The 144179-nt window shown below is 35.5% G+C and overlaps 4 protein-coding genes and 2 long non-coding RNA genes across 8 annotated transcripts in view; 5 read left to right on the top strand and 1 right to left on the bottom strand.

The window, feature by feature from the left end:
• The window catches only part of LOC128670378 (uncharacterized), a 9466-nt gene extending 5227 nt beyond the window's left edge, over positions 1–4239 (top strand). Inside the window, exons 2-3 of the long non-coding RNA XR_008404758.1 lie at positions 1618–1771; positions 3703–4239. This is a non-coding gene — a long non-coding RNA (uncharacterized LOC128670378). The remainder of the gene's footprint in view (positions 1–1617; positions 1772–3702) is intronic.
• A 22004-nt stretch (positions 4240–26243) lies between these two features.
• Positions 26244–112495, top strand: LOC128671739 (neuroligin-1-like). Of its 3 annotated transcripts, none has more exons than XM_053748512.1 (15): positions 26244–26447; positions 93120–93240; positions 96675–96867; positions 97805–97923; positions 98895–99047; positions 99439–99636; positions 100008–100143; positions 100222–100479; positions 100679–100940; positions 101238–101481; positions 102372–102506; positions 107311–107506; positions 109540–109670; positions 110168–110253; positions 110503–112495. In XM_053748512.1, exons 2-15 carry the CDS (start codon positions 93141–93143, stop codon positions 110596–110598), a joined length of 2307 nt encoding a protein of 768 aa, XP_053604487.1. In that variant the 5' UTR covers positions 26244–26447; positions 93120–93140; the 3' UTR covers positions 110599–112495. The 3 variants fall into 3 exon arrangements, with proteins under 3 accessions (XP_053604487.1, XP_053604570.1, XP_053604654.1); XM_053748595.1 differs by having other exon boundaries at positions 110498–112495; XM_053748679.1 differs by lacking the exons at positions 26244–26447; positions 93120–93240 and adding an exon at positions 93274–93332.
• A 15816-nt stretch (positions 112496–128311) lies between these two features.
• LOC135309749 (uncharacterized) lies at positions 128312–129773 on the bottom strand. The gene is made up of 2 exons (XR_010369938.1): positions 129447–129773; positions 128312–128646 (listed from the first exon to the last, which is right to left on the bottom strand). It is a non-coding gene; the product is annotated as an uncharacterized LOC135309749 (long non-coding RNA).
• A 5638-nt stretch (positions 129774–135411) lies between these two features.
• LOC128672090 (carbonyl reductase [NADPH] 1-like) lies at positions 135412–139885 on the top strand. The gene is made up of 3 exons (XM_053749036.2): positions 135412–136323; positions 136430–136475; positions 139665–139885. The coding sequence occupies exons 1-2, from the start codon at positions 135425–135427 to the stop codon at positions 136431–136433; spliced, it is 903 nt and encodes a 300-aa protein (XP_053605011.1). The 5' UTR covers positions 135412–135424; the 3' UTR covers positions 136434–136475; positions 139665–139885.
• On the top strand, positions 136673–138800 carry LOC128672006 (carbonyl reductase [NADPH] 1-like). The gene has a single exon (XM_053748922.2). It carries the CDS (start codon positions 136880–136882, stop codon positions 137819–137821), a length of 942 nt encoding a protein of 313 aa, XP_053604897.1. The 5' UTR covers positions 136673–136879; the 3' UTR covers positions 137822–138800.
• LOC128673308 (carbonyl reductase [NADPH] 3-like) lies at positions 137998–138696 on the top strand. The gene has a single exon (XM_053751078.1). The coding sequence runs from the start codon at positions 137998–138000 to the stop codon at positions 138694–138696; it is 699 nt and encodes a 232-aa protein (XP_053607053.1).
• Positions 139886–144179: the final 4294 nt, after the last annotated feature.

The raw sequence follows: 144179 nt of genomic DNA, 5'->3' as shown, positions 1-144179 counted from the left end.
TATAACACAAGCTATACGTAGACGTAAATACTTTTTCTCTCTAGTTCCCGGTTGAGTCGGCTGTGACGCCCAGAAAACCAAGGACCGCTAAGATTTGGCCGTCAAAGTTAAAGGATTTATTCACAAACTAGATGTTGCTCAGGGCTTCGTTCTCGTGGTAATTTTGAGATAAAATATTGCCTATAGCAATCTTGGATAATGTACCTTTCTAATGGTGAAAGAATTTTTGAAATCGGTTCTGTAGTTTCGCCTCAAACATACCAACTCATAAACGCTTACCTCTTTATAATAATAGTATGGATTAGTAGTTTGTCAAAATATGTAGTTTTGATAAAAAAAAGTACAAACTACTGGCATTTCGGAACGACCACTGCATAAAAGAAATGCCTGAAATGCTGTATTTTCAAAACCATTCGACTGTTTGACTTCAACTCTCTTTAGTTGCCGTTGTTACTCTGTTGAGGATTTAGGATTTTTATAAATTAAAGTCGATTCGTAGGACGTTCACGGAATAATGTTAAGTCGTCTATTTAGTTAGAACCAGATACCTACTTGCCTCGCGTTAATAAATATGTACGTTTCATATTATCTACAGATATTATCGCATCGCACCGTCGTCACTTAGCTAGAACGACGGGGAAGGCACGTATGTAGTGGAATTCATTGAATTTCATCGCACTATTCTCTAACATAAAATTACAATTTGGTTTTTCTATTTTGTGAGCTTCCAGATGCAGCCATTTTGCGATTTTCTTTTTAGCGTGTTATTGCTAACATACGATTAAGGTTATATTGAAGTTGCTCAAAGGCATCTGACATGATTTATGCTATTATGTACCGCCCCCACGATACGACAAAACAGTCAACTAGTGATCAAGTATTCTCAAGATGTTTTCCATCACCGGATGCGTGGATTGGGGTAATTGCTATACATGGTTCACTTTCGTATAAAAAATCGTGTGCACGAGTAGGATTAAAACCTGGAACCTTTCGATCGACATGCCTAGCTACTGCTTCAATAAGCTTTGCAATAGTGCCTATCACAGCGGGGTTCCCGTCATATGAATTTATTTACGCGGGAAAGCATTACACAGCAAATCGTTTGCAAACAATCTCGTCTCTATTACCACCACATAGAGGTGCATGTAAGTTAACGAGCCGTGCAGCCACTATACCTATCACAGCGGGCTTGCCATATGTATTTACGCGGGAAAGCATTAGCGAACAAAACGTTGCCGTTGCAAATAATTCAACGCGAACTAGCAGCATTTAAGTGCCCTTGCGGCGAAACCCTATCTCTTATTCAAACAGTCAGATCTTCTTAATATACCTAACGAAAATTAACCTTATAACGCGGAGATAGAGTAAAAATTTGCACGGGATATTTTGGAGTTTATGTCGTTTAATGTTATGTTGGCAATGTCTTCCGAATGTCTTCTATCTCTGGTGAGTATAATCCGCCGTTTCGCGGGAAAAATCTCTAAAATCTCTATTGCACCGAGTACAGATGCAGTTGCGGTGATTTTCCACTTTCGTCGCGTCCCCCTCGCCTCTTACCCCGCCCCGCGTTCACCCATTTCAGTAGTTTATTTAAAAGTGTATTTTTTAAATTTTCAGCCATGTAATGAACATGACCATCGAATGGTCAATCTGGCCGGGTCGTGAGGTTCCCTCTATTATGGTTGAGCTACGCGATGGCTGACCCATGCGTCAACTCGTGAACGGGTGCTGCCAGAGGGAACTGGTCATCTCGTTTCTCATATATTTTTGTGTAAGTTAATTGTGTTTCACATCGATATATATATATTATAATCAGCACTCTGTTCACAATCATAACCTGTTTTGATATACCTTTTGACTATGTCCATTATGTACTTTTATATATTATTAGAAAAAACATTGTAAGAAACAATAAATGGTAAGCCCTTCTGGCATGATAGGGACCAACACTGTTCAAATGAGTTTCTTTCGGCATTTCTTCTCAGCAGTGGTCGTTCCGAAATGCCAGTAGTTTGTAGCTTGTGAGAAATAACTATAAAAATAAAATTTGACGAGAAAGTGCCTGTGAAGGTCGAAATTCTGAATAAATGATTTTTATTTGAATTTGACCAGTTCTTACGTACCCTTTCTTTCTTTCATGAAACACCAAGATCCTATCATGAAATCACATTCATAAAGGCAACAGCATTGACCGCACCGGGCACCGAATCCAAAACATTTAAAATTGCAGGCAAACATTTTCACTGCATCAATCACTGCATCAGAATCACCTCAATTTACCGATATTACTACATCAAAATACTGAACAATAAAACTAGCGTCAATGACCTTGTAAAGTGGAGGAAATTGGACCCTGTACTACAACGTTTCGCGGCTGAGGAAGAGAACGAGAAAACGCTCAGATAATAAGAGAGAATAAAGAGACTTCAAAGTACAAATTATATTGTTTTTCCAAATTTTTGCCAATCCCAAAATTGTCCTAAAACTGGGCAAAGTAACGTAATCACTTGGTTTCCGACGGTATCTTGATAAAACTTACTCACTACGGCTTAGTGCCTCGTCCGAGCGCAGTTTTATAGCCGCTGTAATTAAGCGTATTCATTTTCACGACGGAAATGAATTTTATATATTTTTAGAATCATTTGCGAAGTTCGTGTATGATTTTCTTTATGAGATAATGATTTAGATTATTTATTTATTCATATATGTAAACTGTTGCACAATATCGATATTATAAGTAGAAGATGCGGATTTAACTCTCGTATTAATGACGGCCACGGTGGCGCAGTGGTAAAGTTCTTGCCACAGAACCGAGAGGTCCCGGGTTCGATCCCCGGTCGGATCATGACGGAAAATGATCTTTTTCTGATTAACCCAGGTCTTGGATGGTTATCTATATATGTATTTGTTATAAAATATAGTATCGTTGAGTTAGTATCCCATAACACAAGTCTCGAACTTACTTTGGGTCTAGCTCGATCTGTATGATTTGTCCTAATATATTTATTTATTTATTAATAAAAGATTAAAGCAATTGAAGAAACCAATTGAGAATTGAACTGAGCAAATAAAATTACGATACTATTTTTACACATATATAACATTATAATTTTTTATCGAAATTGGTTTAGTATATTCCAATTAGGATTTTTGTCCACACCAATTGTAGTATGATTGCTACGAGTTTCGTAGCAAGTAATGAAGTCGTAGCTTGCGCTACAAGGGGGCTACGAGTTTCGTAGCGTAGCAACAACGCCCCGCAGAGAATACAACTGAGATTCCTAATTTTAACTCTTTCTGTAAAAATAAATTATATGGTCCCGTAGAGAATTTTATTGAAATGTACATTTGAATGAATTACTTCAGATAAATAACAATATAAATACAATACAACCCTTTGCAGCCATTTTCGTCCCATCATCGGGTAACACTTTGAAACTTTCCTTTATACAATCCAGTGAAAGAGCTTTGAGCTTTGTATAACGAAGATGATTAATTGCGTCACCCCCAATCCGGAGGTCCGGGAGAAAACTTTGAAAGAATTTGTCTTACACGAGCTTAATTCGCTTTTGATTAACAAGTTAAGATGTGACGGATTTTTTACATATTCTACTGCGTGTATTGTGTTAAACTTAATAATTTCTGTGTAATTGAACTGTAATTCTATATTAAAAAATTTCATAGGTTTGTTTCTTTTTTCAGTCGCACATTTGTGCCACAAGCGTTTACAGTCGTCAGAGAGGTCTTGTGGCATTTAACGCCTGACAAAAAACGATGCCCGTGCTGTGAACTGTTGAGGGGTTACGGCGTTGCGTAAATTTGCATGTGTAAAATCGATTGATTCATAGTCATTTTCACATTTACATAAGTATAGTATTCTAAAAAAATATATTTCTTTTCTTATTTTTGAAAATATATTTGTGATAATGTCTAAAAAACTTTTTTTTTTTGCTTAATTTAATCGTATCAAAGCTAGCTTTATCACTTACCTAATTAGTGACCAATACACACTCGTGAGTTTATTTCTGCTTATACTGAGACTGACTAATTAATACGTCGCCTCACATTAGATTCACTGGAAAGTAATTTGCGCGGAGGACGGAAATAAATTATGAATTAGTAGGAGGTGGTGGGGAGTTGCCAACTCTTCGGTCGAGGCTTGACTTCTATGTCAACTATCTGGATTACATGTCGATAAAAGAAAAATGTTTTTTTTTTTTTTAATAATAATAAAGTTTGACGTGAAAAATTGCCTGTGAAGGTCTAAATTCTGAATGTAGACCTTCATGTTTATTTAAATTTGAATTTGAGTGTTGAGGTAAGTGCTGTACCTATGTTAATACATAAACAAAAGTACCCTTTTTATAAATATTATGCTTGCTTTCTACTTGTTTTAATTATAAATATCTTATAGTAACATTTAAATCACTATTAGCGGTTGTGTTAAACTTATACTGTGCTGAAGCAGAAGTTCAGTGCATTATAAATTTAACACAATCGAAACCACATTGTAAGAACAATATATTTGTGGAATCTAATGTAGAATATCTTATTCGTTACATATCTAATTCGTTATTTAGTGTTTGTATTTATCTGAATTAAAATTTTATTAAAGTTTTTTTTTATTTTTCATTGAGCTAGCTCCAAAGTAAGTTCGAGATTTGTGTCATGGAATACTAATTCAACGATACTATATTTTATAACAAATACATATATAGATGTTTATCTATATATGTATTTGTTATAAAATATAGTATCGTTGAATTTTTAAAATATAGTCTTCTTCTGATTGGCCCGGGTCTTGGATGTTTATCCAATCAGAAAAAGATCATTTTCCATCATGACCCGACCTGGGTTCGAACCCGGGACCTCTCGGTTCAGTGGCAAGAAATTTACCACCGCGCCACCTAGGTAGTTAAATATAAATTGTTGCATTTTCGATATTCAAATATCTCTATACTTAAAAAAATATTTTGAAATGAAGTGTTATTGTTTAGAAACTTTAAGATATTTTTTAGACAGTATAAAGTAGTCGGAATAACATTCTATCCAGCAACAAGAAGAGGTTATTGACCTAGAGTATGTTTTGTAAATAATAACAGCTTTAGATGCTGCCGTGAGTAATTAACTTTGTAGGACACGTGTTCATTTTAATTTGTCATAGCCGAGTCTAGCGCAAAGTGCTCATGTTGTACACTAGCAGTTTTGTTACGCTTCACTGAATTATAATGTTACGTTTATTATCTTACTTGCTGTTTAATGACATTTTTCCTTCGTTCCGAAACGTTATTATATAAATGCTAGCTTGAAAAATATTTAATAATGTAAGAATATACTAGAAGGATAGAAATGCTTGTCAATGGTGTGACAATGAGGGATGCTGAAGATCGTGCGGAGTGGAAACGAAACAAGTTTATTTGTTAGACAGTTTAAAAAAAACGCCGACTTTTAATATTCATTTTGCTACAACTTATTAATTACGCTATAAATAAACTTAATATAAACATATCTAAGAACATGCATAACATATCTAGGAACCAGACAAAGCATAAAAATTAGCTATTGAATACGGTGCCACGTACACAGACAGACAGACAGACACACTTAGCGGTCTACCCCTCACCCCTCTTTTTGCGTCGGAGGTTAAAAATAGGAAAGCCGATACTGGGCTTCGACGCTCAATGGCTGCAAAAGAAACCAGGAAAGCGCTTAGGAAGGAGAGCAAGATTTGACGCACAGAAATGCCAGTGAATATTTAATTTCTGAATGATTTTACTTTGATACTATAACAAATCCATCGAATTCAAAGATTTGTTATTCATAGTGATCACTGTGCAAAAAAATATTATATCCCTTGTGAGACTGAGCCGAGAGCCTAAATATTTCATATTTTATGATATTTGCCTATATTGAATAGCTTTATTGCATAAACAGACCCAACAAACATTTTTCTAACACAAACAAAACAACATGTCCAGTACTGATTTTCATCTTTTACCTTCTGCGACGACACTTTACATATAAATTCAAAATTTTCCAAACATATAATTATGGGATCAATTCTTACAGTTTTAATTCGCAATGTATGTGCGGTAACAATGTACAATGAGAAAGCAATAGGTGAGCAAATCGATTTTCGAGAACTAGTATAGTTCGACTAACAATAGTCGACTAACAATTATGATTGCCCTGTATTGCAGGTGCTTATTATGATTCGAAACTCCATTATCAATTTACCTAAACTAGCCAATTAAACTGTTATCATATATAGGAGTACATACTCGTATATATTTACAGTCAGCTTAGTAGAGCATATACATATATATTCTCTTTTTGACTACTTAATAATATTAATATAACCGGGTGTATACCCAGTTATACACAGGTATCTAGTGATGCAGACTGGAGTATGCATTACACAATGGAAGCAGTTGTTGGTGAACCGATGGGAGGTTTGTATAGACATTTATGTTTGTATAGACAAATACAACATCTTTACTTACACATCCAGGAACAGCCAATGTGTAACTATTTACAAATTCTAATACTATCCAATACTATAAATTGTCAGTTCACGAAAGAGATGATTTTATATTATTTATGTAATATATTATACGTATATAAAAAAGGTCATAATAAAAAGTAACGTTTTAAAAATTAATATCGTTACAAAGACAAAGATTATTTATTTGCAAAAACATGAGTTTACATTTTTTTACAATGTGGTGTTAAAAGAAAAACTTAATCCTACATGTTTCACCGTCCACGGGTATGCAAATTTAAATGGAGAGCATGCTATCATCCCACAAAACAAAATCGAATAAATAAAACTAACTAAATTAACTAAATTTTTATCTGTATAATTAAAAAAACATTCAAATTATAATAACATTTATCAATCAGCAAGGACCTGAGGTGCTTTATAAATAAATTTAAATTCTGATCTTTATATTGTTGTGGAATTTTGTTACACATACATTATTTACACAGAGCGGAAATACGATAAATTTGAGAGCAGTGACAGTGCAATTTATTATTTATCTTTCATCCCCAACGTTTATTTATATAACCATAAACGAAGCGCAGTGTGGCCAACATCAATAAATTAAAACTTCCGCCAGTTATCTGAAAATTCAAATGTTTCTACACGGTTACTATTCCAATTTTACATGCTTTTATTTTAGTTGTCTTTCTTTTGCTTCTGCTTCTTTTGGTAGAATTTTCTCGTTATAGTCCCGCCATCTCCTCCTGGGTCTATATCTTATTCTGCGTCCGTCTAGTGTCTAGTTTCGTCCAACTTCCTGGCCGCATACGATAAAAATAAATACTTTACCCATGAGTGGGACACAACAAGCCAGAAACCTTACTGGGACCATTCCATTGTATCGTCCCGTGGGTGTTGTAAGAAACGTCAACTAACTTATAAGATCCGGCTAACCGGCCGGCCATAAAAACAAATGGAAACATGCAAGGACGATAAAAGAGAGAGAGAGAGTCATGGAATAAAATTACTGAACACATCAATACAAGAAAATATGGTTTTCGTCTATTTAAAATTTTTCATTTTAGATTTATTTATTATGGATATCCTGTTCGAAATCAAGTGCGATGTAAGATGACAGCTGGCGGTGTCCGCTCTAGAAAGCAGCGCGGCAACAGAGCATGGAAACTGTGTCGGTAGTGACTTGTGTCTTATGTCGGCTCCACACTCCACACAGACCGCTGATGACGCGAATGCATTGCGTAGTTTGTATGACTGCTTTTATTTACCGCAATGAAAAAATTGCAATGTATGCCGAATCCATCAAAGTTCGGCAAATTAAGTTACCTATAGTACCATTTTAAAAATATTGTATGTTAAAATGGGGGGAACTAAGTATAAACTTGCAGTTGCCTATATTTTAATTTTTTTATTACCGCATATCATATAATATACCCATCTAAGAGATATTTAAAGTAAATTAAGTTTTAGTAATACATTTTAATAATTTTATTTTTTATTTGAATTCGAAATGTGTTGCTCGAGGGTGCGGGGTGCGGGGCGCGGGGCGCGTGACGGACACATTAATCGTCCACTCACACTGAAACGTATTTCCCATAGATATCTAATAGTACCATAATTTTTGATAATAAAATATCGAAAAATTCCCAAATTATTTAATATTTTTAAAGTTATTGCGATGGATAATATAAATTCTACACATTCGGCATGGTTTTAACAAGGTTATATGTATCATGTTTTAGCATTTTTTCAAATTATCAAGGCAATAATTTTTTGTGAGTAAAGGAGAGAGGATTGATAATTTTAATAAAAATAAGTATATCATCTTAAATTTAAATCGGAATGTAGCGACATAAAAGAAAGGTCTTTTTTATTGTACCTAATTTATAGTCTTAAATTGATTTGAAAAGCTACAATTTCAAAAGGAGCTCAAAAGACAATTCGCGCGTTGTAATTGCAACACACCTGTTAAATACTTGTGTAACTAGTTGCGGCTAATACAAATTCTTATTAAGTTTCGACAAAGCAAAGCATCTAAAATGAAAAGTGCTATAACTATTCCGACATATCTTGCGAGAGTTAGCCGTCATTTAATTTCAGCTTCTTTGAGAACTGCCAGCCGGAAAGAAGTACTTAAATGCTGCAAATAGACAAGTCAGCAGGGCTATGAGTTTTATCATATTCAAAAGTAGCTTCCCAGGCGCACCCAGGATCGGATCCCCAATGAGGGAACTCTTAATGGGTATGATATTTTTGTTATGAATACAACAGCCTCTTCCTGAAGAAAACCAAAGATTTAAATTTTTATATGTTGTTAAAGCGAGTATACTTTATCGTTTGTATGGTCGCGTTATACCTACTTAAATGTCATTCAGAAAGGGTTTTCATACGAGTAAATATAGACTATTTAACTTTTTTGTCACATTGAATTAGATAATTATTAGTCAATTGCCAACGACAGAACATTTTGTGTCGGAATTTTGTAGAAGTGATTCATTTTTACAATTGTTGGCAACCCTGATAGCTTGCTACTTGGATAATAACTAATATCGAGCCATTGGACAGGGTTCAAAGATAATTTATTCTAGTTTAAAATTGATAAGAATAATAGTGGTCTCTGCAGCGACCGCTCACAGAATATGTAATAAACAGAAGGTACACTCTCAAACAATCGTCATGCGAAATTGAAACTTATCGTATGGTATGAGTATTAATATTCCATTAGCTCTGCTGTGTAATAACCCCTCGAGGGGGAATGCGGCCGTTGTACCTAAGCCAAAATGACGCCCCCCACCCTCCACTACGCTCCACTATAAATTAAAGTCAGTCTTTGTCCGATGCTATTGAATTGTATTCAGAGCTTCAAGGCACGGCCGGCCCTTAAATGAAGATTAAGTGACGTAATTAGCCTAGGAATTTCACTACACATAGCGACTGTGTTGACGTGAAATTATATATTACTAGCTTTTGCCCGCGGCTTCGCCCGCGAGATTTCCCACGGGAGCAGTTATTATTCCAGGATGAAAGTTACGTTCTATATGTATGCAAAATTTCAAGAGTATTGGTTGAGTAGACAGAGCGTGAAGAGCAACGTACCCTAATTTTCTCACTATGATTCTAAACGAACTGGACACAAAAGTCGGTCTATATTTTAGTACTGTATTTCAGTCTGTAAAATAATAAAACAAAAGAAGTTGAAATATCCCGAATGTAATTCCTCGCCTCGAGTGTGGCGTATAAAGTCAATAAAAAAAGCAAAATTTAATTTGAGTTTCCATTGTTGACGACCTCAGTGGCGCCGTGATAAAGTTCTTGCCGCTGAACCGAGAGGTCCCGGGTTCGATCCCCGGTCGTGTCATGATGGAAAATGATCTTTTTCTGATTGGCCCGGGTCTTGGATGTTTATCTATATATGTATTTGTTATAAAATATAGTATCGTTGAGTTAGTATCCCATAACACAAGTCTCGAACTTACTTTGGGGCTAGCTCAATCTGTGTGAATTGTCCCAATATATTTATTTATTTATTTTATTTTTATTGTGCTGTCAACATTTCATAGAATCTAATATTAAATCATATTGCCCAATATTTTTACAATATGTCTAGTGTATCTCTAATTGTTTTGAGAACAGGCGGTCACAGACTATAAAAATCACAGTCCAGTTATAACATTAACTGTAACTGCTATTCGATGTGTTACTAGTTGCGCCTCGGGACTTTACTTCCGTAGGAATTTCAGAATAAAAAGTACCATATGTGCTATTCCAGGTTATACTATACCATATTCCATCGAATCAGTCCAATTGAGTAATAAATACAAACATAACGACATCCAATCATTCGCAAGTGGGATTAGTTAGAATAGATAGAATTAGATAGAAATTACTGTACCGTTTAGGAGCATGAAGGTTTACAGAGTAACGGGCCACTAGTTTTTAGAGGAAACCTTATGCACGAAACTATTTGCCGATGAATTTATTAGGATGCAGCGCGGCTCGACCCACATTAGTAGTGCTTTTTGGATTCAAATTCTGAATCAGACACACGCATAACGAATATGAAATTCAGATATAATACATTTTGTTGAACCTTCTTGTAAACTTTCCTCGGGGCAAAACACAATTCTACGACAGTAGTTTGTAGCTTGTGAGAAATAACTATAAATATAAAGATTGACGAGAAAAAGTGCCTGTGAAGGTCTAATTTCTGAATGAATGATTTGAAGTTGAATTTTGAATTTGAATTTGAATTTGACAATATTTAATATTTTTATTTTTAGGAAATTGTGCTAAATTGTCTTATATAGCAGTCAAATTAATAAACATTACTCTTTTTCTGACGCAGTTGGGCAACTGCCTAGTGCTTAGCTTTGCATTCTTTGTAAGATTATGTTTTTTATTCATTCTTAGCTTCAAGTTAGTAACGAGACGAAACTTTAAGTTATAAAGTTATAAATTTTCGACTGCGTTCAGAATTCGTAATATAGTTTTGTGGAGTTGTATTAGTTCGCTTGTTATTTGCAAGTTTAACCTTTGTTCTTCAATGTTGCAATGAAATGATAACGTTAGTGCCGAGTCAGTGTAGAAAATTATTATTTTGTTTTGGAAAGTCAGCAGCTTTATCCCTCGTTCGCACGGGCTTTAAAAAGCTTCCGACGTCTCTTTCGATATAAACAGTATTCAATATTCACCCTACCGTCTAGAGCATAGCGCTCAAAATACGATAAAAATGGTCACGATAAAAAAGTGCTATCGTATGAACAGATACACAACAAGTGTTTATTAGAATACAGATATTTAAGGTTCCGTACAAAAAAATTAAACTATAATTCTTGCATGTAGACTGCAGGAAAATCTATAAGAATTCTATAAATACGTACGTAAGACCCCTTCACGCGAGTTAAACGCCGGAAAAGCCGGGTTTTGCGGAGAACAACGCAAAGTATACCTTATCCTTATATTATTACCTATATCTTGTCTTATCGCTAGCGGCGCGCCGGTTAAAGTTAACGTCGAAGTTGACTGGTGCAACCCACCCTTAGTAAGGAACAGCACGTTTGTCTATTAAATAAAAATAAAGTATTATGTCATACTGGGTACAAATAGATGTATTGAACTTATGCTATTGAAAAAGACCTACTAATATTAATGCGAAAGTTTTTTAAAGAAAAATTACGGATTGATACCCCTGGGCGCAGCTGGTTATATATAAACACAGACCCATTTTTCCTTGCCAGATCTACAAACTAAATCACCGTTCAAAAAAAAAAAACAAAACTTCCCAAAGTTAAAAAGCAAGGTTACATTCATCGGATAGAATACAATCGAATAAATAAATCCCATACAGAGCTACATTTTACTTCGAAACTAGATTGGAAGCGTAGACCTGGGGCACAGCTAGTCTCAAATAGAACAATATATCCTAGAGATGGAAAATGTATTATTTCCGAATAAAGGATAGTGCATCGCAGCGTGAAAAGTAGTAGGGCGTAATCCGCCGTTCGCGTGACCCGCAAATGTGTTCATTTGTGCGTGCTATCCGCTTAAACGCGGCCCGGTTGTGCGTGCGATCCAGTTTGAACCGGTTAAATGCGGCTAATACCGCCATTTGCCGGCCGGAACCGATGCCGCTAAATGACTGGTGTGTTTGTTCGACCCGATTACGTTATGATGAAAAATAACATAATTTATGGCACGCTTTTATGTCATTTTAGGGCAACGTGATCTAAAAGGGAAAAATGATTATCTAAAAGGAAAAATTGCGTGTGTTTATGAATGAATTTCATGATTGAATATCATGACTGAATAATATTTAATGCAGATCTCTCTCTGTCTTATTGAGAATTCTATTGCGTATAGTAGTGCCTAATATTCTTCAATTTGCCTAAAGGCACCGAATGTTACTTTTACTAGTACCACCAGTGGCAGTCGTCGCATACACACAAAAAACAGTCTCTAGTGTGCAGGTTTCCTCACGATATTTTCCTTTACCAGGAGCAAGTAATGGCCTATGAAAACACATGAGTTAGATTGGTATTCAAACTCGCGTTACATGACTAGAATACAATATTCAAATATTGCGCGCAATTTTCACATAAACCAATTTTGTGTGCGATTTCCATCAGTCATCTACAAGAGCTTTTTTAAGGGTATATCGACATTAAATCGACGTCATTTCTAAATGTTTTGTTTAAGGGAATAAATAAATTCTGTAATCTCTCAAACAAAAGACAAACAGAACCGAAATGGTTCCAATTATAGTCGTATCGGAGTCCAAATGATTGAGTTGTGCGTAAATTTGTACAGCCGTCGGTTATTCTGGTGAACAAGCTAATTTAAACTAAAATGAAGTTGATTTATTAACCTCTAAATTTATGAATCTCTCATCCTCGCGTGTTCACGATTACATTAGGAACTGTGACGCCCATGGTTCTCGTTAAAAATTATTATTAAATTTTGAAGATTTATCTTTAATTTACAACCGGCTGTCTATCAGAAGTCAACCCTAGGGAATAAGGATAATGTATTAGAATTAAATACTTTTAGATATGAAAATGAAACGCAAAGTATTTTTTTATGATTTAGTTGATTAAAAAAAGAAAAAAAATACCATGAGTTTCATTTTTATAAACTTTTCATTCTCCTTAGGAGATTTACGTCCAATGATTTGTGTAATTGTGACTTGTTGCCTTGCGGGTGCTTTAAGTGGACAAATTTTTGTGAAATTCCTGGTCGACATAAATCACCTGAGCGGAGGTGATTTAAGTGGAATTATTATTCTTATTAGTGGCATCACATAGTTTCAAACAAAGTTTTCTCCCTTGTGTCTGTGCCCTGTGCTTAGATGTTGATAATTACGCAAGTAGGATGCTTTAGGTCTGTAATTTACTATGGTTTTACACTCGCTAATGTTTAATAATTAACACTTTCAAGTTACATATACATATAGACTAAAAAAAAAAGAAATCGACACACTGAGTTTCGATGAGTGTCGATTTCCTCATTTTACCTTCAACGAAAGCTATTGTTATACAAACATGGCCCATTTCTGAGATGCAAATAAACCATTCATTCACGAGTACGATTCGATAATCGACTTTTCAAGGACGACTCAATCACTAGACCACCCACCACAACGCCAGCTAACAACAACATCCACGTTGCTCGACTTTTTCATCAAGATGTTGAATAATAACAAACGTAATTTGTTTCCGAATAACCCGCGAGTCTTGTATCGGAAATCGTTACACAGATGTCGCCGCTGTCTCGATGTAAGACATCAAACCGAGAGCGATCAATCGCGCCATTTCGTCGAAAGTATTTTCAATTTGGGAATACTCTCCGAGACGTTATAATCACAAAGTTAGCGTGCGTTGTTTTTAGGTTACTTTTCGGTGTGATTTCTGTTTCGGCTGCTTATGAATTTAATGTACAAGATGTCGCCCGCTGCTCCACTCGCAGTAAAAATCATCATCATCGTATGCAGCCCTCCGTGACCCACTGCTGGGTATAGGACAACCATCTCTGTCCTGGGCCATCCCTATCCAGTTGTTGCCAGCAATTTCCTTTACACCGTTGACCCATCTAGCCTGCCGGATGCCTTACGCTACTCCGATTTCCCATTTCTGGGGTACAATTTAGTTACAGCTTCACAACAGTAAACATGTCATTCTCCAACTAGCTTTTTGACGTGAAAGTAGTACACCTTATGAGGACCATACGGCTATATTGTTGATGTCATTGGGTTGAGTGAAGCTAATAAACCTATGTTAGTTTTTTTAAAGTATATTTTTTTAACTTAAATCATTTGCAGTTACAATGTATAAAATAATTATACAAATTTACCTTTGCAGTGCTGTGACACTATTCGGTACAAAGTAATACACAGGTGTTCTTATATTTACTAGCAGTCCGGCCCGGCTTCGCTCGGATATAACCATAATAAATTATAATCTTTAATGAAAACCTTCCTCAGGAATCACACAATGTATTTAAAAAATCCGTATTAAAATCTGTTGTGTACTTTTATAGATATAAGCTACTTTGTTATTATAATATGTAGTGATTAACTCATAACGGAAAAGCAAAGTATTGATTTAGAAATCTATCAATAAGTTTCACAGTGGTACATTAAATGATATTATATCACGGGACATCTGAAGTGCCGCCCCTCCCCCCCATCACCCGCTTGCGCAATCTTCCGAAGACAATTACATTCCAGTTTTCCACTTGATTCCGCTGAGTTATTGTGTCGTTTATGGGTGTCGATAATGTCCTGCCTATGAGTGTTTACCCCCACCCCTCCCCTCGCGCCTCTGCGTGGTATACATTGAAAAAAGACAATGTTATATTCTTCTTCTAACTCGAAGAATATTTTATATTGAAGTATGTATGAGAAGCGGACGAAATTTTGGTATAAAATATATGCATATTTTATACCAAAATATATATTTTATAATTCGCCAAAGACACTTCCAAGTGGAGAAAAATAACGCCGTAAGTAACTTACTGTTCATTTTATGTTATACGATATAATAAAACATTAAAGGCGGTGAGCGGAGCGTCGGGCGGGGCGTGCGTTCAACTTTCAGTTTGGCGAAACTTTGCCACTCTGAATGGAGGGCTAAAATTATAATTTCCATTGTTGTTCTTACTCGAATTTTCCGATTTAGTACGCATGTGTAAAACTAAGGATGACACAGAAATTTTTGAATTTTGAATGAAATCTTATTTTTTTCCCATTTCTTTCCATTTAATTCTGTCTGTAGCCATGACTATACTTTATGTTTCTGTAAATTTTACATAAATTGTTACAAAAATTATAGGATACAAAAATAGCTTCTGTTTCGAACTATAATGCAAAGCGTTTTATTTCTTTAACGCTCGATCTTTTTCGGTAAAAACGAGAGAGTGGCTAACTGCGACGAAGTCATAATCACAAAAATAATGATTTTCAGGTGCCAATAATTTGAATCTGTTCGAAATTTTTATTTTCTTTTTTATGTTGCCAATTACATAGTAAATTACATAGAGATCGAATAATATTTAGAGCATTAGAGGTAGCAAACGACTTCTCTTTTTGAATGGACGCGGGCCATTGACGTTCCTCTTAACACAAAAATTAATATCAACCTTTGAAAATAACTTCTGTACAATATCAAGCTCAAAATTCTATAGGTAAACTGTCATTTACAAGATTATTTGCCAAACAACTTTATCCGTTACGAGCGCCCCTTGAAATGTATGCACAAGGTGATAGAGTAATTCTCAAGGCAGAGCTTATCTCACCCTTCCATCGCCAATGTTTGTATGTGAAAATATGTCGTACTAGATGCATCTCGGGGCCCTGGTATTGTGGGAATTTGGATTAAAAAAAGAATAGGTACGTATATTACTATCTCTTATTTTGTATTCCCCATGGCGGAGGGTCGTGGTCATTATACGAAATGAAACACACGATTTTCTTGGCAGATTTTCTCCCTATACTTTCCTTCACCAAAAGATAACTATATAGTCAGATTGGTATATAAACTAAAATGGCACATGTAAGACTCAATGGGTTTTAATTGATATGGGCGATGTGTGAAAAAAACGACCACACATAACAGAGATATATCTCTGTAGAGGTTCCTTTTATCGTCTCGCGATGACTTTAGTCTTAAGGTTACCTGTAATACAGTTATTTTATTTATTTACCCGAATTAGTATTACTTATTGTACGTAAGGAAAGCTCCCGACCGACGACATCGCATACTTTCGAGTCCCAACCCACAAAGCACCAACGATTGATACTCGTTCTTTTTAAAGAATTTTAACAAATTTGAGACGTGCGTCCGTGTGAGCAAGCCTGAGCGTTTCACCTCAATCTCATTCACCACAAAATAAAGAGTTCAAACGCAGATTTACTTTAAAAACTCAATAAACCCCTGAAGCTGTCTAGCTTCTGCCTGTCGCAAGGATCCCCGCGTCTCGCATTAAGTGCTTTATGCAAAATGCAAATACAGCCGCCCGGGGAAATTAAATGTAAACAAGTGTTGACAAGTTATTAAGTATATTGAGATGGCGCCAATATATGGGTTGTGGGGCGCGCGCGAGGAATTCATACTAATATTGTAAATGCGAAACCAGCTGTGGGTGGGTTTGCTTCTTTCATGTCGTAACAAAGCATGTGAATGAGATGATTTTTGATGTGGAGATAGAAAGTGACATAGGCTGATTTTTTCCGTGGACCTATATACATATACAGATATTTTTTTTTTTACCTATGGTATATAGTATATTATTAATGAATATGACGATGAGATGATAATTGTTTTGCATTATTTTACGCACAAAATATTTTCGGATGAATACATATCAAGACAATATAATATCAAGACGGGACTACATTTTTTGTTGAAAATTTTGGGATAAAAATGTCACTTTAGGTATTGTTTTAAGATTTATCAAAATTGGCTTAGTATTCAAGACGTAATTTTGTTACATGTTTCTTGATTTTTTAATAAATAGGTATTATTTGTAAGATAGAAGATAAAACGAAGGTGAAATTTACGAATTAAAAAACATAAAACATAAAAAGGTTACCGAAATCGAAAAACGTTAACTATGTATCGGGATATATTGCCCAGATTTCGTTATTGTTTCAAAAACTTCAGTGAAATTGCTAAACCTCAGTTATGGGAGCCGGTTAGAGTCCTGTCCCTCGTCAATATTGCAGCAGCCCAGATTCGGCGCGAGGACATCAAATTTTCAGAAGAGCCACTCTTGACTCCAGCCACGTCGGCTCGCGTCGCGCGAAATCTGCACGTTTGTAAATTTACACACGTTTTACTTGCGTCTTATTTTTGGAATTTGTAGATTTACTTTATCGTTTCTCTTTTTTTCAAAGGAGCTGATTTGAGTTTGTTTCCAGGTCCATTCGCGGCTTCCTCCAGACAGGGGGCCACACGCTGCTTATTTAATTGGAATTGAAGGCAAATTATTGTTATTTTCAATCTGTTCTTTCTATTTTATTATTTTTGATATTTTGCATTAAATTTCTTATTACTTAATTAATCTTCAAACCGAAAAAATGGTAAAACTCGTATTTAATGATTTCTGAACATGTATTTGGTTATTTAAATACCATGATGCATTTTATTTTCCACCAGTCAAGTAGCCATTTAATTAGAATATGACTTAATAACTAATTTAGACTGAAGAAGCACCTGTGAAGGTCATTATTAAAAAAATATATATCAAGAAAATAATTTTTAAATAAATGATTTTATATTGATGAACATTCACAATTTATATATTAATATAAATTAAAATTTGAACTTTCAATGAACACGCCATTCATAACTAGGTGATCTCTTACAGGTAATCGTCTATATACCTATGTAAGTATCTGAAAGTCCTAAAGAAAAATATCTAGACTAGACACAATATTTTCCATCGGAGCAACAACTCGTGGCATTTATCATTGGTCGACTTTGACAGTTTCGAGCGACACCGAACAAATTCTTTGTTTCTTGATGTTTTGAGACTTTAGTGTAGTTTATTCAAAACATTTCGCAGAATTTGAAGCGAGTGCTCAGTTGAATTTGTGCGCCAGTACATCCTGAAGCGGGGTATTTTCTTGAACACATGATGTATATTCTTAGTTTGTGACGCCATTTCTCCTTCACTTACGCCTTCGAGCAAAAATATAATTTACCATCAATGAGTTGTGTTAAAATGAAGAACTTGGATCTGTGTGCATTTTGGAGACGAAGTCATTTTAATGGCTATTTTTTCATGTATCTAAATTTTACTTCTTAGTTTGGTCAAGATACCCTTCTTTAAATTAAATAATTGCTAAATAAAGTTATTTTGTTGTTCAGTTTTTTATCACAGTACTTCACGCACTGTTCAGTAATGCGTTTATTCAAGTTCTGCATTGAATTAAATACAACAAATAAATAAAAGGACAAGTCACACAGATTGAGTTAGCCCCACAGTAAGATCAAAATTTGCGTTAATAACTATTTTGTGTTTAAACATCCAAGACCTAGATCAATCTGAAAATGATCATTTAACATCTTGACCTGACCAGGGATCGAACCCGAGAACTCAAGTGTATGTCGACGATTAGGACACAGAGATCGTCAAAAATATTGCATTCGTTTCTTTTCACTTTTTCACGGGTTGCAAAAGAGTTGTGGGTGTATCCATGTGTCGCCGGCAATTAATCTGGCACACGCGGCGACCGGACGGCGACCGAACGGATGTCCGGCGACGCCGCCGCCGGACGGTCCGCGGGAAACCGTGGAAACCCGTGTGAGACCGGCTGACGTGTGAAACAATGTATTTAAATAGGTATTTTAAACATTTTTATGTAAGATTTTATTAACTGATTTTTTAAAGAAGACAAAGATAATTTATTTGCAAAAACATGAGTTTACCAATGTGGTGTTAGAAGAAAAACTTAAAACTACATGTTTCACCGTCCACGGGCTATCATCCCGCAAAACAAAATCGAATAAATAAAAGTAACTAAATTAACTAAATTAACTAAATTTTTATCTCAGTCTATCATTAAAGAAAACGTTAAAATTATAATAACATTTATCAAACAGCAAGGTCTTGCGGTGTTTTTTAAATAAATTTAAATTCTGATCTTTAACTTGTTGTGGAATTTTGTTATAAATCTTAGGTGGCATACATACAATACTTTTACTGAGTAAGACATAAATATATATGTCACTATATATTATCTCTTCAAAATCCAAAAATACGACAAGAGGAAAGGGACTTGCTGTTTTTTTTTTGATCAAATTGTTGATTGATGGAATTGATTTAGTTAGAATGATTGGTGTTAGGTCCACATACATACATACGTTTTGTAATTTGTGTGTAATTTGTTTTTAATTAAATAAATAAATTACTGTGGCGTACAAGGCGTGGAAGCGTTATTTTATAACAGATTATCTATAGATACCGTCATCAAAACATGCATTTTGTCACCCAATCAATACATACAACAAAACAATCTCAAAAAGTAAAGAAGTTTAATATGATAAATTTCAAATTTCTTATTACTATAGAGCTTCTTTATAGTCATCACTATAAAATTTAAGTACCAATATAAATATTGTCTGAACGCAGTTAGACATTTATAAAATTTATAGCTATTATATGTATAGCTAGGTATTCAATACACCTCATTTAGTTCGATGAGTCTTGAGACCTCTTTAGTATGCTTTGAATTGTACTTTCTCTGGATGAAAGACATTTGTATTTTTTTACAAGCTGTTACTTGCCCTATTGGTATGTCAGTGTGGGTCAAATATTGAAACACAAAAGCACGATCTTGATATACCCGTCGCTTTAGTACCTACCGATTGCAATACATTGCTTATCTCAAGCAAGACCAGGATGGTGGACCTAGATTAATTCCTAATGAGGTTTGCTCTGCTCTGCATGGTTTGTCGGTGGAAATAAATACATTTTATAAAAACTTAGTGATGTAGTATGAAAGCAAAAAGATTTCCCACACAAAGGATACCGGTGAAAAGATCAAATAATATATTTTTTTTAACGCCCTATTCTGTATCAAAATTATTCCTGCGTAAAAAGATAACAGACAGAAAAAGTTTCTCGTTGCCAATATTAATATGGAAGCAAGGATGAGGAAAATAACAAACTTCAAACGCCGCAACGCAGTCTCCAAGGGACAAATAAAGTGTTCTCAAAAGACTAGCAAGACATGCATCCCGACTTCCAAACTCTTTGAGCCGTGTCCCACTAAACAGTTCCACAGAAAAGGCTCAGTTCCACAGCAAAGGCACAGTTCCGCGACGAAGGCACAAGTATCTGAGTGAGAGCACTCGGCTGGATTGGCTCCAAGTTTCGGCGACTAACTTGAGGCTTGAAGCTTGAATTTTTAGCTCGAAGCGTAACTAATTGGGAACATTTTCTCCTTTGTTAAAATATACTTTTGCAAATTTTAGGGACATAATTGTAATATAGTAATCATTTATAATAGAAAGAAGAATAATTATTTATTTTGCTATTAGTTATCGATAAAATAAATAAATAAATATATTAGGACAAATCACACAGATTGAGCTAGCTCCAAAGTAAGTTCGAGACTTGTGTTATGGGATACTAACTCAACGATACTATATTTTATAACAAATACATATATAGATAAACATCCAAGACCAGGGCCAATCAGAAAAAGATCATTTTCCATCATGACCCGACCGGGGATCGAACCCGGGACCTCTCGTTTCAGTGGCAAGAACTTTACCACTGCGCGACCGAGGTCGTCAAATAACATAATATAAAGTCGTACTGCGTGTCTGTTTGTTATTAAACTTTTGTCTTTTAAAAGTCACGTAACGGATTTTGATGTAGTTTTCACTGTTTCATTTAGACAATGTATTTTCGTAGGTTTGTATATAAGTGAAGCAGGGCCAGGTCGCTCGTTTTTTAATTTAACTCAAATGTTTTATACATACCAATAAACAGAATTTATTGACTATCAGTCGTTGTATGCAGCATATCTTCGAAAGAAGTATAGAGAACATAAAGGTGATTTAGTAAATATCAAAGACACGAGACATATTTCAACCGAGATGAGAAATAAGATTTTGTCCAAAAACACAAGGCTCTTCGACATTGCACATTAGGGACACAGTTCTATAAATTCACGACTTATTGAAAGGAAATAATTATAGTAGAAGTCGTTATAGGAATGGACTGATAAGTATTATCCAGGCCCTGGTCTATTACCAAACAGATTAAAACTTCACTTTGTGAGCCAGACGAACGGACAAACTCATTTTAATAGTTTTCCTTCGGGAGATGGAAATTAATCTTATAATCAGCCACCGCGATTGCGGTCATCACTTCTTTCCATTTAACGGTATTATTATTACGTTGATAAGTACTGCTTTTTGAACTAAATATTGGAAATTTTAAATGTAATGAAATTTTTTATAAATGCAATTAACCGAGCTTGCGTTAAAAATTTGATTCATTCCTGGATTTAATCTTTAATGTAAGCGTGCGTACGCGAGTGTACACGAGCCTAAGACTTTTGATCCATAAATCTAATGAATCAATATAACATAATATAATGCCAATGATCCACATGTTGTAACTAATAGGTTGAAGTCATCACTTTACAAAATTTCAAATGCGCATCATATCAAAATTTTTGGACGTCCAAAACAACTAACTGTTTTTGTTTTATACGCTATCGGCTTAAAGTTCGTCAAACTGAACAGTTTTGATGAACATTGCTGGTTTTTAGTTTCGTTAAAAAAACATCACATAAAAAGTACGCGATGCACGTTCATTCGCGTTGACATTTGTCTGAGTTCGCCGATAGTGTATATAACCGGCATAATATAATTTTATTTTCGGAATATTTAAATAATTTTAAATATTATTTTTCTTTTTAAATTAATATTTTTCAGTATGAAACTAACAAACAAGGCTCTGTAAAGTCGTGCCCTTCATAACTTACTCCTCATTTGCAAAGGGCTTCAGCCGCGGTCCTCACCAAAGCAAATATCATTCGTTCACTGAACGAATGGCTGTGGACTCAACCGCCAACTGTTTTGTACAGATAACATTGTTTTTCTTACTTTTCCCTTAATTAGCACGTCTTTCGCATATTATTACAGTATTTTGCTTAATATATTAGTTTATTATTATCTTTTGTGCTCAACTTTGCTTGCGTAAGTTCGCAGAATATAGATACATTACTTTCCGTAAGTTCTGCATTAATAACAGTTCTCAAAACAGACTCAAAAACACATGAGAACCACATTGATCAGTTGTGCTTGTGGCAAAGACACAAACAGACGAGGTGGATAACAAGACTAAATATTTATCTTTACAAATAATTACAAAGATAAATATTTAGTCTTGATATATAAAACACTGTGATCATCCAAATTTTTTAGATAAACTTGCAAATAATAATTTCGAGACTTCCTTGTCTGTAACTAGTAGCAAATCAAAGTCTCTGCGCAAAGTAAATAAAGTTCCAGAAATTACAACTCGTGAAGATTCGTTTCTATAAAATATTTATATTCAAATAGTTTGCAGCATTGTACGGCTTGCAAAGAAAACCAATCATCTTTGACGGCCAAGAGCTGAGAACCGATCATAAATGGAGTGACATCTTCCCAGTTGAAGGAACTTATATAACTGGGGGTCACAGTTGGAGAACTGTGTTTCACAGCAATTATTTTTTATACTGAAATGTACACAAAATACAAAATCTACCTGTATACAAATTACTGAAACATTTTTAGTTTTTAGTTAGTCAATTATATAAAATAAAAATATCCTTTTATACGGGAATAGTGTGGGAGTCGGAGCGGGAAATGGGAAAGAGACATGTATTGGGAAACGGGACGGGACACATTGCTAAAAAACATGATGGCACAATATGTAGGAAACGGTACGGGATATCTACATAGCAGGTAGCGGGATTGGACAACTTTGCGGCACGAGATGCGCAGCAGGAAACAGCAAATTGAACTAAAGATGAGAAAAAATGCGAATTCGAATCATATATGTTTACCAGTCTTACAAAGTTTGTGATAAAAAAATTACTGAGATTTGGCTATGAAATACACGCGAGCGAAGCCGCGGGCAAAAGCTAGTCTAAAATAAAAATATCCTTTTATACGGAATAGTTAATATCGTATAACCTAAACTTAATCTATACTTATATTTGTTACACATTTATCTAAATAATGTTTCTTGTGCTGGAAGATTAAAATTTTCAACCGCCATTAGTGTGTCGCTGACTGTTTACAAGTTGTCCAGTTTGCGTGCGACGAAGCTGTTGGTTTAGGTTGTTTGTGCTCAGTTCTGCAGTATATTGAAACGTTTATCTTTTATAAGCAAAGAACCCTTTAAAGTTGAACCTTAGCAACCAATTAAATAAATTTTATTATTTAGCGGGTTAGCAGTAATTGCTTTCGTTCCTACATGTTTTTTTTTAAACTGTTTACGTTTCATTGCTGGGCTAAATCCTCCCGTGAATTTTTTAAATATCTGTGTTTTTTGTTATTTTTTTTTTCTCTATTCCTTATCAAACACCTTGAAATCACTATCGCGTCCTTGCCTTTTACTCTTTTTTAGAAGCTACCGGTTGGAGTCCATGCAGAATGCAGGATGTGGCACGAGGGAGAATCACCGACGACACACAACCATTCCAAAATGTACGCATGTATCCATATCACCGGATGCGTCAGACGTAACCAATTAGTGAAAGTAAACTATCGTAATTATCAGTAATTTTTATGTCCCTAATAAAATAGTCATGGTGTTTCTTAAGGATGGATTGAAGGATTGGATGGTTTGCCTCTCGTCATGCGTGGTCTCAGTGGGTCGGTGAGTTTTGACGACGAATACAACCGGGGTCAACCACGACTTAAAGTACCTTCCGGAGCACGGAATATTTGAGATACCCAATATTTGATCAAAGCAAAAGCTGTTTAAATGGATCATGCAATATCTGACTATAACAGACTGCCACTAATATGCATGGAACCAACAAAAAGCTCACAAAACGATCAAAAAAAGAGAAAACTTTCGATTGAAGATGAATTTATTTTTCAATAAAACGTGTTTTCATCAGATATAATAATTATATAAAACTTCATCTATCCAATTTTCAGAAATCATTTATCTTTCGAAAAAGGTTTCTTTTGAAATCGAGTTGGACTTTTGGAGTTAGGAACTTTTGATCATTCGATATCACGGATCGGATTTACTGTTGAGATCTCGATAAGCGCGGGATATGGTTTTGTTTATAAACTACAATCGGAAAAGCGATAAAAATCGATTGGTATAAGCCAATTGTAATTTAAACTGATCATTGTGTCTTTCACTTTCACATAGTGTCGGAAAGTCCTTTTTATTCGTCCACCCATTTTCCCAGTTGATTTGGGATCGGGTATCCTCGTATAGTCAACAAGCACATCAGCCTACCCAAATTAATTGCAAACTCGCCGTTATTACCGCGCCATAGAGGTTCATGCACAGTGACTTAATGTGGTGTTGACTGTACATTTGCTTCCGAGGTGTCGTCTCCGAGTTGAGTCTGCTTTCCTGGATATATTTTCCATGTTGCTTAGCCATGTGCCTGGTGTTCTGCCGAACATGTATCGAAATCTGTCACGTATAAAATCAATGAAATTCATAAGCTAAATTGTTGATGTAATTAAATTTATGCATGTAAATGACTAAATATTATAACGTCTGTATTATTTTACCTATGTTTCACATGTTGATTGATTGATTGATTGATCATTAGTATCAGATTTTATTAAACTTACCTAAAGGCTTCTGACATTACAACTACCTGCCGGCATTTAGTAGGGGCATTTCGTAGTAGTGCATACGAACTAATAAATTAAATGACTATTCAGACTGGCTGGCTAACTTGTTGTGGGGTACTCAAATAACTTTTGATTATTTAGTTTCTATTGTTTAAAAAAACACTCGCTTCAAAAAGTTAAATAACAGCACACAATAAAAAAATACCCCATGATTCAAAGCAGCGTCTCAGATAATACAAGACTTCACTTTGTATGCGAGAAGAATTTACATAATGGAGTGTCTCGAGTTACTCGGACAGGCTGGGCGTCGGAGGGCAGTAATATGATCGGTCGTGATCTCAACCAATCAGCTGAGCTGAGAGAAATACGACAGTACCTAATTTGATAATTAAATAAAAACCTCTCTAATTCTTCTCTCGTCTTCGCATGATCATCATGTCATATCACAGCCTTTAAAAATAAAATTTTACATTTTGCAATTCATTTTAGTTCGACCACCCTCTTGCGAATGCTGTTGTTGTCCGTCAGCTGCTGTCGAGGCTGTTTATCCCGTCGTTACCTCATACGATATGTACGCGATACGGAGTGGTGAGGTCCTATTCTTGGAGCGGGTACCATTTGCTGAAAAAAACATAGTTTGATATTCCGATTTTGTCGACCCTATATTTCATTTTCTAAATCAAATTCATAGATACGTGTACTCTTGATATTGTACTCGGCATTTGTCAGACACACATCTCATTTCCAATTGAAGGCGAGGTCGTAAAACTTTTACATATGGCAGGCGACATACCCCGTCGAGCTCCGCAGTATCGAAACAGATGTTGTTCGAACATAACTCGCTCAAAACATCGCGAGTGTTGTTGGAAAGTTGTTCATTCAATACAGTGTCGTAGACGATAAACAATTGCTTTGAGAACAAGAATTTTATGTGCACAAACTATTTAATGTATACATATAATACAATTGTAAGTGGGCTATGTCTGTACATAGGAGCCAATAAGTACTAATGTGACACAGACAAAGCTTCTGTTAGTCTTCGGCGCTGCGGGGCTCTGGCGACCCCACGCGAGCCTTATCGTCGCAGATGGTTTTCGCTCACCACCGTAACTTCGGCTTGTAGGCCGACTTTGCCGGCCAGCCTCAGCCGCCGTGGCTCAGCACGCGGGCCGCCTTACCCCTCCGCGCCTTCGCGGTTAGGAATAACACTCTAGGGTAGGTGCGACAAGACTATGTGGAGTCGGTTTTAAGGCAATTCGTTTCTGTCACTAAGTTTGGTAGGTACAGTAATTCTAAATACTGGCTTTCATTATTTACTCTATTATATGAAAAAGAAAAAAACGGGTACTTTTTAAACGTCGAAGCCTGGCCGGGCCGGGGCGCGGCGCATCTGAATTTCAGCGGGGACACGGCAGTCGCGCGGTGCCATCCGCACAGACAACACGCACGTCGGGTCCTAGTCGAATCCTCCCGCGAATCCCCCTAGACTCGAATAGAGTCGACATTATATACTGTAGATCGTAGACCCAGTGAAGTGAATATTGTGTGAGTGAATGATGTTAGAGTTTAGTGATTAAAAAAGAAGGCCACGCAAGCCGACACCGCTCCAGGTAAGTTTAATCTAGCATTAGCAAGTCAACCGGTCAATGTTTAATAAGAGTTTATCCTAACCTTTGCGGTGAATCTGAGTTGGATTTACGCACTATCCGCTGAAGTGCGCTTCCGACCCGAGCTCTCATTTTTAGGGTTAACCCTCTTTGCACATTAAAGGGAGGTTTTCCGGACTTTTCAAGCTGTACTTTTATTATTACTTGGTTTTCATATTTTTTAATGCGTGTGCTTTTAAATTTGTGTGTTTTTATAAGTTGAACGAAATGTGTCTATATAAATTGTACGTGAGTAGTTTCCCATTAATCTCAAAAATGGTTTCAATGACAATGTTATTTAGGGAGTTATAAGAAATTAATGAAACATTACAAAAATTTGGGCCTCTCGTTATTACTTGTAAATTAAGTTGCTGAACTTGCAAGGGACTTTGACTTTGCTTTAAGTACTTTAGTTTTTCTCTGTAACACTTTTGCTCCACCAACAGCTTCGTCCGCGGTAAATAAAAGGTCCCCCCTCCTGAAGATATAGTATCTCTGTGCCAAATTTGATTAATTTGGTGCATACTAGTGTTTGTGTCGTATCATATCTCGTAGAAATCGCCCATTGTATTATTCTGCCCATTGATATCCAAAGCAGATGTGGGCAATGTAACAATGCACGTAATTTTTCTTGGTCATGTTTAAACAGTAACAGAGACATTCACAGACATGTTCAGATCAAAATTTGATATTACGCGCGGCTCCTTGCTCGCGGCAAAAAATGGTCTATGTCACATTCTAGCTCTTCACTTCATCTATATCAATAAACGCTCGAAGGACAAACATACACACATTCATGTGTGTAATACGAGTGAGTATGGATTACTCAAAGCTACAAACAACTACTTGCGCTTTGCCCATCAATCTCCTTCCACCAATCGTGACCGTCACTGGCGATGATTTGTTTCCTATCAAGCAACATTGTAAAAAAACGGAAAGATTGGTCGAGAAAAAACGTAAAAAGCCATTTATCAAATGTCAAATTTAAACGAACTAATTGAAAGCCCTGTCCCGTCGCGAGGACGCACCGTTAATTTTCAATCAAACTTTCCGATCGCCGACAAAAAGTTCGGGATTCGAAATGTATCTCTTTTTTTATTTCAATGAATACTAACTTTTGCCAATCGTTTCGCTCGTGTGAATTTCCCACGTGAATAATATAATTTTGTAGTACCTAGTTTATGTTCTTAGTCTATAGCTTCGCTTTTGCTGATCGAACTCTTTGATGTTTTGACGACACATTGTGGAATCAAAGTAAAGTTTCAACGAGCGTTGAAACACGTATGTATTGCAATTTACACTAAAATAATTTTAAATTGGTATTATTTGAATATATAAGTACATTCCAATTAAATTCTATTCCCTTGAGCAGTTTCACGTTACAATAACTCAAACAAAAGCTTTTGAAATTGTAACAAAAATACAGGTTGTCCTCTAGGGCTTGGTTTACGAGTAAATGGGATAAAATTTATCTTATTTATTATTTCAGGTTTTTACTCTGAAAATAATATAGTGCACAATTCATATGTACTCGCGTTTTCATATATAAGTAAAGCCAATAAATTATGAGTTTCGAGAATGGTCTGTATGTGAATATGAATACGGCTACAACTTAAGACACGATTAAATCTATTCATACATGTGACAATGTCGCTTAATAATGTTTTTAACGTACGGTAAAGTTGTTAGTTTCGCAAATATAATTTAATGAATAGCGTCAAGTTGCTTTGTCGTGTTTGTCGATCATCTCGGACAACGACGCACTAATCACAAGCTCATTATGTGACGCCACCCGGGTCTGCCTTGACAAGGCGCTTGTCAAGAGACAACCTGGCTGTCAACCGCCCAACCTCCTGCTTTGTGGAAGTATGACAAGGGCTCAAAGATTTTGGAAGAGAAATCTTTCGACTTTTAATTGTTTTGCTACTTTTAACATGGGGCCCCGGTTCTCTGCTTTTCATAAGAACAGTCAAAATCGTTCTGTAATTGAATTGGTCGGGTCGATGGTTGCCAAGTTATAGGCTTGCTACATAAGCTTTTACCTCGCGACTTAGACTATCGAGATGACATGTAACTAACTTCCTTATTTGGCTATCATACACAATACGATTTTTAATGAATTATTAAAAAAAACACCAGCCAAACTAAATATATTCTAAGTAGAACGAGACTGCCCCATCAACTGGGTGAGTTTCACTAGCGTCTGAACGCGGCGTGTAGTGTTTCATTTGTGTCCGATATTTTTTTTTATAAAGAATAATTTAAATCAAACATTTATAAAATTAACACCGTACCAGTATTTTACTTATTTATTTTGTCATTTATATTATACGATAATTAAATTTATTACTGTGTATATGGTACAATTTAATAAACCCTAATGAGAGCCCGCGGCGGCGTTCAAAACGCTCGTGAAATTCACCCGTGTTGTAGTTTTATAGCTCAAGATAGAAAAACTATTCAAAAATTCGTATGTTTATTAATAGATGCTCGAAATAAAGAATATTATTATTAATAAATAGCATTTGTCCAGCGTGTTATATATCCCTTTCATTAAAAATCATGGTAATTTAAAGACTGTAACTATTTCCTATAAAATACGGCTATCATCCAACCCTCCCCATATTCAGTAAACAGCTGGCTAATATCCGAGGCCGTGCGCAACAATATGGAGTTAATGGAGGTAAAATGATCCATACAATACGCTACTGAGATACATTGTATATGGGTATTGTTTTGAAGCATTATCCACGACGCAGGTTATGGTCGATACAGAAGCGAAGCGTAATTTATTTATTTATTTATTGGTGCACACAACAGTTTACATTCTTATGGTAAAAAAAGAATCAACAGCTTACAAGGCTAGTTGTAAGACCAAAAGTGGGTACACACAGCATGATAAAGATTATAATTCTAACAAGAAAACACGAGTATGACAGTAATTATAATATAGTAATGATAATAAAGCGTCAGAAGATATGAAAATTTAATGCAATACATTAAATTTAAAAAATAAAGATTTAAAATGCCAAAAGAACTGTGTGAAACTAAGAGATTAGCAAGCGAACAAGTGTTTTTGAAATTATTTAGGGTTAAGAAATAGGTGTCAGGGTACACGATCCGAGTCATGAGCTTGGTACAAAATATTGTACTCGCGACACATTCTAATTATAGGGTTATGTTGCGAAACATTATTATTAGAGAATGGTATTGCGAGGGGGATGACGTTGCGAATGGATCTAGTCTTAATTTTGGAAAGAATGCTTGACAACAAGGTGGTATTGAGTTGGCCGTGAATTATTTTATAAAGATATATAAAGTTTTGCAGAATTCCTGTAAAAGATTTAGCATAAAGCATAATTTATTTTCAAGAAGATAAGGCACGCTCATTAAGCCGTGAGAACACACGCTAGCTTGCACACTTACGTCAGTTACTTACACTCACACATGCCAGCTAACGGGCTACCGGTACGTACTAGCTACTGTCTGTCTATCTAAGTCTCTCATCTTAGCGTTATCCTGTCTTCTTCCTCAGCACTTGAGCCTCAGAGCCCAGGTTCCGCTTTCCTACTTTTTCGTCTCTAGTTCGCAACGTTTGTGGACAGCTCTAGTTGTCAGACTATTGGCACGTATATCAACCTTGGTGACATCAAGTCAGGGTTATTATCAGTTAGTATTTAGTATTTCTTGGGTTTGCCTCTTCTGCCAAGAGGACCAAGCGGGAGCGGCATCGGTACTTGACTACAATATATCCTGTATGTATGGGCTGCACCTCGACGGTGGCTTTTGAATTAGCTGTAGATTTGAACGTTATGAGCGCCTCAAATATTCAATTAAAAAGCTAGCCAATAGTTTGTAACTTGTGAGAAATAACTATAAATATAAAAATTGACGAGAAAAAGTGCCTGTGAAGGTCTAATTTCTGAATAAATAATTTGAATTTGAATTTGCTAGAAGTGTGGTTGAATGGCGTTGTTCAGTCAAAGAGCTAGCTGTTTGATTGAACAGCTATTTTACCGATTTGGCTGCGACATATACATTACGGTTTAACTCGGATAGACTTAGGTTTGGACTGCCAAATACAGGTGCAGCCGGTCTCGGTTGCTTTTATAGGTGTGCCTTAACATATAGTATGTGTAAATATGAGTAAATTGTTTTAAGGAATTTGTTTTCATCGCAAACTATTGAGGAATTTTAACGCCAACTTACATGGGTAACTTGGAATTTTGAGCATGACCTCCAAGCCCTGTTCGTGTAGATAAGGACGCTGAGCGCCAATTTGTGTAACAAATGACCAGACAAGCTGTTTGTGTACGCGGAACCTTCGGAACAGATTAGTGTGAAATATGCGGATCGCTTCTTGTTGGGACCGTAAATTAAGGTAAATCGCTGACAGACCTCACGATGGAAGTTTAAGGTCCTCGATGAAAATCAGGTTTCTTAATCATGAAAATATGCAGGGGTCGAATTAGCAGGCTTTCGTCTCCTATAAACGCAGTCTTCTATAACGTATGCCAAAACACAGCCAAATTTTGAGAAGTTAAGATTCCGAGTTCAATATATGATTTTTTGCTATATCTCGATGCATGAATGGTCATGCATCGTTAAATCGTGTAAAAGTATCATTCAACGTTATTAATTATTAATTTCCAGGAAAAACTTTTTGCGTTTTGATTTTTAAACATTTACGCTTTAAACACATAACTACATTTATAATGTATATTCTACATATATTTTTTAAAATAAATTGGAAAACTTGAAAAATCAAATTGTTGGAAAAAAATATCATATATGTATATTATAATCCAAAGGTTTGACAGTTGTCAGACCAGGGATGCCGATGACTGTGTTCAATGGAGACGAAAAGGTGTGAAAGCGCACCCTGGGCTCCGACACTCAACTGCTGAGGAAGCAATACGCTCAGAGGAGGGAGAAAGAGCTAATTAGAATAAATGTAAAATCAATAGACCATGTTTAAACGAAAATTCTCTAATTGAGCCATGTTTTAGTTAAAATTAATGTGCCATTCAGTAACCGCAACAAAGACCAATGGTTGTCCTGGCGGTTTCAGCTGCACGCTCGCCTAAACACACACACATCGCGTCATTAGCCGTCATTTAGCCCAGCTGGCTATAAACAATAGCTAATGGCCAGGTTCGGTAATGAGCTCCAATATCGCGTGTGAGAAATAGATTTTGTATATGGATTTACATAACTTAAAACTAGCTATAACTAACCAATTTATGAATTGTATAGTATGCTAAATCACTTATGGTAAAAAGTGATTTCAAATATACTTATCTGTCTTATACTAATGGGTTTCATTCGTGGTTGTAACGCCGCGAAACCTGTGGTTGGTGAAAAATAACTTCATAGACTTTCTATTCCGATGCTCAATATTTTATCGCATTCACAAAGTTGACATGTTCAATTGTTTTTATATAAAAATGTATAAGTTTTATAATCATTGAAAAGCGTGACTAAATGTAACATTTGTCATAGCATCAGTAAAACCCCAATTTCAATACTTCCCCTTGCAAATAGAGACATTTCTCAAAATGTTCGCGAAACACAAAGTTTCCAAACACATCGGCAGGGGGCGCTGGGTTCGCAAAGGAAATGTACACAATATTTCACTCAATTTTACATCGGAACGGCACCTCGAAATTAGTGCTGGAGCGAGCCCTAGAGTCTTTTAAGATAAACATTCGATAAATAAAGCTATAAAACCGTTGTTGGTGTCATACATTTCCTGATAAATTGTTCGTCCCATATGTATATTTTAATAAAATCTGTATTGTAAAACTTTTTTAAAACAGAATTTTTAATAATAGTCTTTTCCCGCAATGTTGCACGTTTTGTTTATTCTTTTTGTTGCATAACATTTATAGAAAATAAAGAGAAATGTTCGATGCGTTTTATTAGTTCAGTTTTGTTTTTATTTTGTGTTACACTATTCTACTTACGTTACATAGAAAAAATAAGCGAGTTTTTGAAAATTAAGAATGAAAGAAACTTCGAGCCAAGAAGCTCCGGAATTTAAGACTATAGAATACTAATATTTATGTATTGGTTGGTTAACCTAATTACATTACACAGACGAAACAATAAGATCATAGTAGAGCTTCATAAATTAAGACTATTGAATACTGAAGTTTAGTCTCCGAGTTTGGAAGAAGCCGGAGACTCAACACGTATCCCATCACTAGTGTAGACGTTTGGAAAAACTTAGGGAACACAACATGGCACTCCTCTTAAATTAATTCTGCAGATGTTTGCTCAGTTCACGCCTGTCTCGTGGGAATCAATTATGAATTAGTAGTTCGCTAAGTGCTTGCGGTAATTTGATACAAAATTGATTGTGTAGTGTACCCACTATGTAGTTGGGAATATCAAGTTGTGACACTTACTTACTCGTTGTGACGGTTTCAAGTTTTAATTACAACTTTACGACGCATAAAAAGTTTATGAAGCAAACCCTAGATCTTACATAGTTATGTAATAAGGTTACTAAGTGCAATATAGGTTTATAAGTTTTCTAAAATATTTATTTATATTTTGGATGGACTGTCAGATTTTTTGATGTAATCCTAAGGGTAACGCGAACTTTTGGGATAAAAAGTGATGTGATAATCCAAGGTTCAAACTTTCGCCTTTATGATGTTAGTGGGATTACAAAACATTAGAAATGTCCACAACATAAATAAAAATATTTACTCATTAAAAGTATTTTTAGTTCTGAGCATGTGAGCACAAAACATTTTAAATAAAAATATTTTATTCAAATTGTTAATGAATACTTCTGTGTTATAAGCGTTATAACACTTAAGCTAACGTGCCTCAACAGTGATTAAATTTAATCATCGATATTTTTATCTTTTTGTTATTTAAAGCCAGTATTTTCTACGTAAAACTGTTTATTTTTGTTAAAATTTCTTTCCAATTGACCACTCAAATAAATAATAAATTTTCCAGCCAGCTTTATTTAGTGATTCTGAGAAAGTTAAAATTGTAAACAACATTTTTATTTCTTTAACCCATTCGTTATAACCCGAGGGCACAGAAAATATAGCGGCGACCATTTTATATATAAATGTTCGCGATGTATCACAGTCGAATTACACTCGACGACATTAGCGATTTATTATTTCCTTTTGGTTTCATATTATTGAAAGTATGTGTTATTGAAATATTATTATTGTTAAGTGTTTTTTCGTAATCACAATTTTCTAGGTAGGTTTTATTTTTACAAAATCACAAACGCTTCGACTCTGTAAACCATACTTAGTTGAAACTAATAAATTGGTTGATGACTGACTATTGTCAAATAAGACAACGGAATTATACTTTCTATTTCGTCACATGAAATATCTGGAACACCATTTTAATACTAATATCAACACCAAAAACCTTAACGTTCCACAACTTGGACATTAAACAATGAAATGTAATTTTTTATCTAAGCCATGTCATCCGGCCTATCGTAATCATAACTAATATTACCTAGTAAGTTTGTTTGTTACATAGATAAAATATATTTTTTATTTTATCTATGATTTGTTATATAGATAAAATAAATAAGGTAACTTTTCACGCTTCATCTACTTAACCTTTAACCTTTTTCAAAGTTTTCATATATTATGTATGTATCGAATTACGGAAAAGGAAATATGAAATGGCAATGTATACGTATGGAAATTCAAATTCAGTATACAATTGTAGAGAAAAAGAAAGAATATTTTAGTTATTATGAAAATAACATTATTTTTCGAAATCATCGTAGGAAAGTTCAATACAATCGCCTGTTTGTCTCCCGCGGGACGATCGCGCACGTTTCACCAAGAAATCGCCAAGTTATTGCGAACCGCGGGACTTGTGATGCTATCGCGTGATCGATGCGACGTGCGGTTGGTTATGAAGGACTTAATGTCCTTTATAAAATATATTATTATTTGTTGTTAGTGTTTATTGAACTTATATGACTATCAATATTTTGGTTCTAGTCACCAGAAGAGCAGCAATTTAAAAATTAAAGGTTAAAAGTTTGACGCCAAAAAAGCTATCAATTTCAGCTCTAGAAAAGCTAAGACTTCAGCTTTAAGTAAAAAAAGCGGCAAGGCAGCACGACCCAACACAAATGTTTGTATTTACTTAGGGCCAATAGGCACGTAATCGATCAGAAATCGCATAAGTCGCATAGCATGAGTTCTAGACTGCAGTCTTGTGTAAGGAACACAAGACTGCATTCTATAACTCAGTATTGCTTGCACGCGGAGAAGGCTAAGGATCACAACCACCAGGAAGAAAGGTCAAGGCATGTAATCTCACAACTTACTAGATAAAAGAAGAAAAAAAACTGCGATAAAATAATCTAAATTAAAAGGACGCTGGCCGTCACTAAATGTAAGATCTAAAGAGTAAAACCGTAGGTATAGTTCGGCCTGCGCCTCAGCATCTGATAAGCGCAGTAAACTTGCTTTATGAGAGCAATAAAAGTGAAGGGAGCGCGTCACAGTCAACATTTATACGGAGACTAATCTTTATAGCGATCGCGCAAACTGCTGCGTTTGCGCTTCTATGATTATCGCCCTTGGCTTGACCGGTGGAGAACCGGTGAAGGGAATGAACCGGTGAAGGGTTTTCTCCTATTAATATAAAATAATAAATTAATTTTAGTCTTAATTTTGATGAAAAATATCTGCATTTATATTAAAATTACTGTCAAAATACTATAAATATTGTTGAAGATTTTCACGAGTCACTACTCGTGAAATTGATCTATAATCATACATGACACGATACGCGGTAATTGTTTTGATTTTCCGTCGGCGAAGATTGATTTTTAAATTATTCCACAAAATAGACACGCACAACTTCATTGAAAAATAATTTTAGCGGCAAATCGTTTTTAGGCTAGATTTTTGCATCTGTATTTTCGCCTCTCGTGTCCCCTCGCCGTGGCTGCCGGATTGCTGCTATTTTGCTTAAAATTTCAAGCTTTGCATCGTACCCAAACTTTATTAAAAACCATCATCCAGCGGGGATAAAACGTAGTTTTAAACGGTTTTTATCATCGCAACGAGAAGAGCGAGTTGCAGTCTATTTTGTGAATAGAGCAAAAAGAACGTCGATTTATGCAGTTTAATGTCGTTTTTTGATGAAATGGCTGAATGTTACTTTCTTAGCTATTATGATAGCATTTTAGGCCTAATAATTGATCAGGTTGTAATTATAAAAGTCCATTTAATTCCTGATGTGTTATACAACTCCCAACCAATCACATCGTGCAGCATTCCGCCGCTCAGCTAGGACGTAGGAAGGGAAATGACAGAATAAGATGGATGAAACGAGTGCACAATGCCGAATAGAGCGCGAACGCGACGCTAACGATGGGCAAAGGGCGGCTGGGGACGACGATTTGTATGTAGTAAGTATACAATATTGCCAAAAATATGATGTATTGTTTATTTTCTTGTTTTATTTAGTTTCACTTCGTCGTCGTCGCGAGATGTGTGTCGCTTGTCTTGAATTCAAAGACAAAGTTTCAGTTTATCAACTTGTTTTATATTTTTATTAATTTGAGGTAGGTTTGAATAAAATCTTCCAGTGTTAGCTGTAACAGACTCGATATGAAAGAATTGATGCACATCTGACAATTATACGCAGAGTAACCCGATCAATGTAATGTTTTTTGGATTATCCCGAATTGACAATTATTGATCAAGATCCTTAAATGAAAGTTTCCTATCAGAACCAAGGAATACTCTCAGATGAGATAATACCTAATAAAAAAACAAATTATTTTCAATATGCTAAGCAAACTTTATGTAAGTTTGTAAGATAATAAAATAATGGAAAGTTTAATTGAAATAAGTTCCGCTCAGAGGGAAGTTGTAACTCGATAACCTCATCCTAACCAGAAGGCATTCCCAAGTTGCCCCAGTGTGTGTGTCTACTGTATCGAGTTAACGCCTTGCTAACTGTTAATTAATTGGATTGATTTTCACTGTTTGGAGAGAACTATGTAATGTGTTAAGTTTTGTTTGTTAATGGTTTATAATTGGAATTATTCTTAGATACATACCTAGGTATACGAAATAGTAAGATACGAAAGAGTAGGTAGGTCTTTCATTATTAAATCAGTGTTGACAACCAAAGATGTCGAAGACCCTCCAACGTAGACAAGAAAAAGAACCACCGAAAAAGAAGGAAAACTAGGATATTCATAAAGGGGAATACTCTCAGTTGAAAGTTTCTTCTTTTATCGAGTGAGTTACTGGTCAATCCATGTTTCTAACATATTATATAACTACCGCCACTACCATCAAATATTCAAATGACGGTCTGGTTTCAAAGTCCCATCCAAGGAAACTGATCGTTTCGCACTTAGGGTAGTAGTAAAAATCATATTAGATGCCTTTATCCTTCATAAATTATATATTAAATATAATATATATATTAAATATTCATTGAATAAAATCTGACACCAGTATTAGCTTGATGATTACCAGTAAAATATCTTGACTATAATTCTATCTCGACTGAAAGATTTATAGGATTTCAACCAGAACACACAATTAAGTTAGTAAAAACTTGCACTTTGTGAGGTTTCGTGAAGTCTGATGATCCCCGCAGATTTAGAGAACTAAATAACATTGTGTTAGAAATTGTAAATTAAATAATCACACATGTGCTAATTCATTGCTCCGCAGAGGGAAATCTAATAACAAAGTTGTCGATGTTTCTGTCTAATCGAGTTTTATCGACTACAAACATGTCTATATACTGCTTATCCAATCGCACGATCAGTAATAAAACAGCGGATTTAGTACGCTAATTAAGGGTTGGTAATTATGATGGTCTGCAGCGTACTTGATCTTTGGTTTTATTTTCTTTGTGTGTGTCAATACTGTGTAAGGTAGGTACTTATTTTCTGTGGAAATATATCACTATTTTATTACAGAATTAAAACTCCAGTCGACATCATGGTGAAACCATGTCTCATCTACACAGATGAACGTATGTCTTCTCTACACAATCAAATATATATTATTTGATCACGAAATATGTTCTATCAGAGGTCATGATACTCATGACTCATGAAGCTGCTGAAACTAAACTCAACCGGTAAACATATGCAAAATGCTATTCAAACGCAGATAATTCCGAATTGCGATTACCTTATTTGTTTTATCGATTGCAGTATTATCGATAATACACACAGGCTTTTAAATATTGTGCCATTTATCATATACTCAAAACCAATTTAATCAATTTCGTAGGTACCTGAGGATAATAATTTTCTGCTGCTTGAAGATCGTGCAATATATAATCTTAATTTATTGCGTCTTCTTGTCGATCGAGACAAACTCCGGTGTCCTGGATATAGCTAACGAGCGTCAGGAATTATTCAAGGCACGTCGTGAGCCAGATGACGAGATCCCGGCTTTCGGGAACAGACGGGACGCTGATAAGTCGGCGATAAAGTCGGTTTACGCAATAAAACGGTCGCCTCGCTGGCGGCGAGGCAAAAGCCCCAAAGGGAGCCACAATTTGTGCGTAAAAATTGGGCCTAAAGATCTGTGATTTCTGAGGAGCCAATCACCTTGCGTACAGTCCACTGCATCATTATTGCAGCTGCTATCACCGTTGTTTGTATATAATTATGTTGGAAATGCAGTTGACCATGGTACAATGGTCAATTGGTCAACTGCATTATCATCGATTGCAGCCGCCGCATATGTATAGGATAGTTAAAGTATATGATAGTAATAATTAGACACGACTATATCTTTTAAGTATTTTTGTGTTCATGACAGGTTTGCACTTTTAGTTTTGTTCCATCCTCGGTGGCGTAGTGGTCACCACGCCCGTCCGCTATATGAAGAGCCTGGTTTTAATTCTCAAAATGACAGTTGTAGATATGTTGTGCTGGTCTCTGTGTTTATTCCTATCAGACGAATAATATCAGCTTTAATGTGGGACGTTGACTATTATTTATCCTAATATAAATATAATTCATATTTTCTGAACTTTGTCCTTTTCTGTTTAGAAAGTTCTTTTATTTTAAGCCCAATAAGCCTAATATACTGGTGTCAAATTCAACTAACTGTCGTCTTTATATAAATAGGTAATTTACCTTTATAAAATTAAACGTTACCAGGAAACTGCCGGAACCAGTCCCTATTTAATTCACAGAATGCATTAAAATATAATATTCTTCGTTGGTGTTCGTTGGTGACGACCTCGGTGGCGCAGGGGTAAAGTTCTTGCCACTGAACCGAGAGGTCCCGGGTTCGAACCCCGGTCGGGTCGTGATGGAAAATGATCTTTTTCTGATTGGCCCGGGTCTTGGATGTTTATCTATATATGTATTTGTTATAAAATATAGTATCGTTGAGTTATTATCCCTTAACACAAGTCTCGAACTTACTTTGGGGCTAGCTCAATCTGTGCGATTTGTCCTAATATATTTATTTATTTATTTCTATTTATGTTTTAAATATTTAATAGAATATTTTCAATACCTTCGGACCTACAACTATTCTTAGCCAGCGTGCTAAGTGAACAATACACGATGCTACGCGTAATGCTGCTAAAACATAGGCCACATACAGCTCCATGTGATAGACTAATGGCTCTTCTTCACATGTGCTTTAGAAGATTGACGAACTGCGTCGCGTTGTCTTGTCGCGTTTGTCGGTCACTTAGGACGCCGGGTAGGAATTCCTCACAAGTAAAATTTCATCAGGGCCGGAGTCCTAACGACTGTTTAAGCTGCTCATAAATTTCAGGGCCGTACTAAGGTTGGAATTAAACAGTACATAAAATTTAACACTAGCGTAATTTGTTTGACGATGATCATTATGCCAGCGCGGTCTTTTTACAAAAATGTCGACCTTGTATTTAAAATAAGACTGAAAATTTATGACTGTGGGGATTCGGACATCCTTATGAGATTGACGAGACTTTTTCATAATAAATGACATGTTTAATTACAGAATACCCGGTTTTGTTAATATTCCATAAGTACGTATAATAAATAGGCTTAATCTTACACTTTCCAAAGCTTTTTTAGACCTATTTATACCTACTTGGACAGGGTAATATTATTTGTTTCTAACAACGAGTCCCGTCCGGGTTGTCCGAAACATTGACGGCACTATGTAGGTAGAAGAAACATAATATATTCCCTTTAGAACGAAAATATACGCAACTGTATCACACCTCGTTGCACGCCACGTGCAATATAAATAAATAAATAAATAAATATATTAGGACAAATCACACAGATTGAGCTAGCCCCAAAGTAAGTTCGAGACTTGTGTTATGGGATACTAACTCAACGATACTATATTTTATAACAAATACATATATAGATAAACATCCAAGACCCGGTCCAATCAGAAAAAGATCATTTCCCATCATGACCCGACCGGGGATCGAACCCGGGACCTCTCGGTTCAGTGGCAAGAACCTTACCACTGCGCCACCGAGGTCGTCAAATATAAATGTGTTAAAATAGTTTCCACTATTCAAATTTATCCGCAGACGGCTACTGCCACAGCCTACTGTCTCTGTACTAAGCCTTATTGTAAGTAACATCTAACCGACCGCTAGCAATTAAGCTCACTGTCGGTGTTCACACAGTTTCACTGCACGATACCTCACACCTCAGTGAGGCTTAGTTGCCGCTCCTTAGAGTCAGGTAATGTGCGCCTTATTAAGCCATCCGCGTTTTGTTTACGATGCCAGCGTTTAGTTAACACATGAATCAAGGATACCGTAAGCCGGTAACGTTCACATTTTGAAATATATTTTTAAATAAAAACAAATATTAATAATATTTTATATTTTATTTATAGTTCATTTTGTTTTTGGCAATAATTAAATAACTCCAAATGCTTGGACGCGTTCCGGCTTTCAGTTACTGACAAGGATTTTTTAAAGTTTAATCGAAAATTAAAAAGAATGTATAATTGAAACATTGACAAAACACAAACATTAATTAATTTCTAAAATTCTGAAACAAATGTTTATTTCAGACGTGTTTAAATTAAATGCCAAGACAAGCACTGGTACAACTTTTCGTTTTAAAGCAGTCAGTGAACTATACTTTAACTCGCAAATTTACCCGATACCTGTGTGATGTGTGCTCGTATGTCGGATGGCGAGGCGTCGATAGCTATTTGTGAGCAATTTTATTCGAGCTGAGGCGCAACCTCGCGCCTCTCGGGGGAATACGCGATGTAGTCTAGTGACGCCGCTCGATATAGTTGACATATCGATACTTTGGAAATTGTAATCGATGGCTAAGCACATTAAGCCATAAAGACATATTAGCAATACTCTTACTTTGAAGCCCGCGATATGTTGCTAAACACATAACTCACGACGCATAACTCCGATCGATAATCATTTTGTAAATTTTCGTTGAATTAAAAAAAAATATATATTTACTGGTTCCAGATCAGTTTCGTTGTCATTGGTGATATAGATATCATAATACAAGATCATATATTTATTCGATGTACTAATTAACATTAACAGAAGTGTATACGCAAGCAAAGTTCATATCTATGTTGACGGTGCAAGGAATACTACAATTTTTTTTCTAATAATATTAAATTATTTTTTATTTCATCTAACTTTTCATCATAGTATCAATGTTATTGATTTATTGCTAATGCTGTTCTCTTATAATATATTGTGCACGACTTTTCAGCCGATTTTGTTTATTAAAACAAATAAAGGATGTCAGGTAAGCTTATACATAATAATATCGATAAAAACTTGCGTTTTTGCCATCACTAAAGGTACGCGTATTCTCTTACGAAACACATAAAGAAATTGTTTATTTTTCGTTTACTACGTAATCGAAACAGAAAATATTTTTGTTCCTATGCAGAGTGCATCTCACTGTCATATTTTGCTCCCAAATATTTGAAAACAATGTTTTACGTAGTATTAGCTTTCTAATGGATGTTGGTTTTGTCCTTATAATTATCCAGAAGGAATATTTAGTATACAAAAATAGAATTATGGATTTATGTGTGAATCTACTTCGAAACAAAATGTTTGAGTGAGATGGATAAGAAACACATCGCACTTTTTATCAAATGTTCATGCTATATTGGAGGATTCTCAGAAAAGAAAAAGACAAGATAATATCATACATTTTAGACACAAATAACGACAGACACGTGGCAAGATAAAGCTTTATAATAAACACACTGTATATCACCTTATCTCCCCGGGGCAGGTGGAGTCGCGAATCGTGGCTGTGTCAACACTCGCGAGAACAATCACGACAATGATAACAATTGAGAATCGCCCAGAAAAGTCGGCAACTGGATGCACACTCCAGACTCGCGTTGCGATTGGTCGCAAGTTTGTTTTTACCCCTTTTATGTATATAACAGTGAACAGAAATACAGTACCCATTGAAATAAATCTTAGATTCACATTCACACAAAAAAAACATTGTAAGAAACAATAATGGTAAGCCGATCTGGCATGATAGGGACCAACACTGTTCAAATGAGTTTCTTTCGGCATTTCTTCTCAGCAGTGGACATTCCGAAATGCCAGTAGTTTGTAGCTTGTGAGAAATAACTATAAATATAAAGATTGACGAGAAAAAGTGCCTGTGAAGGTCTAATTTCTGAATAAATGATTTGAATTTGAATTTGAATTCACAATGACAAAATGAAATGATGAAAATATGATCTGAATGATTTTTACCTTGCTGTCACTTCAAAATCGAACTGCTTCCAGTCGCATAAAAGTCTCCATGCGAGAAACCTTGACATTTAGTCGGAAACGTGCGCGACGTCAAATCAGCTACGTGTCAATTGACCCAGGCTGTTTGCCAGCGGGGTGCGGAGCGAGGGAGGGGGTGGACTAACAGACAATGCAATGAGGCGAGAGTTGTCTCAGTCAGCCACTTCAGGCCTTAGCTTTTAGAGGCAGACTTGCTTTTGATTGAAATTTGCATCACTCTTGTCACTCCCGACTGCTTTAAATACTAAATTGTCACATCTTTGCCAGAGTTCAGTGAAAAATGTGTTCCAATAGTTTCATGGAATATTTCTTATAGTGTGAAACTAATAACCGTCAGTAGAACCGATTTTAACCCCCCGACTACAGGACGAGGGGAGTTATAAGTTCAACGTGTCTGTGTATGCGTATGTCTGTCCGTAGCAGCCAAACGGCTGAGCCAATTTTGATCTAATATTTTTTATTTGAAATAGAATTTAGTCGAGAATGTTTTTATCTATGTCAGCAAAATGTACGTTCAGACGTTTGAAAACGGCCGGTCTTCTTCAACGGATGAGAGGATGCCAGAAACTTAGGGAGTCGAGGGTTTTCTTAAATTTTTAATTTATTCTTTATATTTATATTATATACGTCAGTCGACGTATTTGCTTCATATTGGCTATCATAATGATATGATAGCCAATCTATTTTTCTCCACAGTCCACACTCCACAGTCTGGTCGTCTTAATCATGCCCGTGCTTGGTTTGATTACTAATCTAAATAATTTGCAATCCACTTGCCTTCTTTAAAGGTAAACATCACGAAGAAATCAGCACGCTGTGGTTGATTATATAAATAAATAAATAAAATAATACTAATACTTGAATTAAATCTAAAATCAATGTTAGAAATTACACACTAAATAGGAATAAGAAGACGTGACGATAATCATCCTATGAAAACATAATAATACTCTCAATAAAGATAGAAAACGTTGAGTAATTTGATCATTCAGCTCCGAAGCAATTAACTGTTCACCTCATTACTCTCTGACGAGTTAAGTGAGGAGCTTGAGACGACTGAAGTGAACCTGTAGGGTTGCCACGAAAAGTATTCACGTAAGATGGGTGCCCAGACCGCGATCCCAATCGCAAAAGTAATTATTAGGAGTTCTTAAGTGTATAAATACTTATGTACTTAATAAAATTAAAAATCTTACCATAAAGTAGACACTCTTTTAAAATTGTAGTTAGACATACCTGTAACAAAAGAAAAGGACATACCTGAAAACCAAATAAATATTAGAAACCTGTTTACAAATGCGTAATCATTAAAATGTAATTATTATACCCTGGTAAAGAAAGGTCATTTGATATAACATTCATCTAAATTCTTGTCTTTCTGTCTAGACCAAGTAAACTAAAGGGAGAAGAAATTTTTCTTAGTTGATATAGTAAAATTTTATTCAGCTTTAAATATTAAAAACCTTCTTACAAAAATACTATTAAAACATGTTCTAATCAAATCGGAGCTATAAAAAGAATATGTCTCAATTTAATTACTGAGTAAAATTCAATTAAGTCCCGTAGTATCACATAATTGGAAGCTGGAGAAGATTGGTTTTAATGATTTTAATTGTTTTTGTTAATAAACTTTGTTACGTAAAATCTCTTTATATCCCCGAGGGAAACTTACCAAGACGTAGGTACATTTGACAGCCCTGTAGATCTACAACAGGATATGCGAACCAGTTTACGTTATTCTGGACAGGTTAAAGTCAACGTCTAAAGTTGACTTATCCAACACACCCTTAGTAGGCATCTTAAAATTTAGGGAAAACCAAAATAATTTAAGATAATTAAAAAACTAAGCAAGTCATATTTTTTCTAAAATGTAATTATTTTCTGCTCCAAATACCTACATAATTTTTCAGTTTAGTAACAAGCTTTTGTTTGTTGTTGTTTGTTGTTAACAAGCAAAAATATGATAAAACGCTACTAATTTCAATTAATTCTTTCTTTTTTCATACTTTCTCTAGCGATTGGTTATTTTTCAATAAAATATCTTAACTTTTTACGCTAAATTCACCCCTGGGAATTGTGTGTGACATAATGTGAAAACTTTATCGAATATGAAAACGAAGGGAAGGCATAAATGTAATAAAAATGTTACAACCCGCTTGGACATCATCTGATGATTTATTTAGATTACATAGTAATTTCTCAAAAAGCCACAAAGTACTTCCATTTCGAAACGACCACTGTTGAGAAGAAAAGCCGAAAGAATCTCATTTAAACAGTGTTGATCCTAACAAAATTTTAATTTAAAAATTATGGAGTAAAGCGGTACGTTATCCTCCATATTGCTATAATTATATTGCCGGGATACAATTAGGGATACCTCACACAGCTTTTGCTCGTGAACAACGCTAGTTAAAAATTTTACTTTTCCCATTTCCGCGAGAATTATATCGGAAAAAATCAACTCATAGCATTCTTTCCATGGAATTTACAAACCAAATTTTAGTTTTCCATGCGTAGTTGTTTTGTCTATGCACTTTCAATCAGCTACGGAAGAATTTTATATATATCGATAGTAGTAATCGTGTAGCATACAATAAAAAATAAAAATATTTAAGCTCGGACAATTCTCTCTGAAATAAGTTAAGAAGAACCTTTCAAAATGTTTTATAACTGTAAATTATGATCGCACGTTGAGTCAGTGATTTCAGAATCAGATGCTAACAAAGAATTATGTGCCGATACAGCCGAGTGGAGCGGGCCCGGGAGCTATTCTGACTCTAATTGGGTAGAAAATCGCTATTATGTACAATTGAATACACTTATATCATAAACTAAATACATTTAAATGTAAAGTATATAAATTATATACATTTAAATGTAAAGTATAATGTAAATTATTTTTGTAAGAAATAAAATGTTACTGATTTTACACTTCATGATATTTCTTGAAACCATTTAGATGAAGCTGGGCTTATCTCCGTAGTCGGGTAAAACAAAATTCTCCCACTTACGAAAGCATGGCTCTTTATATTTTTAAAATGACTTTATCTCGGGAAACTTTGTTTTTGTAAACATAAAAACAACGGAATAGTTAAAAGTTCCATGTTTAATTAAGAGGGTCCGCGATCTTTCGCTTAATTTTTAACTTCTTGAGAGTTCGCCCATTAAAAGTTCGAGTTTCAATTAAAAAGAGCGGCCACGTGTATCGCCGGCCAGATGGCCGCCGATTTATTAAATTAGTTGACGACTCTGACGTGCAGGGTTGCCATACGATATTGTGTTGCCATTTGTTTTGTCGACAAGTTACTAAATTTCCAACACATCATCTTCTATGCCTATACGTTCATATATACCACAGATATATAACGTATGATGTTAAAAAGCGATGTAGGAGAATATGAGATACGAATTATTTACTACAAAGATTTTCAGTGTTAAAATTCTATATTCTTATTATTTCTTGTGTAATAATATATAATATTCATATATATTGTTACACAAGAAATAATAAGGATATAGAATTTTAGCACTAAAAAAAATTTGTAGTAAATAATTCAAATCTCATATATTCTCCTACATCGCACTTTACTATCTATCATACGTTTATAGACAGATAGATAAAACATTTATTTGTAAAACAACAACACATAATACATACATGTATGTATTGTCTTCTGAAGTTATTGTTTTGTAGTGAAACTAACTATGAAACGAACTTCGATTTAAACATGTCATGTAAAACCGTGAAGAAAATTAATGTTCCACGTTAACCTGTCCTTGTTACACCTGTCTGTGGTAAAAATAAATAAAGTTGTAGCCCTGGGGACTGGGTACACTGGGTAGTCCGGATTAAGGGATTAAATTTAAACGTTGGTGTATATCGTCTGACCACAGCTTACCACAGATAAGCGGCCGAGCCCCTGCTCGTGCGCCGCAGCAGCGTCTTAGAGTATCAATTACAGAGAACAAGTTACATTGAAGAGCAATTGAAATGGATTTACTGTGATTGATGTGGCAACAAATCAAGCTATTCAAAACACTGCCGATTTGCCACCATTACTGCATGCAGAGTAATTTGAAAATACGTTTGACTGTACATATTTGAATGTGTTCATAGTTTCACCGGGCCAACAGACACATTATCTACGAAATGCTGTTGATATTAGTGTAGACAATGACAAAGACAAAGATTATTTATTTGTAAAAACATGAGTTTACATTTTTTTTATCTGAAGGATTAATGTATAACGTTTTCATTAAGGATGCATAATTAAATTTGTAATAGCTATATAATATTATTTAAATCAATGGTTTCATAGTCAATCTCATATTTGACGACCTCGGTGGCTAAGTGGTAAAGTGCTTGCCTCTGAACCGAAAGGCGGGACCTTTCGGTTCAGAGGCAAGCACTTCAATCCCCGGTCGGGTCATGATGGAAAATGATCTTTTTCTAATTGGCCAGGGTCTTGAATATTTATCTATATATGTATATGTTATAAAATATAGTATCGTTGAATTGGTATCCCATAACACAAGTATAGAACTTACTTTGGGGCTAGCTCAATCTGTGTGATTTGTCCTAATATATTTATTTATTTATATTGTCATTTAGTGAAAGATGCATTTTGTAAGTCCGCTAATAACAACATATTAGCTAGTGACTTCATTATCGATTTATCAACCAACACTTCATCACTTGGTCTCCAAATGAGCATCTACTGTGTAACAAAGCTCTCATTTCTGTTTAATTATATCTCTCGAATTAGCAGAGCGGTCGCGCTCTTCGGGATTGCTTCATTACTGCTAATGGTGTACTTCCGCGTTAATTTCCAATGGTTATCGTTAATCAAACAACAAAAATGGAGCCGTCAGCATATTGGCAGTTATGAAACATTGGCATTTTGTGTACTAAATACCTTTAAATGTACGAATGAATGAAAATATGATGAGAACGCCATCATAATAGCACTTATTCACATGAGCGCTTTTGTAAAGCGCGGTAAATCCTTATCCATACTTACATATTATAAAACAAGTCCTTTACAGCATCTGTCTGTCTGTTGACGATAAACTCAACAAACATTGAATGGATATTCATGCGGTTTTCACCATTAGATAGTGTGATTCCTGAGAAAGGTTTAGATGGTTATTATAGCCGAACGGGTGCTGCCGGGGGAACTGGTCAGCTCGATCTTTTATTAAAAGTTTTTTTTTTTGTTTGGTTAATTATACATATATATATATATATATATATATATATATATATATATATATATATATATATATATATATATATATATATATATATATATATATAATATGTTTCAGTATACCTTTTGACCATGTACTTTATGGTGTACTTACATTGTTATATTACTGATAAAAAATTATACATAAATTTATATTTAAAAAATGGTAAGCCCTTCTGGCATAATAGGGACCAATACTGTTTGAATGAGTTTCTTTCGGCATTTCTTCTCAGCAGTGGTCGTTCCGAAATGCTAGTAGTTTGTAGCTTTGGTAAACATCATTTAATTTAGAATATGACGTGAAAAAGTGCCTGTGAAGGCCTAATTTCTGAATAAATGATTTGATTTTGATTTTGAAGCCGAGATGGGTTGAACATAAGAAACTGAGTTTCGCAGTCTGTGTTTGGTCTAACTGTAAATTTAAAATAGTATATAAATATTAAATTTGATCATCTTGCCTTTTCAGTATAAGGTTTTACAGCAATATTAGCTCAGCGAGCGGCTTTTAGAAGACGCTGGATGTCAATTAGTTTATCGCCTCGGTTGTCGCCGTCGCTAAATGTAATTATGTAGCTTGCATCTTGTTCGCTGACGTTGTTTAATCACTGAAGATGCAAAATTTGTTATAAATATTGTAATAAATGAGCATGCACTCGTGGGAAATAATAGTCTTCTTACGCGATAGGTAATCGTTAAAGTCATATCAGATGACCACAGGCGATTTTAATAAAATCTAAACATCAGTGTTAGCGATTTACACAATCGATTAAATAAATAAATAAATAAAATAAATAAATTAGGACAAATCACACAGATTGAGCTAGCCCCAAAGTAAGTTCGAGACTTGTGTTATGGGATACTAACTCAACGATACTATATTTTATAACAAATACATATATAGATAAACATCCAAGACCCGGGCCAATCAGAAAAAGATCATTTTCCATCATGACCCGACCAGGGATCGAACCCGGGTCCTCTCGGTTCAGTGGCAAGAACTTTACCACTGCGCCACCGAGGTCGTCAAAAGAAAGAAGTATTCTTAGGAAGGAATAAGTCTTACATAATACCAGCGCTCTTTCAAAGTGCAAAAACTTTGGACTAGAACTAAGAGTTACTTAGTGTATAGAGGAATTCGATAAACCTTTACGAATACAAATTAAACACTAACCTCATGGATTTAGCGAGTCTTGCAATGTGCGTGGTCCTTTTAAATTTTTAGCAGGTACCGGTCGGTGCTTCGAAACACAGTTGTCTCTTATCTTTTGATCGTTATCTGAATCTTATAACTTCTAAAAACACGAAGCTTAACGAATTTCTATTGAGCTATAAAAAATACCATAATGTTCATAACAAACGCCTTCAAATTACCGCCTCAACAATTTTAGCTCTAAAGGGTACTAATATTGACTTTTAGCTGCTATTTAAGTCAATCACGCACCTTCAGGCTATTAGTGGGCCGTAAATAACGTGTCATTGGTCGTTACGACGCAACTGCACGCGAGCTTGAGCTTCGTTATGGAGATGTGGAGCTTAGAAAAGATCTAGCCCGTTTGAGAATAATGAAATTGATTCCACGATGGAAATTGCTAGACCATTTGTTTGAAGTCGTTGCTTGTGTTAAAAAGGCGAATAATTTATATCGAGTAAATATATGCTCTCTCAATCTATCGCTGGCTGACTGGAAGAGATCCTTCCATGGGATAAGTCCGCCATTGTATATTCACTTTCTGATTAAGTACCTATATACTTTTAACATGTTCGTGTTCTTTGTACAATATAGATATTACAAATTACAATTTATTCAATACTAGCGGCTACTCGTCCCGGCTTCGCTCAGGCAAAACCAATAATAAACCCAAAACCTTCCTCAGTAATTACACTATTAAAAAATCCTGCGTCAAAATCCGCTGCAGACAGCGGCAAGCTACTTTGTTTTATGTATTGATAATGATAATTATAATAACGGTGTGCACAAACACGCCACGTGCGAGCATGCGAGCGAGTGCAACATTCTTGAAGCCATCACCGTGATCGAAATTGATCTGTCGGGCATCATCAACACTCACTCAAATAAGTTATTAAGTTGAAAATTATTCTGAGTGGTTGTAATCATATTACTTTAAAACTTTCGATAATTTCTTACGTGCATCCTAACTCTTTTACAATTCTATTTGTGTAACAGTTTAGAGATTTCACGTTTTCTGCAATACCGTACTCCGATAATATCGCCCACTGGGTCCACCTGACCTAGTGAGAACCCTGAAAGGTTGCTAACGTTCGTTGCCTCGCTTTGTATCTGAGAGGCAGGTCCTGAGGGATTCAGCAGTGGGGAGGTGTGAAGGCGGAGTGGTGTGAATGGTAGTATTAGTGCTTTTGAAATGGGGAATATATTTTCAAATAACGGAATCCATCGTTGAAAGTATAAATTTGGGTTAAATTATTGTAGGTATAAAGCAAAATCGTTTTTAGGAGAGTCGAGAAACGATTTTAAAGAAATCATAGCTCTTTGTAGAAGTTATATTTAAATACTCGAAACTAGTTTATTAAAATTTGAAGAATGAAAATGATGATTTTATTATCATAATTTATAATAAACTATTATTAAATTTTTCATTGTCCTAGAATGTTATCCATTTATTTATTCAAACTCAACATTTTCTCAACCAATTAACCTTCGGGAAAAATTTAGAAATTATATAAAAGAAGTACTTTGTAAAAAGGCATATTACATGTCTGATGACTATGTGAACGACAATAATGTCTGGCCCAAGCATGGTGCAGTATCCTCATAACATATGTAATTGATTTATGACATTATTACGTACGTTTTGTACATTTAACTTTTTATTTATATATATATTTTGTGTGACAATTTTCAATAATTTTATTGGAAATACATATTTTATTTTATTTATTTATTCAAATTTTGACATTTTTAATAATGATGTAAATTCGTCCTCCTAATTTTTAATATATATATAAGACCTATATTTGTTAATTGACGTCCTTGGAGAAAAGGCTGCGGTGAAGTTTGTTGCGCCGCTTCTTCTTCACTTGCGCTTTGGAAGCCGGCAGTATACTTAGTTTAAGTAATTTTTTTGACGTCAATAAGTGATGTATATCATCCTAAATTGAATAAAGAATTTTGAATTTGAAAAATTTGAATTTGAAAGGTAAAACATCAATGAAAATGTTAGTAATAATGTTTCCTGTATAATAAATTGACGTGTCAAATTATTGTATGAAAACCATCAGTGAAGTTAATAATAACAAACTTAATAAAATACAGATGATGAATGAGCTGACAGCCGACTGCCATTAATATTAGATCCGTTTGAGGTCCATCAGGCATTCAGTGAGTAATATGTACGTGAGTAGTGATAAAAAGTAACGCGCAGTGCGTGCCGCGTCGCAAACGAATGCGAATGTCCATGAAATTGAGCGAGGAAGTCACTGTGGAGCAAATTTTATTCATATGTATATAGTAATTGTCGCGGCAATTTCATAACAATAAACATTTATGAGATAAACTCATTGGGTTATTCCATCTCTTTGGTTGCACATGATTAAACAATGGACATTCCAGTAGAATCATATACATATTCTACTTTTATTTAATCTTTGACTTCGGGAAGAAAATCAGACCACTAAATTGTCAGCAATTAAAAAAAAAGTATATTCATAACTTACATGAGACGATGTATCTTACGTCTAACACCTCATCAAATCATCCAACAATGTTTATCCTTCTCAAACCAGTGTCAGACAGACAGACACACAGCTAACCCCATTCTTTATTAGCTCGCGAGTGTCATCCATCATCTCTGGGCTTTCCCGTCGGCGGATACAGTTTGAAGGCTAATTCATTTTGCTGGAGCGTAATCATCGCTAAGCCGTTTCCTTAATTCTATTTGGCTATTTCGCGGAGCGAGTTGTTGATGTTTGAATACATTGGATAAAGCATAGTCTTCAAATAGAAGTGGAACTATTGAACTTTGTGTTGTTCTCTAAAAGTTGAAACCGTAGGCGAAGTAAACAAAAATATATGTTTTGGATTGCATTTTAGGAAATTAAATTTCAAATAGAAGGCTACCGAATCGAAGGAAGAAGAAGGTAAGATATTGTGAAGTGTAGATGTAAACGTGACGGGGGTATGGCCAGCCACAGTACCTACTTATGATATCATCACGCGAGCAAGAGCGGTTCCTATAAAGCTTGGCCCCAAGCATTATTGCGTCACCTCTTTGTGTGTCAAATGGAATGATTTAGGCTAAGAAACCGGAGAATCGCTTTGCACCCAGATGGCGACAGATAGAACGAAACGTTACAAAAAAGATCCAAAAACGGCGACTTTGCAAAGTCAAAACATTTATTAAGAAATTAGACCTTCACAGGCACTTCTGCAGTGATAAATCGAGGCGATAGGAAATTAGAGCATGTTAAGTGGGAGTTAGACCGATTGCGTCGTCGGGTTCTCGGAAATTCGCTCGGAAGGGAAACAACTATTACGGTAACTAGTGGTACTGTAATCATGCGCTCCAGGGCTGTCGACGGCTGCTTTGTTAGCTGAGGGGTTGTGAAGTGTTAGCGTTTAAAAAGGTGTTATTTTAAAATATTGGTGTCATAGTTTTTGATGATCACAAACTGGAACTGACCAGTCTGACAACTCTACAGGAATCCAGTCATAGTGTGGCTCTTGATAATTAAAATATTTTTTTATTTTTATTGAGATAAATCTTATCATCAAAATATTGCTTTGAATTTGATAATACATCATAAATGTGATATAGAATAATCATTTAGGTATCTAAAATATAATTTAACTTGTGAGATATACGCACGGACAAACATTCATAATCGCTGATAACCCTAATATCCACTGTGATGTAAAATGAAGAATTACACTTTTACGAGGGATTTTTTACGGACGACAGGCTCTGCTGACGTGGCGGCCGGTGGATCGCAACCTTTTTATTCCGTCTCCCGGCTTATTATGGCGCGCGCAATGGACTTCGGGAAAATTGGTATTATTTTTTGAGGGAATTTCGCTCTGGGACTATTTTCGAAATTTACCCATCGAAATTCGTGCGTAAAGGGATTTATTTTTACCCAAACATGGGACTCAACAAAGTAAAAAGAGAGAAAGTATACATGTCTAATTAGTAATATACGTAAAACAATCCTAATGTACGTAGAATTGTTTGTTCTTGTGTATAATATATACATGTATTCTGTATTATGAAAAAAAAATTAAATGCGTAAAAAAATATGAACTAAACTGAATTTTTCATGACCTCTGTCTCATATGATTTACTTAATACATCAATTATCGTAGTGTATTCCTTTAGACAGGTGTGTTAAACTATAAACCCTCCCGGCGATGTGCGTTCGCCGTACAAACTACTCTTTTGACTTTTTTGATATAAATATTTGATAGTTTAGAGGCAACAACAGCATACCCATGGAAGGTTGATGTCAACCACAGATAAATCTTCAAAATTTGAAACTTTATTTTTAAACGACCTTGGGCTTCCAGGCATCCTAGCCGTGACACTGAGATGAGAAATATAGAGGGAGTTGTTAATTTATGTAATGGAGATTGAAAAGTGTTTTATATCTGCGAATTGATATGGAAACAGCGCCGACAAAATTGACGACTGGAAAGATTATTTCCCCAAATAATATTTTACTCGACATTATGATAAAATAGGGAAAAAGGAAAGTTTTGAAAGTGAATAAATTTGCAGAACATTCGCCTCTGGAACCTATGGAAATGATGACGGAAGTAAAGCGAGACAAAAAGGCACTACTTCCGAACAAGATCCGATATTCTAACTTTTCGAATAAAGCCCCTTGAAACTCAATTATGAAAATTCCAAAATATATACTTTGCCATGATAGGGACCAAAAAATGAATGTTCCCCCTCAAAAGGATTTTAATACTTTTCAGAGCATAGAATTAAAAATAAAAAAAAAATCAGAACTCTTTCGATTCGTATAGGAAAAAAAAATCTGTCGCTGCCACTGTTTTTTAAAAAATGTTGTATGTAAAAGCAGTAAATAACAAATGTATCGAAACGGATCAATTCTGTTTTGCGTGAGTGAGAAAAATGAATGATGAATTAATGTTTAACCAACGTTAACTTTTACTTATTAAAGCTTCAGAATGTCATGCAGTGACAAAATATCGCTTTCCGGTTTCTTTCCAAGATGTGACGCCATGAAGCCCGGGGTCTGTGTAAAAAATAAAGTAAAATCTTTTAATTCATTCAGCTGTGCTTAAACCTGACGCCACTTGATCCACGAGACGATATGGAGTGGTGCTAATCTGCCACACGTTATGTCACTTCTACTTAGTTTATATTATTCCAAATTCCGTGCGTCTTTCTGAAGAAAGACGCATAGAAATTACTTCTCTTTGAAAACGGATTTGCTCCAAACTCCAGTATCAAAGGTCGTCGTGAAATGCGTAATATTTTGACAGAATGATGGTAAATGAGTACTTTTTGTTTGGCCGCTTTCATCTCAGATATCGATATTGATGCTTATTCTTTTTAACGGCATATTGCGATAGAAGGAAATTGTCAATCACCTCGGAAGGGCCCCTTTAATGTACATCACAATATATTGCGGCTTTCATTTCGTCGGGTTTAAGAACGTTTCGGGAACATTTTGATAGGGAACGTGGTATTTTTATGAAGAAGTGTCAATTTGATTTATAAGTAGGTAGTTATAAGACGTTAAGTTGTTTATTTAGATAACATACCTTGCCTTTTCCTTTATGTACTTTATATTTATATGGTTGCAATAAGGAGCCTAATAAATTTTGTGATACTTAGGTAACTCAAATGACCATACAATCTTGCAAACTTTTATGTGTTCCTGTGGTTGTTTTTGTAATTAACGAACAAGAAGACTGATAGATATGACAGTCAAACGATAATATGCAGTCACAGGCGGGAGTCATCTTCAGGAAATAAAGTCATACAATTCATCTAATATCTAGTCTGATCGAGGCATTAAATCAAAACTACGGGGAAACCGCAAAAACAAGCCAACTAATGGAAAAAAAGGAAAGTTATGGATTGCAAGTTATCCCATCCGCTCACCTCGCCATCAGTCTGCGACGTTTTATTTTGATATTCCCGAATTCTTCCCGAATTTTTCCCGGGATGCCATCAATCACCGTGTCATAACTTTCTCAATATATTTCATGGAGTCCTGAGGGACTGCGACTGCGGGTGACGGCGCGTCGTTACTGACTCGTGATCCCGGAGTCTAAACTCAAATTAAGTAGGCGGCAATTGTTTTTGTTCCTGGAAACAATTTTATATAATCTATCGACACTATTTAACAGAGACATAATGGAGATGCCCACACATACAGAAAGCCTTGGTTGAGGCCATAGATCAACAAGAAGAACAAAATTGTGGCCAATTACTTGTGTAATGTGCCATATTATTTATTAGTAGGTACAACAAGTAAAGTCGACGCCAAGAAGAAGAACAGATATCATCTATGATTTCCAACTAGATTCGCCGAGCTTGGACAGAGAAAACGCAAATGGGAGACAATTTTGCTCAGCAGTGCGAAAATATAGTTTAAACAGAATAAAATGTAAAATACCAGTCAAGTGCTCAGTCGGACTCACGCGCAAAAGGTTCCGTAAAATTCTTATTTATTATATTCTTACATAATGTCGATATTATCTAGTCAGACAAGTTTTATGATAGTCTATGTGATCTTATATTTGGCTTTGTATTTGTTTGATCCGAGTGACGGAGCGGCAATGTAACGTGGCTATAAAACTGTTATTTGTGATGTTCTGCCTGATTGCTGGACGACCATTTTGTTTTATGCCAAAAATCAGAAGGTTTCTATAAAGTAGTTGTTCAGCTAGATCGTGTATTCTATTGATGATCGATCAATAACAGTGTTTAATGTTAAAGTAAAAAACGGTAAATTTAGTCTTTAAATGATAAAAACGAATTCTTGACAATATTATTCACTATCAAGTCTAAAAAGACTTAACTGATAATTCTTCATTGACCTAATTAGTATTCACCTAATACTTTGAAATCACGTTCCTATTAAAATGGTAAGCGCCTAATTTCATTGACATTCCAAATTAAATCGCTTACTTTAGTTAACATTTCGAGCACAATTCAACTTAATTTGCATTTGACGGCATTTTCTGACGTTTCAATTTGATCTTGAAATTCCGTTTAAGGAGCCATTGTGTCTGACAAGGGTATCTGTTGTCTGATTTAGGGTGGGTTGCACCGTCAGATTTCACGTTGATTTTGACCGACGCGCCGCTGACGTTTAGACAAAATGGCGTACCGTGCGTTTTTCTGTTCACGGTAAAGTTGACGATGCAACCCACCCTTAAAGTGTATATATAACTCATAAAAAATAATTCGAGATAAGAAAAATGATAAAATTTTACAAAAATGATATTTTTGACCCAATTTTGATATTGATCTCATTTGCATTCATTACGAAAACCGTGTCCGTACAGTAAAGCATTGAAGTTCCCACGTCAGAAGCCGACTCTCAGTGCATCGTCAAATCATGCATTTGTATATAAAATTTCTGCTGAATTTATAGGTAGTATATGTATAGTAATGTATTTGCTTTGAATCGAGTTGTGAGAATCCACCCGAACAAATATAGTTACATACAAACGTACACGTTTACCATAGGTTCCAAGTAAAATCAATAAAAGTTAATAGATTCTGAAGTGGTTCAAACTATGAGCCTAACCTTAAAGACGACGACCCACGAGTTTTTGAATGCTTAAAGTCCAAGGTTCAACTGTTCTACGGCTATAAAAAAAAAGTCCACAATAAAATTCGAGCTATCCGATGATGATCCCTCATGATCGACGGATTCGCGTCATCTTAAAATTTATGTGCGTATAAACTGGCTATCGGGCCCCGTGGGGCGCAGTAAAAATTGCGGAGGTCCTACTAACGACATTAATATTTCATGAGTAGGTCAGATCGAATTAGAATTCGACCTTTTTCATATTTATGTACAAATGGGTAAGATTTGAATGTGAGGTGAAATGTATATTATTTTCTACAAGTCTGCCATATAGACTACATGAACTGGAGAGCATATAAATAATGCATATCGTGTAAAACACTTGTACCTAATGTATTATACTAGTGTTATATAATTGGTTGATATGATATTTAGATCAGTGGACATTGACGGCGATGAAATAAAAAATAAAATATTTGGAAATCAGAAAATTCAAAACTAAGATAGAACTAACACCAATATAATCACCACTGTTAATTACACTAAATTATATATTCAAATTCAAAATTCAAATTCAAATCATTTATTCAGAAATTAGACCTTCACAGGCACTTTTTGTCGTCAATCTTTATATTTATAGTTATTTCTCACAAGCTACAAACTACTGGCATTTCGGAACGACCACTGCTGAGAAGAAATTCCGAAAGAAACTCATTTGAACAGTGTTGGTCCCTATCATGCCAGATCGGCTTACCATTATTGTTTCTTACAATGTTTTTTTTCTTTCTAATAATATATAAAAGTACATAAGGTACATAGTCAAAAGGTATATCAAAACAGGTTATGATTGTGATCCGAGTGCTGATTATATATATATATATATATATATATATATATATATATATATACACAATAAGATGGGGCCCAGGAAGACGAGACAAGAGATAGTTACACCAGACAATTTAAAGAAAAAGTGGGTGACGTGTCGTATCAAGAATCCAAACCAAACATCCAGTAATGATCATGAGAATTATCAACAAATCATAAAGCGAATAAGAGAGCAGTTTTATCTTTCGGCAACAAGAAATAATAACTGGCCAGCGACAACTTGAACACGATGGCAACAATATGTTTTCATAAAGGAGGAAACCTCGATAAAACAGAGTTTTCGTAAAAAGGAACGAAACTGGGCTAATGACTCCCGCTGGCCGACGTCAGCATCAAATAAAGAGGGTGCAGAATCACAAGAAAGAACGCATACTGTTTGCATGAATAAAGTGAAATTAATTAGAATCACTTAATGTATCTGTTCTTGATTAATTCCCTTCAGTTACTAAAAGTACCAAAGGCTAATTCGGAGCTCGTCACACTTGTCATCTATTTCTAAGACAAACAGCAGTGCTTGAATTGTTTTGTCCTGGTTCGAAGAGCTGCGCTTTGGAAATCGGGAAAAGACATAGTTTTAAGTAATAATTTAAGTAACAATTTTTTGACGTCAATAAGTGATGTAATATCATCAATCATTAGGTAATTTCATCGCTAGAAATTATGAAATCTAAGTTGAATTAAGAATTTTGAATTTGAAATTTGCCAATTCTACTGTTATTGATTCAGTTGATTAAACTATATACTTAAGATGAAAGAGCTAAAAGGTAGCTTGCAATAAAATGACGCAACAATGTAGATTTTCATAAAAAAAACTTACAGTAAAAAACACCTGCATGCGGTTATAAGTTTCGAATCCTGCTCCTATATACTAATTTGAGTGAAGTGTAGTTTTTATAGAATTCGATAAAAGATAACGTTTTATGGAAACCTGCACACTGGTTGATCATTACAATCATATGAATAGATAAGGAAAATGTTACACTTTGCACACAGTTTCCAGATCTAAAAGCAGATACGTGTTAGCACGCGCTGCGTCGCCACTTAATTACGCGGCGCGGCGATATTTCTCGTCCCATATATCGCGGCGCGAGAAGGGATTCGGGATCTGAGTGGAGCTGAGTGTGCGATCAATCATCTCCCGTGTCGCACGAGAGCCGAGGAAGATTAGGAACGTGTACGAGCGCGTGGGATTTTATTTATTTTTTATTTGCTAAAGTTATTAGCAGACTTATCGCCCAGTAGTGGGACTTAGCTAAGTCAGTTATAAATTATATTAAATAAATATTGACTACATGATCATGACAAAATATGGATGGAAAAGACCAAAAACTCATGGAAAAGACCAAGAATGTCTTTGGTCTTCCATAAGCTTCCATAAGCTTTTGACCAGCAGTGGGACTTGCTATAGCTATTAAAAGTAACATGAGAGACATTGATTGACTGCCTAAAGAATCTCCCGTGATATATTACGAGACGATGAAGGGACACAGTCTTGACATCTGACAGGGAACAATAGCACCCCCAAGAAGGGTTGACGTCTATCTTTCCTTTCCTTTTAAAAACATTTCTTAAGGATCAAAAGACCGTCTGTGAACAACGTTTTAACAGCATTTAGCTGAAAACGCGACTGCTCATTTGAATAAAATGAACTCGAATCCACGATCGAAAACTTTGACAATAAATTTATTCACTAACATCGTAACAAAACTAAGTGAAACTTCTAAACTGGTACATTATTTATTTCGTTAAATTTCCAGCGTCAGCAATCATAAGCGACTGTTTGTCGGTGATACAATTATATTAGAATGTTGAAAATTTAAATGAAAAAAGTCCTGACGGAAATACAAAATAAGAGGAGGCAAAGAATGATTAACTACTTGACACGACCCGACGCCTTATTATAACTGTTCTTGAAGGAAAGGTAAAAGAAAGAAGAGGTCCAGGGAGGCCGAGGAAGTTATACGAGCAACTGAAAGAGAAGGCAGGCGTTGTGACGTATCCAGACCTCAAAAGCAAAGCCGAGGATAGAGAGCTGTGGCGAATACTAGTAGTAGTAGTGATATACATAACCCTCTTTGGAAATCCTTTCCACATCCCTTAGTCACCTCGTGCGACTTAAATTGAAATATATGGAATGGGGATATTATAAGCCGGGAACCACCTACCGAAATTTTAATACGAATTCGGGGAATCAAAAGCATTAACACATCAAACGTCGGCAAAACGCAATCGAAAATATTGCTACAAGGCAATTGTTGACAAACATCTATCCGTCTCGTCCATCTGAAAGAGATGGGAATACGAAACATGTTGGCGCTGGGAATTCAATTAGGTCGGGAAATCAAAGGAAACAAATGATTTTTTGCCGCAATTTGTTGGAGTCAAATGGGTAAAGGAAAAACAGGATTTGCGTGGTCGTTGTTGAGAATTATATAATAATCGTTTCCCATCTTCTTGTGTTTCCAGTTTCTTCCACATTTCCTAGTCCAATGCCAACTGATACTGATCATTGTTGTTCTATTTTCTATTATTATTATTATTATTCATTATTGGTAGGATTTTACTACTGTAAATACAAGTCGTTATTCATAAAAAAAGTTAAAGCATATTAAGAGGTAAAATATGTTTTGTCACTTCACTTTATAATTTGGTATAGACAAAAAGAGACAAAACACACGTTAACTGTAAATTAAAACTTTTTAATGAATAACACGGCTAATTTGGACCAACAGCCTAACGTGCAGAAAATATATTTTGTGATCCAATGGCAGGTGGCTCAACTGGCCACTGACGCAGGCCGAGCGCGCTAATCACTGCGCCATTCATACTATCTGCTTATATCTATATTTATATGTTTAGTCACACTTTAGAACGAGTCAAATTTAACTTTATAAGCTTAAATTATGCTTTATAATTTTTGATAAAGAAAAATAAAGACGATGAGCTAGCTTACCCAAAGAAATAAAATATTTCTATACAACTTCTCGGCCCATCTCATATAAAACGCCTGTTAAAAGTGGACACTGGGTGAATCACAAAGATATTAGCACTCTGTCCCGTTTCAATATCGTGTGCTTTTAATACGCATTACTTCTTGTATGAGTGAAATTAAAGATATGAAAGACCAGGAAAACTATGTTGACGACGGACGTGAAGATTTCCATACACTTCGGCACAATACGCCTAATCACGAAGTAGCAGATTAAGCCGAGCACGTGATAAGATTCAAAGACGTCAGCGTCCTGTCTGGGTTCTTCTCGTATTAGAAATACATCTAATACATCACTTTCTTGTGAAAATGGAAAATATGACGGGCTCTATAGCTTTTTCTGTCTACGTGACATAGTATATATTTTTCTCTTTCTACGTCACAGAATGTTTTCTTTTGGCAGCAGACGGGTGGTACGTTAATTGGGATCTATTCGCGGTCGGCCGGTGCGACTGACCCGGCCGGTTGGCGATAACGACGTCGTTTGTCTCATTCGGGGACAGATTTCTGAATTATTTACCCGTAAATTGACGTTTCGCGTTCGAAATTTCAATTTATACAATTGAACATTCGTGAGTGAAACCAAACGGAGATTTTTGCACCTATAATTTGATATTTGGATGACGATATGATTGAATAACAAGGTTGTAGAGAACCGTCAATCATATCGTGGCAGTGCCAACGACTCACGAAACACACGGTGACGACATTCCAAGTTTTCTCTTTCATTTATTTGCGTTTTATTTTATATTTTGTTATGTCATCATCTTTTTCTTCATGGTCGTATTCCTCATGGCTGTGGGTCGTAGTCATTACTACTAACTTCCTTGGTTAATCCTCAATTAATTCCTTGGTTCCTTGGTAATTAATGGAGTGGTCTGAGTTGGTTAAATCATCATCAACCTCAAATTAAATTCTTTTTCCCACTGCTAGGGATAGTCCTATCTCAATGAACGCCATACTTCTCGGTTTTGTTCATTGAAACCATTTTCAACCCGAAACTTTTCTTATGTCGTCGATCCATCTTGCTCTCGGATGACCTACGTTTTGTTTACTGTTTCTAGGACATTTTTTTAAATGAAATAAAGTTCTTTAAGACAAACACGCACATTGAAATGTTCCGCTTACTGTTTCTAGGCCATTTTTATATGAAATAAAGCTTTTATATGAAAGAAGCACATTGAAATGTGAATTTCATAGGATCGACTCTAAACTCAAAACCCCTGATAATAATTCCCGCCGCGTCACGTATCAATTGCCGCCATACATCCTCCCGGCCGACCCCAGGCCCCGGGAGTTGGGACCCTCATTAGCACCTGGTTACGACTCCGTTTTGAAACTTTTAACTGTAACCAAAAGAGTTATGAATTTATATGTACATAACCTTATTCATAAAGAAGTTAAAACACACTTTAAGCTGAAATATGTTTTATCACTACCGCAGTTTACAACACACTTTACATAACAGAACGAGACAAACATACTTTAGCTAAAGCATGCTTCACTTTATATGAATAAAATTAATGTCTAGAATTTCTTTGTAATTGACTCCTGTCATTTCATAACAATCAAGTGATGTATATAGATTAAAATTATCATAATTAAAATGGGAATCAAAGCAAAATGATACAGCATTCAATAACAAATGAATTAACCCATCCGTGTAATGATATTTGATAAACGTGTTTCGGGAATTTAATCTGAAATATAGTACAGAAATATTACATGACACAAATTATATTATGTATATAGATAGGTTACTGGCTGGCTGGCGACATCATACGCGAGCATTTATTCCCGTTACTGTGGGAATCCGGTGGGAATTTAGTGGTTTTTTAATTACTTATTTCTTAAGTTAGATAAATAGTTCATTGCTATGACTATATCTTACATAATAATAATTTTCTATATATAGGTTATATTTTAGTTACTAAGTAGTTCTTATTGTAGTTGCTGTTTCTAGAGAGATTAAGTTTTGGGTGCAAGCTAACTGCATGTATCATTATCTTTGCGGTTATATTTATTTGTAATAACAGTTGTACGAATAAGTACATCAATAATTTCTTCGTGGAGTATAAACTTTTGTAGTCTCCATACTGTACCGAACTAATCGCAAATTATATTATTGTAATTGTAACTTATCAGGTTCTATTAAATTCAGTTCACAATGTTGAATGTATATTAGTTTGATTGGAATCAGCGGTGCGATCGTAATTACAGATTGGCTTAGTTAATTATAACATGTCTAATTTGCTTATAAAACCAATCGAATTTACATGTTAATTAATCGGAATTAATTAATTACTTGTTAATGAAATTAAACATTAATCTTCATAATAATAGCTATGGTATTTCACAAAGTCTTGCTTTACTTTTAGGGCGTGTTGCTTTGATGTTAACCTGCGCAGAAAAACACACAGTGCATGTTATAGAAAACGTCAAAGTTCAAGAGATATATCTCTTGATGTACTTTGAAAAATGAAGGTTTGCAAATAAAAATATATGCATAAAACATTGTTACTTGGTAAACTAGGTCAACGACAATGATGTTTCCCTCCATTACCGTTATCACTAATACGAAATCCAGCCGAGCATTCGCCCTGGTCATCATAGGGCAGGCATACATATTTATCGAATTCATTTCTATTACCTAATCTATTTTTGCTTTCGCAAGCACAGGATTATGTCCATTATTGCCTACGTAAAATCTGACAATCGAAATAGAGTATTTTGGGCAACCATGAACCAGGTAGGCAGCAAAAGCAGGTTAAGTTTTTGATTAAGCCAACATCCATACATCGATCCTAATATTATACATTTGAAAATGTGTTTTTATATCTTTATTTTACGTCAAACCACGAGAACAGCGTTGAGGTGATTTTTGGTGCTGAAAGCTAGAGTTACCTATGCTACATATTTCGGCGGGCAACAGTTAATTAATCTTCTTATTTTCGAGTTGAAATAGCTAACAAATTATAGTAATTGAGATCAATACGTAGCCAGTTAAATAATCTGTGTTACTAAACCTTGGCCATTACATAGATCCCTATAAAATTCTTGGGGTAAATGTAGATATACTACCAACATTCCAAAAAGTCTAAATTTAATCATGAAAAACATTAAATTTAGTTTTATTCACCAGAGGGACTGAATCATAGACAGATCTACCATTCCCTCGACAACAACGTAGATTTAATAATAATACAATAACGCCACTTACAGCACCGTAATAGTTTCCACAACAGAACGGGTCTGTTAAACAAGAAAAGTAATTTGAAACAACGATGTATCTCGTATCAAGCTAGGACTACGGAGTTAATGAAATCGAAACTTTGTCGGGTTGCGTTCGACCGAACCCGCTCTCGCGTCGTTCTGGACGACTACACATTTTGTCTAGTTTCGTTAGTTTTAATGGTCGAAAAATGATGGGCCTATATTCATGTTAACATGTCCACTTTTAGTTTTGTTATTTTTATTATTGTACATGTAATATGTGTATAATTTTACCATTCATATCCATACATATTGTGAAACAAGGTCCTCTGCCGCATCTGTCTGTCTGACAATCTCAAAAAACTACTGCTCGGATTTTCATGCGGTTTTCACCAATAGATAGAAATAATAATAGTCCTGAAGAAGGCTTAGGTGTATACTTAAATATATTTTTGCGAAGGCGAAGTCGGGGCTGAACGCTAGAGTATTATAAAAGTAACTAGGTACATACTATGTCTTTTTTGTTGTCTAAAAAAGTTTAGGTTTCAGACCGCTCCGTATTCTCATTGTAATATTTAATTCCCCTGTTATTACAAGTTTTGATATTGTACAATGGTACGTACTTAATGTTACCAAGTTACTGAATAGGCGTCGGACTCGTCCCTTCGAGACGTGGAAAGTTAAAGCCTACTATTGTTCACTATCTGTCTTTTGTTTCATCTCCAAAACTCACGGATTTAATTATATTACTATGAGGACCGACTTGTTTGGTATTTGTTTATTTTTACGAGTATGTTAAGTAGTAAACGGGAGTACTTATTCTCGGTTACTGAACCCGAATAGCAAGTAAATGTATTAAGTAAAACAGAGTTTTTCCTCTTTCCTCTCTCGGATCCGCTGGATGGATTTCTTTGGAAATTAGCAGCACCTATATACTAATTACCCTATTCATAAAAAAGTTAAATACTTTAATCTTAAGTATGTTTTGTCACTGTCGCACTTTATAAAATGTAACAGAACGAGACAAAACATACTTTTAGTCTTTGTCTAATATTTGTTTACTTATGAATGAAGTATTACATTTTCAGAATTATGGCTTTGGAAAGAATTTTAAGTGAAATAAGTGACAGCTTCTAGAATTAAAATGACTTTATGACAAGTGTACATCAATACAAGTATTGATAATGGTGCTTGAGAGATTGACAATTTGTAGATTTCGATTGTTGACAAAGTAATTAACTTCTAATAGGACAAATTTCCTATGTATTTTCCTTTCAAGTATCTTACTCATCAAAAAATAATTGCCACTTGACACGACAATGGTCATTCTTCAGACGGCATAAATAAAAGATTATATTTATGTGTTTAAGCTCATAATATTATAATTAATTATATTGTTTCTGTTCCAGGTAATTCTTATAATGCTTCAAGTAAACAATCTTAAGGAACTCGTGTAGGGAATTATCCTGTTCAGGTAACATTAAGAATGAATATACCAGTACTACTAGACAAGCTAGAAGCGTACGGAATTAGGGGTAATGTGTTAAATTTAATAAAATCATATTTATGTAATCGTAAACAGTTAACAGAAATTTCAAAATTCAATCCTAAAACAAAATCGGAACAATATTACTTATCAAGTACGTTCTGTATTATATGGTGTTCCACAAGGTAGTGTGCTTGGGCCCCTTCTTTTCATAATCTATATTAACGATCTTCCAAACATTACCAAACATAATATGACTTTATTTGCGGACGATAGCACGGTAACAATAAAATGTAATTATTTAAATCTTTATCAATTAGATATTAATGCAACTTTAACATCCATCCACTGAATGGCTTGATAGTAATAACTTAAAGATAAATATTGACAAAACTAAATGCATTTTAGTCAAAGACCGCTTGATACGGAAAATTACAATATCAAGGCCATGTGTTGAAAGAAGTTGATTCAACAAAATTTCTAGGGCTAACTATAAGATAAATTAAACTGAAAAACCCATACAGATGGTCTTAGTAAAAGACTTAGTAGTTCGGTGTTTGTATTATTTAAATTCTCAAATGAATTAAACATAAAAGCGCTTCTTACAGCTTATCATGGTTTAGTGGAATCAATACTTAGATATGGAATATTTTTTTAGGACAATTCGACGGATAAGGATATAATAGCTTTTAAAATACAAAAACGCTGTATTCGCGCAATGTTTAGACTCCAAAGCACTGATAGTTGTCAGCCGCTTTTTAAAGAACACAAAATTCTTACACTTCCGTCACTTTACACTTGTGAAAACCAATGCTCATTTATTCCCTCGTCTAGCTGATGTATTGAGGAATCATCGAGATACCTATCGATTATGCATGCACCCATCAAAAACTGCTTTACTCGGTAATAGCATAGTATGTATGGCACCGAAAATTTACTACAAAATTCCACATCAATATAAAAGCTTAAATTTAAATCTATTTAAAAAGCACCTTAAGTCTTTATTAACTGATAAATGTTATTATACTTTAAATGATTTCTTTAATGATAGACTCGGATAGAATTTAGTGCTAGTACTTTTTTTTGTTATTTGTAGTGGATAGCATGCTCCTCTTTATTTATTTATATTTGCATACCTATATTTGGTATAACATGTAGGTTTAATCCAACCAGACTGCAATTTGTATATTTGTACTCATGTTTTTGGCAAATAAATGTTTTCTTTCTTTTTGAAAAGTGAATGAAAGTGATACACGTTTTTTCCTTATTCTGTGAAGGACAATTGTCTCCTGGAAATGACCTAACCCACATTCAGTTAGATATCTGCCGTACAGTTCCAATATTAGGCTGATGTACGTATTCGTTCCCGAACGCACTGCGATTTATGGCGCCAACCCTGGCATGACAAACGTTCTCCTGAATGAACTGATGGCAGTGTCTATAACAAAAGTGTGTATATTATTTCATACATTTAGTTGGGAATGTCCAACCTTCCAACCTGTGGTGAAAATGTGTAACTAACAACCAAATATCAATAAGAGCGTCCAAATATCCTTAAAAACTTCAGCACAGCAGGATATCATACTTAGTAGGCAACTTATTGATGAAACATTCGAACCATCTGCTGTCAAAGTCCCGTATTACGATATGAAATATGCGTACCATAAATAATTTGTAAGCTGAGCTGTGTCCATGCTTTACTGTGGAACTCGGACACGGCCGGATTCCGGATACAAATCATTTAGATCTATTAATCATGATTCAATCCTAAACGGAAATGTATCAGTTAGCTTAATAGAAACTTTTGATGTTTCTCCACATCGGTTGTATACAAAGCAATATTTATGTGGTTAGTTTACTGAGCTGAATTATATTATTGTAAATATAAAATGTTAAGAAATAAACACTACTTCTTTTATTATTACACTGCAATAAGATTTTAGTTTATTTCTTTCAAACAATTATATTTAATTAGGTAATGATAAGGTTACAATGATAAGGTGAAGAAAATGACACTTTCTGCAATCATATAAAATCACTTCTATTATCAAAAGGATCCTACTAAGTAAAAGAATATCTGAGCGACAAACTGTATGTTTTTTCCAACGTTTATAAAAAGTATTTTCATGATATGCATGTAGGGAGATAGGTTAAATGTTTTGACTAAATTATTATTATATTCTTGAATTTACATCCTGAAGTTTGATTGATTTGACTAACATTAACACTAATCCGCTGTGTTAATAAACTTGCAACACGCAATCCGGGTCCATGTACTAACAAACATTATTGTGACAACCAATGTGAATGTGTACATAAAAGCAAGGAATAAATGAAATGAATTGAATTGTTCGTTTGGAGCAATCGAATTTTAACCAGATTTAAAAAAAATATGTTATAATACAGTATAGCATCATTTAAGTTTACATAATTGCAGGAAATCTTGCACATAGCAAATTTATATATGATCGAAACATGGACTGTTATTTAATTAATTTAGTATTATTTCTAAATACATTATTTATAATACCATTGGCCATGTGAATGACTCCGTGAAAGCCAACCATGTGAAAGACGTGACATGACTGTGGACTGTATTTAGATACATTCACCACGAATGTAAAAATATTTTATTAAAGTTAAACCATTTTTCCACACGCGTAGTCAATTTCGAGTGGTCATAAAGTGGACCAATGAAAATTGTTCATTGTACAGAGAAACAAATCATTCCGCTCCATTTATCACCATCGATTTAGAAAAAGACGAGCGCTAAGTACGATTAAACCGGTCGAGCTAACGAGCTCGCCGTGATGGATGGACACCCTGGTGCTATCACTCCGAGACACGACTGTGAAAGAAATGTATAAACGAGTCACGTTTGTTTATATATATTTGTACTCGCATTTTCGAAGATGACTAACGATTTTGTTGAAATTTGAAATAAAGCTGCTCACGGGGACAAGAAATTCATATAACTATATAATAATCGTATATTTAGAAAAAAACATGTTAAGATAACAAAGTGAAATACAAACTCACTTTCGCATTAATGAATGTGATTCTCTAGTAGAAGTAAACTAACGAAAGGGAATAAACTAACGACCTACGTTACGATACGCAAAGAGTATACATTCGCGTTTTAAAAAAGTAAAATTTACTCTTGACTAGATAAAAAAGCCATCGTAGAGGACTCGAAAGAAAAAAAAAAACCGTTTGGAAGCAAAAACAACTTCGATCGCGCGGGATTACCATGCAAATGAAGAAAACTGACGACTTGCACTCTAACGCTCCATCGAACGCAATTTCACAGTTTTTCAACTCCTAACATAAATCTTTTTATTTTCTTTAAACGGTTTTATTTTGTTGCTTTTGAGAGTGCCATTAAAGATGTTGGTTCTAATTAATGTTCTCTTTGCTATCTCCCATCTCCGCGTGTTACCGTTTGGTGTGACGCCACGAAGCCCCGAAATTCCCACGGGAGCGAAGCCCAAGGGGCAGTATATATACTAGACAAACAAAAAGAAAATATTTTCTTTTTGTTATGAATGTCTCTAAACCTTTCATTTTTGTACATTTTTTTATTTTATTTCTTTGCAGTAAAAACATAATAATATTCTATTTATATCTGCCCCGAAGCCATGCGCGGTCATAAAGTATATTGTTTTACAAATACATTTATTTTTCAAGCAATTTTTTTTCATTTCTCGATCAACCAAGAAAAATTATAATTATAAATAAACCTTTTCTGTTTCGCCTCTGGACAGTTATCAACATTCAAAAAGACTCCGATTTTAGACGTAAAAATAAACAGAATATTCATGAAAAAGAATGACGTCAATCGTGTACTTATTTACAGACTGGGACAAAATTGTTCTAGAGATAGCTTCAAAAAATAGAGAAACTTAAGAGTGGGTTGCACCAGCCAACTTTGACACTAACTTTGACACGCGCAGAAGAACATACGCCATTTGTCTATACGACGGTGGCGCGCAGGTTAAAGTAAACGCCAAAGTTGACCCTAAGAATTCACTGGCCAAGTTTTTTATTTTCTTAGATATTTGGACACGTGCAAAACGCGAAAGTCTATAGTAATATATTACTAATAGCTACGAAAACCATTAACTTTATATTGGAATAAATTTTCATTGATGTACTTATTTTTCATACAATTATTTCAACAAACCAACAGATGATAAATATAGACATGTTTCGAATGAAACAAGCTGGCCCGTCTTTTAAACACATATTTATTTTTTGCCTTTATTGTCATTGTATGAATACGGTATGTATTTTAACTAACCGATTTCAGTCGCTTTTATATTCAATTCATTTCATTCGACGACGAACCAACAATGCTTTGTTCTACATTGCTTAAACCTATATATAGATATACTTTTGTGGCTTTCCATTTTCATGCTCATTGCATTATACGTGTTTATTTACCATTGGAATTAAAAATACTTATATTCCGAAGGGATAATTTAATTATCCATTTATAGTTTCAGTTTGGATGTTTACCGAATGTTCGGGGATTTATTTAGTACACGGGTAAAACATAACCTGAAATTGAATATAGGTCATTTTCGTTTTTTATTCCAACATATTCGCTTACGGCAAAGACCTCAGTTATATAATATACCTATGGCTTACACAAGTGTTAGTTAAACACTAAATAAACAAAGAATTTGAATAGTTTTTATTACATATAACGGAAACAATTGAAAATAATCGATATTCTGGTCTCATTCCTATTTGCTAATTCTGTTAATCTAATATATTCTATGAATAGGATCATGTCACGCAAATATATCATCCGATAATTGAGCATCACGTTAAATCATTACAAACTGACGAGGTTAAACCCAAATTATTGATAATTTTGTTGCAAGTGATGCATTGACTACCATGGAATTAGTAGGTACTCCAGTACTTACTAAATCTATGGTTACACCAGTCAAAGTGCGCAGAAAAACGCAAAGTGCGCCATTTTGTCCAAACGTCAGCAGCGCGCCGGTCAAAGTCTACGTCAAAGTTGACTGGTGCAAGTTATCCTTAAAGCTGACGAATTTTTCTTCGACTCGAATTACGTTTTTGTATGTTTGTTTATTCATTTAAACTTTTGGCACGTCGTCTTTGTATGCAATTATTAATTTTAACGTTTTTGGTTGTTGCGTTTTTTAAATATTTTTTCAATTTTCGTTTTTGAATAACTACAAAATTCAACCAAAACTTAATTTGATTAATTCACGTTTGCCTGCAAAGCCGAATACGGTCGAAATTATTTAACATTATCTTATCTCTAAAATCCCGAAGGGTCTCCACGTGTCCTCCACCCTTCACGCTCCGCTGCACGCCCCGCTCACCGCGGAAGTGTGCCTGCTTGCTCCCAATCATTCTGTCTCTCATCATCATACCACATCTCCCAAATAACAGGAAATTAATTTCCACTAGACCTCGTTAGGAGTACATTAATATCGAGTCAAATATCACTGTTACTAAATAAATCTCATTGTTTATTTACACCAGTGGATTTCGCTTAATGAAATGGCAACAACAATTTTGCTGAAAATAGAACGAAATCGATGTTTATTTCTGAGAAAAGAGATAACATACATGTGAAAGCTACTTGGTTACTGCTTCTTGCTTTATCTACTCAATCAATATTCTTGAAATTTTTCATATATTATAGTTGTATGTATTATATATTATTTATACGCAAATATTTATGAAAGGTTGATTGTTAGTTTAGCAACAAGTATTTTTACGAATTGTGTTATGTTTAAAGTACGGAGACGAACATGCCCTTCCGTCCTGGAAAACAGTACTCACGTTTTCACGGGAATTTCATTTTCAATTTCATTTGCAGGAGAAGCCTCGGGAAATAATTGTTATCAAAACTTTTACTATCTAAAATTAAGAACAATACTAGTTGTTCGCCGCGAACTATGACCATGTAGGATCTGTCAAATTTCTTGTCGTGTTTTAAATTTCATCAAAATCAAACTAACGGTTCGAAAGTTATCGCGTTACATACATACATATATACAAGTATGTAAGTATGTATACAAGTTCAAGTTCGGTCAATTTTTAAACCTACTACTAGCTAACAATTCATCGAAAGAATATTAATATAAAATAGTAATTGACGACCTCGGTGGCGCAGTGGTAAAGTGCTTGCCCCTGATCTGATCAGCCCGGGTCTTGGATGTAGTAGTGTAGTAGATATTATCGGTGAGTTAGTATCGCGTAACACAAGTCTCTAATTACATTATGCTAGCTCAATCTGTGTGATTTGTCTGTATATAATTATTTATTTATATGCCAAAAAATGAATGCAAAAATCGAAATATTAATACCATAAATTAATACGATAGTATTATTTTTGTGGAAGAGATATAGATAATAAGGGCCTGGAGTGGTGCCATGTACAGCCAGGGACGACACACAGATATTATAGAAGCCTTCCAGATAACATAGGACTCGTCACCACTATCATACGAACTGCAAGCTAAATTTGACACTTAATAGTTAATCGTAAAGTTCAGTTCTCCTTAACACTTACTTTGGACGTCTACATCGATTGCAACTCCAGAGATAAGCTTTTGTAATTGCCAAATCATAATATTCATCGGCCAAAGTGATTTAAATTCAACTTAAACTGTAATAAATGCAGATTATCCTCTCAGGAGCAAGTCGTTGTCGCACTATCGTCCAATTCTCATTCGAATGAGGCAGAGGATTTCCAAGTTAAATAATATTGATGGACATTATCAATATTGGGTTAGCACAATCAGGTTACATTCAGAGCTGGCGCACGGGTGGAATTCTTAATGGTTGTACTGGATATCGTTAGAACCAATGATATCAATTTAGATAGATAACTTATGTTTGCTCCGAGTACAGATAATTATATATTTAAAGCTTTTTGGATTGGTTGTTCCGCACGTGTGAAAAACGCGGTATTAACGCTGCAGCAGTTCGTCGCTCTTTATCGTCAGTCGTTATCTTTGTAAGAGCTCGGCCCTATTGTTACGTTGCGCTACGTCATCATGTCCTTCGTTGATATTAGGTACAGTTGAAATTGTATCCATACAAGACAAAACTCCAATTTTGACATACGATAACGTCAAAACTTTACACGAGCAACAACAAGTCGTCACAAAGGAGGACAACGAAACGCAACGAAGCCATGGCTTTGATCTATAATGTGTGGGTACACTTATGTTGAGTTGTTCATTAACTGGCATGCGACAAACTCGCGCGTGAGCGGGTTGGCACCATCCCATACATTTTATCATCAACACGATCGACCGTTATCTATTTATAAGTACGTCTATGAACAAACAGTGGGTCGGGTATAAGGCCCGCAAATTGGCTCTTTGTATTCACTGCCCTGTCTACATTGAACCACTAAAAAGAAAGCTTTGGTTTATATTAACCACTGGCGGAGAAAAGGGGTTTTGTTCTTGTTAATTTCACCGACTGTTTTTATATCAAGGTCAACAATTCGCATCTAAATGGGTATTTTAGACTTCGTTATAACAATAATTGTTTAATACAAACCTTTTGAGAAGTATACCTTTGTTTAATCAAGCTATTGCAGCCAATTTTCCGGTCAGTTTCGAGATTTTATGGTGAGTTGCACCAGTAAACTTTGACAAATCAAATTCAAAATTCAAATTCAAATTAGACCTTCACAGACACTTTTTCTAGTCAATTTTTATATTTATAGTTATTTCTCACAAGCTACAAACTACTGGCATTTCGGAACGACCACTGCTGACAAGAAATGCCGAAAGAAACTCATTTGAACAGTGTTGGTCCCAATCATGCCATATCGGCTTACCATTATTGTTTCTTACAATGTTTTTTTTCTAATAATATATAAAAGTACATAATGTACATAGCCATAAGGTATATCAATAATTAACTTACATAAAAATATATGAGAAACGAGATGACCAGTTCCCTCTGGCAGCACCCGTTCACGAGATGACGCATAGGTCAGCCATCGCGTAGCTCAACCATAATAGAGGGAACCTCACGACCCGGCCCACGACCAGATTGACCATGATTGAACATGACACACTCGATTTCCATGACTTCATAATTACAATTCTTATTCGTCGAAATAGAAGTATAATTCAGGCACTTGAAGATCACAAATCGCGTACATGTTTTACAAATAAAATTTCAAAATAAAAATAATGAAGAAAATAATAAAAAACAGTAAAATAAAAATTAGGAGATCATGTGTGGAGTGGCAAAGTTGTCGGGAGGATCCAAGCGTTTTTATCAGTCAAATAGGCGTTAATTGTGTAATACGCTTTGTCCATTAAATTTTTCATAACATAAGTTTTAAATTTTTTCATTGACTGATTAATAGCCTCTGCAGGGAGATTATTGAATAATTTTACACTTTGACCTACGAAAGACCGCTGAACCTTTTCAAGTCTGAATCTGTTCATACAAAGTTTGTGCTTATTTCGAGTGTTTACACTATTTACTTCGTTTAATTTTTTATATAAACGTAAATTTGATTGGACAAAAATAAGCACATCAAAGATATACTGAGATACAACAGTGAGGATGTTAATTGATTTGAAGAGTTCTTGAAGAGAATCTCGAGGTTTTAATCCGTAAATAAAACGAATAGCTCTTTTCTGTAATACAAAAAAATTTCCTATCTCAGCTGCATTACCCCAAACTAATAGTCCGTAGGACATAATGCTATGAAAGTAGCTGAAATACACAAGTCTAGCTGTATCTATGTTCGTACACTGTCTGATCCTTTTCACTGCAAAAGCTGCCGTACTAAGTTTTTTGGCCGTGATTTCAATATGTTTATCCCACTTTAATTTGTCGTCCACAGTGATGCCCAAGAACTTAGTACTATGTACCCATTCTAGAGCTTTACCATTTACTGTTAAAGGTATAACATTGTGCGAGTTATTTAAGAGAGAGAATTTAATGTATTTTGTCTTCTCTGTATTTAGAGCTAAGTTGTTGGTTGTAAACCAGTTAAGCACTACCGACATGCTATTACTTATAAAGGTATAGTTTTCACTTTTTCCATCGACTACTTTTTAACAATAACTTTTTAATCTGCGCGCCACCGACGCGATGCTTAGACAAAATGTCGTACTTTGCCTTTTTCTGCGCAGGTTAAAGTTAACGTCAGAAATGATTGGTGGAACGCACTTTCCAAAAATTAACTTTTTTTGCAAATACGAGTAAAAGTTTGAACTGTGTGGGTGTTGACCCAAATAAATACTTTTTCTGTAGGTACTTGTCATCGAAAGCCGATGTTAAAGCAACGTTTCATCAAACTTCACAAAGACATAGTTCTTTCGCTTCCAAGACTCGAGAGTCAATCGAGAAACTTTTCAATCAACAAAGAGGCGAAATAAAGACAAAAGAAACAAACTTCCACCTTAATTACAATAACGCAAGTTCGATCAAGGAAAACTACGTTATTGGGACGAAACAAAAACCCGGAATTTGGTCAATCTTTCTCGACGGCTCAAATTGAAAAGTATTCAAAAGGACAAGGGTCGGTGGTCGGGTCGACTACCTGATATCCCTTAACTTTTACATAAAATATCTATAATACAGGAGGGTTATAGTTACTTTATGTAAAAGTTACCGAATGACATTTATTGAGGGGAAAGTTTAATGTTTCTGATATGAATAGTAAATCGTGAACTTGAAAAGCCATCCGTTATTGAAAAAAGGTTGAAAAATAATATTTAGGAATTGAAAATTTATCTTTGTCCAAATGAAAGTTAACTTTATAGATATGAATCAAATCTCTCATCGTTGCGTGCGGTTATCGTTCATCGTTCCGGTTACATTCGGAGCTTTGTCGTCTCAAAACCCAGGGTTCGCTTAAAAAACTAACCATTAAAATTTGAAGATTTGGCTATGCTATACCTTCTTTGTGGATGCCATTGTTGCCTATCTGACGCAATCTGTTAAGGTATATATCCCTTAGTCGCCTCGTACGATATCAATGGGAGGCTTTGGAATGGTACTATTCTAGGGCGGGACCATAAGCCGCAAAATAAGCTCCGAATCTTTCCCTCTTCAATTGAAAACTACCCGTTTTTCCACAGACTTACCGAGAGCCCTTCAGTTACCCTCTCGAATGATACCTGGGAATATTTTGACAAACTAATATTAGTTGGGGTCCGGAGAACGCTTGAAGGGTCGCGTATAAGCAAACAGTAGGGAGGCGTATTGCCCAACTGTAAGCCGACGGAACTAATATGCAGCTTGACATAAGGTTTTGCTAAGCCTCTGCGTGTGGAAATACATGTTGTATTGAGTGATGTTGTGAATAATACACATTTTTACGGAAAATTGGTTTAAGCTTTGCATGAATTGTCGATTCGCTACTAAACAATTTTAAGTATACACAATAAACACGTTTGCACATATCTTTTAATTTACAGTTTTTAGCTTATTGCTTGGAAGGAAATTCAATTATTTCCTGTGAGCGCATGCGGGCGTTGCGATAAGCCTTTTGTCTTTTGATGACATCACACAGAATAAGTAAAAAACACACAGAAGGTTCACATTCGGAAAACAGTCACATTTTGAAACTTATCACGTGACAATTGGTATTCTATTTATTTATAAGTAACCAATGTGGTAACAAAAGTGATATCGGTATAGCGGCACTTATTTTAATTTGCATGAGTAGGAAGCGGCACCTGGCAAATTAGATAGAAAAATATTGGACTAGTAATCATCTTGACACGAGCCTAGATGTTTCCCGGGGCTTCGCTCCCGTGGGAATTTTGAGATAAAATATAGCCTATAGCAATCTTGGATAATGTACCTTTCTAATGGTGAAAGAATTTTTAAAGGTAGTTTCAGGGATTACCCGCCTGCAACATACTAACTCACAAACGCCTACCTCTTTACAATAATATCTGTCGGCTATCGTACCTTAACTCCGGAGTGACGCCCTGACAACGCCTGTAGACTGATTAGAGTATAATTAATACAATGTAAGCCCAAAAGCGGCATTACCGTCCTGATCCCCAATTAATTTGGCTGTTTCAGGAAGATTACACGAAAAAAGGGTGCAGATTATCTGCGGTGTAAAACAGAGCGGACAAGGGTTTATATCAAACGGCCTGTATTGCTAGATACCTACATAAAATAGTGACGAAATAAATAAGAACAATTACAATTATCTTTCTCTTGTTCTTATCTTTCCATAAGACAAGAAGGCCAGTGCCCCAACAGTGTGGACTTTGAAATGTCTGATGATGGTTGATATAATATAAACAAAAGTTTTATATCTGTATGTTAACGTATAAAATATAAGCCTGGAATAGCACATAGGGTATTTTTCATCAAAAAATTCCTATTGAAGTGGAGCACAGTGCAGTGCACGGACGAAGCAAATAAAGCAAATAAATCGACATATAAACTTTATGTGAAACTTGGATGACAATGATGTCGGAGTGACGTCACTACTTAAGAGTAAAAAAAATCCTATTGTACTGAAATAGCAATTAATGTGGGTAACAGCCGCGGAAGCGCACAGACATGAGCTCGATTACAAATACAGTCCAATCATTTCATTAAAAAAAAACTAAATTATGATAATGTGTGTGACACGTATCATTAACAATATAAGGGTGGGTTGTACCGTCAACTTTTACGATAACTTTAACGTGCGCAGAAAGACGTAAAGTACGCCATTTTGTCTAAACCTCAGCGGCGTTAATGAAAGTTTATGAAATTGACTAATGAAAATGACATTAAATTATATATTTTTTATGATGAATATTTTTATGATGTGCAATACCCTGTTCATGACTGTGCACAGTCGCTGCAAAGCGTTTCATAATACTTTCATGAAATTCAGTCATACATTCCAGATGCGACGAGAATAAATTCCTGTTTATTTGCGATGCTTTAAAGAGAGGCTTTCTTATGATCCCATAAACAAGATAGGAGATAAAACTGTATCATCTCGGACAGAGAGCAGTGTGTTTAGTTTTCTTTTTGGGAAATGTTTTGTAACGAAAGACAAAAAATAATATTTTGCCGTTCTCAACGACGAAAAAATATTTTTCTTAAAAGTCAATTATGTCTCATTTACAAAATGACACTTATTCTTTCTTTAATTCACAGAATATTATATATGTTTTGTCTTAAATATCATTTTACTTATATATCTACCGTAATTAGGTAAGTATATTTTGTATATAGTTTTGTGTATTAAGTATATAGTGTATCAAATTTAGAACACAATCCTATTATGAACATACATATATTTTTGTTTATTTCCTGAAATAAACGGATTATTACTATATTTTTATATATTTTTTTGTACATAAATACACTGAAGTACTTTAAAAAACATTACAGCTAATGAAAAAATCACAAACAAAAATATTTCAATGTTTCTTGGAAACCTGTTTCAGATTACCACACACAAAGAGATCTCAAAATTATGTTGAAGTTAAAAGACTCGTTTATAATCGAGTCACGGACAGAGTCCATGAATAAGTTCTGAATTACAAAATGTTTTGTTATTATTCCTAGTGTTTTATTTAAAACATATTTATTTTTGTGTGTCGAGTCAGTTTTCTCCGAGGTGTTTTGTAGTTTCATATAATATTTGGTGTGTGTAATGTGGAACGTTTACAGATGCTCGACTACACGTAAAATAGTTTAATTGTAACTACATAACCCGCTCTATGAGAGTTAAAGAATAGAATAATCACAAGTATACACACGGACATACACATGAAGAAAAACTTAGGTATAGGTGTGTGCGCGCATCACAACAAGCTCAGTGTTACGCTAATCAAAAATGCCGATGCCCACTTGACCGATTTATTAAATTTTTTTATAGATCTTGAATATTTATAATAAGAAAAACTAACACTATACTTTTCGCCGTGGGCTGAGTCGCGAGCAACAGCTAATATATTATATAATATTAGTAGGAGAAGGATTTTAGGGGACGGAGGGGGGAGGGGTCGCGTGCCATCTCATCTGCATAACTGTAGTTTGGAGTTGTCGCCTTGAATAACGTTAAATATGCGAAACTTTTGAATAATATCAGCGGCGCAACTCGGCGCAAGTCACATCTGACTTTGTGTTAAATTGTTGTTCCGAGGAGACGCCGCCGGGGGTCGGGGATTTTTGAAGAGCTGAGGATTTCCATTTATCTTTATTTTACTTTTCGTCGAGATTGGAAGGTCAATGAACTTTTATGTCCTGGTCGGAGCTATAGAAAACAAAATATTTCACTGGCTATGTCACTACACTACTATAATTAAAACATTTGAACAACATAGAATAGGAACGCGACAGATCGGGCCGCGCCGGAATGCAACTGAATAATAGCGCATTGTCATGAATACTGCAGCGTCGTAAAATGTATTAAAACTTCTTACTTCTTTTTAGGACAATTGGGAGTGGGTCAAATTTAGTTGCAAGATTTGACAGACGATCGACAGGCGAAACTAAAAGCTTGTTAACCCCACCTGCCTGGCCGGTTAGTCGAGCAAATATTTTCAGTTCCCCTATCTGTTACAAGCCGAATTTTTTACTGAACATAGTTAATCGGAGCTTCGTCATAAAACCCAGAATGGTATCAACGTACTTCTATAAAGAAGTACGTTGATACTTTGGTTAGATATTTTCAGAAATTGGATCAATTGGAGGGCTTTTGGAAGGTAAATTTTAATTTAAGAAGTTTTATTGCACAATACATACAATTGAAAAAGTTGAATAGACGCACTTAATGCTAAAACAATCTCTAACACTCATCCTTCAGGTCAAACAGACTGCTTTGTAGGTACAAAATACTTGATGATATTTATTTGATGAAATTTATGTTTACATAAAAATTAATTTTAGAATCTGATGTCATATACATCATTTAATCAGGTATTCTAAATAGTTTCAGAATGTTAATTAAGTATTTCAAAGAAAGTATTGTAAGTTACATTGTACAAAAACGATTATTTCAATTAATAATTTCATAACAATAAAGAGATGTGGCGTGTTGACAGTTGTGAAATCACAGCCAAATTTACAAAATGTTACTTTTATATTTTCCGCAAAAGTGAGAGAGAGAATTATATCAATAAAAACTACGAATAATATTAATACTTTGAATCGAGCTTAATAATATATTAACTTTCACTTTTCCTCTCACAACAGGAAAATCTGTGTTGTACCTGCTGGACGAAAATACGTTGATTAGCAGCAGCGATCGCTTCACAGAGTGACTACGACTTATTGAGAGGATATATTAATATAGATCTACAATTATCATGTACAAATAGCATTTTTTAACGATAAATCTATACATTATCTATAAGTCATATTTTTTTTGTGCGACTATCTATTTGAATTTTGTCACATACATATATGAATGTTGACGCATTTTGACAAATCCATGATCATTTATTGTTTCGTTATTTGTTGTTGAAACTAAATATGAAAATAATTTTAAATCACTTTTGACCTCACATTTTTAGACCAATACTTAGAGTTATCGCCTAGTTAAGTGCTCTGTGGTATAAAACTTTAGCACCTCAATGGACGGCCCTAATTGTGGTCTTAAGGGCGCGGAATTATCTCGAACGCAATCAAACGGTTTGTATCCGGATCGCCGTTAATTGGGAACTGCCATGTTTATAGGAAAATAAATATACACACATATTTTTTTTGTAGGTTGTAGGTTTTTCGACGCTTATAAGATAGCATTAATAAATTAAATTTTATATATAATATGAAAAAAGTAAGTATACAAAAAAAAAATATTTTCTATAATTACAGCTTCACTACACTGTCGCCTTGTTATGTTGCGTATGCGCTACGAAACTCGTAGCTTCTACGAACGTCGTAGCATTGCCTACGAAACTGCAGTTACAATGTGCTACAAACACAATCTTCGTAGCACTAGGCTACGACGCAGCGCTATAGTAACAAAGCGCTAATACTCTATACGTCTATATTTTTAAATATATTTTTTTTAACATAGGTATATTTATATTATTCTCTATTTCATTTGTTTTCCATATTTAATACACATTTGAGATAAATATTTTGTCGTAAATACAGATAACTTTGTTAATTCAACATATCTAAAACCTGCATTCTTTTATATAATGAATTTTAATTTATATAAAAGAATAAAAAATAATAATTTAAATTTTTTTATTCTTTCATATAAGAACTCTCTCTTATTTCTAAAATTTAAATTCTTTTTTTTATTCTTTTATATAAAAAATTTAATAATTTTCCGGCGGCTCATAAAAAAAATCTTTATACTTTGTAATATATGTTATATATTTTAGAAATAAAAGAGATGTGAAGGAAAACTATAAGAAAAAAGATAAAACAAAAACATTTTCTTGAAGCAATCCTGAGTCCAATATTGTTTTACGAGTTTCTTTCGGCGATTATCCCGGCGTGGTCGTTTACAGCACAGGGCTGTTTGATGTGTATTTCCGAAAAAACCTTCAAATATAAGAGAAATATATTTTTATACTTATTTAGATGACAATAAGTTTCTTATAAATTTGTTTGTTTGTTTGTAAACTCTTTATTGCACGAAGATAACACATACAAAGAAAGCAGTGAAATAAAGAAAGAACGCGTACAAAGGCGGACTTATCCCAGATAGGGATTTCTTCCAGTCAACCAAGTATTTGAAAGGAAATAATTCAACGCACAAAGTAAAGTAGTACGTACACGAAACATCAGGTAACAACAAGCAATGAATTACTGAAATAAGTATACTTTATTAAAACTACACACAATAAGTACAAAAACAAAATATTAAAAATATAATAAAACCATATATAAATGCTAATATAAATAATTAATTATTTATATTGTTGTTTTAATGTTGCCAATATAGGACAGTGGACTTGCCTATACATCTAACCGATAGCGAAACTGACGTTATGATCGAGGTCAAAATTTAAAATGTTCGGTCACCCATTCCGTTATTGATTATTGCTTAACTGCTGCTGTTCACACATACAGTCATAGGCCGACGACCGGGTCGATCAGTTTTAAGTGTCCGGGAAAACTTTTATGTGAGTGAGAGAGAGGGCGACAAATAATATATTTATTTTTATAATGTACGTATGCTTGCATGTATTGTATGTGTATTTACAGGATATAGCCCGTATTTATTTATACTTTGGGTTACACAAGAACAAGAGGATAAAACTAAAAATAATACGTTATACAAAATATTGATTTACAATACATATTCTATTTATTTTTCTATTTTTATCAGAATACGCTTAGTAGTCCGTAAACAATCAACATAGTTCGTATTTATGTGATGAATGAGATGGATATGTTAAGTTTACGTTGATTAATGGGGATACAGTTCGCAATGACGTCATAATGTCAGTTGACAGCTACATGTGGTTTGTGTACCGTCAACCTCTTGCTCTAATCTAGGCACGATTACGTCACTTGTGACGTCATCGTCTCTTGTCATTTACCACGTGTTGATCCGCTGCGATTCAAAAATTTTGGTTACCGTTTCACTGAAGTTTAAATATTATTTTTTTAATATCCAATAATTTCTTGCTTACACTGAGGATGTCTGCATGGATAAACTCTCTCTCTAATTTCGCTTGTCCTGAGATTTATAAGTAATTTTACGACCAGCCTTCAACACAACTCGAATCATATTTGTGATCTTCAATCGCTAGGGTCTTTATTGCAAACCTATAGTAATGATTGCACATTTCAGAACACAGCTGGTATTGCCGCGGGGCAGAAGGAAATATGAGCCTAGCTGTTTAGCTCTGAAAGCATAACAGATTTTAGTCGCATTCAAAATCTCCAAATAAGAAGTGAACTACACTCAATGATATAAACTTCTATCGTAGACATAAAATCATTGGAATCTCGTAACAATATTATGTTTCAAGAGCGCTTTTGAACTTTTCATTCAACAGTAAGAACTTTCGCTGCATATTACATGAGCCACTTAGTTTGAACGGTACAAACTACTATATTTTGCAATCAATTCATTTTAAATTGCCATTTCAAGTTAGCCGACCCAATATAACTTGTTATTATTTTTTGATATATCACATACATCATGATTAGCCATTTTAATATTGGGCAATATTAAAATGGCTAATATGCTGGGGAATAAATATTAAATTTTATTTTGGGAAGATCTTTCTATATATGTATAATAATAAAACGAATTAAAACTACAAAACAACATAAAAATGAACAAAATTAATGTGATATTGGTACATATATACATAAATATACGTATGTGTGATTTGTCCCAATATGTTTATTTTTATTATTATTATTTATTACATATCGACGTGTGGCCGCAGCAGTAGTGGTGCAGCATTAAAATTGTTAATGATAATGTATGTGATATATTGACTTAACGTAATTAAGGAAAACTGTATTTTACCTACCTCCACCACATTAAAATAAAATATGCAGTTATTTATCATATAAAATTATGATCATGGTGTTAAATTTTTAACTTTGATAATTCTTAAATAGCTTTATTTACGCGAATTGAAACACATATTAACAACATTTCTGATAATGTTCGATCTGTTATGGTCTATCTAATTACAAATTACTCTATAAGGTTAAAACTTCCAATTTATGTCGGGAATACCCCTAAAATCCGGATAGATCTGGTTCGAACCAGCGCAGACAGCTGTCAGCTTTGCGGCGCCTTGCGTCCTACCAATACCACTAATAGGGCAGTTAACTATTTAATCTTCTATAGAAATACGAAAATAATTTTATATTCCAGAAATAATGTCTTTTTTATATTGTTTTATAAAAGGCTACTTTGCATGTGGTATAAAGTCTTTTTTTTCTGTACTATGTTAGAAGATACACTTTCCAAAATAGCTTAACATTAACTTTAAGGTGTCACGACATTACATCATTTATTTGCAAGAATAATGCGCTACAAAATATGATAATAAATAAATAAAAAAAGCAGTAATTTGTAGACGTTTCCCTATTGAACTGTACTTGTCAAAATAATGTAGAAAACTCAAGCAAATATTCAATTTGTTGATGAACTTTATTACTTCGCAAACTCCATTAATTTTTCGAAAGAGGGAATAAGGCAGGTGGATATTAATTACGCTAATTCCGTCCGCAAGTTTCCGGAATAATCCGGAAAGTATGCGGCCATTCCCGAGAAGGAATTTTTGGGTCATGCGTGCGTGATGGAGTATACTTGTAAATGGCTGAATACGTGACCAAGAGCCAAAACGTGTTTACGTTATTTTTGTGACTGTAACTTTGAAGCTAATTGATGAAGTGAGATTGACTTTGAATTTATCATTGCACTACGCTTATACTTTACTGCATGTCACAACCTGGAGCTGTCAAAATACCCACCACCCCCTCTAACTAAAATGCTACATGTATGAAGCTGGAACAATCTATTAATTATCGTAAAATGATTAAATAATAATTTCTATAGTAACCTAAATGATTAGCACAGGATCCTGTGCTCAGCAGTCGGCAGAAAAGAGTTGAGATGAACCAAAATGTAAAATTTAGAATATATAAGGCCACTATTTCTTCACCTGCACTTTAATGTCGGTCGCAGATTAAGTTTTAAATAATTTTTTGACGTCAATAAGAGATATTCTTCTTCATAGTCGTATTTGTCATGACTAGAGGGTCGTGATTGTTACGTGGATTGAAAAACACACAACAACTTTCAACATAGCATTTGAACTTAGCCTAACCACAAAAAATGGCTCAAAATTATTTTGAAACAACCGTTAGACCGTAAAACAAAAAAAAAATCGTGTAAAATCAGTTCCCCCTCACCCAGCAGTGTTTTGTCCACTATTCCTCAAGTACCAGCCACTCGATGCGAGTGCTATTGCGCCACACCTTGCCTCTCGAGGGCGCTTCGGGTCGAGATTTTAATCTCAAGACCTACGCTATAGCGATTCAGCCTTTTTCTCCCTCATTAAGTACGCTACCTACATTTTGATTATACTCATATATTCTTTAATAATAACATTAAATAAGAGAACACGACATGAAACATAGCAATCTACAGTACGGTATCAATAATAAAAAAACACTTTCTGACAAATCGTACGCGTGTGTACGCTCCCTGCCAGCCACTCGATGCGAGTGGCTGGCATTGTATTCAATATGTATCTAGGGAGTTTCAAATTAAATGAAAAATGAAAGAGTTAAAACGATTAAATAATACATAATAGATACAGTATTTTATTACGTATGTTTAACCCAAATGAACCGTATACGCTAGAGTATCACTTTGCAAAATAACAGTACAAATTGTACAATTCCGATTGAACAGCAGTTTTAAATTAGCCGACAAAGTTTTAATTAAAGTAAACGAACATAAACTCTGCGGGTCTAGACAGCTTAAATAACAGAACGGCCGAGTGTTTTGAGGGCAAACACGAAATATTAAACCCACAATAGGCTTGGAGTTATTACAATGGAGGTTCAACATGTTTTTCACGTTATATTTCGTAATTATTCATGACTAGATTTTACCCGCATATTGCCAAAAGAATAATATATTTTTCCGGGATTAAAAGTAACCTATATCCTTCTACGTGTTCTTAATATGTTGAATAGATGAAGCGTGAAGATGTAACAGATGTTTTTTCGCATTTATACTACTAGTTTGAATTATAATTATAATAATAATACTCAAATTGAAACGGCCAGCCGAAAATGTAATGCTCGTTTATTCCCACGCCTTTGTGATGTTGTGTTAAGAAATAATCGGCATAATTAGACTATGTTTACACCCTTCTAAAACTGCATTACTCAGTAAAAGTATTGTATGTATGGCACCTAAATAACAAAATTCCACAACAATATAAAGATCAGAATTTAAATTTATTTAAAAAGCATCTCAGGTCCTTACTGATTGGTAAATGTTATTATAATTTGAACAATTTTTTAAATGATACACTCAGATAAAAATTCAGTTAATTTGTTATTTTTATTTATTCTATTTTGTTTTGTGGGATGATAGCATGCTCTCCATTTAAATTTGCGATCCGTTTAAATTACATGTAGGATTAAGTTTTTCTTTTAACACAACATTGTAAAAAAATGTAAACTTATGTTTTTGCAAATAAATAATCTTTGTCTTTGTCTTTGAAAAGATGCCCCGAAATCTCTTCAGTATTTCATAATTATAGATGAACTTTTAAATAAATATTCATAACTATTACATAATTAACTCATATTTCAATATATATTCTCTCTCTCTCTCTCTCTCTCTCATCTGAGGATCTTCCTGGTTCTTTTCTCAGCCGCAGAACGCCGGAGCCCAGGGTCCTCTTTAAGATTTTCTTCTCCACTTCGCTCGGTCTTCGGTATCGACGCAGTCAGACCATTCACGACCAAGTAATACACTAATAATTATGTATAACATCGATATGATGGATATTACCGCAGCCCTATTCTCAGAGGACACAGTAAATATAATGTAGTTACATCTACCGGAGCGGGCGATTTGTCAGCTCCGGAATGGATTACTAACTTTTATTGCCGCAGTTTGTGTGACGGATGTGAACACAGAACTTGCCATCATTTTTGGTTTGCAAGTTTGCTTTATTATATCAAATTAAAAGGACAAAGTGGCAAGAATATTCAATATGGCGATTAAAATTTGAAACTTTCAAAAGCAATTTTCAAACGTGTCAATATAATTCTAGGGAGTTATTTAATTTAATTGTAGAACTAATACAAATCATATTTTTATTTCCATTACAAAAACCCGTAAATTGTTGATTGTAACTTCACAAGCTTTTGTAGTATATAGTAGCTAATAACCTATTTTAATTGTTTTATTCCATTATCTACCCATCAGGCGACGAACGTTACAATAATGTCTGCAATTTGATTACATTGGCACATTGCCCCATAATTTTGGACTTTATTCAAGTTGCGCGGGAATTTTTGATAACGTCCAACTAGTCACCTGGTCCATAACATGTTAAATATTGAGTAAGTATCTATTGGACCTCTCCAAAACCAACAGAATTGTCCACATAAGCAACAAGCTCTAATTGACCGGAAGTCGAGACGACCGGACACATACATTATTCCTAACTCGAGTGCACGCGGGTCTGTAGCTAATGTCATTGTAATCTCCGCGAGGAAGATGTATTATAATTTTTAATTTCCTATACGGAGAATACGTCTGGAAGTTTTATATACGGCTTCGCTCGGGTAAAGCAAAAATAATAATAATTTCTACACCTCAAAAGTTTCTCAGGAATCACACTATCAATTGGTGAGAAGCGTACAAAAATCCATTCGGTAGTTTAAGAGATTATTGCGTACAGACAAACAGAAGTGACAAGAGGACTTATTTTTATAATATGTAAGGAAGTTGCCCGCATTCTCGGTACAGGTACATTATAAAACAGATATATAAATAGATTAAAAAACAATTTAACCTCGCAGTTTAACTTTGACATGATAAAATAAAAAAATAATCACATGAACCATTACACTTGTAAATCTTATCGCTCTGTGTGTAATAATCTTGTGGATGGCTTGCATCGCCGCGTATCTTTTTCCCGCTATTTGACATCACTTGCTCGGGAACCGAAAGCAAAACTCGACATAAAATATTGTGACAATTCAGGGAATCCATAATTACATGTGCTCGACGCTCGGTTACACGGGGCGTAATGCGATTCTCGTGCTAAAATTGGTTTGTTCTGTTTATTTATTCTTTAGCTTTTCCTCTTGGAAATATGATTTACAAGAAAAATAACTTCTCTTCTTTATTAGCGTGTTGACTCGGCTAAATTTGTGCGGAACAATACGATACCGCTGATACGGTATTATCTGCGGCGCCATACAGTCCTTCAGTGGGCAGGTGGTAGGGCCCGCAGAGTGTAAGTGAGCTATTTTTTCCAGCACAAGGCATCTTTTATAATAATATCACTCTTATCATGTTTCCCATTATTCACGCGCAAATTCCGTCCCTTGGCAGTTTACTAAAAAGCTTCCAGCCTGATAGATATTGCTACATTGTCGAGCCCGGCCCGTGGGAGCCCCGACAACTGTCCCTAATGACATCGCCTTTGTAGCCCTATTTGGATTAGCCGCGTATTTTTTTAGGCCCATTGGCCGTCCGAATACCTCTGTTTGCGTTGCTGCCCAAACATTGGTGGTCTCGGACGCAGATTGCCAGTTGTTTGATGTTTGACTACCTGACAGTTTGGCGACCATTGAAAAATGTTAATACATTGTTTCCGCTGAGTATAGACACGTTCGTTTTGCAAATCATTTGTAAAACGAACGTGTGAAAAGCTATTTCATATTATCCAAAACTATGTATCCTATTTTTAAGGAATATTTTACAGAGAGAAGTTTTACTTATGTATTCGTTTGATTAGTAAGTATATGTACCTAATTAGAAAGCGGTGCTCGTGAATTCTAACGCATATATTTCACGTTGCCTGGTGGTATCCGATTTACAATTTGAGGCTCCTATTTAGTGTTGTCCTGTTCGATATTTTCTGTATTTTGAACATCTATTTACTCTGTTTACTATACTTAGATTCACGTGCTAATGTTTAAAATCAAGATAAGAACTTATCTATCTTCAAGTGTCAAATATCATCCCGGAACTTAAAGATATGAATAATAATAATAAAATCCATATAAAGTATCTAATCTCTTATGAAAAGCCTACAATCACTTGTGCTATAACATAGATAAAGAAAACCACAGTCTTCAACCTCGGCTCTCGACATAAAAGCCTTTGTTTGAGACTTACAGATAAGATACGCGGCTGTTTCGCGACGCGACTTATTTTGGATTGGAGAAGAACCAAGGACTTTTTGAAACAGTCCGGTGTCAGTCCTATTAGGATGAAAGATATTGAAAAAGACCGGCGTTGGTTCAGACTTTTGCTCACAAACGCGGGCAAGATAACGCGCGCCCTACTAATAACACTCTCGTGTTATGTCGCCCTGGCACTTCTGCTCCTAATTGTACTTTTATGATGCAGATAAATTATTGTTTTTAATGCATCTCGAGAGGAAATCTCGAATGCATCCCGATTTCAGAGGAAATTTGAAAACAAAAGCAGAATATAAAATCCCGTCGCCAAGATATCTCACAAAGTTCTTTTAACAGTAATAAAATTGGAAATCATGATTCATTTGCTCTAAACATGAAAAAACCTTATTATTTGAAGAAATTATTAGATTTTTCGATTCGTCTGAATTAAGAGGTACTTAAGGTGCAATTTTCTTTGCCCAACAAAATAATTTATGTTTCCAATGCTTATTTGAGTTAAAATATTTGCGTGTAGAACATTACGGTCCCCAATCGAAATATTTGCTCGAGCCAGCCAATTATATAGGGCAAATATTCCAGTTTACATATCAAATATCAACAAGGAGTAAGTATAGATCTCGCGACATTCCGCTCAAGTGGATGTCGTTGTAGACCATAGACGCATACATTATGATAGACCCGCCATACTTTATTACTTTCTGCACTATACTTAATACTCCTTGTATACGATACGATTGGCTACATGCGAACAGCAACCGGAAAAAGGAAAAACGACTGTCAACTGTTCAAAATCGTTGAAGTTGTCGTCACGACCGCGAAATCGGTTGGACAACATCATTATCACATTGCGTGCTCGAATTGATTTATACTTCGATTCTTCATACATTTCTAAAGTCATGCATATGCTCTGTTCGCGGAAAAAAATAAATTTATGTATTATTTTTTATATTATATGAGATTTTCTAAATAAATTTTCAACCTACATTGGAGGCGTTGATATATTTTTTTAAGTGTTGGATCTTTGGTAAAAGCCCGATTCGTTTCATTCGGTGCCAATATAGTTAAAAGCTATATATATATATATATATATATATATATATATATATATATATATACCAAAGGACATTTAATTTTAGTTTTAACTTACCCAATTATTACATTAATATTAAATTTACATAGTTTTTCATGTCTACATCCATTATAACTCTAAGCTCTAGTAAGACCGGGGCAGGTACCAGCGGACCCATATCATGGCATCACCCGGGCCTGCCGTCCGCAGTCCTTCCGAGGCCATCTGCATACGAATGGATCAGCCGGTACTTCCCCGGCATTTCCGGACATCGGCTTGGAAAACGCACTTGTGTGCATAATTTCAACGTATCCTTGTAGTTTTCCTCACATCGGGAGAGGGTAATTTAAAAAAATATTTATTATTGATGAAAGAATGTTTGAGAAATCATATTTTGCTATATATGTATTTTTATAGTTTTTTTTTCTGTTTACCAGTAATTATTTTATATACAGACTAAAACACGCACACACGCTTAACATTATTACCTATAAAAAAGTAAGTATAATCCTCAAGGACTTTGTATTTTTATCTTCACGAAAAAATAAAATAAATTATAGTATTACCTACTTCAATCAGAACAAAAAATTATATTGATTTTAGCTAGATATTAAAAAAATCTTTTTTACGAATCGGAATGTTTTTTTTTTCTTTCAAATAATAAAAATCGGCGAAATGCGATTACCCCAAAGTTGGTCTCGCGAAGTGGGTCGGAAGCCAAAGGAGCAATATCGGTAATCTAATAGCAGGAAGCAATAGGAACGGCGATAAAAATAAAATATTATTATTCTGCGCAGATCGCGGCCCCAGATCGGTGACGGCGGCTATCAGACGGAAATCGGGAATCTATTGTATCTCGGTGGAATGTTAAATATAGGATGTGATTCTCGTACACAGTACGTAAGTTAGAAGAAGCTTTCTTCGTTTCTGCACCGATTCAAAGATAGAAACACAACATTACAGCCCAACATGCAGCTAAACCTGCCCATCGAGTTTCGCAACTCTTGGCTCTGTCTACCCCGTAAGGGATAAAGGCGTGATACTGTATTTTTTGTCGCTCGTACTTTGATAAATATGGTTATTTTTACACGAGTTACACTAGTTCATATAAAATCACTTTAAATTATTATCATTACACAGAATGAATTTGACTTCTTTTTTGTTCTTCATTATTGTATTGTATTAGGTTAGCTTTTTGTTTTAACAGATAAGGTACATGTTTATAAAATGCTTACCTTTAATACGGGCGTTAAATAAATAATGAACATGTAACAATGGTCTTAGTACAGTTACAAAAGAGCCCAATCCACACAATGAGCGCTGATCAGTGATTCTATCCAGCCGGCCGACCTTACGTAATGCCGTCTCCAAATCATGCTAAACTATATATGTGCGATGTCCGCGGCGGGCCCGCCCCTCGTCTGCCCGTGACATAAGGACACTATTTGTCTCCGGACCAAACCGGCAAAAACAATTCAAGGGCATCGGAGAAAACAAAGGACCTCAGTTTCGCCACATTCGTCTGACTGTTGATTATATCATGTCGTATTATATCGTGTTATTTGGAATAGTCGGAAATGAGATAGTTGATTCATTGAACTAGTAAAAAATGAATAAACCACATCCTAAATGCCGCAATGCCAGGGCCCCGTCACAAAAGCGTTGCCCGCTAACTTACAAGCTAACTTGAATTGTCATTGTCTTTATGACTAAGTTACCAATAAGTCCATACGCTGTGATGACCATTTACTACAATGTGGGCCGCTTAGTAGTTCATAAAAAGTATTACTATAATTACTTGTTATGATATTATCTAATGAATTCGGATCCATATTTCACGCGAGCTCCGATAGCACTTCGTCACTTTTATCTTAACTTCTTAAGACCAAAAGTAATTTTGTGACTGAAACCATTCTGTTTGCACTAACGATTATTGTAAGAGAGTAAGTGAAATTATGGAAATTCCCCGGTTCAGATAGCAGCGACGCGTGCGTCGGAATAATCGTCCTCGCGGGCTTGGTGCGACATTACCCGTTCAGAATTACCGTCTAATTGTTAATTTTGCTTTGTTAGTAAAAATTCAGAAATTATTCTAGCTTGCAAGTTGTTAGATACATATATTTTGTATTTAATAAATCAGTTTAATAGTTAAAAATATTGACGGCTCTATATTTTTTCAAAAGATATCATATTTTTTGCTTTAGTAAAATTACCCAATTACATTGAAAAGATGTGGTATGAGGATTATGGGTTAAATCTCGAGGGATTCTAATTATACTTTCTTGGTTTTCCGTCGTCTCCGTGTAATCTTTTATTCAAAGTAGTTTCGTACTTTTTTACAAATAAAAAGGCGGTATTTTTTATGACATTGACAGATTGACAGCTGTCGTTAGACATAAAATAATAAATAACTTCCTGAAAAATAACTCTGATGCATTTATAACTTCTTGTGCAAACGACAATATTATTTGGAAGTTTCTACCTGCTTACAGCCCTCATATGGGTGGGTTGCATGAATCTGCCGTAAAATCATGTAAATATCATCTCAAGAGAGTCTTAGGAAACTCTCTATTAACGTATGAAGAATTCTCAACTGTCCTCACCCAAATTGAATCAATACTCAATTCACGTCCATTATGTCCAATTCCGAACTCTGATAGTGATGAAATATTCTACTTAACACCTGGCCACTTTTTGTTGGGTAGAGCGCCCGTGTCGATGCCGGACTATGACTATACTGATGTACCTATGACTCGGCTTACGCAATATCAACAGTTGCAGCAGTTACAACAGGATTTCTGGAGAAGATGGTCAAGAGATTATATTGGACTGCTGCAGACGCGTTACAAGTGGAGAAGTTCGAAGGGCCAGGGTCTTCGCGAGGGCACAACGGTCCTGGTGAAGGACAATCATCTGCCACCGTGTCGGTGGAAACTGGGCCGCATCGTAAATACCTGCCAGGGGAGAGACGGCGTCGCGAGGGTCGCAGAAATACGCACTGCTCAAGGAGTCATCAAACGTGCCTTCAATACGATTTGCCCTCTTCCAGGAGATTAGGAGATTACATTTTAAATTTAATTTACCATTTCTAAAATTTCAAATTACTTGATATATGTGACTAGATAAGATATCTGATACAATAATTACATACAAACATTCAGAATTTAAATCTTTCATAAACATTCAACATAAACATTCACTTACACAGTAGGTACCTATCGGATATCTCAATCTAGAAATTAGTTAGGTGGCAGCATGTCTAACGACAGCTGTCAATCTGTCAATGTCATAAAAAATACCGCCTTTTTATTTGTAAAAAAGTACGAAACTACTTTGAATAAAAGATTACACGGAGACGACGGAAAACCAAGAGAGTATAATTTGAATCCCTCGAGATTTAACCCATAATCCTCATACCACATCTTTTCAACATATAATATTTAATTATGCACAAAAATATAAAAAAAAAAAATTGTATAAAATAATTCATAAGTACATATAACTGATTGTATGTTCAGTTAAGTATTTTACAAGCTTTTATAATATATTTAGAACGAATGTAAATTAAAATCACAAATAAAAAACCTCCTCAAACGCGCCGCACCGAGGCAATGTGCCCAGAATGCTAGCAGCATTTACTCGCTGTACTGCCAGACTTATACGCTGAGCAAAGAAAATACCTGATCTCGGATCACAAATTAAATTAGATATAATATGATTAGCGACGTTATAGTTTATTTTTTTATTAACTCTGGTATGACTGACTCTCGCTCTCTTTCCAGCCCAGTTTCTGCGGTAGGTCACTCATTTATTTATTATTCTACAGTATAGTTTTAATACCATAGTAGTAAATATTTTGTGAATGTATAATTTTTGCTAAGCCCTTGGATGTAAGCCGTACCACAAGGGACGTGGAAAATATATTTTTAGAAATTCTGTCGGAGACAGATTTAGGGAAAAGGCCTTTTTGTTAGAGTTAAGTCCGGCCCTAATCGACCAGACCTATGAATATAAATTAATTGCGTATGCAACAACTCCATTTTAAATTTTAATTCGAAGAATTGTAGTAACGAGAAAAATTTAAATTTTTGTAGTTTATTTCATATTATTCAAGTTTATCGCTTGCTCATTATTGCTACAAAAGAGATACAGATCCAACATAAGCTTTTTGCAAAATGTTATGTTCGGCTACAGAAAATCTGGTTAGAAATTTGAAGATTGTTGGTGGTTCGAAATTCGGTATCAAACTATTGAAGCAACGCCAATTTCCTTAACACTTGACAGTGAAGGTTCAGATCTTTCTTAAAGTTTAAGAGTGTAAAGTATGTTTGTATTGTTGCAGCCAAGCGTCGCGTGATGGCGCATGGATCTTGCGCGGACGGCGTGGTGCGCGGCGCTCGTGCTCGCCTCGCTGGCGCACGCCGGCCCTCGCTACAGCTCGCGCATCGTGCACACACACGCAGGTACTGCTGTCCCACTCACACTATGCTCTGTGCCGCCTAGCTAGCGTACGCCGGCCCGCGCTACAGCTCGCGCATCGTGCACACACACGCAGGTACTTTTGGGGCGGAAGTGACAAAAGATGGTCATAACCATTACATGATTGCCCTAATATGCCAAGTGAGTTTGATCAATCGATTTTCCAGCTCGAGACATTCATCATTCCCCGCACATGTGTCATTACCAACTAATCGATTCCGATTAGCGACACGTCGATTATATCGTCGCTAATCGCACCGTTTGTTCGGTGTTTACCGATTTGATCGCCACCGATAGTTTGTACACGCACCTTGGCCTAATTCCACAGATCTCATACAATAATTAATTTGGCTGTGGACCCGAACGTCCCAGGATAGGTTCCCTGATTGGTTTGTCAGACCCTTCCGGGATAAGTAGTACCTGTAGGGATCAGAGGGACAACGCTAAGGATTACCCGGATCAAGGGCCCTCGACGATCGACATTTAGAACCACGAAAGCTAATCGAGCGCCCGATTAGTTTGCAGATTTAAAAGTCGCACGTTTGTCGACTTAACCAACTGATTTGCATTTAAATTAAAATCGTGAGACTTTGTTTAGTTTTAACAAGTTTTTTTGTGTTAGTTGAATGATTAGCATGAACTGTTCCATGTTCTCACGAGCGGTTTGATTGATAAATATTTTAATATCAACTTGAGCTGTAACGAACTTCACTATTCGTCTATTACTTTTATAACTTGTTGATTTAAAAATATTGGCGTGTTTTATATCAAACTAGACTGCGCCCTGGGGCTTCACTGTTAGAATTTCGGAATAAAAATATTCTACGCGTTATTCCAATTTTATTTTGTCCATATATATTATTGTTATTTTGTGGTAGATAGCATCACTTGCTTGCTTGCATACCTTCGTATAGTTGATACATGTAGGTTTCAAACGTATTCATGTTTTTGAAAATAATATTGAGATGAAAAAAATCTGTTATCGAGCGGTTTGTAATTTTTCATCTCATTATTATTTTAAAAATTAGTAGAATGCGTGACGTGCATAACAAACAAGTCCGTTTATATATTCAAGTTTATTGCAAATACATTTTTATTTATTCCCGTGTACCAAATTTCTTCGAAATCCGTTTGGTAGATTTAGCGTTAGTGTGAGTAACAAACACCCTAACGCACATTTTCGCGTTTATAATATTAATAGGAATATGTGGTGGGACTTTAATATTAATAAAAATATGTGCTTTACGGCTAATGGCTATGAATTCTCAAAATAAATTGATTCAACCCCTCAGCATAGCGTGTCGCGTGTGAAACTAACACAGAAATACATAAACTATTTCACATAACGGGATTATCGCAATTCCAACAGTTGATTATAAATTGATCAATAACTGCTCAATCAGCGCCATCTGTCGAAAGTTGCGGGAAACAATTGCCGCATTGATTACTGTTTGTTGATTAACGTTCGCTCGCACCATTTAGTCATTAATTTGCAATAAATAGAATGATTGTTATCATTCAATTACGAAGCAATTCACATATTTTGCTATGTATATGTTCATTAGTTTCTATTATTGTGTTTCTCTCTCTAACGATACTCAGGTAACTATAAAATTTTGCCAAATTAAATTTAGTCGTCACAAAAACTCCCATAGTTATCCATGCAATTCAGTACACATACTGAATTGAAACCAATTAACTAACTGGCTCAAAATATAACCTGAAACTTTTAACTGAGTTCGACCACAGAAACTGACAACATCTCTTATGGAGAGATCGTAGTCATAGGAATTCTGTACACGAAACTTTAAGAAAACGATCGATCGGTTGGCGTTATTCAATATTAAGAACTCAAGATGATATTCTGAAAATTGTCACTGCAGCAGAGACGCGACAAAACCTAGTTTACCATTTAATGCGATATTAATCACGATTGATGAGTTTTGGCTAATAGTTAATCGAGTAATTTAGCGCAAGCCCGAACTAGATCAAACTAATTACAAACCAATACATACAGCTAGTGTGGATAGGTTTAGTAAATAATAAACAAGCAAAACCAGTTTTATAAGTGAACACTCCATCAACATAGAGTAGAATCAATTTTGTTAGGTACCAGATTTTACAGCACACATTAAGTATTATAAAATAATACAATGTGTGCTGGGGTTATAAGTTGTTTAAAAAATATGTTTGATTTTAGCAACTATTCTCGCGAATATGTCAGTCATAAACACTCGTCGGAATCATCCTCTTACAAAAAAAGGTTCCTAGCATAGGACATTTATTTTCACGTTTAGAATGTACATGAGTATGTGTCTACAATTTCTGTTTCATACTCGTTCGCTCGTTGGCGCAATCACAAGGAAATATAATGAAGTAGGTAATTGATCGCACAATACATGAGTATTGCACGTTAATTGATATTTGCGAATGTGAAGCCAACGAACAAAAAATACTGACAGTCTGGAAATTAAACTCGTTATAATTTCTATTCAGTCATTGTCACCACCAGTCATTTCAATGTTGTGTTTCGAATCGATATTTCCTTTGGCCCATTGTTATCAATAGACAGCTTTTATAACTAGCGCACAAAATTTTTTATTTCATTCACCAGTTTTCAATAACATCGAGAAAAAAAAATTTAAAAGTTTGTGAAGATATAAAATGAGTACTTTTAACTGGGCGAAAATCGATGCAAAACATAGCGTACCTTTTATACCCCGAGGTGCAGCAGCTAGATTGAAATAAACCTATACAAACAGAGTGGTTTTTATTTTTCAACTTTATTGCACAAAATATGTAAAAGTACAGGCGGTCTGTGCTAAGAACTACCTAACATACATAGAAGACTACATACTAAGTTATTTCTATATTCTTATTAGTTTATAATTTCCATGATGTTGATAGTTATTAATGTATTGTTAGTTAGACTTGAGAAGTTGTTGACGGAGCCATTTGGGTTCAATGTTTCATGCGTCTAATGTGGATTGATTACGTTTTGCTCATAGCTAATTCAGTTGTACATTAGTTTCGACATTGCAGACTAACTAATGATGAATCGAAAATGTTTAACAAATATGGTTTTTATGTACCAGGGTGCATTACACCAGTCAACTTTGTCTAAACGTCAGTTAAAATCAACGTCAAAGTTAATGATGATAAATCGATGATTTTTAACTTAATTTCCTCCGGAAATATTTTTGTAACAGCCGCATTCAGAAGGCCAACACTAGAAACAAAAAAAATATGTTTGGCTCAAGTTTATTTGTCCTCGACTGCAGACTTTTTAGTGAAAAAGGAATAAATCTTCAACTTATCCTAAAAGTAATCATTTCTCAAAAAAAGAAGCAAACGATGAAAGGAAAAGAGTTAAGATGAGAGAATGAAGAAGAAATTAACAGAGCATATGCTTCTACAGGAGCAATTCGCGGTGTGATAGTGGAGCCGGCGTCTCGCCGGTTGGAACCGGTGGAGGCTTTCTGGGGGGTGCCGTATGCTGGGGCGCCCGTGCGACTGGCGCCTCCGCCCCCGCCCCCCTCCTGGCCCGGCACCAGGCTCGCAGACGCTTTCGCATCAGTCTGTCCCCAGAAGTTCCCAGACATATCCAACAAGTAAGTCCATGTTTTTCTTTCATATTGTCAAAATGTTATCTATATTATCGCCGAATTCAGATTTCGATGCGAATGGATTGTAACCAGCACGCAGCACAGTCAATAGACTAATATATATATTAGACGATCTGTTCTGCGTGCTTGTTTAAAATACTTCAATCAACGCTTGAAATAGTCACAGAAATGTATTCTGTTCAGAAGATTTCGGCAAAAATTATTTCATATATCGATAATATCACAAATTAGGGACATTATACTATATAACTCTACTTTTCAGAATAGTTTTAAATTATTTTTATCAGAGTTTTATCTAAGCAACGTCTGCTTACCCAAACAAAAATAAGTAAAATGTTACCAGAAAAAGGTTCGATTACACAACATCTAGTAAAGAGGGATATTTTTCCAGGTGTAATCAGACGCAGCAAGTTACGAACTTTTTCCGAATCGAGCCCGAAGCCATTTTCTGATAACAAAGACAATGCCCCATCTAAATGTAGATTGGCACTCCCCTCTGATTGAAAGGTCACAAAAATATTCAGTATTCTCAGAAATTTATCTGGAAATAATAAATGGTTTCGATTTTCGTCTGGATCCGAAGCAAGAATAACTTTAAACTAGTTTATCTCGTTTGGTCGCTGCTGGAGTTCAATGTTTGAATTATATTCCTGTGATGCTATTTCTTTCTATTTGAAACAGTGGTGGTTTAGTAGATAAATCGCCCATCTGCGAACCAAAAGGTCCCAGGTTCGATTTCGAAGTCGTTGTGTATGTTACATTGCAAATAATGGCCACGACTTTTAACAATAGACAATTTTGTGACAAAAAGAAGAAGATGGGACGTTAAATCTAGAATTCGTAGTTTTTGAATATGAAGCTTCATAACAAAATAAGTTGACCAAAGTATTTTTTTATATAAGTTGATTATTTTTCTGTATAGGAGTGCAGCGCTGTCCAAAATGCCACTGGGTCTATACAACGAGCTGAAAGCCACCGTTCCACTCCTAGCCAATCAGAGCGAAGACTGCCTGTACCTCAACATCTACGTGCCCGGTAGCGGTAAGACTATATGGCATTTGATGACCTAACAACTGCGAAGTACTAGAAGTTTTTACTTATTTACAACGCGTATTTCTACTACATTCACACATCTTAAGAGTGATAGAGACTTTTATTGTACCCGAAGGATTCGAAAGAATTTCCAATTCAGTGGCCATACCTTTCTGTCTCTTCTCTGTCATGAGCTGAATACGCGGCGTGATCACGCAAACATTTAAAACATTAAAATGTCACTCGGTCATCACTTCATATTAAAATTTCGCACTTGAATCGAAACCAATAATCTATGTATTTTGATATAACTGCATTAAAGTACTTGGCCGATGGTATTTTTAGATCTAGAAAATAGAGATCTTCCAGACCAAAATGAATCTTTTTAAAGTCAAATACAACTTTGTAGATTATATACACAAAATACAAAAATTATCCTGCTAAATGAAATAATAAATGTATGAGTTACGCAATGACAATGGATTTTTGATTTGATAACGCCTTCAAAAAAACTAGCAGTTCCTGTTTGAACACAAACAAAACCACACGCTTTACTTTGATGCTGCAAATAAGAATACATTGTAAGTTTAGAAGAGAGAAACATTAACATTAAAATAAAACCATTCCGTCTCACAAAGGCGGTCTTGCCAAAGCAATTTATTCTAGTTCCTCTCATGTTAGTATTGTTTTTTTAGACGTTTGCTAACGATTTACTCCGGTAAGTATTTAAGTAGCATAATACAGTGAAGTAGCATTTTTTAAGTTTGATTTAGTTTCTTTTTTTGACGGTGAAGAGACCCAAGGTGAAGGAGCAGTTGAGGACAGTCAAAACTTAAATTTACAATTAATAATTAAATTTAATTTACTTCAAATCTACTGAAGCAGATAAATATGAAGAAATAGTTACGAGGATAAAATAATCTGACGTATTTTATTCTCCAAACTACTTCCTCATACAAAAAACTATTATTTGTGCACAGGTGCGAGAGGCGTCGAAGCGCCATACGCGGTAGTGGTGTGGGTGGGCGGTCCCTCGCACGAGTGGGGCTCGGCCAACGTGCTCGACGGCGCCGTGTTGGCTGCTCGAGCGCATTTGCTCGTCGTCACTGTTAACTATAGGCTAGGTTTATTAGGTATGACGTTACTTTCTGATTTTACTTCAATTAGGCGACCTCACGACCACAAATAGTCTTTGGTACGATCACGTACGGTAGGCTCACATTATTTTACTTTAATGCCACTAATATCTGACAGTTGCCGCAACTTTTTTTTCTCCTTTAATAAATGTACAACACCCAATACCAAGCACTGAGCTAAGACAGTAACACAAAATCTGACACAACACATCTAGAATCGCAGACAAATAACTGTAACCACAAATACAAGTCACGGAGGTTATCAATTAATAAAATCCTTAATAAAAACCTCTGAGTGGATTTCAATATTTTATTTTGTTGTTATTTCTGGAATCTGACCAGGGACCTTTTTGTTGTCTGTCGCTCAGTACTCGGCTACTTTGTCCAGGTTACTTAACAACCGGCGTGAAGTCGGACGAGGTCCAACAAGCTGGTGGCGCTGCAGTGCTCGACGTGGCTGCGGCACTGACGTGGGTGCAGCGCAATATAGCTGCCTTCGGGGGTGACCCACGAAGAGTCACGCTGGCTGGCCACGCGGCAGGGGCCGGGTTGGCTAACGCGCTGCTCATGATGCCTGCTAGTAAAGGTAACTGTTAACATTGCTTTCTTTTCCGCAATCATTATATCAACATATATACAACTAGATACATAAGGTATCTAGACTACATAAGATTTGTGCACAGGCAAAGTACAACAATCACGGTGAGCATCATTGATGCTTTAATATTACAACCATACCTATCTTCTTCTTCTCCCAATTTGTGTAATAAGATGAAGGAGTTTGTATCGCTCATGTCTTCTTGTCGAGTGTGAATGATAATTATATAATCTTACCAATATATAGCTACGCTTATGACTCAATCATTGGCTTCGTTTATGTATCATCATGCATGACGTCCTTGTAAAAAGTACCAAGTACCTATAAATTAGTACTTTTACCAGTTTACTCTCATTCAGGCTTGGCATCGCGGGTATTGCTGCTAAGCGGGTCAGCTCTCAGTCCAACAGCACTCGCTCCAGACTCGGCTCTGGCTCGAGAGCACACAGCGCAGGCGTTACGGTGTACTCCAGAGGCATCATCTGATGACCACTGGTAAATATAATCACAACATTATGTATAATTTCCAACAATTTTACATTATTTTCATTGACAACTTATTTTTATCTTTAGGCTGAAGGAGTGCATACGTAAACGTCCTCTCGCCGCCTTACTTGCCGTAGAAGCCCCTAGAGCCAGGTTTCTAGCTGGATGGGCGCCTTCAGTACCTTACTTCAAGGAGTCTACTTATCAAGGCCAAGCCCCGACTAAAGCGTTACATTCCAGTGAAGCATTCCTGGAGTGTGCTTTGGCTGTAGTCGTGGCTACTACTGAGAGCTATCAGTATTTCAATGAAGACGATATCAGACACGGCTTCGAGGAGGAGCATAGGTAATTCTGTGATCAAATTCCAAAAATAATAAATAATGGACAGTTTCAAACCAATATCTACTTCTGTATGACTTGGCAATACCGTTTTTGTTTATCCTGTCATAACCAAAGGCATCAACAAGTAAATAATCACAATAACAGATACTGATTCAATATTTTCACTCACAAAGCCACAAATTTTACTATATCTTTATGCTAGGAATCGCATCCTGCGCACATACGTCCGCAACGTGTACCGCTTCCATCGCAATGAGATCTTCGCAGCCATTAGGAACGAGTACACTGACTGGGAGAAACCCATCCAGCATCCCATCAACATCAGAGACGCAACCCTGGAGTCTCTCAGTGACGCCGCGGTAGCAGCACCAGCCCTGAGAGTGGCACAGCTTCACGCGAAAAGAGGAGCAAGGACGTACTTCGCGCATTTCGCACATCAAAGCAAAGATGCGGACTATCCTCAGGTAAAGATTAACTGTTAAACTAACTTAACTAAAAATCTTAAAATAAAAAAAAAATCTTCTCATTCAGCGTCTCTTTGGCATCCTTAAAATATCGCATCGCTGTAGAGCGTCGACACGCAAAGTACATAATTATTATTACTAGTGTATTTACCAGTACGTAGTCACGATTAAACCGCACCGGTAGAATCCAATAAAATATTTCACCCAAGAAGAAAAACCTGCATTAAATTCACTTGCTATTTCAATACAAATAAGGTTCCTAAATTTCAAACAAGTCTAATAATTTATTTCCTTCAGCGTCTAGGAAGTGTTACGGGCGAGACGCTCCCCTACTTCCTTGGCTTGCCCCTCGTCGGTGGCCTACAAGGTTCTCCACGGAACTACTCCAGAGGAGACGTGGCAGTGGCCGAGGCTGCCGTGGCGCTGGTGGCGGCGTTCGCGAAGACTGGTGACCCTTCGCCACGGTCTGACGAGCGACACCATGAGAACAGTGTCGCGTGGCCGAGATATGATCTCAATACGCAGCAATACCTTAGTATAAGTGAGTTTATTTCAGTTTCAAGTCTATATATAATTGGAGATTTTAGGTCTTCAGTGCCGTCATAAGCAAGAAGGACGTAGGTATCCAACCTATTTTGTTCCTAAATTGAGATGTTTGTATTCATTAAAACGGCGCATACAAAAACGTCCAACCACATTACAGTAGTTCTGTACTTTTCTTGTCATTGTTTAAATAGTTTAACATATAATTACTTAGTAGTTTTTAATCACTAAACATGTATGTTCATACTTTACTTTATTTAAATCCCATTAGAACTGAGAGCTCTGTGATCAAAGAAACTAACAATCTTTGTTTCTGTATTTAGAGGTTTAGCTTTGAGATTTGTAGCGAACACTTTTCTACTAATTACTAAACTAGATTAAACGCCAGTTCTTCCAACTTTTTATTTCGTTGCTTCCAGAACAAATTACAGGAATCCTTTGAGAATTAAGTAATGAAAATGTAATAAATTGTTTCATTCATCACAGTTTTATTTGTAGGATATTTTCGGACAATAAAATATTGATTACGCTCTGGTTTATTACCCCGTTCTTTCCTTTCAATATTGTAACCCTTTTTAAATTATTTTTCTATAGTCTTATTTTTGGTAATATTGATTTTTACGGTGAAATTTATGTTGAATCACCGTATTATATTTTCATTCAGTAGCCATTATCCAGAGTATCATTCCGGATTATGGATAATTATTGAAAAAAAATTCTATTTTCAGGTAGGTATGAAATGTTCTATAAGACGATTGATCACCCGTCTGATGCTTGAGCATCCGTAACCAGAAAATAATAACAATAATATGGAAATGTTAAAAATTACTTATTCTAATGAAATAGCATGATATAATCGACGGCTCTAATAATTACTTCTTGTATCAGGCACCAAACTCCGCGTGAAGAGCCACTACCGCGGCCACAAGATGGCGCTGTGGTTGCACCTCATCCCTCAGCTGCACCGGCCCGGCGCCGCGCCCCGACACCACCAGTTCAGATCTCATCCTGACATGTTTGCTGGTAAGTGACATCCTAAATTCTCTGTCTTTCAGTTTCGCGACGCGTGTACCGAGTTACTTTGGAGGCTTTGACGCCGAGAAGCCTGGGAACGGCGCAAATATATAAATATGAAATTTTTGACGGTGTGCCTGTAATTTTATAATGTCCTGTAATTATGTAATTTTCGAATGCATGACTTAACGCTAACGCTATGCATGGTTTTACGCCCATTAGATTCAAGTGCACTCGTAATTTTATAGTCACAATTACTTGATTTATATAAAATGGGAGATTTAAAAGAGTATACATCAGTATATCCTAAACTTTTACTTACAAATTAGTAGGATATAGTCAATTCCCTATTTCATTATGCAGTTTACGGCCAGCCATAAATTCAGGCAGTTAAAAAGGATCCGGCCAATTAATTTGAGTTCGGCGCAATTCGTCAGCGATTCGAAGCTTCGTAGTGTTTCCAACATCTATTGGAGTCGTAATGAGGGGGGAAGTGCCACTAATGGCGACGTAACAAGACGCTCGCTATTTGCCGGCAGCGGCCCACTTACAATGATATGATCCGTATCCGTTATAGGTAGGTTTCGAAGTTTAGGGTAAGGGACTGCTTGCCAGAAATCAAGATTTAGAGTCTATCAAATTGGGAGTCAAAAGTTTTGCAAATTATTGAGATATAGTATGGGCAATATATTTGCAAAGTGATCAGACCAAATTTCTTTAAAAAACATAAGACTGAACAAAATTTATGGGATGAATAGCTGCCGCCAGTAATACTTTTGAGGCAAAATCTCTTCTCTGATCTTTCATAATAAAAGCCCGATTAGCATAGATACCAATTTCAATATTTTATACAAACTTAATGTACAAACAGTACGGAAACAATTAATTTCACAATCATCCCCGCAAGTCCCCCATATTGGCGAGCCACGCCATTTAATTACTTATTTTTTTTATTCATAGCTTCATCAAGCCGCGAAATATCATGGACAATTAAACCTTCGCAAATTGAGTTTTGTGATGGAATTTTCCATTTATGTCCAAAGTTATGTTTTGGCCGTAGTAAATTAAAACAAATAGTTACAGCTTGGCTATAGGGTTGTTACAACAAAAGTGTGTAGCTAATAAATTTTATAATTAGCAACATATCGACGTTGAGATTGTAAAGAAATTCATGAACGGAATGATAAATTTTAAAATCGGAGACAGTAAACTACTAATTTACAACATCATCGTCCAACTTATGACAAGAGGGCAAGAAACTCTCATAGATATTCTATGCCAATGAAACTTTAACTTTGTAATGAAGTGAAACTAAGGCATGGGTACTGAATAGCACTTTGTAGTGTACCATAATAACGTGTATATAACCTAGTTCTTTGAGAGTTGATATTTGCGAGACGTACTTACTTGTGCAGCTTTTTATTCGTCGTTTCATGGACCATTACGAATTTTACATAAACCTTGAATAAGAAATTCTTAAAATATAACCTTTATTTTACCAAGCACAAGTTTTTATATCTCGATTTGTCTTTCAATAGGCAACATAAGAATGAATGCTTATCGACTCGCTTTTGAATGAACATGGAAGTAAAATCTGGTAACCCTATGCACTCCGCATGTCCACTTCAGTCCAATAATGAAACTGTCATTGGAGGTAATTTCATCCAAAGCTATTGTTTATCCCGTGGCAGTTCCAAGCGAAACTCATTCACTGTCCAGTCGAGTATCCTGCATGGATTCTATAAGCTCTACGTGGCAGTAATAGCAGCGAAATTTCAGTGACTTTATATTTATTGATGTGGTTTTATGTGTACCTCGTTGGTTACTCGATGGCCGTTCCAAATTAAACACGTCATTTGTACTTCTTTGGTTAACCTCAATTGGAAATTGCCGTATAGGATGAAATATTGTTTTAAAATTGAGTTTTATATTAATTTTCAAAGTGGACAAGTGGAAAGTGGTGGTAAAATTAATTAAAACTCCAACATTATTCAAAATGGGAAAAAAATTTTAAGTAATTGCTATCATTCATTGATGTAACAAAAATATTTATGAAATTAAACAAATATGAAACAAAATATACGAATATAAAAAGCAATAATAAATAGCGGACATCAATAATTCCAATATCAAAAACTTTATAATAGTGTTTCGGAAATGATTGCGCATTATATTCTGGGATTCGACAGCAAATGAATGATGAGGTAGATAATAAAGCGGGTATTTAAAGGCGAAATGATCGGAGATCTTCGCGAAATGATCGAGGGTCTTTGGAGGCATCTTGTTATTAATTGTCTCTCAGATTCCGCCATAATGAGCGCTGTGTAAAGAATGACACGATCGCAGGAACGAACAATGGTGCTGGAGCTATTGTGGCGGCGCCCGCGGCAGGGTTACCGGGTTGAAAGAAATTCTTTGGAAATTATTCTCTTTGTGGGCTCACAATTTATAGGTACAAAAAAGTTTTCATTCTAAGTTTTAATAGGTTAGCCTACCTATGGGTAGTATCACGTATTGTATGATATGTCATACAATACGTGATAATACCAAACAGCCTACAATAAATTGATAACACAAACCCAGAAAAATTCAGAACTACTGTTATCTGTAATCACAAGTACATATTTTATATTTACAACATCTTATTTACAACAAATTAATTATATAATATCATTCTTTTCAAAGCGACATTCATAAACGATGGAAATGGAAATCTCACAAGAAAGCTCTTAGGTTTTTGCAAGATTTCCATCAATTTTATTAATTCATATTAGAAATACTCAGAAGATATGACGTTTCAAACATGTATTAATACATGTTTATAAATTTTTCTTCAACAATATGTCAGACTTACAAATTTAGTAAGCACTTATCAAGTAGCCGTCAGCCCTGGCCCCGGGGCTTCCCCGCTACTGTGGCCACACAAAGCGACACCGATACTCTTTTGTGCGATTACCTTCGAATAGAACTTTCTTCCTGGAGTCCCGTTTTCTTTGGGCCCAAATGTAGCTGTGCTTTTGTTAATTTTTCTTTTGTTAGTTTTAGTAGATTCTGTCATTTAGTATGTCCTTCTTCAACGTTTGTAAATTTTTCAAGTTTAAGCATTTATTGTTTATCTTCATCTTGTATATTCTGAAAAAGATCTCTGAGTTTTTATTTATTTGCTCTAATAAAAGTAGATCTGATGGTAGTTTGGTTTATCGACCTAATGTAACTTTGGAGTAGCGGTGGTTCGGTTGATAGAAATCTATTGAGTATCTACTAAAAGAATAATGACATATATGAAAAAATTATCAAATTTAAAGTTGTTTTCCCTTTTTTCGGTTATATCTAGTGTCCAACACACTTTTGTTCGACTAGAGTTATCTCTAGTCGAATAAGAGTGTTGGATCAATTATTTTGACGTTAACTTAAACCTGCGCATTGCCGTCGTCTAGACAAAATGGCGTAAAGGAAAGGTCAAAGTTTACTGGTGCTACTAAATCTGACTTCGACAATAAATAAATAAATTAAATAAAAATCTTTACATCCATCAACTTTCAAGTAAACGGCAAGAGATTTGACTTCCATCTGACAGAATCAATCTCAATTAAAAATTCTCGCATATTAATTTTAGACAATGTTCATAAAATTGACAACGTTATATCGAACGGCAGATAATATTTTGGTGTACAAGATTCTTGCTGCTAAAATGTAACTCAGATAACCGAAGCCCCATTTCAGGGCTCTGTTTCCGGGTTCACTCGCGAGTACAATAGCGACACACACCTCCACACAAAGGATACCTTCACTTTACCTTTTAACTTTTATTTGTTTTCTCCCTCTTTTTCTGGTCTTTGCTTTGCTTATTTTTAGTAACATCGTTTACGTCACGAGATTATCTCAACATAAAAAGGGAACGAGTAAGAATTGTATTTCGTTACGTTTGTGAATATTTATAAAACATACATTATTATTTGTATAAATCTACAACCTAAATCCTTTACTAAAGTAAAGGAGAAATATTAAGTTACAAATGTAAAACATATTTCGATCTGTCCAGTTACTATAGGTATTTTGTTATGAAAAGTTAGTTCAATATGACTTTAACGAGAAGTGAGTCAACATTTTGATTTAAAAGATAAACATACTGTGGATAATGTTTGCGGACCTGAAGGATTTGTAGGCCACTTATTGTCTTCGAAAAATCCTGCTAAACCTTCCTAGAATTTATGTTGTAACACCGCAAAATGAGATTCATCATGTCTTCATTCAGCAGCAGACATTTAAGTTTAACCAACATACTTGCAATACACAATTTACAAACTAATAAGAACATCATTTACATCTCAATCTCCTATAGTTATCCAAAACATATACATCAAGCTCAATATATAGTCACGTTTAGTTAATATCTCTGATCTGCTAAGGTATTCTCGTCACGGTGCAAGTGGTGCGAAGAAGACGAAACTAGCATGTCAAGTAAGCCCGTCGGAGCTCGCCATAAATAAAATTATCGTCTGACAGATAGCAGCCGCGAACGGCTCAACTTTTATGTGCTATTAAGTGTGATTTAGTGTAGCGATCGGCGTGAAGTTGAAACTTTATTATTATGACCAGTCTGGATGGTAAATGAGGAGAATAATCTGCTGAATGGATAACAATGTAGTTCACGTCATTCCTTACACGATTTAGCTAAAATAATCTTTCTATGGAACAATTTTTACTGTTGAGGCTAATAAATAAAATAAATCGTGTTTCAATATAATTTTTCATACTCTTAGATTAGTATTATAACCAACAAATGTGACTTGAAAGTGTTATTTTCCAACAGGTGACATATTCCCCGAACTATACACGACAACAGCGGCTATTGACGACGAGGAAGACAGCACCGAGGCTGAAGACGAACCACCCGATGTAGAAGAATGCGAGCCTTCGCCGTCTCCGCGGCCGGCACTGTCCGCGCTTCCTGCGCCGCGACCCACGCCCAGAGAGGATTCTTTGACGCTGGACTCACAGTATTACAGGTAAATTTCTCTCTCTCTCATTTCCCCATGTTCGTGGTTCCGTTTGAGACCTAACAAAAATTTAAAAAATGCTTTCTAATTGTATTAAATCATAGGATACAGAAAGCATTAGGAACTTCCATATATTTTTTAACATCTGTCCTGTTATAAATACAGCACAAGTTCAACCCCTCAGTAATTTGCCAAGCGCGAACACCAATAAACTTTGACATACGATATGGCCCCCTAAACTGCCTTCCAAAAGAAACAGACATAACAATAACGATCCACAACAGCCATAAGCCATAAACGTCAAACCATAATTATAATGTTGCATTAACCTCGATTCACAAGATGACAGGCATTTGTTTATTTCATCGTTGAAGACACAGAGTTTGGAATACTAAGATAGAACTATCCAAGAAAAGTCACTTTATAACTCCCATTAGCAATCCTTCAAAACTCTCTCACACTAGCATCGAATATCTTTTCCCATTTTAAATTTCGTATGATTTATGATAAATATAAAAGATTTAAAATTTCACTTCTGTTTTGATTATTATCCGATATTTTTTTATTCGTGGAAACATACAAGATTGAGGATTAATGGTTGTTTTCTGCCACAAAAACCGTTTTATACTGTTGGTGTTTCAACTTTGCTCGTAACAGGTTAATTTTAAAACCCTCTTATTCATCTCATCATTATCTGGAAAGCATTAGCGTTAACTTCTATATTTGGAATCAGGAATTTGCTGAGTAATCCCTCAATATGAGTTAACTGATAAACTTTTACGGTCGGTAGCGTTTGCATGTAAGATAGATCTCGTAGCAATCTTGCTAATGTGTTTACCTCCATGTTTACCTTGCAGATCGTCCCTTCTGTGTACAGACGAGTGACTTCTGACGTTAATGTATACCGTTGTTTGTTAAAATCATTGCCATTGAAACTTTTAATAAACACTAAGTTAATATTATGATAAACAGGAGTCTATTTATTATCGTACTAAACATTATAAATAACAGCCGTTACATACAGTTTCTTTTACAAGAAATCTAAGATACCTTTACGCGAATTTAATGTGATCGGTCATCATTGTTTCATATAATAGACACTCTAGATATGTCAAATTGATGTGATGATTAAAAACAAATTTGTAATTACAACAACTAAAAATATTAGAAACGTATTAACTGAAGATAGTTAAGTACTATTGAGTTGTGCTCTAGGGTAGGAAATAGCACTGGGCCTAAGAATAAATATATCATTTGACTTTAGTTCATGTCAACTTTATGCGATGTTCTCCGCGTTAAAGTAGCTCGTATTCCGTGGGTAACACGACACGCGTAACACGACATCACAAATGAAATCGCGGCCTACTACGTCGCAAATAAATGAAAGAAGCGCGTCTGCTCCATCCCGTTGTCTCACGAACATCGTGTAACTGTGCCAACCCTCAGGGTCGCCAGTTGCCAGTTTTTCCGCCGCCTGAATGCCATAATGGATGGCGTGGAGTTTCACTGAATTAACCGGACTTTCCTCCGCTGAGCGAGAAATGAGACTCGTTTTTCAAATTCGCACCGGGATATTTGTATTTTTGCAATAAATCATCCGCGGCCGGACTGGAGAGCTTTTGTTGATTTTTTAATGGAGCTGATATAGGTTTTATTTAATTACAGTTCGAGTTTATAGTCCGGACGTTGACTTATGTGGTAACTAACTTTGTTTGTGTAACTCCTTTCATTAGTACAGTTATTTCTTTCCGGGTGACACCAAGTTAGCTACATATTTACCCTCAAACATTTTTACATGGTGTGTTCAGTAACGAGACCCTGAATCTAACAAATGCAAAAGCATTTCAGCAATCCTAAACCTTGAGATATAAAAGGATGCATGTGTGGAGGAAGAAGCATTTCCAAGGATATAAAGATCCTAGCAAGTTGATAATCAATAGTCACTGTCATTCCCAGGGCCTACAAGAATATTAATAATTGTTTGTGAATCATTTCTAATTGGAACGTCAAGACTAACTGATATTATTTTACTTTCAAAACAGCTACACAGTGGCTCTCGGGGTGACGGTCGGTGCTGGTTGTTTCCTCCTGGCACTAAACGTGCTGGTCTTCGCGGGGATCTATCTCCAGCGAGGACGGCGGCGAGCCAACCATCGCAGACCCAGGAGAGAAGGTCGAGAGTTCAGAAATCATTATTATTTTTACAGAGTTGTGTTTAGTTTTACTAGAATCGTTTTCTGAATGTAGCACAATAAACTTTATATGTGTTTTCGACTACGCTGTTTTGAAATTTAATACTTTTTGAAAATCTATAAAATGACAACTTCGCAAAATTACAATTATGTAATGGTACTTACCCAAAATGATTACGTAATAAAACGATATAAGCCCATCGAAATTTGCCAAGTTCGATTTGCTTTGACAAGGATTTCGCTTCCAGTGAAACTAATATTTAACTCCAACAGTTGCGTCACAGGTTTCAAAGAATTTCTTGCGATATTGAGCTGGAATATTAATCAGGACATAAATTAGTAATTAGAAACGAATACTGGTGTTACAAATTTACTATATTTGGATTAATATATAATGTGGATGTAGATGATGACAACGCTTGTAATGTATGCTGATGTCGTTAATAATAATGAAGTTGAAGCTTTGGTTTTTTTGTAGGAAGCACTAGCAGTCGCACTCGGGCCGGCTCTCTAAACTGTGAACCATCGGTATCAATGGCCTCGCCTCGAAAGAGCACGCTTAAGGTACCGATATCTTACAACTAAGTTGTAATTCAAATTCCTAATGTAATGAGTATTTTAAATGACAGTGATATGCCACATTTATTTACGAAAAAGTACACTGCGCTTTTTAATACTTCGAAGCCTGTTTCAATTCATCACAAGGAGCTTGGTCATAATTTATTATTTAAGTGTATTTTCTTTGACTCCCTTCTAACCTACTAACCACACATTGACTCCCATCTAACATGTTAATCGATTTCCACAGCGCAGCAGCGAGTCGGAACTGAAAGAAAGACCAGCCAACGTCGCTCCGCCCGCAAAAAAACGCGTCCAAATCCAGGAGATCTCAGTGTAGATGAGTTTTGAGCAAGGACTGAAAGTTATTGCTTTAAAATGAAATTAAAGTCAAAATTCACGATGTATTGCAAAGACCGTGGATCACAATCGCTATCAGATGGTTTCTTTAAGAACCACGTGAGTTTTATTGGATACATTTGGGATGATGACGGTGTGCAAACTGTTCTATTAAGTAAGTGAGAATAAAGACATTATAGTCTAATTTGTGTGATGTAAAGTGAACTATGAACAGTGGTGTAGTGTTTACGTGAGTATCAACAAAGAGCATAAAGGATTAACCAAAGACACGTTACTGTTTCAGTCACATTAACAGATCATTACGTGTATTTGGTATAACATTTTCGTATAGACATTGAATCACATTCCATGTTTTTAAATATCACAGATATTCATCTACGTATTGAAGGTTTTAATTATGGATAGGATTACAAGTGAAATATTGCAGTAGCCAATTATTAAAGTCTACAAAAAATTGAGACAAAACATTGAGAAGCTCTTTTTTCCATGAAAACACTGGATTGCATGCTTTTTCAAAAGAGATTTGATTCTCGATCAAGTCATGTTGATAATTCATTATTGAAATTTAAAATACAGGATTGTCCTTGTTTATTTACGTTGTATTCATTACCAATTAAAATGTAGTCTGAAGAGAGGAAGAGAGGGTTTTCAATGTTAAAAAGTCTATTGTAATATATTTCTGAAAACACAAAGATACATTATGTATATGGCTGAATATTTTAGTGGTGAATGATACAAGTTTAATGTAGAAAGATTTATTCACAGGATTGTTCATTTATTTGTTCAGTATGAATGAATGAATATGGAGAAATTATACTGAGCAAATATAATTGGGTTGCTCGGAAAATATTTATGTTTCTACTACATACACTGTGACCGCATGCATATTATTACCCGGCGTCCTAGTTAAGCAACAAATATGCCAAGGCTGCGCGACATAGCAACAACGTCAGACGTATCTAAGTACATATTTACATGCATATTGCTTGTCTTGTCACGTGTTGTTATCGTAATCTTCCACATATGAATAGCGTAGCACAGCTCGCAGTCGCCCAATGAGGACGTCGGGTTACGATCAAAGCTGCGATACTGTGACCTATGAGGTCGGGTTTCACAGCCGGAGGAAATTCGATTTAAAAGTAATACTTTAAGTGCGGGCGAGCTCCCAGACGGCTTGCTCATGTAACCGCGTATCTGCTAGGACTTGCTCCTGTGTATCTACCTCCCGACTGAGGGTGATATTTCTGAACTGTAGCTCATCGAAAATCTGTGTGGAATCTCCGTATTTACCAGTTTTTTAAGAGTTCATTCAATAAATGCACTGAAGTTTCGATTTCGTCTTAATTATTACGTTTTCGGAAGTAATTAACAGTAATGGTAAATTAGTCACAGCAAAAAGTTTAAAGTGAGAGTTTGTTCTAATTTTTGGCAGTGAGACATTTTTCCAAATTGAAATTAGATAAGGGATGAAAAAGAAATCCCTCAAAAAACCCGAACATCAACATATAATACGTTTTGCAGTGATGGGTGTCTGTAACCTGTTTCACATTATACATTCTACCATAGTACCTGTTTCTATTGTTAAAATAATTATTATTATATAACATATGTCTATATTGAGAATAAGATTCTGTTTATAGATTAAAGTCATTATATCATTTATTCCAAATATATGTATAGATCATTGTTACTTTATCTTCTTAGTTAAATATATAGACCAATATGGTATATGTTCGTATATACAAAGTTTTCGAGCTGTTGCATTGCAATGGCAATATGTACATAGTACACTCTAAGTTTATATCTATACTAATGTAAATATTAGAATTGACGTCATTATCTGTGCGACGGATGCTCGTCTGTAAAGGTTTTTAAAATAAAGACCATTTTTTCCTGAATTTCGTTGTTTTATTTCGTTTTGACACCAACAAATAAAATGTGCTTATTTCAGGCAACAAAAATCATGGCCTTATTAAATATACAAGTTTTGATGATATAGAAGAATATTCTCAATGTTTACAATAAAGGAATGTACAATTAATATATATTTCTTGCTAACGAATCAAGAATGAAATGCTAACGTGTATCTATAAAAAGCTTCTTTTACTAAATTATTATTTTGTACAATGATATCCTAAAATGGTTATTGATTTCCATCTACGCAATTTTATCCAACTGTAGACAAAGTCAAAAAGCAAACGTACTTTATCAGATCATGAAAATTCATCGGAAATGGCGTGGGCGTGCGCACACAACGACAGCGCCCCCTAGCGGTGATTTAGCAAAACACCGATATTTCACGGGAAAACTTTTAATGCGTTCCTTTACACGCAGCTCCCGAAATTAACTATTTCGCCGCGCTCCGACAAAATTATATTCTTTATTGTTCCATACTTTAAGGGAATATTTTAAAAGGAACACCTCTTTTGTTATCTTTAATTTTTCAACTTTTTTGCTGAGTTTCGTAAGAAGATAAAGTATCATTTAGGGTTTTGATAAATCGCGCCGGGACGGAAGAAGTAGGTCAGAGTTTAAGCCTGGCTTTGTGAAGAGCAAGTTTTACGATGACATTATTGTTTTGACTCGAAGGGGTTGACAATGTTAATAATTTAGCTGAAACAACTATATTGCGAAGATTGACTTTACAAAGGAAAACTTTCATACATCAAAGTTGGGAATGACGATGTAGTAACTATGATTACTAAAGTTGAAATTACAAGTGTGCAGTATACTTACAAGTTGACACCTTAATAACATTCTTACTAAATATACATACATAAAAACATACTTATGTCTCGAGATCTAGAAAACGACTAATGGTAGAGTTTTTGGGACGATATGAATCGATGGATCTTGTAATTTCATAATATAATTTTTACAAAACTTATTTTGAATGATATCAATAAATATAAGTCCATATTTTACGTTATTCCGAAACTTTGGAATGGTGAATTCAACAGGTTCTTACAACGCCTTTGAAGACCTGTGAGTGACACGGGTCATCGCCGACCCTCGTCATCAGCAGCATACAGCCGGACATTGTACTCTTCACGGTCCAATTATGTTGCTATCTACAAGCCGACGAAATTGTTTATAGTTTTACTATTTGGGCTGTGAGATTCACGATTTGTATGAACTTCCACACCAAGTACCATTAGTTATTGCAGGTATTAAATGTAAAGTTATATTGATTTTGTGTCTCACCATAATTGACCGCTTACTGTCATAATAATACAATAATCTGTAGAGAAACTAAACAGGATACAAATAGAAAGGAACGCAAGGAAAGTTCTTAGCCACAGTAACAGCCGTTGCGTCTTAGCTAGTGGATTATGAGAAAAACATAAGTAAGAGGTAAGATCTACCAACAATCAACAGTAAGAAGACAAAAAATATATTTAATGTGGTATAACAACATACGTCCGAAGAAGAAGAACGAAATCATCAATCCTGATTATCCAAGCTACCTCTATGAAGCGACGCAACGAGCGTTCACATGGAAACGGGGTCGTGTTCACAACGCGCGCTGCACTGCGCGCCGCGCACGAACAACTGTAGAATATATCTGTTACTACTATATCTATGACGCTAATGTTTCTTGAAAACTACCAATATGTGAGCATTACATTGATATCTTTAAGAAACTAACCTAAGAAATTAACCTTATAGGTAATTCTATGAATAATTCTTTGGCACACGACAAAAATATTTTGTCATAATTGATTTTTGGCATACGGGTAAATGTGGTATAATTATATAAGTATAATTATACATTATGACTTAAATTTTTAAGCTTGTAAACAGAGACCTGTCATTGAACTCAATTGTGATACATACTCATAATAGCCAATAAATGCAAATTTAATTCAGAAATGACCAGCGACTCCCAATTCAAGTTAACGCAAGCCTCTGACCTGATTGATGATCTTCCTTCTGTTGCTGGAATCTTGCGCTCACTATTCGTAGTCTAATCATAAATTAACTGCGCTGTTATTGGATCGGCTTGCCATAGACTATGTAGGTGGGTAATAAAATAGGAATAGATAAGAAAGAAGAAGGTGATTGTGTTTTGTTCGCTTCACAAATTCTTCAAATTACATCCTCTCTCATCCTGGCGTGTTCCCAGTTACATTCGGAGTCGAGACGCTCCGAAGACCGGGTTCGCGTAAAAAAATCAGCCATTAAATTTTGTAGATTCGGATATGCATTTATAACCGGCTATCAGTGCCATCAATGCCTATCAGTTATGTCACAAGTATCTGTCCCTTAGTCGCCTCGTACAACATCCACGGGAGGACGCACAGCACACGCCACCAAATACTCGTTTCCCCTTTTTTCTATCGGAACCCATTCACCACCAGGCGAGGTAAATAGCTAACATATATTAAATCGTGACAGGTCTATAGGCTCTAAAAATCTATGGCGTTCGCTCAATAAAACGCCTGGAAGGAACATTCGCGATTGTTCCACTTAGTTCCGCTCCATCGCGGCTCGATTCAGCTCTTTGTTCTATTTCCACAACTGCCCGGTTGTTTTGTCCCTGCCCTTTCGAATTTAATCCCATTGTGGACATATTGTTCCAAAGAGGCTGAAGCAAAGATCGTCTAATTAGCAGACTCGATTGAAGTTGTTTCGTTTCTGTTTGCGTCTGTCAATAAATATTTGCATTGTTTAAAAATATTCTGTTTAGCAAAGCAAAGGTTTTGGTTGCTGTTTATTTAGTGAATGGGAATAAACATGCCCATCACTGACCACAGAGGTCGTCAAAAAATTTTATAAGTATACAACGCTACGTAGAGCAAATATCAAACTTTTATCTTGTCAACTGTCCAAACTCAGTTAACAGCGAAAAAATACTGCCCTACAAATAAATAAATAATTCAATGAATAAATTTTTAAAATTTTTTATGAGGAAGGCTATCTGCAAAAGCAACCACTTTAACCTTCGTCTTACCCAGTCGTGTGGCTCACTAGCGACACTTTACGACATACTAATTAATAGTTAAAATCGAGGCTTGTATGCAAGTGACTACGGATATCGATCTACCACCACGCTTTGTTCGCACTCAGCTTGTTATACCATATGAGTGTGGCTCAAAGGCTGTCACCGCTCGCTGCCGAAGCTTGCCGAATATAGCTTTGAACACGTCGGCTTTGGGAGTTTAACTTAAACTATACACAATGTAGAAAAACAATGAAGAAAAGCTTTTTTTTTTACTTTGATGCCATTTTGCAGCAGTTTAGTTTGATAGCAAAGACCATTTCTAGCTAGCAATAAACAAAATAGGTTAAAAGAGGGTTTTCAAAAGTAGCTATTTTGGCAGATCTAGTTGAAGAAAAACTTCGAGATGAAACTAAACCAAGGAATCCAAAGAGAGGTGGAGATATTATTATAAGATTTCTATGACCATTTCTCATTGCAATGGAATGTGATGGTCTATTCACATAAATAAGAAAAACTATGAAAGTGGGCAAATTATCAGGCTGTAATAAATTAAAATTGTTAACGCTGACAGAGACTATGGAAGTCCTTTTGGTATATAATGATACGGCACATACAAATACAACGTCGGCTTAAGTAACAAAAGCCCAAATTAAATACCAATAACATTTGATCTATTTGCGACAACAATTCAATTTATCTTTCGCAAACAAACAAATAAAACAAAACAATTGACAGCGTGGGAGAAAAAGAAAAACAAACGAAATGTAGCGATCAGACAGGGACAGCGAAAATAGATGAAATCTTCCGGCGCGTGTGCGGTGTGTGTTGAAAGGAGATCCGCAGATAAATTAGGACTTTTCCACCATTATGCTAAATAATTAAAGTTTAATTTAGCCAAGTAAAATAATCTTAATAAGTATCACTGCTGGTTGTAACTCACACTGCTTAGTAACTAATATGTACAAAAATCCCCGCAAACATTTGGACTGAATTTGCGTTTGGTTTGGTCAAATATTAATTTCAAATGAGCAGATACTTTAGTCCTAAATCAAATGTGAAATTACGGAAATATGCTGTTTGAAATCATTGTTGCATCATAACTAATTCAATCTCGCTACCAATAAAATAGTTACAATTTAGAAAATAGGTCAGATTACAAACATAGCAGACTGCATTGCGATCAAGTCACTGCCACAAACAATGTAGTCGTTCAGTCATTGTAACGTAGGCGCAGGGAAGATAGGTCAGTGGGACAACCAACACTACGTTTGCACTTCTCTGCTCGGTCAGCAGAAAATTTTCAACGTTGTTTTTTGATACTACGCCAAAACACAACTTCCGGACTCCAGACTACCTACTGCGTTGGCAGTTACTACATCTAAATCCTTAGCGAACGAAACTGTGGCAGCTTCTGCATTATTCAGTGACTGAGAATGGCTTCGAATGCCTTTGAACTACGGCTGGTAACTGTCACCATTCTGACAACATATTTGTACACAGGTCTGGGTAATCTTCGTGTTGATTCATGCTTTTTCAGTGTTCAGATCCCACATAAATTATGGGCTTGTCGGTAAATTTGTTAAGTCGTTTCTTACCTGCGCTTTGAAGTAAGTAATAAATAAAACTTTGGCATCATTAAGTGATGTATACACCTAGTGTAATATTTTTTTATGCCACGAAATATTATAAGCTCCCATGAATGATTTGTGATTGTCACTTGGTAAGAAATTGGTAATTTTAAAATTACTGTCAATGAAAAATATAATATGCGCAACTTGTATAAAAAATATTATCCTTAGAATATATAAAGGAGTACAGCAGAGCGTTGTAGATATTAGAATGATGCCATCTGAAAATAATCACATGGCAGATGCGCCCGGTGCTCTACAACACAATACATTACAATATAGTTCTGCAGCGTGATATCGAATTCCCCGATTCAATACGAGACAATGATTCGCCACTCTATCGGGAGTAGCGTTTATTTTGAGCGCAACTGCACGTGTACCACTACCTACCTGCAATAAAATACTTTATTCAACTTAGGATCATATACCTACATCACTTAATGACGTAAGAAATTAGTTAAAGTCTACCGTCGACTTTCACAGCCCAGGTGAAGATGAACCCACGCTTCTATCTAGCCGGAACAGTGCGCTTAACCATCATGCTTGTTCTCGAAAGTTCAGTGGTTAAGAGCACTGTTGTGTTCGGTCGAATTAATTCATTTATTAACGTTTTACGCCGCAGTGTTATTTTCATTACAGAATAGATTAAGTTCGGTACTTGGGTATTTCAATAAATGGCGTACCTAGTAGTGAAATACACACAGAATATCTACGATACATTTACCCGACATAGCCCAGCTTTGCCAGCGAAGCTTGCACACACTTGAGTTTGGTAGTGTTTGCACGCTGCGTTGCTCGGGACAATTGGATTTGAGAGCGTTTAGCTATTGTTAAACTAGAGATGTTACAGATATGGTACTCTAGAGCGATACAGCCAACTTCTTTGAGCAAAAAATGATAATTTTAAAAAGTGATTTGGTATGTTTTCTAAAGTATTATAGGCATTTTTTAATAAATAATATTTTGATGCCGCATACAGTGTCAGTTTAGGTATTTGTTTCATAAGAATGAAGAATCAATTCATGTATTTGTCAGATATAACCGTCCGGTAGCGGGTGGTTCCGCCCTAGAGTGTAGACTCTAGAGGCTCTCTCTCTATTCCTCGCGCGGATGTCGTACGAGGCTACTAAGTGACACAAAGCTTAATCTATGGAAAAAACGACGTAAAACGATTTATGATATTTTGAGATGAATGATTTTAGATCGCATCTTCTAAATATATTCGTATTTTCTTCTTCTAAATATATAAATCTATATTATAGAGCGAGATTCAATAAAGGGTGCGTCCACACAAGAAGTGTAATGTGAGGCCGGTGTAAGGGGCTACGTTGGTGTAGGGTTCAACGCAGAACTGCACTATAACTGGGAAAACACTGCACTTCCTAATTAATCTCGGAGCATTATGATTTCTAAAGAGTTGCGAAATTGTACTAACTATAACTAATGTGCGTGTGCGCGCGACGGTGTGAGGGACAATGAGGTGATGACGCAAGGACAGACGCTCTCCCCGTCATGTCCGGGGCGAGGCCAGTGGAAGTGTCGTTTTTTGCGGGAGATGAATTCCTTCGCATTACAATAATTTAGAATTAGCCTAATTCCATTAACGTTTTATACCTTTCTTGTAGTTCATCTGTATTTTTTTTGTTTTGTGTTGGAAACCCTGGCGGTAATCAATAATCGATGCCAACCTCCGATATGTGGGAAATTCTGTTTGTTTGTGTTTCTGGTTTCGGTAGATCTTAGGGTTCATGACCTTTCGCAGGCAAAGCTAATATACTTATGAAAATTCTACTAATTTGGTTATACATTCAAAGATAATACCTATTTTTAAATAGGTTCGGTTCGGGTTAAACGAATAGTTACATCAAGTCATACCTACATATTCTTTGTAAAAAAAAATAGGAAAGCGGATCCTAGGCTCCGACGCTCTATGGTGAAGAAAACGTTGTTTGAGTTCCACTTTTCAGGGCACTTTTAATTATACTGATACAGAATTTGACGCAATTCGATGGACGAATAGAATTTAACCTGGAAAAACATATAGGATACTTTTATCCTGAAATTCCCACGAAAGCGAAGCCGCAGGCCGCAGCTAGTTATTAATATATAATAAGCAATACATAATTTAGCCACACTAATTGTTTTGTTCGCAGCTGCGCACGCCCGGACGCTGGTCTAGTCATAACAAACGACCGCATTTTGGTAAATTACCTGCGCCAGCAACACAGTGGACGACAAAGCCCTTTAATCCATACATATGATAAAACTGTAAGTGGCCTATGTCTATATGTTGGTTTGGTATTAAAGAAAAATGTGAAAGTGAAACTGAATAAATCTAGAGGCACCTGCACTAAAACCATAATTTTGAAAACAATAAATTTCGACGCATTTTTTTCAATCCAACTGAAATTTACCTGTCACAATAGGTAAGAGCTCCGAAATGTAACGTTAAATTCTAATATTAAAATTTGCGCGGTAATATATGCTGTCTGTTAGGGTGCAAAGCCAGCTCAGGTCACATGCCATACTCGGCGTACGGCTCACGTAAATCCGTGTCAATAATGTAGCTGGCAGCGCCCCCTGGCGGCCGGCCAACCTGCCAACTACCGCGGTTCTTTTAATTACACTTCTACAAAAAAAAAAATTAAACAGTCCATGTATTTTTGTGCTTGTGAATCCTTATCGCCTTGCCAAGTATAACCGTGAGGTGTCCTAGTTTCCCAATTATGTCTTGGTAACTTTGACACCTCCGTAGCCGACATATAAAGGCTCACGTAGCTGGCAGCGCCCCCTGGCGGCCGCCCAACTGCCACGGGTCTTTTAATTACACTAGTGATATTTATTTTCTTAGATGGCAACTTTTGGATACAAACAACTTATATCAATATTTGGACACAGATAGACTGTAAATAGAAGAAAGAAAGACCTTATTTTTAGGCTAAGGCAACATATGCGACAAGGTACATGAAATGAAAAAAGGATTTTTTTTGTAAAATAGTGCGATAACGATGTGGGATTGCTTATGACAGTAAGCAAACACCGTAATCCATGGACGCCGGCAACCTATGCCACTGTTACATTGACATTGCATTGTAACAAACATAAGCTTTACTTTGAAGTACTACTGCTTCGTTGCGTCGATGCAGATCGGTTCGTTTTATGTGGGTTTCACTTCGACGTGCAAAGAGCAACAAAGAAATGAGAAACTCTCCTAGTAACATCACAGAATATAGTTGTGCCACCAAGCAGGAGAACGAAAATATGTTTAAGTTTAAAATTTCTGCCTTCTAATAAATCACAAGAAAGTTATTTCGTGACACGAGTATTCACATTTCTTTAGAAGCAGTAGAAACGAAACGCACTCCTGCGCTAGTGCGTGTAATAAATAAACTATTACAATAAAGGCCGTCAGGTCTATTGCAATCGCATCATCAATAGAAAGTTTATATCTGTGTAGAAGTTTTATCAGTACCAACAGCAGTCTGTCATACGTTATTCATGTGTATCGGAAAAGGCCGGCCGTCCATCGCGAATCCAATAACGCTCTGTAGATATTTTAGTTCAAAGAGATCAATTTATTGATAGATCATGACTGTGAGCTTGCTTTTAGAAATAAGAATTATTCACAAAGTAAATCAAAATGTCTTTGTGGATTTATGTTCGAATCTGCGAGCAAGTTTTTTTGTTTGTCAAAATTAACTAACTAAACTATATTTGTCAAAAAATATTTAAACTACCGATTCTTTTGATGGACACTCACTTGGACAAATATCACATCTATCTCGGTCTCTGAAACTTCCAATATCTAACTATTTCCATGTAACCAGTTATTTTGTAGTGAATAACAGCATAGCTTCCATGCAAGACCATGCCACGACGTAGGTATTTGTGACAAAATTGTGTCGTTTGTTCAATAGTTCCTTGCTTTAGTATATGGACAAATATCGTCTTTTGTCCCAATCTGACCCGTCCCCGTCCCCACTTCCAGTCCCGGCACATTCATATCGCACTCGTCTCCTGTAAACAGACTCTGCAATATTGTGCCGCGACCTGGATACCCGCGTTTTGCTATTACGCCGGATTAGGGGGCTTGCACATTGACATTGTCTTTCGGTTTATCTGCCTCTGATATTAGTGCTTGATAAATCAACTCAACTGTTTAAAGTACACTCTATGGAATCATTTGTTTGGATTCATGCACGAAAAGGCGGGTGAGTTTGAATTCTAAATAGTAATATGATGAACGTAATTAGGTGTCCGATTTTTTCGTATTAATGATGTGTAACATAACGTTATTGCATAATAACAAACAAGGTAAATGGAGAAGAGAGTGCTGTTCTGATGATATGCTGCAAGGTCCCTCAAGAAGATACGATTACCAGAACAGAAACAGTGTTTGAAAGAACGTTGGGCCAAAACATCAATTGCTCTTCCACTTCTACAGTAAGAACTGATCCAGACTAAAAACGAATGTTGAGTATTTTGAAATTGAACTAAACTGCAAGCTTGTGACGATTGTCAGGAGCCGGCGCAGGACCGGGACGGTGGCGTGTGACTGTGTTGAGGACCAATCCGGAAGTGGAATTCCGGTTTGCAAACATTATGAGTTAAATAAAAGTGCGAAACGTGTGAAATCCTCTTTACACAGGAGAAGGTAGGCAAGACACGCACGATGATTGATACGTGCGTGCGAAAAAATGGCGCGCGGATGAAATACGGCACATCTCTTATGTATCTGTTTGTAGTCTGTCTTGTTGTGTTATGATCTCAGCTCGCTCTGCTGGGAAATTACTAGTGAACGTTTTTCATAAAAATTCTTAGTTTTAGATACTCCCTCATCTTTGCGTGTTCTCGTTTGCACGTTCCAGTCATAAAATTTTGAAGATTTAGATAGTTATATACAGATGACATATAGCTCTGCACATGAGAAAGTCGCCTTCCTGACGACAACTTTCTTTGAGAACGCCGCTCTTACCTGCTGATGCAACTCAATGCCGATGATGGAATGGTTCTATAGCCGAATGGGAATTAGACGCCTCTTATATGTATAATTGGTGATAACAACAAAACTTCATTATCCAGTAGGCTGTATGATTTTTTTTTGCTTTTACAAACTACTTTCTTAACAAATGAATCCCGTGCCGAAGACATAACCCACAAAACAATTCAAGTGAATATTTAAATTCAAGCTCACAATATAGGAACACTCATATTGAAATAGGAAACATTGTGAGACGATATGAATATAAATACATCTGAAGCGTCGACATTACGTCCAAAAATGTTTATTCCAAATAGTACAATAATAAAGTAACTTAGTATTCTTCACCTCTCGGGCAAAGCCGGCTTCAATTCCATTTGAACTTTTCAAATCAAGTTATGAAAGTCGGATTTTGGAGCGTCGCCAGAAGTGGGATAGAAATGTGCAAATCTCTAAATATCCCGGTGCAGTTTTCAAAGTCGTTAGAATAGAACAGCAGGCGGCGCGTCGTTTAAAGAAGTTTTATTTCTGGGTTTGTGTCTATATAAACGAAACAATCAGAATTGTATAGTAAACAATTATAAACACGCATCTATTTTATTTCCCAGACGTTTCGGACCGTGTCACAAAGGTCCGTGGACACTGAGCGACCTGTTGTTTAGTATGTAACTATACAACGCGAAAGTTTAAAAGTAGTTGAAATCTGTGGTGGTCTTTTGTTTTAGACGCTTGTGATCGAAAGGTCCTGTAGTAGTAATCGTACCTGTACCACTTGCTTCTGATGAAGTACTGTTATCTCTATCGCCGACAGTTTACAGGGAGCTTTATATGAACGTACATATTTGTAGCAATAAGAAAGTATCGATTGTCTTTATGAAAAATAAAAACGTTTATTTGGGATTACCTGAAACTCCGAAGGTATTAAATATGGACACTTCTGATTTGACATCGGTCGGGCACACAACTTTCGTGGTACTTGCCTCAGATAACATTGAGTGACAGCGGACACGGCATGGTCATGCAGGGAGCTCGAATCGTGTGGAAGATTCCTGACTCATATATCCTATCCGATAAGTAATTATCCAAATGAAAAATTTGTCATGGAAAAAAAGCATGTAAAAAATATAGAAAAGACATGAAAAGGTTAGCATCCTATACACATTTTAAATTTTTGTGTTGGCGACACCGTTTTTGCGAGTCAAGATGGCAACACTTCCTGTCCCCGCCAAAACACATCGTGCATATTGGAAGGGGAAACCGGACGCGATCAGCAACGAACGACTCGAACGGCTCGGTTGTGTGGACTCAGGGCGTGTGAACTACATTTTGTAACCTATTATTTATTTTATATAATTATATAATAAATAAATTACATTGATTTTGCAGACGAATAGATTTGATTTGAATTTAATTAATGTCAATTATCAATCAGATAAATACTTTATTTTCTTTAAACCTAAATACTGATTAATCCTAATTTTACAGTGTTCAATTTAAAGTAACTAGTTATTCAATAAAGTGTTTTCCAATCCATACTCCATATTCATTTATAAACGTATACCTAATCCTGTTCTATATGTGTGCAGTTTACATTTGCTAAGTTTATATAGTTCCTTGTTGTCGTCATTTGATGGAATGTTGCTTGCTAAAACTTCACTTTTCAGCTCTGTCGGATACAGGAATAAGGGTCAAATTCACTTTACGAAATTATTACTAAATATTACTACTAAACTACTTCAACGATATCTGGTAAAAATGGGATCATAGACTCGTCTCTCATACTACTGAAAAGCTGGTAATCCACCTGGTTATAAGATTCTTGTTTGAAAATGTGTAAATTCCTCTGAAGATGGAGTGCCGAAAGAATTATCCTCTTGGAATATTCGTTATTACATCATAAATGTCAGTCTCACGATTGTCTAAGTCAACAAATTAAGCAAGCTTTTCTTTATATTCACGTTTTAGAAAATGAGATAAAGATAAAACAAAAATTATACAACGTATTTGACTAAGAAAATAAATGTTTGCAGGAAATGTTGTTCGTCATCATATTAATATTCCATACGTAAAGGGTTTTATTTCTTTGATCATATGCGCATAATCGTGTTAGGGTATGATTCGCCTATCATTAGAACTAAATATATATTTTATCATTAGAACTAAAATTATGTAACTTGTGTTTAACCAATGTGATGAATGTAAAAAGCCGCTTATTAATGAAATTCCTAAAATACATCATTTTTGTTATATCCTTTTATTAAAAACGAAAAATGTTCCATTTTAAAGACAGAAAAACAGAAAAAAGACAGCCCAATTAGTATCGTATTAAAATAATAAAAATGCAACAGATTAAAATTAACTTTTCGGAATATAAATGTGTAAATTAAAATATGAAAAAGGTTGTAAGCGATCTCGAATGGAGTTCCGGAAATTTTAATTGCAGATTAAGCGGAGTATTACAAAAATTGTACAATGTTTACCAGAGGCTTGTCCGATGTCGGCACTACGTTGAGGTTAGGTATAATAGCACCGTACCCCACATGGGGCCGTTTCATACAGACCAAACAGGTGCTAGGGTTCTGGCACCTTTATTTGTAGTGTTGCTGTGAGCCAAATGTTGCCCTATGATATGTTGTTGTGCAATAGATATGTTGCTCTCGTCTCCGCCCACGGAAACCTATGTTTAACATTAACATTAACTATATCATTCAATTATGAATTGCTTGTAAACTTCGGACGTTTGGAGTCGGCGACCGCGGGTCAATGTAACACGACTTGATACGTACGAATTATAAATGGCACGTGCCAATGGTATGTTACTACCTGTATAAGGAAACGAACGAAATTATATTATTTAATGTATTTTAGCGTGCAATAAAGTTTAAGTGGTTTAAATAAAACAAATAAATATCATTTCTGAATTGGGACTTAACGGGTCACGATTCCAACCGAAGACGATTAGATGAGACCAGAGAAGGTTAGGTGACTTTTTGAAAAGAAATGGCAACAAAAATATCAAAAACATAAATGCGTAGAAAATAAGCTTTTGCCCAACAGTCGTACTTAAACAGCTAGAAATAAAATATTTTTTTATTAAAATGCGGCCAGCGGTTGAGTACCTATATTATTATTAATATTGGATATTGGTATAAGTATCAATTTCGTGTAATTCTTATAGAAAATGGACCTTCTGGAGGGCTGTACTTTTCCTTATTCTGCGACAAAGAACTTTGAGCGCCAATTAATTAAATTCCATTAAAAAATAGAATACATTAATGAAACTCGAAGTAGGAGCCGGCGCGAGCGGTCACGACAACTTCATTACGATCACGTGGCTCTTTACATTACACTCTGTATCGGGTAAGGATATGGCGTTTTGAGCAAGGGTTTTTACGTAAAAACTCCACGTTCTTAGGGTTGTATTTCTTTATTGAAAGTTGTGTGTATCATTCCACGTAATGACCACGACCCTCCGCCAGGAATACGACTGTGAAGAAGAGTCAATATTATTAGTACTAGCGGCCCGTCCCGGCTTCACTCGGGTGAAACACCATAAAAGAAATACAGCTAAACCTTCCTCAGGAATCACACAAATAACCTGGATCGAAATCAGTTCTGTATTTTTAAAGATCTAAGCATGCATATATAGACATAGGGAAGCGACTTTGTTTTATACGTACTAATAGTGATGGAGATAAATCTAGATACTTTTTCGAAAAAATATAATATACCTATTTAAATTCAATAAAATAGTACAAAAGGCGAAGATTGCATTGCAAAGAATCCATTGTTGAGACGTCACGAGCGACGCGACGAAGAAATGCACTTTATTGAACAAAGCCAAGTGTGAAATGGAATATTCACTTCATTTTAAATACTGTATACTTCAGACATATATTTTACTAATTTATGAGGTATTATTCAGTACCTAAGTACCACAAATGGAGTGTCAACCTGGTCCCATGGCTGCACTGGCAAGCTGGCTCATAGCTTCAGCCTATCTCTGTGTATATGACCATAGAATATGCGATAGTGAGGCCACAGAATCACTGGTGCGTTCTACACACGTACATTGACACTGGATAAGTAAAATATCTAATTAAATTTATGAATTTTGAAAAGGTCGGTCTGGACTATTTGTGCCTGAAAATAATTACATCAGTCAACACAAATTTCGAGTTATTTTAAAAATCCATTTCCGCTTCGAAGCAGAGTATCAAATGCAGAGATAAAATAATAGATGAAGCCATTTGAGTGAGCCCTCGGGATTATAGTTAACAATTCAAACCTAAGACACTGAAGTTTATGAATATGGTAGACAGTACATCGTTCATATTTATAGCATCGAACTGAATGTAACAGCGAGACTGCGCTCTGAGAACCCTATAACATAACTCTGTCTAAAACAGGCGTCGGCTCCCAGACTATCTATCGAATGGGCCTGGAGCCGTGCCAGCGCGAATATAAATCTTATTTCAAACCAATAAAGACTGAATTAGAAGTTGAAATGGGAGTTTTGGAACTAATCAACTGGATTTGTTCTGATAGTGGTGCGAGGTTTAACACACACATATTATTAGAACTTGTATTAATTTCTATTTAGTTTCACATATACAGTTATGATGTAGGGTAGGGTCTACCATTTCGCATGGTTTTCGGCAACCTAAGTTGTCTGATCACTTGCACGCATATCCACCACTGACATCAATCCAGCACCTTTATGTTACAGGTATTCAAACAAAAACCTATATGTAAAATTTGAGCCAACCTTAAATACAATACAAAAAAATTTCCACTTAAACCCGTGTCATAACTTGAGTGAGTGAGCTAAATATGGTTCAGTCAATATGAAAAACAGAACAAAGGTCAAAGGTGACCGGGGCCAAATAAACACGCGATATTTGGCCGGCACTAAGCTGGTGCCAGCCGTCCTGTGACTAATTCCGGCTACAAGTTATACCTTTTTAACCCCCGATGACAGAGGAGTTGAGTTATAAGTTTAACGTGTCTGTATATCTGTATGTCTGTCCATGGCATCGTCAAATGGGTAAACCGATTGTAAGTTTATTTTTTCATTTGAAAGATAATTTGATTTTTTCAACATTTTTAATTTAAACTTGTAGTGGGGTTCGGACATTTTTAATTTAAAATTATTTTATTCAGTTAAACAGACAGCTATTAAACTTCCTTTTTGACCATATACTTTATGAACTTTGCTATACTATTAGAAAAAAGTTTGAAATAATAATGACAAGTCTTTTTGGCATGATATGGACCAACACTGATTACATAAGTTTTTTTTGGCATTTTTTCAGCAGATGTCAACCAAAGGAAGTTCGAGACTTGTATTATGGGATACTAACTCAACGATACTATATAAATATCCAAGACCCGGGCCAATCAGAAAAAGATCATTTTCCATCATGACCCGACCGGGGATCGAACCCGGGACCTCTCGGTTCAGAGGCAACACTTTACCACTGCGCCACCGAGGTCGTCTAATAAATAATTACTATATCACATAAAATTTGACGTGAAAAAGTGCCTTTGAAGGTCTAATATCGGAATAAATAATTTAATTTTAATTATTATTAGAAATAAATATATCAAAGACGTCTTTGAAAATATTTCTAAATCAATTTTGTGAGGAAATCACGTTGATACTATACGAAAACAACTCGGAAGTACCTACATTTTTTGTGTGACATTTTGGAGACTTTTATAACATTTTCAATTACGTTGTCAAGTGCCGCGGTCTATTTTAGGTTTCCTCCTGAAACCACACTGTTTCCCGCCAAATTAATTTAAAATCAAATTACATTTTGATGCGTAACAATATACAAAGAAATTGCCAAGGTTTTCTGCTTTAATTTATTCATACTTTTCTCATTACTAATTGACAATCCAACTGGTTGAAATATTTTCATAAAAAGTCACTTTATTTTTGTTTTGTGAGACCATAACAGTGTTTGAATACGGTATTTTGCATTCGGTTTAATTACATAGCTGAAATTTTATATCTTGACGGTATATATGTGTATCGAAGCACAATTGTATGTATGTACCCATAAACCTATTTTGTGCTTTCATTACAATGTCCCTCATATGCATGCAAAAATATTTAATATTATTAAAAAATATGTCATAATATTACTGTTATTAAATGATATTTTATTAGCTGCAACTAAAAATAGATAACACAAAATCACATTAAAATTATTTCTTTTAAAATAAAACTAGATAAATTGTTGTTGTAATCATCAAAAAGGAATTATTCTCTCCAAAATTGTATAAAAAAGGACTACACTAGCCATGATCCTGACAAATCTCTCTTGCTTACTTAATACTCTTGCTCTTTGGTTCAGTTGCTACTGATTAATATATCTATCTCCCTTTGAGGAGATGTGCAATGACGTAGTGAATTGAATGTCATTTCGCCGTGGTCGACCCTGTCCAATATCCCTCTCCCTCTCTTTTCATCCATCCTAAATAAACAAATTTTCATTTCATTACTTACATATTATTTCGTATTTCATTCCTTGAAACACGAAATAATATGTATGTAATAAGTGGACAACTAATCCAATGTTCCTGAAGCTATCTCCTTCGCAATCATAAAAAACATTGCCAAATACATTTTTCCTAAGCCCATGTGATTTCCTTCACATTACGAACTGTTCCGACGCTTTGAACTGCCATTCAAGTACACAAATTGGCAAATTACGTCGATCGCTTTGAAACAAAGTCGATTTGAGCAAAACCGTTAAGCCTGTTACACATGAGCGCCGAAAATTCCGCGCTTCGTAAAGATCTGTGCCCACCAGCCTACTCCATAAAACTATTTACTAAGAACACATGGGTATAGTTTTTGAATTTATTTAATGGTGTTACTAGGTTTTGGTATTACATTGCAAAGTTTTAAGCAGTTTTTAATTCAAAGCTTGAAAACATTGCACAGGAATAATCTCTCTTATCTGTTGATTGCATTTATCAACCCAACTAATGACATGAAATTATATTCGTACAATGGAATTTAGACAACTTACCAAAGATTAGTTTGGTAAAAAGGGAAATAATGAAATGCATGCTTCAAAGCACCAACAAGAGTCGTAACATCAGATCAAATGAACTGTGACCGTAACCAAGAATATAACTACCGTAGGTACGACCAGCCTAGTGGGCACACAGCTTAAACCTCTCAGCCGACAGGTCACGTCGGAGAAACGACGGACGCGCACATGTACTCAGCCTTATAGTTTCTCCCCCAAATCTTAATGCTATTTACCTAAGGACCAGAATCGCTTGGCTCGAATGTGATGTCGGTATTCCTGCCTCGTACACAGCGTCTAAACTTATTAACTTTACACGTACGACTGAGAGAGTGCCTGCGAAATCGATGGTAGGATCGGAATGGAATTTTCATGGCGAAGGTGGCCTTTTGTACTAAATGTTGATTGCGCTCGAGAAACATGTTTGTTTTTCACTCTATTTTTGAGTTGTCTGCTGCAACTGTATTTTTCGTATCGAATTGTAGTGCAAGTTTGAGTTAGTACGAGTTTCACCCATGAATGCCAGTCTCCACGTCGAACTACATTCTATTGTGTACGATTCTGAGAATCTTCTTTGGGATAGTATTCTATTTTTGTAAAGTCTTTTGTTTACTAGATAATAACATTGCAATTATATAAGTCACGCACATAATATACTTTGGTATTGACAATGTTATGTTTGTTTCATATTACTTCGTATTGGTTGACGCTATGTACCCTTTGTCATGTCCTAAAACGTCACACGCACAGGTCGTAATATGTCTAAACATAAACAACGCGTCTCGGTGGCCGCTGGGACAGCGCGACCTTGCCACCGACTCATACGTCTTGTTACTAGAATCGTGTGTAGTAAAGTAAGTCACTAATAGTGCTTGCATCGTTGTGTTCTGGTTTGAAAGGTGTGTGAGGGGCTAGGGCTGCAGTGACCACTTTCCATTAGGTGGGCCGCATCCCTGTTTGCCTATATGTATACAAATCCACTCAGCACAAAACTTTTTATTTAATTTTGCTGACGATTCAACTACCTTGCAGTCGCCGTGAATTATATATTATTACGTCAACGAAATGGATTGGTTTTTCCTTGCAAGCAAAACTACCGGATAAAATAAAAGTATGATTAAAAAAAAGACGTTGTGTTATGTGGGAGTCTCATCTCGTATAAATTAGAACCACAAATTGTGGTATTTTGGCAATGGTATTGTTGGTGGTTTGCTATCAAAAGGACAAATATCTAATCCAGTAAATACAAATTTCATTACAAGTCAGTGACCAACCGGACATATTTGTCTGCCGCCGCGTGTCAACCGATGTCAAACGAAATTAGGAATCTTTTATTTTTATTTCATTCGTGTCACATTGTTTTGGTAAATATGGAGCAGCTGTGGTATTTCCATTTCTAAATGTGCACCAATTTATTTTATTGATAATGTATGAAACTTGGTATTTAATTGGATGGAATTAAATAGTAGTTGTTGAATATGATTCAGATATCTTATCTGATGGTGATGGCCTGCAATTATTCACGATATCCTGTTGTTAGAAGATTGTAGATCTTTTCAAGGGCATTACTATTTTACTACAATATTTATTTTACTAATAATCTGGCGATATGAAAAAAACCTTCCACGCAGGTACGTGAACCATTAGAAGAGACCAATTGTTTTACAAAGAAACCGTCAGGATCCCTTCAAAAACCCTTCACATATCCAAAAGCGTCAGAAAACGGGAGAAATGACGCGTTCCTGTTTGGGAAGCCGTTCATTTGTGCTTGCCGTTTAATGTGCGACGCGGGATCAAGCGGACTCGACACTCCGCTTTGTTACGGTTCTTTGTTGTCGTGTCACCACACCGCGCCGCTATCCAGACTAGACATCAGATAGAAGGTTAACTTCAGACAATTAAATATTAATTAAAATCTGGCCCCAGTGAATGTAAGCACTAACGCACTCTATAAGAAATAATAAATAAATGAATAACACCTATGAAAAAATGTGTTGTTCCAAGTTTGAATAACGAAGTAAGGCTGATTTCTGTTTTTAGAAAGGAACGATGGATAATAAAAATTATCGTAATTTTACGTTTTGCTGTAGTTTAAAATTCACGATAAATTGCTAATTGCTGATGAAATGAAAATGAATGTTGACATTTTCAGACTGACATTTCCCGAATTTGACAATCAGGTGTTAATTTTATAAGTGATTTACTATTCACTGATAACTATTTGACACCAAATTTTTCAAACGTTTCCGATTTCTACGAAAATGCCTACGAAGCTCCGTGTCTCTGCAAATTCAACTTGGGAACCGCTGTCGCTGAGTTAGCTGTAACGTAAATACGTTGATTATAGTTAAATTAGTCTTATGTTAAGTTCCTTTCAATAAACTTTCATAAATGAAATGTAATGGACTAAAGTCCATTATATCTTTTAAAATGTCACTTGTACACATCTCGTTCTTATCAACATTTGCTATGGCAGCACTCCAGTACACTTCCACAGAGAACAGAGGGGTAGCGTCCAACTCTACAGAAATAATGGCAGGCTCTTGATACTGGTGCGGCGCTTCGAGCGTTGCTTTGTGGCTCCTGCGCCGAGGCTCAGATTTTCACTGCGATTGCACATACATTTGAAATCGGCGCGGTTTGTGGCAACATATTCAGTTGCTTTTGCTGGTTGGGTTTCAACTTCAGTTGTGACAAAGAGGTTATGATATAGTCAACTTTGTTACTTTACATATGGCTCGTCAATACATACGGTGATACAATCTATGCATACATAAATCGATAGATGGATAAAAATTGTATTGTCTTTCTGTAACACACGTATACAAGAATAATGTAAACTTAAAACTTGTATGAAAACAGGACGTGTGCCACTGCCACGATAACTAGTACAATAGGCAGCAGCTCAGCTTAAAATATTAAATATATATTTGTGGTTTACCAAATACGTCGGTACGTCAAACCAAATTTGTCAATTTGTCATTATAAGTATTTTCTTTAAATAAAATCTAGTCTTTGAATTTTTAGTACGTAAATTATTTGATTACAGATAAAGAATCTCAGTTATGGAAACTTTAGTTTTTTAGTTTTCTTAAAATTTCCATAAAACTGTTTAGAATACTATTTTGAAGCAGTCTTGTCACGAGAGCTTTCAGCATCATAAATTTGCATCCCTCGAAGACTGTAAATCTTACACGCTACAGCGAACACTTTGAAGGTTTAGGAGAAAATAGAAACAAGGATATACACACGCTACTTTTCCATCCCAACACATCGTATTTTTAGGAGGCATACGATCCTCGATATAAATAAAACAGTTAAAACAAGACAATGATATTCTCAATACGGATTTTTGTCTAAAATAAAGAAATTTTATTGTATTCTACTTGATAACAAATAATAACTAGACCTATAGGTTTCTGCGGAAAAATTCATATTGTAACTATATGAGTATCATCATTATTAAATCCTTGAATAATCCTCCATATCGGAGAGTGAAAGAAGTACCTCTGTTTGTGCTAGTTGTTTCTCTCGCGCAGTTTTCAAAAGGCTAAACTGACAAAACGTCATCCTGTAGGTTAAGTTTCTCTGTATTATGATATATAGAAAACGTTACATAGAAATCTAGCTAGATAGAATGTTCATAATGCCTTCACAATGTTATAAATAAAGCCTAAGTCTCTCTTTCCGTCTGTGTGTAAATAATCAACATATTTCCACGCAAGCATTTCCCCAAGCGCCATTATATTTTATTTGAGTTTTGGCGCTATGAACTGTTTGCGTAGGCTCAGACACACAAACATGGTATTTGTGACGCAGCCATGCATGAATTCATATAACTAATTAGCTTCCATCATCATTTCATGAGTTATTTTCAAATCTGCTATTGGAAATGTAACTAATTGAATTATGTTCGATTTGGAATCTATATACTGATATAGATAAATGATTTAATTTAGCATATTGGTTGCCTGTTAGGTTGTTCTAATATGTGTGGGTCTACTACTATTAGATGGCGGCATCCGCAAAAATCACGTGAGAAACCTTCAGGCGACTTGAATTAAACTACGATAGTGATAACACACTCGATGGGAGAGGTTATAAACAACAGCTAGAAAATAAACCATCGACCCTGCCTGCACCACACATCGAACGTTTCTTTTTGTTCCGCTTCGTGCCGGTTCCGGCTAGATCCGGTTCGATCCGGCCCGTTCCGGTTGCTTGCGACTAATGACGCGCGGCGCCATGCGTCGCTGCGTCGATTATTTTTCGGCTGTTGCCTTGTCGAGGGATGTTTTGTTCGGCTTATGTTTACGCGTTTGTTAACTGTCTGTGTTTTAGGAAATCTATTATGGATATACAGAGGGGTGCGGCTACAGCTTTAAAATTATAGCAAAAACATACTTCGTAAAAAAAAAACAAATGCCAAATGCTGAAACCCTGATAATCGATAGATTGGGCACTAACCAACGACCGCAATACACTTTTTAATTAGGACTTTGTGGTTTTTTAAGTAGAATATTACTTATATACAAACACCTGTTAGGATTTAGGTTAGCACAATAAGATTAGGTCTGTTTCGCTTGGGATATCGCCTTCAGAATTTGACCCCGGAACAGTTTGGAAGTAACCCTTTTCAAACCCTCCAGGCCCTAGGGTCGGGCGGGAAACCGCGGAGGGCCTACTCTTTGAGATCGCACAATGTATCATTAAATACGTAATTCGTCCGATTTTGTCACGGAAAATACAAAAGTAAAGTAGGTTTGTAGTCAATTTTTGAACAAACAAATAGTTAGTAGTAATAATTTTTTTAGTTAGTAGTAATTTTTTTCTACGGTTCTATGATATGTATTGATAAGCAACCCGGCCTACGGGGTCTTTTACACAATTGTTTAGCTTACAACGTATTGTTTGTATAAAACTTCGGGAATAAGATGTCAACAGTTTACAACTGCATCAAACTAGCTTAGAAACAGTCAGAGGCGGAGGGCGACGTTGTCTCGTAATGTAGTGATATGGTGTCAGATCTTATGCCAGTCGTTTACATAGGCATCTGATATGATTTGTAGGACTATTGCCATCCCGTAGCGATATTGCTCATATGGGCACGCTATAGTATGATAAATGACTTAAACCAGTTAGAGCCATGCCCCATTGCTCAGTCGCGCTCCGTCCTTTTGACATCCGTCGACAAACAACGCAGAACAACGATGAAATTGTAAGAATTTATGTATGTAGTAAATATGTTTCAACGTCTTGCGTCGCAACAGGACGTGTTCCTTCACCGGAAGCAAGTGGTGGTCAATGAAAATAACGAATGACAGCGATGTTTTATTTACTCCAACATTCCGATGAGGAACGCCGCGCCCCTGCAATACCACAACTCAGCCGGCCCTGATGGACGGTTATCGCCGATGGTTATTGCCATCGATTGTCCACTGCACATTTGTTTTCGACTCGCGGCCGATGTATCGAGAGACAAATAAAAGCAATCTATTTACTTCTATTGGTGTTCGGATACAAGGATAGTTAGTGCCAAGTGTTGACGGACACTGGTTCATGTTGTTTTAAGTGATTGATATTCAAGATTTCTCATACAATTTTTATGAGGAATCTTTAATACAAATAACACATTGATACATAAAACAAAAACATTTGTACACATTAACAAGGTTCGTTTTTTACAAATAAGTTCAATTTTTGTAATATTTTATTCGGATATAAAATATTTTACCCAGTAAATCATAATTAGCTAAATTTCGCAATACTTTCTAGGTAAATACTAAAAATTAAAGTAATCATGACCTGAAAAGCAAAGTGACGCAAGTTGAATCTGAGTTGAGAGTTTCATTTCTATATTATTAACTTAGTAAATTTGAGTGATTAGATATTATGTTTTCTACTGACCCGAACTTGTTTATATAAGTAAAATCGTCAACTTTATTCTTACAAACAATTTAATGTGTTATCATACATATCAAACATAATGGGTATCTGCTTACATGACATTAAAAATATTGAAAACGACAATTTGAAACATTTTTGGTATATACATTATTTGAAACTTAACCCGATTCTTTTCTCTTATTTCCAAAACAAAATCCAAAAGCCTTATGTAGATAATAACAATTGTAATTAATAACTCATAACACTTATAACCTTTGGCGCCTTTATCGACTGTATAAATATATATAAACTCTCGCCGGGAGTACATATGAGGTTAGTCTCAGTCAAGATGCCGGAAAAAGTAGCCGTGGTGACTGGTTCTAATAAAGGTCTCGGCTTTTCCACCGTCAAGGGCCTGTGTCAAAGATTTAAAGGAGTTGTGTACTTGACATCCAGAGATGAAGGCAGAGGCAGAGCAGCCGTCGCCGAGTTAAACAAACTTGGTTTAAAGCCAGTCTATCATCAACTTGACGTCGCTAACAGGGAAAGCGTCAAAAGATTCAGTGAACATCTCAAGAAAACCCACGGTGGCATCGACATTTTGGTCAACAACGCAGCAGTGGCTAACAGCAAGGAATTATACAATTCTTACGAAGAAAGTAAGGAGATCGTTGATATTAATTACTATTCTATATTAACCATTCAAGAATTTATCTTCCCACTCGTACGAAACAATGGCCGAATCGTAAATATATCTAGTGATTGCGGACACCTTTCTAACGTCAAGAACAACTATTGGATTGAGAGGCTGTCGAGAAAAGATTTAACAGTTGACGATATCAATGAATTCGTCGCTTGGTATTTGAAGGCAGTGAAAGATGGAACATTTGATTTCGATAAAGAAATAGCGGATGGGGGCACCGTGGCTGCGTATAGGGTCGCTAAAGTTGCTTTGAGTGCCTTGACTATGCTCCAGCAGAAGGATTTGGCGCCGAGAAATATTTCAGTGAATTCTATGCATCCAGGACTCGTCAAAACTGATATGACGATAGGAGTTGGGTTCTACAGCGCTGATCAAGCGGCTGAAACGCCTCTTTATTTGGCGCTTGAAGCCCCGCAAGAACTGAGAGGAGCATACATATGGTACGACAGAAAAGTCCTGGACTGGTATGACTACAAAGCGGATTATTATTTCAAGAGTAAAACATTGAATATGAAGTATGATTAAATTATGTTTTATTTAAATTAATATATATATTTTATTTACCATAAACTTTGCGACTTTTATTTTTTACTAACTTTTTCCCGCAAAAGAGAAAAAATATTGTCATTTTTGACATAGATACGCAAATCTGCTCAAAATTTGTGCAGTGCTTAAGGTAATTACCCTTTATAGTTATTACTAGTTATTTATAATTTATATATAAAATGGATCTAGTCTGCTACATGTCAAAATAAAATACATATTTTATTGTTTGATGTGTATTTTTAGGTTAAATAAAAAGCTTTAAAAAATCATAGACGAATCCTAGAAGTACCTACTATTAGAATAATATGATTTCACATAGTTTAATGTAAAAACATGTTATGTAGATATAGTTCACAATATTTAAAAACATTATTTTAACAGGAGCGATTTGTTAATCCATATAGAATGTTTGTTCTCATATCAGCCGCTTGCGCCGCGCCGTCGCGTCATTCTGATAACGTATCATACTTACTTAATTACACATACAGTTTTATTATTTGCTCTTTACATCATTAACTTCTATCCGTAAAAGTCATGTCACAAAGAGTAGCTATCGTCACCGGCTCCAATAAAGGCATTGGCTTTGCTATTGTGAAGGGTTTGTGCAATAGATTTGATGGCGTGGTGTATTTGACCTCAAGAAATGAAGCCATGGGAATAGCTGCTGTGAAAGACCTCAATGATCTCGGCCTAAAGCCAAATTACCATCAGTTAGATGTTGCTGATAAGGACAGTGTTCGTAAGTTCCGAGATCATATCAAGGAGAAGCATGGAAGAATAGACATACTTGTCAATAACGCTGGTATCGTGTTAGGAACGGGCTATGAAGACTGCAAAAAGACTATTGATATTAACTATGGCGGAATTAAGAATGTTGAAGAACTCCTATTTCCGCTGTTAGTGGAAAATGCTCGGGTACTACATATATCCAGTGACTGCGGTCATTTATCGAATGTTAAACATCCGGAGTGGATAAAAAGATTATCTTCAAAAGATTTGACGAGAAGTGATATCGATGAGTTTGTAAACTGGTTTTTGAATTCTGTGAGAGACGGGACATTTAAGAGAAGCTATATAGCAGATTTTGGATCTATAGCAGCTTACAGGGTATCCAAAGTAGCTGTTAGTGCCTTAACGATACTGCAACAGAAGGAAGTGGAGTCGAGGAATATATGCGTTAATTCAGTACACCCAGGACTAGTCTCTACGGATATGACCATGGGTATAGGTGTTCTCAGTCAAGATGAGTCAGCTAAAACACCGTTGTATTTAGTACTAGATGCTCCTGGCACCATCAAAGGAGCTTATGTATGGTATGACGGATCAATTGTGGACTGGTTTGACCATAAGACCGATTATTATTTCAAAACAAAATCGTTTATTGTACCAGCTCTTAAAAAATATTGTACTCCTCTAATTGTGGTAATAATAGCTATACTTTTTGTTTATTCTTTTCGAATTAGGATTGGATTCTAATATTTTCCATTAAATAAAAAGTAAATTAATAATGGTATTTATTGGTATTGTCAAATAAAGAAAAATATTTAATCAATCAAATAAGTCAATGATAACACATAGATAACGATACATTTATCAGTCCTTGGACGTGAATACGACTGATAAATTAGTATAAAACATCACTCGCCCTGATGATGTTGAAGGTGGCTCTGGTCACTGACGCAGACCAGGGAATCGGTACGGACATCGTGAAGTATCTGAGCAAGAAGTTTGACGGCGTTTTTATTTTCACCACTCGGGACGAAGAGAAAGGCATGCTCGCTACCACTGCTTTGAAGAACCTCGGCCTTAAAGTAGAATATCACCAACTGGACATCTCGAGCAGAGAGAGCATAACGCGCTTCCGCAACTACATCCAGCTGAACTTCAGTGGCATCGATACTTTAGTCAACAATGTCGCTATCGATAACAACGGTGCCCACATTTGTGAATCTTTCGAGAAAGCAAAAAAAATCGTGACAGAGTATTATTATAGCTATGTATTGATTCAAGAGTTGTTGTTTCCTTTGCTCGTTGAAAATGCGAAAGTGATTTACGTTTCAAAGCAAAGTGATATAAGCTGTGTGAGAAATGAGTATTGGCACGAGAGACTGTCTATGAAACATCTAAGGGAAGCTGATATAAATGATTTCTTGGTGTGGTATTTGGACTCACTGAAGAATGGAACGTACAATCCCGGGGATATCGTGGAGGATGGAATGGTCGCGCCTTACAGGGTCGCCATTGTGGCGCTGAGTTTGCTGGTGATGCTGCAACGGAAGAAACTGCTTTTGGGAACCATATCCGTGGATTTCTTCTATCCTAGATGTTTTTTTAAAAGTCTTTTCAAATGACACAAATATTGTTAATTTTTAAATTTTTTGTTTGACTGATTTTTACATTTTAATGTATTTAGTATATGAATGTTCATAAGAGGTAAATAAATAAGTTTTGAGTACACGTTATTTTAATGTCCGAGATACAAATCGATATTATTATCGATATAATTTTATTACTATAACATTATTGTTATAGTAATAAAATTATATAACGGTATTACTTTAGGATACCTACAGATGTTGTGTCACTCGTGGTACATCGCACGTTAGCGCACAAACAGAATAACGATCGAGCGAAGCAGTCACATATTTATTTCAAATACAAAAATAAACTCAAAATGCTCTACATGGGGCATTACAAATAGACACAGAAACATATCTATCATAGGATTATGCAAGGCGTGACTTGCGGTTTGCTGTAGGTCAGATAACAGTGATAATATTTTGTGAATTTGATAACTACAGCCCGAATGAGGTCATTGGTGATAACAAACGGTTTTTCGTACTCATGACGCAGAGTATAACAAAAAAATACGATTTGGTATAAAAAGAAACATTACCTATTTATTTATTGAGCTATATAGGACCCCTTCAATCCTAATAAAAATATAATACCATAATAAAAACGAAAAAAAAAACAGTTTATTAATGTAAAAAGTAAACTACTCCTCAATTATTTTGCCAGATTTAAAAATAATATTTTAAAAATAGAACGGTTTAAAAAAAAAGAAACAGATAATTAATGAAAATTACATTTTTAAAATTCTTCGTTCATTTTCATCTCTAGCCGCGTTTTCTCGTAATAAAAATACATTAATAATTAACACTTTGCCAACATTTATTAGTCTCCCCTGACTTTTTTTAAAATAAAATAACAAGTTATGTTATCTATCAAATAAAAACATCGTGTTCACGAAATTTATCGATACGAAATTAAGTAAAAAATTGTTGTTGTCATTAATATGTCACATGCTTTAATATAGAATAGATACAAAAATGGGAAGAAGAAGGCAGAAGAAAGGCGAACGACAGAGTGCAATGGAAGTTGCTGGACGAAGCCTAAGTGTGGCACACGCTGTGGGAAGACTAGCAATATCCTCTCTCATCTGTACGTGTTCCTCGTTTCTTCCTCAGCCGTTGAACGTCGGAGCCCAGGGTCTGCTTTCTTACTTTTCCGTCTTCACTTCGCACGGACGTCGGTATGTGGGAAGACTCTAGCAAAATGGCTTAGTAACTGAATAAAAAAATACCATTGTTTTCAGTTTTATTACTTATTTTCCTGCTAAATTCTACTTTCCCGGATGTAATACACTTCCTCGAAGGTACTTTGCCAATGATACATGTTGTATGTATGAGGGTACTATGTGGGTGATAGGATGGAGTCTTGCAACCCAATATACCTTCAACCCATATCACTACATAGCACTTGTATAACACAAAGACGCTTCCCACTACATGCATGTCTCTATGTTAGCTTTAAAACACGCAACGAATTTTGATTGCGGGTCTTTCATAAATTTGCGAAACCAAATTCAAATACAAAATTCTTTATTCAATTTAGGATGATATACATCACTTATTGACATCAAAAAAATTACTTAAACCAAGTCTACTGCCGGCTTCCAAAGCGCAGGAAGAAGCGGCGCAACAAACTTCACCGCAGCCTTTTCTCCAAGGACGTCAATTAACAAATATAGGTCTTATACATATATAAAAAATTTGGAGGACGAATTTACATCATTATTAAATAAATCGCAAAGATAGTTCCATACGCAACCCGATGGCTCCTACTCGATGCATCTTAAAATTCATGAGGCCATTAATGCGGCTACATGAGCGTTATCCAGCGACTTATTGCGTAAACAGGCGTCAAGTGTAAACACGCCGTATCTGTCAGGGCGGTGGAGCGTTAATATGACAGCTGTGGACGCATGAGTAATACAGGTCGATAAAGTGCTTTACTGACGGCCTTTTGAGCATTATTTTTCGTGATTTTCGTCACGACCTGCTCCATCTCACATTTTTATAATTTTTTTTATTAGTGTAAAAATAGATATCGTAACCTAGATAAAGAATTTCAGTGGAAAGTATTAAACTTTTCTATAATACAATGTGGTTACGGTTGAGTAAACGGATTTTGGTGGTCACCGTTTTCGATTTAGTCATATGTGACTACATTGTGTAATCGAAAACCGTATTTTGTTGTATATTTTGTAAAGATATGTTTTATCTTTCAATAACAAATGAAAAGGATTTGATGAAAAGATAATGGTGGCCCTAGTGTGCGGGTACATAGTTCTCTAAGCGTCGGAACCCAGCGCTCGTTTTCTCCACTTCGCACGGTCTTCAGTGTCCTTCTTTATGCCTTTTCTTCTTCACTACTATAATATTTGATAAGGGCGAAGTAAAATACATTTATACAAGTAAAATCTCCACGAGGAGGTAAAAAAAAATTATCCAAATGTCCCAGTAATGTCCCAATGAATAATTATAAACAGACTACGTAACATCTCAGAGATGAAGAGCAGTGTAAATAATAGTTCATTGTTAGATTAATTTAAGCTACATTCTACTAAAGTACAATTTAGAAATTTTTAGGTATTAAAATATCTAAAATACATCAGCTTTTATCTATGTCAAGTGAAGACCTCCTGTAAAGTCTGTACTCTGTTCGTCTGTGTTTGCTCATGCGCGTCGCGCGCTGAGTAAGCGCTACATTGAATTTGTCTCTCTTTTTGTGTACTTTGTATTCGTTTTCTCTTATAATTGATTTTCAAAGTCAAACAGTTGTTACTGAATTAAAAGTTATCATTCTTTTTTCTTACAGCGTTGTGACTTGAGTTTAAAAGATAAAACTTTTAAAAGACATTTTGGAATGTGAAATTGTAATTATTTTTTCGGTTACAAGTTTAAATAATGTTATTTTTATCCATTTAATTAGGAAATAAAACTTTTACCACATCTTATTTATAAAGAGCGAATTTGACCCAATTCCTGATAGACTTATATAGGAGGTCTTGACTTGTCCCAGTGAATTAATTGATTGGTCTTACGTTGATTGTATTCCTAGTCTGCATGCATCACGCATTATAATGTAATCAACAAAATGTTGTTATCGAAATACATAAAATACTATTTCACTCAAAACAATTTAACGAAATCCCTATGATAAAATATATATAATAATTTAATGAGAATCCAGTTCATATAGGAAATTGATGTTTTAATTTTATAAACAAAGGATATGCGACACTAAACATAAAAGTTTGCATACAAGTAAGTATACAAGATTAAGAAATACGACGTCTTATTGTACAGAGTAAACATTCACATTTATCCGCCCAGTTTCGGGGTCCGGCTCAGTTACAGCGAAACGTAAAAATGGGTTAGCAAAAGATTTTAATTCTAATTCCCGTATCCCGGACGTTGCCACAGACTTAGCAAAGCAATAGAAGCGAACCGAAACATTATAAAACACTAAAATAAAACACGCACAATCTGAATAGGTTTAATTAAAGAATTTAGTATTCTTATCCACACATAAAAGTTGGGCTCATGTTTTTTAATAAAAATCTGTACGTTGATCGTCTTTGGATAATATTTCATCATTAAAGTGAAATTATATTAAAACAATGTGTTTCAAATTTATTACATTTGTTTCATCAATATGCCAATGAGATAAGGTCAGATAAGCAATTAATAAAATAGAGCTAAAAGTGATAAAAAAGTAGGTATAGATACATTAAATTAAATAAAAAAACGTTTACATAAAAATATTTTATCATCACGTCTTTAACTTTTTAACTCTATGAGTACGGTATAAAATTTTAAATTCAAGAAGATTAGAGGACAGCGACTCAAAATAAAGTAAAACATTTTATATTTCGAGCGAAATGAAATAATAATTACACTTGAGTTTGTATATTACGAGCTTCATTCATCATCCAAATCCTTGTCTTGCTTTTATTCTGATGAGTTTAGATTTTAAAATGAGAATTTAGTCATTACAATAAACGAAAATCCTTTATCCGTTTACAAAATGTTATCGATATCAACTTGTGTTTCAGGTGTGACGTCGAGCGCGGATCACAATACCAATTCTTACCTACCTAACGCTGAGGGAAAAGTCGAAAACAAACCAAAAACTCCACCCTGGAAGGGAACAATATAACACCACAATAACACAACTCTAACATAAACAAATATATATTTATCTAAGCAATATATGTATAGTTTTCCCAGGAGCCTGCTGATTGCTGCGTTTTTAGCCGGCACCATCTGGGCCCCATTCCCAAGTGTCCATGAGGATTGTTCCAGCAATCAGGGAGTAAGAAAATGCCATGCTATGTTGGAATGAGGTTGAGGTCCACCGCTATAGGATATGTTATAAAATATTCTGTATAGGTTGATACTCACCGCAGTAGATGCACTGTAAGTACATTGTAAAAGCAAAACTGTATGTAAACGATCCCACAAAACGTACAAGTGTGTACCATTAATCAAATTACGTGAAGTTCACACAAGAGCTGCCTGAGGTTTACGACGAGAGAGCACGGCATAGTTGAGAGAGTTATTACATTAATTTCCTTAAGACTCCCGTGTGAAAATATCGGGAACGCCCGCAAATGCCCATAAATTACAATTTGCGCACAAACTAAACTATATCAACTTGTAGATTTTTTTCTCGTCGTATTTTTAACGATGAAAAATTACTTTTTAATCTGGGTTAGTGCAAAATAGATTTTCCTTCGCGATTTTATTATATAAAGCGCGGTATTTGTAAATTGTGAAATATGAAATTCCGGTTAACAGATTCGAGCCAAGATTTATTGTTTCCTGTTTATGGAAGAAGATAATACGATCGGATCTCCGGGGCAAAGAAATAAGGAGATACAACACAAAAGACAAGATATGACGTGAGATACATATCTTGTCTTTTGTGTTAGCATATATATACTAACGAGACAAACCAAGAGTTTAAAAAAATATTCTATTTGGTGAAGGTTTAGTTAAAATAACTTAATTTAAATGCAAATCTGCCGCGCGTAACCCCTCTATAATCGAAAATTATTGCGACTGTTTTTATTTGTCGAACTAATTCTCGACTTACAAGAATTTTTGCTTGGTCTATTTAGGCCAAGGCCCAGGCTATGGCTATGGTTTTACAATCATAATAGGATCAGAAAGAGCATTGCCTAGCTGGGTGTAACGCACCATTACAAATTACAACTTACCGAAAGTTTCTAACAGAGTGCTAAAACATCGTCAAAAATCTGTAATCTAGAATGATATCCGCGGGCAGACAGCGTGTGTTTGGTAACGGAGACAATGGGGGACTGTGTCCCTCATGTTATGTCCCGATTCGCAAATATTTTCAACTATGAGTAAACTGTTTGGCGACAGGGCTTTATGGTTTTATTTTTGAAAAGTGTACAATTCGGATTGGTGAATGTAATAGTAATAAATAAATAAAAAATGCCATTTTTAATGTCGTTTTT

The sequence above is a fragment of the Plodia interpunctella genome, chromosome 1 (genome assembly GCF_027563975.2).
Source record: "Plodia interpunctella isolate USDA-ARS_2022_Savannah chromosome 1, ilPloInte3.2, whole genome shotgun sequence".
NCBI lineage: Eukaryota > Metazoa > Arthropoda > Insecta > Lepidoptera > Pyralidae > Plodia > Plodia interpunctella.
The sequence above is the reverse complement of the archived record's forward strand: the minus strand, read 5'-3'. Positions and strand labels throughout refer to the sequence as shown.

Excerpts from the sequence above, each read along its gene's own strand:
- LOC128672006 (XM_053748922.2), top strand. The coding sequence starts at position 136,880 with ATGTCACAAAGAGTAGCTATCGTCACCGGCTCCAATAAAGGCATTGGC.
- LOC128673308 (XM_053751078.1), top strand. The coding sequence starts at position 137,998 with ATGTTGAAGGTGGCTCTGGTCACTGACGCAGACCAGGGAATCGGTACG.
- LOC128672090 (XM_053749036.2), top strand. The coding sequence starts at position 135,425 with ATGAGGTTAGTCTCAGTCAAGATGCCGGAAAAAGTAGCCGTGGTGACT.
- LOC128671739 (XM_053748512.1), top strand. The coding sequence starts at position 93,141 with ATGGATCTTGCGCGGACGGCGTGGTGCGCGGCGCTCGTGCTCGCCTCG. Across the intron at positions 100,480-100,678 it reads GGCTTCGAGGAGGAGCATAG|GAATCGCATCCTGCGCACAT; the intron begins GTAATTCTGTGA and ends TCTTTATGCTAG. Across the intron at positions 110,254-110,502 it reads CTCGAAAGAGCACGCTTAAG|CAGCGAGTCGGAACTGAAAG; the intron begins GTACCGATATCT and ends TCCACAGCGCAG.